The sequence below is a fragment of the Cucurbita pepo genome, chromosome 15 (genome assembly GCF_057944985.1).
Source record: "Cucurbita pepo subsp. pepo isolate OVF chromosome 15, ASM5794498v1, whole genome shotgun sequence".
NCBI classification, from domain to species: domain Eukaryota; kingdom Viridiplantae; phylum Streptophyta; class Magnoliopsida; order Cucurbitales; family Cucurbitaceae; genus Cucurbita; species Cucurbita pepo.
The window spans coordinates 1,938,552-2,062,641 of NC_141812.1; the positions used below are offsets into that span (position 1 = coordinate 1,938,552).

General features: G+C 34.8%; 13 protein-coding genes, 1 long non-coding RNA gene and 3 pseudogenes across 22 annotated transcripts; 11 read left to right on the forward strand and 6 right to left on the reverse strand.

The window, feature by feature from the left end:
* Positions 1-6,173: 6,173 nt before the first annotated feature.
* LOC147789141 (uncharacterized) lies at positions 6,174-7,259 on the forward strand. The gene is made up of 2 exons (XR_015411949.1): positions 6,174-6,295; positions 6,974-7,259. It is a non-coding gene; the product is annotated as an uncharacterized LOC147789141 (long non-coding RNA).
* Positions 7,260-10,983: 3,724 nt separating this feature from the next.
* On the reverse strand, positions 10,984-11,407 carry LOC111776326 (uncharacterized). Its single transcript, XM_023655754.2, has one exon. It carries the CDS (start codon positions 11,403-11,405, stop codon positions 11,109-11,111), a length of 297 nt encoding a protein of 98 aa, XP_023511522.2. The 5' UTR covers positions 11,406-11,407; the 3' UTR covers positions 10,984-11,108.
* Positions 11,408-12,895: 1,488 nt separating this feature from the next.
* Positions 12,896-19,064, reverse strand: LOC111811178 (putative pectate lyase 8). Of its 5 annotated transcripts, XM_023697928.2 has the most exons (9): positions 18,825-19,063; positions 18,609-18,662; positions 18,458-18,511; positions 18,308-18,361; positions 17,495-17,554; positions 14,738-15,380; positions 14,555-14,658; positions 13,492-13,630; positions 12,896-13,386 (listed from the first exon to the last, which is right to left on the reverse strand). In XM_023697928.2, exons 1-9 carry the CDS (start codon positions 18,905-18,907, stop codon positions 13,165-13,167), a joined length of 1,413 nt encoding a protein of 470 aa, XP_023553696.2. In that variant the 5' UTR covers positions 18,908-19,063; the 3' UTR covers positions 12,896-13,164. The 5 variants fall into 5 exon arrangements, with proteins under 5 accessions (XP_023553696.2, XP_023553697.2, XP_086974180.1 ...); XM_023697929.2 differs by lacking the exon at positions 18,609-18,662; XM_087118054.1 differs by lacking the exon at positions 18,609-18,662 and having other exon boundaries at positions 18,308-18,370.
* A 9,952-nt stretch (positions 19,065-29,016) lies between these two features.
* Positions 29,017-34,658, reverse strand: LOC111811361 (transcription initiation factor IIF subunit alpha). The gene is made up of 10 exons (XM_023698172.2): positions 34,463-34,658; positions 33,918-34,117; positions 33,614-33,772; positions 32,849-32,994; positions 32,293-32,669; positions 31,840-31,955; positions 30,714-30,851; positions 29,930-30,139; positions 29,637-29,837; positions 29,017-29,442 (listed from the first exon to the last, which is right to left on the reverse strand). The coding sequence occupies exons 2-10, from the start codon at positions 34,086-34,088 to the stop codon at positions 29,344-29,346; spliced, it is 1,617 nt and encodes a 538-aa protein (XP_023553940.2). The 5' UTR covers positions 34,089-34,117; positions 34,463-34,658; the 3' UTR covers positions 29,017-29,343.
* Positions 34,659-36,583: 1,925 nt separating this feature from the next.
* On the reverse strand, positions 36,584-57,361 carry LOC111811360 (sterol 3-beta-glucosyltransferase UGT80A2). 2 transcript variants are annotated; one of them, XM_023698170.2, is made up of 14 exons: positions 56,962-57,361; positions 52,697-52,881; positions 50,898-51,137; positions 49,392-49,503; positions 44,407-44,577; positions 43,508-43,571; positions 43,307-43,364; positions 43,002-43,179; positions 42,746-42,876; positions 40,876-40,978; positions 40,716-40,792; positions 39,109-39,156; positions 38,855-39,004; positions 36,584-37,051 (listed from the first exon to the last, which is right to left on the reverse strand). In XM_023698170.2, the coding sequence occupies exons 1-14, from the start codon at positions 57,143-57,145 to the stop codon at positions 36,884-36,886; spliced, it is 1,869 nt and encodes a 622-aa protein (XP_023553938.2). In that variant the 5' UTR covers positions 57,146-57,361; the 3' UTR covers positions 36,584-36,883. The 2 variants fall into 2 exon arrangements, with proteins under 2 accessions (XP_023553938.2, XP_023553939.1); XM_023698171.2 differs by having other exon boundaries at positions 56,954-57,099.
* A 2,702-nt stretch (positions 57,362-60,063) lies between these two features.
* LOC111811379 (3-ketoacyl CoA thiolase 1, peroxisomal) lies at positions 60,064-65,666 on the forward strand. Its single transcript, XM_023698191.2, has 14 exons — positions 60,064-60,362; positions 60,538-60,620; positions 60,712-60,796; positions 61,565-61,691; positions 61,862-61,960; positions 62,049-62,116; positions 62,206-62,313; positions 63,259-63,336; positions 63,426-63,558; positions 63,642-63,738; positions 64,459-64,582; positions 64,716-64,824; positions 65,229-65,312; positions 65,427-65,666. The coding sequence occupies exons 1-14, from the start codon at positions 60,279-60,281 to the stop codon at positions 65,507-65,509; spliced, it is 1,362 nt and encodes a 453-aa protein (XP_023553959.2). The 5' UTR covers positions 60,064-60,278; the 3' UTR covers positions 65,510-65,666.
* A 613-nt stretch (positions 65,667-66,279) lies between these two features.
* On the reverse strand, positions 66,280-71,206 carry LOC111811380 (sm-like protein LSM5). The gene is made up of 4 exons (XM_023698192.2): positions 71,045-71,206; positions 70,822-70,945; positions 66,980-67,052; positions 66,280-66,471 (listed from the first exon to the last, which is right to left on the reverse strand). The coding sequence occupies exons 1-4, from the start codon at positions 71,076-71,078 to the stop codon at positions 66,439-66,441; spliced, it is 264 nt and encodes an 87-aa protein (XP_023553960.1). The 5' UTR covers positions 71,079-71,206; the 3' UTR covers positions 66,280-66,438.
* Positions 71,207-72,788: 1,582 nt separating this feature from the next.
* LOC111811381 (uncharacterized) lies at positions 72,789-75,914 on the forward strand. The gene is made up of 8 exons (XM_023698193.2): positions 72,789-73,047; positions 74,114-74,194; positions 74,280-74,368; positions 74,544-74,618; positions 74,740-74,870; positions 74,951-75,133; positions 75,250-75,312; positions 75,515-75,914. Exons 1-8 carry the CDS (start codon positions 72,925-72,927, stop codon positions 75,619-75,621), a joined length of 852 nt encoding a protein of 283 aa, XP_023553961.2. The 5' UTR covers positions 72,789-72,924; the 3' UTR covers positions 75,622-75,914.
* A 1,105-nt stretch (positions 75,915-77,019) lies between these two features.
* On the forward strand, positions 77,020-79,697 carry LOC111811384 (uncharacterized). The gene is made up of 5 exons (XM_023698198.2): positions 77,020-77,199; positions 77,300-77,369; positions 77,441-77,907; positions 79,168-79,414; positions 79,499-79,697. The coding sequence occupies exons 1-5, from the start codon at positions 77,194-77,196 to the stop codon at positions 79,516-79,518; spliced, it is 810 nt and encodes a 269-aa protein (XP_023553966.2). The 5' UTR covers positions 77,020-77,193; the 3' UTR covers positions 79,519-79,697.
* Positions 79,698-80,506: 809 nt separating this feature from the next.
* On the forward strand, positions 80,507-85,734 carry LOC111811382 (uncharacterized). Of its 2 annotated transcripts, none has more exons than XM_023698194.2 (8): positions 80,507-80,815; positions 83,066-83,146; positions 83,225-83,313; positions 83,535-83,609; positions 83,706-83,809; positions 84,776-84,973; positions 85,057-85,119; positions 85,375-85,734. In XM_023698194.2, the coding sequence occupies exons 1-8, from the start codon at positions 80,693-80,695 to the stop codon at positions 85,482-85,484; spliced, it is 843 nt and encodes a 280-aa protein (XP_023553962.1). In that variant the 5' UTR covers positions 80,507-80,692; the 3' UTR covers positions 85,485-85,734. The 2 variants fall into 2 exon arrangements, with proteins under 2 accessions (XP_023553962.1, XP_023553965.1); XM_023698197.2 differs by lacking the exon at positions 80,507-80,815 and adding an exon at positions 81,346-81,414.
* Positions 85,735-87,653: 1,919 nt separating this feature from the next.
* On the forward strand, positions 87,654-91,876 carry LOC111776328 (protein SULFUR DEFICIENCY-INDUCED 1). Of its 2 annotated transcripts, XM_087117870.1 has the most exons (4): positions 87,656-87,826; positions 88,645-88,857; positions 89,954-90,109; positions 91,306-91,876. In XM_087117870.1, the coding sequence occupies exons 1-4, from the start codon at positions 87,704-87,706 to the stop codon at positions 91,714-91,716; spliced, it is 903 nt and encodes a 300-aa protein (XP_086973996.1). In that variant the 5' UTR covers positions 87,656-87,703; the 3' UTR covers positions 91,717-91,876. The 2 variants fall into 2 exon arrangements, with proteins under 2 accessions (XP_086973997.1, XP_086973996.1); XM_087117871.1 differs by lacking the exon at positions 89,954-90,109 and having other exon boundaries at positions 87,654-87,826.
* Positions 91,877-93,340: 1,464 nt separating this feature from the next.
* LOC111811423 (pantoate--beta-alanine ligase) lies at positions 93,341-96,672 on the forward strand. The gene is made up of 4 exons (XM_023698261.2): positions 93,341-93,964; positions 94,649-94,762; positions 94,910-95,041; positions 96,267-96,672. The coding sequence occupies exons 1-4, from the start codon at positions 93,386-93,388 to the stop codon at positions 96,381-96,383; spliced, it is 942 nt and encodes a 313-aa protein (XP_023554029.2). The 5' UTR covers positions 93,341-93,385; the 3' UTR covers positions 96,384-96,672.
* A 1,224-nt stretch (positions 96,673-97,896) lies between these two features.
* Positions 97,897-100,787, reverse strand: LOC111811424 (vesicle-associated membrane protein 722). Its single transcript, XM_023698263.2, has 5 exons — positions 100,480-100,787; positions 99,276-99,417; positions 98,973-99,093; positions 98,742-98,804; positions 97,897-98,213 (listed from the first exon to the last, which is right to left on the reverse strand). The coding sequence occupies exons 1-5, from the start codon at positions 100,667-100,669 to the stop codon at positions 98,070-98,072; spliced, it is 660 nt and encodes a 219-aa protein (XP_023554031.1). The 5' UTR covers positions 100,670-100,787; the 3' UTR covers positions 97,897-98,069.
* Positions 100,788-105,600: 4,813 nt separating this feature from the next.
* Positions 105,601-106,179, forward strand: LOC111776329 (putative CCR4-associated factor 1 homolog 1; annotated as a pseudogene).
* A 1,370-nt stretch (positions 106,180-107,549) lies between these two features.
* On the forward strand, positions 107,550-110,985 carry LOC111811432 (uncharacterized). 2 transcript variants are annotated; one of them, XM_087118100.1, is made up of 6 exons: positions 107,550-107,731; positions 107,859-107,933; positions 109,702-109,815; positions 109,954-109,999; positions 110,077-110,298; positions 110,385-110,985. In XM_087118100.1, exons 2-6 carry the CDS (start codon positions 107,919-107,921, stop codon positions 110,792-110,794), a joined length of 807 nt encoding a protein of 268 aa, XP_086974226.1. In that variant the 5' UTR covers positions 107,550-107,731; positions 107,859-107,918; the 3' UTR covers positions 110,795-110,985. The 2 variants fall into 2 exon arrangements, with proteins under 2 accessions (XP_086974226.1, XP_086974227.1); XM_087118101.1 differs by having other exon boundaries at positions 110,077-110,262.
* Positions 110,986-111,367: 382 nt separating this feature from the next.
* On the forward strand, positions 111,368-112,534 carry LOC147789142 (putative CCR4-associated factor 1 homolog 5; annotated as a pseudogene).
* Positions 112,535-115,747: 3,213 nt separating this feature from the next.
* On the forward strand, positions 115,748-119,204 carry LOC147789143 (putative CCR4-associated factor 1 homolog 6; annotated as a pseudogene).
* The last annotated feature ends 4,886 nt before the right edge of the window (positions 119,205-124,090 follow it).

The following is a 124,090-nucleotide window of genomic DNA, read 5'->3' on the forward strand; positions in this document are numbered from 1 at the left end:
TGTCTTTACCCGAAAACATAAAACAAATTGAAGTAGAAGCATTTTAAAATATAAAAAATATTGGAGTCATCACATGGTTGTTGTCTTCACCTTCCTCGTCAGTCCGTCAGTCCCATAATACGTACAAGACTATGAATAAGACTATGATAAAACAATGTAATTTCTATATTATGTATAAGATTAAATTGAAAAATTACTTTTCGTTTATGATTTATGAGTTCGAATATAATTATTGTGGACGAGCAATCGAAGTAGATGGGAGATCATTGCCTGAATTGCCTTAGGTTAAAAGTTATGGATTCAATCTAACTTTAACTATTTATACTCCTTAGGCTAATAGGTTGAATCTTACATGGTTTAACTAAAAACAATTATGAATTAAAATTAAAAATGAGTAAGGACCACACCTTAGCTCTCACATGTCTTTGCTATAGAATATCAAAAGACGTTACAGGTATTCTCGATTGGCCGGTTCAAGCTCAAGTCTTTACTATATGTTAGTAGTCTCATGGGTCAGGTCAAAGCTCTACGCTCTTTCTGTTTGTGTGGGATGATGTGAGGGTGAGAGGGAATGTGTGAGGCAACGAACAACAAGACTACAACTTAACTTTGACTTTTCACTCCGTGAGATGAGCTCACTGCATAAAACAAAATAATAAAATACTATGAAATTTATTAAAAGAGCAGAATCAGTTCACTCTCCTCGTTACTTCTTTCCCACGACCTTGTCTTTATTTGAAAACATTAAATATATATATATATATATATATATATATATATATATATATATTTAAAACATAAAAATATTGGAGTCGTCATCACATGGTTGTTGTTTGACCTTCCTCATCAGTCCCATATCACGGTCTTGTCTTTACTGAACCGAAAGCAAGAATATGATTTTAGGTCCCATTGGATATTAAAAGACGTTTTTTTTTAGATAGTCATTCTTTTCCACATTTTTTCAATTAAAGATTCACAATGGTTATTTTATATTTATTCAAATTTTATTGAATTGTTGTTTGAAACATTTCTATAAAGACTCTAGGTTTATAATTATTTATACATGAAAACCTCTGACATGTACGTAGTAACGGTCTTATCATATGTTAAAGTTATGGTCATGTTTTAAAATCGTGAGGCTAACAGCAATATGTAACTAGTCAAAATGGACAATATCTATTAGCAAATAGTATCAGAGCCAGACATGTGAGCTAACGAGGACACTGAGTCCCTAATGAGGGTGGATTGTCAGATCTCACATCAGTTGAAGAGAGGAACGAAATATTTCTTTTAAGTGTGTGGAAACCTCTCGTTTTAAAATCGTAAAGCTGACGACAGTACCATTTTGAAATTTAAAGCTCAAATACAACATTCAACATGTAGAAACTAAAATGATTTTTTTTAATTCATTATATTATTTTAAATAAATAAAAATTAGATCCCAATTCATTGATCTTTACATTAATTTTGTAAATCGTAACCTTCGTGTTTTAAATTCATAACATTCCATTTAATGTTGTATTTCTAAAATTCATATTAGTAAAGTAATTAAATGTCCCAAAGCTTATATAATGGGATGGACAACAATGAAGCTAACCTCATCCCATCAAACGATTTTATAATACAACACAATGGCAAACAAACTTAGCCTCAACTTCGTTTTCGTCGTTGCGATGATATTGCTTCTCGTCTCTTCTTTCGGTAATTTTCAACCTCGTTTCTTTTCTCTCTTTTTTGTCGCTCTTCATTTCAAAAGTCGATATTTCAATTTTATGATTATATCGATAGAAATGTCGATAAAATAACTGTATATATCGATATTACGAATTGAAGTTACTATGAATGTCAATATTCACCTTTTTTTTTTTTTTTTTTTTTGTGTTTTTCATGGAGTAATTCTACTTTGAGTGATCTCCTCTAAAATTTCCTAACAAGCATGTGAGTGAGGGTAAGATATGTTGAAATGACTTGTGTTGATTTGTGTGGATAGTTTTCACTCTTAGAAACGAGGAGTAAGTAATGTGATCATGTCATTGGGGAATGTCGAGGTCATCAGATGTTAAATCACAATTCTGAATCTTGATCTGAAATCTCGGCACGGTGCATTATAAATTGTATCAAAGTAATACTTCTCTTACTATATGCATTTTTTTCAATGTCTCAATCATAGTAACTCTTAAAATTTTGTTTTTCATGGAGAAATCTTCTGTTGGGTGTCCTCCTAAAAAAATTTCCTAGGAAGCATATGATTGAGATCAAATCATATTGAAATGACACATGTTAGTCGGTAGGGATAATCTTCACTCTTAAAAACTAGGAGTCATTAACGTGATTATCATGTCATAGATGATGCATGGAAATGCCGGTGCTATCAGATGATGAATTCATATTATGTATGCAGGCACAAGCAAATCATTAGACACAAAAGGCAGCTATCTTAAAGGTATTACATGTAGGACTTCAGATGATTGTAGGGATAATGTTTTTTGTGATTGTAAATTTGGCCTTTGCGTCTGTCATGGCAAGAAGCATCCCTTCAACTTCAATTCCAACTCTCAGAAAATGAGTAATAACATTCATTTAGAAGAGAACAAGGAGATCAAAGAAGAGCCTCTGAAGAACTAATCGATATAATGAAGAGCATAATAAAGAAATTGATGAATGTGATGCTATATTTTTGTTTAATTCGTGTGCTTCTCAAAGTTTTAGGTTCGTAGTTCATAGTATATCTCAAAGTTTTAGGTTGATGTAACGATCTGACTATTCAAAATCCCAGACCGACGTGGACTTGTTACCATATGAACACTTACATCATTTAAAACGAAAAAAACGAATACGTGCATGTTGCAAATTCATACATTTCCATAGAAAAATCGTCCCAAGTTTACATCAAAACCCTTTTTAAAAGAAAGCTTTAAAATATATATATATATATATATATATATATATACGCAACTAAAATGAAATAAAACTTCAAAACTCAAAAATCCTTCGACAATAGATTAGAAAAGAGAGAAAAGAGGGAGTTGGCATCGGTTAATTTCAAAACAGGGAGAGGGAATTCTCGGGGCGTTATTTTATATCTAAATGTTATGTATCTAAGTCATAATCTCTCATAGGCTAGCATCTAAGTCCTACTAGCTTATCCAAGCTCGACTAAGAGCTCTAACTCTATAATTTCATAGTTTCTCATTATTTAGTCCTATCGAGGTTCTTTTATGTTATAATTCAACTCCTTAGAGCTCATCTATGTCAGGTCTGGGATAACCTACTTAGTTTTTTACTAGTCTTCTTTCGTATTTAACCCTATTAAAAGTTAACTGTCGACTTTCTAACGGCACCACATTGTACAATTATCTTAGGAGACTGGTCAAACACGATAGCTAACTACTGAAAATACTATGTAGGCCCTCGTCAATCGAAATAAATTTACGATTAATTATTAAGTTGTGAAACGTGAACCATCTCATTTAGTAGCCTGATCACGTAATCTAATTTCATGTAATAAATCACATGCCATAAGCTAGACATATTAATTTAGCGTAACTAAGAACCCTAACATGCTCATAAATCGTCCCGTTTCAAATAATTTGATAAAACATCAAGATAGGGTATACATGCATACTTCAACCAACCATCCTACTTTCAATAACTAAATCAATCAATTTGATCATTTATCCTCATAATTCAACCCAACCCTTAAAGTAAAACTTAAACCTAAGTTCTTGAATTTTTATTTCTCATTCAAAGATTACTTTTTATCGAAATTAAAAAACATCATTACCATCGAAATCGGTTCGAAAAATGAGCAAAAATGGGATAAACCAAGCCAAATAGGGCGAACTTTTCGAACTATCCTATTGAATAAGAACGGATTAGTTAAAGAGTTTAATTAATTAATTTTGTATCCTTCCAATATAATCAATAGGTCCAAAGTTTACTTGTTGGCCCTTAATAACCTAAATCAACTATTTAGTTGGAAAAATTTGAAGGGTTCAAATTAATATTAATAGGTTACGAATCTAATGTGTTATATTTCTTAAATATGAAAAAAAAAAATGAATATTACATCAAGAATAAGGAGGAATATACATAACCTTATTTGGTAGCAAAATAAATTATTATTTTTGTATCTGTCCACAAAATTCATATAAATGGAAAGGGTGGTAAATGGAAATAACAAATGCATACCATATGTTTGTCTATAATAAAAAATATAATATCTATGATAAACCGTAATGGATGACAAATATCTACTTATTGAAGGTTAAATATGGTACCTATGTTGAATTCTAATTGAAGGCTAAATATCACAATACAAAATATTTGACTGTAATAAATGGTCAAATATAATACATGGTAAACCATAATTCACAATTAAATATCTTCAACACCACCCCCTCCTGCGGTTAGGGTCACATTTGAACGAATGTGAAGCCTAGATTTGAAAAATTCAAAAAGAGATCGAAAAACACTTTTTGTGAAAGATGTAGCAACCTAGTTCAGAGGAGACGTCTAGTTGGGCGACATAATTTCCAGAGAAAGAAGAACCATCAACAATCCGGGGTTGAGTAACAACTCTGGGGTGTGGACTATAGAGACGCAAGGTAGAGTCTTCAGAATTAGTACGATGGCTCTGTTCTAAGAAAAAGGCAAGAGAGAGGGTTCAATGGTGGCTGTGAATAAGGAAGGGTGGACCTGGTGACAGTCACAACAAGAGAGGAAGAAGAGGTCAAAAATTGAGAATGGGGACTTTGGGGTGTATTTTAGAAAAGAAAGAGAAGGGCTAAGAAGGAGTGGGGTATGCACATTGTGGACTGGTTTGCTATCGAGCAAATGAGCGCGAGTAAGAATATCTCAAGCATATTTTAACTAACGAGGAGGCTGGCAGCGACTTGGTTGGCAAAGAGGCCAGTATGGTGCCCGAATTACGAAGGTAAATCTCTGTAGAAGGTCGATGGGTTTATCGAGATAACATATATTTCCGATGAGAACGCTGATGAGGATTCTGAGGTTAGGATTTCTATAAAAGATGAACGGCTGATCGGGAAGAAAATGAAAGAGGTTATATTGGCTAAGGGGAAACCGATTGTGTGGGAGAAAGTGAGGTTGTATATACAAAGTACGGCGAAGGGTGGGCCTGTGAAAGATGATTTGGATACCAAAAGGGTGGACCCGAAGAGTAATCAATCAGCTCCGCCGAAGGCATCCATGGCAGCTGTCCCTACTGCGTCAAAGCCAACAATGGTGATGGAGAAAAAGATGAGTAGAAGAATCATAAGTCATTGAAAAGAAAGGATGGGTGTTGCTAAACGGTAAGGCTCTCATAACATGAGAATATTTGCTAAAACAACTGCACCTAAATAGTGGTGAAATTCTCCCCTTATAATCATCAAATAAATTACAAAATAAATGGAAAGAGCAATAAATGCATCTTCAGTTTAATTGTATCTATAAATGTATCAAAATCTGAGCAACAATATAATTATTTCTATAAATCTTTCTACTGGAATTGACGACCAACCACTACGAATATTAGTGTTTATTGGTGGTGAATATAAATGGGGCATGGCCAAGTGGTAAGGCAACGGGTTTTGGTCCCGCTATTCGGAGGTTTGAATCCTTCCGTCCTATGTCTATTATATATAGAATATATAAAAAAATATTCTATATCATATCCGACTAAAGCTTGCCCTTTTAAACAACCTTCTGCTTTAAGAGTCTAGTATTAGATATAGATAGAATATTATTGTTCCTTCTTATTTTCTTATAATGATGCATTTCAAATCGAAATACGAAAGCTTCTCTTATTCTCTATCTCTTAAATGGTGTGTGAAACCCGAGTATTTCTTTTTTTTTTTTTTAACATATTTGCCTATAATAAAATGTCAAATATGGTACCTGTGGTAAACCGTGGCTTAATCATACAAGATATTTAACTATAATAAAGGGTCAAATATGATATATATACTTCACGACTAAATATCCTTCCCAAATATTACATCAAGGCAAGGATAAGGATGAATATACCTCACCTTATTGGGTAACAAAATCATATTTGGTAGCAAAATTATTGTTATTTTTGTAGTTATCCATAGTAATCCAATCATATCTGTCCACAAAATTCATATAAGTAAACTAATTTAATGTCCCGAAGTTTATATAATGGGGTGAGCAAAGAAAGACACTAACCCATCCCATCAAACCCTTTTATAATATAAGAGAATGGCAAAGAAACTTGGTGTCAAGTTGGCCTTCATTGCTGTGATGATGTTCCTGGTTATGTCCGCCTTTGGTAATATTCAACCTCATTTCCTTTTTAATTTCTCGTCTTTGTTTTAATCTAAACCATCGTTAGTTGCGAGGGTGTTCAAAAAATTCGATAATTCAATTCAACTCGTACGATTTGAATTGGGTTATGAACTTATTTGAATTGTGTTGAGTTCAAATAAATGAAAACTTTATAGATTCTTCGTTTTAATCTAAACCATTTTATCATGGGTTGAGTTCAAATAAATGAAAACTTTACGGATCTTTTGTTTTGATTTAAACCATTTTTTCATGATTAGTTACACGGGTTTTCAGAGAAAAAAAAACCCGATGACCTAAAATATTTTATTAACTCAACTCATACTGTGTTGAAATAAATGAAAAAAAATTATAGATTGAACCAGTTTATGGATTCTCCTTAAACTAGATTGGATTGAATTAAACGGACACTTTAACGTGTAAATCTTAATTAAAAGTTTGAAAATAAATAAATGAATGTTTTACGGACTAATATTTTAATTTTATTATAAAAAAAATTGAACAATGAACCGAGCCACCATAACAAATGAAACCCAAGAATTTTATGGTCAGGTCGAGTTGAATTTACAACTCGAACGATGAGGTTGAATAATTTTAGAAATATTCCAACCTAACTTTGATTATGTGTAAATGGAGGGCTCAAATTTTGAAAACATTGTTGCAGTTGAAGGCAAGCCATGGGGATCAAATGGAAGCCCTTTGACAGAAACCACAAAATGTAAGACCAAGGCTGATTGCATAAATCTAAACTGTATATGCAACTTCGGTACATGTTTATGCGACAAACGAGCGAGTATGAACGCCAAGAACGACGTTAATGATATGGTTGTTGAAGAGCTCAAAGGAAAGGATCTCAAGAATTAAGGGTCGATAAGAACAAAATCAATTATGATTATTGTTACTGAGCTTTTATTGAAATAAAATGATCACATATTTATGTTTTCGCCTTATTGAAATTCTTGTTTATTGTTTTTATTTCATCGTCTAACAGCGTGGTAAGAAACATTCCTCGATCTCATAAGTATTGACACTTCAATTTGGTTAGAGATGTTAATTTAACCTGTGGGGTCGAGGCCCTGTGGAGACTCGACTTCGTTCATTTAATGGGGAGAATCTTCGTATAATTCTCAGCACCGTTCCGTCCCTGTCCTGCTTAGTATAAATATAAATATAACATCCATTATACCTATAAAAAACGCTCTAAAAAGTTTCGGACTTTTAATAACATGGACTGTCACGACGTACGAAAAACATTATAAAATGTCTACAATAGCGTTTTTCATAAGCTTTCGTATCTATTATTTCTTGTAAGGCTCAATAAGTTTTACGTCTTCCAAGTTCTAATGGATTTTGAATCGTGATCTGAATCAAAATCCAGATCTGAATTCTAAACATGGGTCATTACAAATGGTATCAGAATATCCGCGTAGACAACACTTACAACAGCTCATCATAAGGCATTTTGATAATTTTTACATCTTACATAGTTTACTCGTCCATATTGCCCGACGCATATTCTAGTCATGCAATTCTCTTTCTAACTTTGCATAAAACATAAAACAATATGCGTCTCGAAAATCTCACCCTAAGGGCATAACTATAATTTTTCATGACATACATACAGTAATACTCACCGAAACGCCCTTCCAAAGTCCTTAATATGCATTTTCTAACCATTAAGTAAAGGAATGCTCGCATGCTAGCACGTCCTTACTTGCCTAAAGTTTGTTTGGTTACTTACTTGGATGATGTATGTCTTCCCGAGCTAGATTTTCTATATGTTAGACACTCCCAAATTTATGAAATTTCTCTTGAAGGTCCTAATTTAGTCATAATTAGGGTTAGTACCAAATTAGACGAGAAACTGACAAATGGAGGTCGAACGGAGCAAAAAATGATACTTACACGCGCTCACGCGCCTTCATGTGCTCCAACGGGCTCCTCATGCACATTTTTCGCGTGCTTTACTCGCGCTTACTATGCAACACGTGTCACACACAAATAGGTCACGCTAAGTCGGGTCGAGTCATGCAGGCAGTTCGATTTATGAATAGCAGGTCGGAGGTTCAGGCACAGGTCAGGTCGCCCTCTGCTGACGCGACGTGTGTCATCACATGGCGCCGGACGTCGTCTTCTCCCATTTTTTGTGTGGCTCGTACCATGGTCGAACATGTAAGGTGTCTCATCAATTCATGCAAATTTTTATCTAATTTAAGAGTGAGTATTAATGAAAAGCCAAAAATAAAAACCATAAAATTAAGAAATATATGAAATAAATGGAAACTAATTAAATTCTAAACATTTCAACCAAATATTATCCCAACCATCCTTACAATTTATTTATTATTATTTTGAAATAAAAAACTTTTAATTATTTATTTATTATTATTTTGAAATAAAAAACTTTTAATTTAATAAATTAAACATTATATTTTATAAATAGTTATATTATTTCATTTTAAATTCTTTTTAATGAAGGGTTGCTTCTTTTCATGAACAGCCATTATGCAAATTTTCAAAGCCTATAAATACTCATTTTCTTTCTCATATTTTTTTTTACCTTTTCGACCCTCGATCTCCGACATATTCAACCGTTCACTCGACTGTGTCGGGAGACCGAGATATTCAGCCGTTCACTCAACTGCGTCGGGCGGAGATCGATCAAAGTTTCGGGTCGGAATGGGAGAAAATAGTGTGTGTGGAATGGGGAGTGTTTTGATAATGCTTGTGGTGGTTGGGTGTATTTTGTTTTTGCCGCTGGTGATCGGCTCCGTTCAGCCGCCGTCCGGCCTTATGCTGCTTATTTTTCCGGTCACTCTCGCCGCCGTGTTCTTCTTCCTCTCACGTGCCTCCTCCAATTGAAAAATTAATGGTGAATTTTATTTTCTGATTTATGTTTTTTTGTGATAATTATGTAACACAGATGCATAAGATAGAATAATATTAATGTAAATCTTGTTTTTTTAATTATTATTTACTTTTTTTTTCCACAAAATTCCGCTGAAGGGTGTTCATATGACCCGATAACCCAACTAACTCGGACTACCTAACCCAAACCATAAATATTGGGTCGGGTCGGGTCGGGTTGAGTTGAATTTTTAGAAATTCGAGAATTCAGTTCAGTTTACAACCTAAATAAAAATAAAGAATATTTAACGATGTGTTGTGACTTGTTAATGTTTAATATTTGAACTTTATCAGATCTTAGTTATTAATATAACATGTATCGTCGATAAGATTTTTAAAATAATTAAAATAAAAAAAAAACAACCCGGTAACTTAAGTCAACTCAACGTTTAAAAAATAGATAGTTGAGTTGTGAACTCTATTCGGGTTACTCGAGTCACCAACTTGAACTTTTGAGTTGGTCCAAAAGATTTTTCCGACCGAAACAATGTACACATCTGTCGAAATTATATTAGATCAATCGATTCATAACCTTTCAAACACAACCGATATCTATTCGGACTCCCTTTACTTGTAGGAGTACATCTTAGATATGCCGATTATGTTATTCAGTTGACACGTTATTAATTTATTAAATTTTAAGTAATTTTAATGTCACAACTGACTTAATTTACGGTCACTGTTTTAAAATATTTTAGAATTAAAATATATAATTTAATTTATAATTATTATTTATTTTATTTTCCCTAGTTTAAATTAATTTACCATTTTTCGCCATTTATTTTTTAAAAAATTAAATTCCTTGTTTGAATTTTTATTTAAAACAATAAATAGTCTTTTCTTATATTTTGAATTTAAATATACCTTTTTTGATCCACAATTATTATAATATGGACTCTTTTTTTGTATCTAATGCTTGGTCGGTTACTCGAAACTTTAAGGTTTGTGTCTATTAAGTTCTTATATTTTAGTATATTTTAAAATTTATCAATTTACTCGATAGAAAATTAAAAATTTGAGTTTTATTAGACATAGTATATAAACTAAAAGTTCGAGTCGGCTCGTAGGTTGACAGTTTTTTGGTCGAGTCAACTCGACTAACCCGAAAATAAAGTTACAACTCAACCCTACTTTTAAGATTAAAAATATTTGACGCTTGCAATCATTGTTATTGATGTATGGTGACTTATGAATGTTTGATAACCAAGGTTTATAAAATTTTAATTATTAATATAATAGATATTGTGGATAAATAGAATTTTTAAATAATTAAAAAAATCAACCAAACAACCGAACCTAAAAGTCGAGGTTAAGTTGGGTTGTGAACTCTATTTAGGTTGCTCGGGTAAAAAAAATCAACCAACTCGAAATTCCAGGGATTAGCAAAAAGAAAGGTCTTTTGGATAACTCAATCAAAAGAATTCCAGAGTTTACAGGGAAATGTCGGGGCCATCAAGTGCCGAATCTAGATTATGAATCTTGGACATAGGGTGTTACAGTTAAAAAACGTGACGCTCGAGTAAAGAAATGGTGCATGAACGAACCGAAATCACCTCGTAATAAGGAAAATCAAGTAACGAATTCAAGTAACACGAAAAATCGTAATGGTTTGATATTTTTCTCGATCTCTATCTTACTCCTAGCAATCTATACATTCTCGTGAAGTCGAAAATTCTAATTTTCACTTTTTCGTTTGGTCTGAACTAAAATGTCAATCCCCTAACTTACCTAAATACTACTACTCGTGAGTTTTTCGTAAGAAATACGTAGCGAACAACCATAGATATTATTCCATGCTATCAAGAGAGTAGCTAAATTCATGAAACAAACACACACACATTACATAGTAACTCACAAACATTACAAACTTATAGACCCCCTCTAAGTTTACTTCAAGGAATCTTAACAAATCCACCACCAACCCCGCCAACTCCGGCACCGATGCCACCGATGCCAACCCCACCGAACCCGCCAAGGCCACCGCCGAGCCCGCCCAAGCCACCGCCTCCTCCGAGTCCTCCAAAGGGGAGTCCGCTATCACCAATGCCAGAGAAGCCACCGCCGAGGAAGTTCTTTTGGTCATTGAGGCCTTTTGCAGCCTCAATTGGGGCAGTTCTTGCAGCAACATGGAGTGCAAATGCAGCCATAGCCATAGCCATAATCAACATCAAATTAAGCTTATTAGCCATTTCAAGGACTGTTTGTGGTGAAATGATATCCATTTGGTGGGTTTTTAAAGGGTAGAGGAGACGGTGGACTGTTGGGGGAAATTGAATGGGCAAGCCTATTTAGTTAATGCTTTGGCATTGGATCCATCGTGAATTTAGGCTTTGAGTGACATGAACCTCATGAATGTCTTAAATTTTAAGTTATTTTAGTTGGTACCTATATCCCCTTCAAATAAAATATCTTTAGGCATCTACGTCTTGTTGGTCTTGTTGGTAAAGAGTCCCATATCGGCTAATTAAGGGGATGATCACGAATTTATAAGTAAAGAATATATCTCTATTGGTACGAGACCTCTTGGGGAAACTAAAAATAAAGTCACGAGAGCTTATGCTCAAAGTAGGCAATATCATACCATTGTGGAGGTCTGTGATTTTCTAACAACGAAGACATTGCTCTCGAGAAATTAAGATGATATTTTGAATTCTATTAGTTGATATGCGTATTGAATATTTGGATTATTTTTCGATATAGTTGCTCAAATCCAAATTTTGTTGTTCCTATGCCACTTTTTTGCCTAAGATGTGGGCTTGTTATGTGATGTTGGTTATGTGTTGTAACCATGCCCATATGTGAGATCTTATATCGGTTAGAGGGGGGAACGAAGCATTAGTTATAAGGGTGTGAAAATCTCTTCTTAGTAGACGCGTTTTAAAATAGTGAGACTGAATGCGATACATAGCAGGCTAAAGAGAATAATATCTGCTTGTGGGGAGCTTTAGTTGTTACAAATGATATTAGAGCTAGACACTAGGCAGTGTGCCAATGATGATATTGGGCCTCAAAGGAGTGGATTGTGAGATCCCACATCGGTTAGAGAAGGGAACGAAGCATTCGTTATAAGGGTGTGGAAACCTCCCCCTAGTAGATGCGTTTTAAAACTATGAAGCTGACGGCGATACATAATGGGCTAAAGCAAACAATATCTGCTAGCAGTGAGTTTGGGCTATTACAAATGATATCAGAGCTAGACACGGGGTAGTGTGCCAGCAAGGACGTTAGGCTCCCAAGGGAGTGGATTGTGAGATCCCACATCAGTTGAAGAGGAGAACGAAGCATTTGTTACAAGAGTGGAAACCTCTCCCTAGTAGATGCGTTTTAAAACCTTGAGTGGAAGCTAAGAAGGAAAAACCTAAAAAGGACAATATCTCCTAGCAGTGGGTTAGGCGGTTACAAATGATATCAAAGCTAAATACTGGGCGCATAGGTTGGAGAAGGGAAGAAGGATTCCTTATAAGGGTGTGGAAACTTCTGTCTAGTAGACATGTTTTAAAACCATAAAGTTGATGGCGATAAATAACGGGCCAAAGCGAACAATATCTGTTAATTGTAAGCTTGGGCTGTTACACCATATGAACTTCTAAGTGGGCGATATGTAACGAGACAAAGCACTCCTTGTCCTAAAAATGGTCGAAACTGCCTTCTTCTAAGTGGGAAAGAAAAGATCCAATGATATGGATATTACAACACTTGGCATTGAGATGTAAGCAAAGAAAAATGTACAGTTTCCAATTCTTGATTGGGACAAGTACAAAGTGAGGGGTTGTGAACAGATCAATGGATGGCTCAAACTCATTGGGATAATGCTATAACTATAACAATCATAGGGAAGAAGAAAATGAGTAAATTGTTTTCTTCTTCCTTTTAAATGTTCATATCTTTTTTTCTTCTTTTTTTTTTTTTTTATATATATATATATATTATTTTAACTATGACTTTAAATTAACAACGGAATCCCCTACGACAAGAAAGGGCACCTGCATTTGAAGTTAGCGAGCCCACCAAGGAAGAGGATTTGGCTCCTAAGCTTGAGGCTCTTGCATAACTGGCTCCTGCACCAGCTCCTGATGGAGTGAAATAGGCTCCATTTAGCATGAGATCTCCCTCCGATCTCCAATTCCAATGCCTCCATACACCGTTAGATGTGACAACTCTCTTTGTGACCTACGGGTCAACAATTGCAGAGATAGAAGATTGAACCATGGATCGTTAGAATGTTAATTGATATCTTATCTATTGAGTTATATTTGAAGTGTTCTACGAAGATACCTCTTTGGCAAAAGGGTTGACGGGGGCGAGATATCGGTTGCCCTGGCTATTAATGGTGGGATTAGCACTTCCACCAATGGCATACATTACCCAGTGAGTGTAGTCATTGTTTACTACATGGAAATACCCATGTCTACACCTGAAATATTAAATTATTGGGTCACATGAGTAAACATTTTTGGGTTTATTTTAGTTACGTAACTTATAAAATCATCTAATAGGTTCGATAAAAATTTAGATAGCATTTAGACATAAATAAAGGTTCTCAGGTATGAGTACACAGAATCTGTTGAAGATTATTGAGAGTAGTAGTCCGTCATGGATTTATTATAACTAACAAATTCTATCTGTATTGTTATAAGACCTTTAGGAAAACCAAAAGCAAAGTCATGAGAATTTATGCTTAAGGTGGACAATATCATACAATTGTGAAGGTCGTGATTTCTAACATGGTATCAGAGGCATACACTTAACTTAGTCATGCCAATAAAATCTTCAAGTATCGAACAAAGAAGTTGTGAGGCTCGAAAGTGTAGTCAAAGGTGACTCAGGTGTCGAATAAAGGTATATTTTGTTTGTTCGAGGACTTTAAAGAAGGAATCAAGCCTCAAATAATGGGAGGTTGTTTGAGAGCTCCAAGGAAGGAGACCTCAAGAGAGGCTTTGTGGTGTACTTTGTTCGAACGGGGGGTGAGGCTCGAAAGTGTAGTCAAAGATGACTCAGGTGTTGAACAAAGGGTGTACTCCAAAGAAGGAATCGAGGCTCAATTAAAGGGAGGTTGTTCGAGAGCACCAAAGGAGGCCTCAAGGGAGGCTTTGTGATGTACTTTGTTTGAAGGGGAGGATTGTTAAGGATTATTGAAAATAGTAGTCTCACGTTAGCTAATCAAGAGGAACATATGGCTTTATAAGTAAGGAACATTATTTCTATTGGTACGAGACCTTCTCGAAAACCAAAAACAACTCAGTCATGATAGTTTATATTTATTGTGGAGGTCGTGATTCCTAACCGAATCAAAATCAATTATAATCCATTGTGAAAGGGAGAGAGAAGAGAAAAGTACCTTGGCATTCTTTGGATGAGACCTTCACCAAAATGGTTATAAGCAATGGTGACTTGCATTTGCTTGTCTCTTACATAAGAGTCACTATGTCCCAAGAGCATCACCTGTTTTGCAACAATCTCAGCCAATTTCAGAACAAATTCCAACATTTGCGATCATTTGACAAAACTGTTAACTTTTTACCTCATTGTGGTGGGTGAAGTAATTGTTAGAAATTGTGATAGCAGTTGATCCCATGATAGCATCAATGAGCCCATCAGAACAAGAAGAAAGAGAATTATGGTCAATCCAAATATGACTCGACCCAAAAATGGAAATCCCATCACCATCAGCCATTGTCCTCCATCCATAATGACTAGGCGAGCTTCGAACCATGGCGTTCCCCGTTGGCTTGCAGTCATGAATATGCAAACCATGAATAATAACATTGGTTATGAATTGGATAGTAATACAAGCACCATAAGCGATGTGCACATTGACGCCACGACCATCAATTGTCTTGAAGCTGTTCATGATGAGTTCTTGCTTTAAAGTGATCACCATGTCTCGTTTGAACACAATCCATAATGGTCTGTCTTGAATCACGGCATGGCGAAGGGTGCCTGGTCTGGGATTGACAGGATCGTCGTCACGTGGATCAGAGACGACGTAGTAACGCCCATCACGGCCACCAACTGCATTACGACCAAACCCAATGCCGCAATTGGCGAGGCGCTTTCGCCGCAGTTGCCAATGTGGGTCACAACGCCAACAATCATCAATTGGGTTTCCTGTTCCACAAGAGAAGAACCCCAAGTTCCTTCTCTCTGTGCTGTTGCGTATGCTCCTGTGGGAAATTTCCAAACATAACCACCCAATCACTACACACACATTATAACTGCACATACATTATAAGCGTTGGGAAACATAAGTGAGATTGATTGAAACAAGCATGGGTGAGTATGAACCAATTTAGACCGTGAAACAAATTACGAATGCTCAGTCATTCCCTAAATTAATCAATTTGGGATTCCCTCCCCTCGAACAAAGTATACTATAGAACCTCCCATGAGGTATGGAGCCCTCGAACAACCTCTTTCCCATTAATCAAGGCTCGACTCCTTCCTTAGAGTTTTTGAACAAAATACGCCCTTTGTTCGACATTTGAGGATTCTATTGACATGACTAAGTTAAGAGCATCACGGATCTTCACAATAGTATCATATTGTGAGCATAAGCTCTCATGTCTTTATTTTGGGCTAACCCAAAATGCATCGTACGAATGAATATGTATTTCTTACTTATAAACTCATGATCATTCCTTAAAATAGTCAATGTGGAACTCCCTCCCGATAATCCTCAACAAAAAGATCAACGCGAGCTCTACCCGTTGCTATGATACCATGTTAAAAATGAGAACATAAGCGAGACTTTTAATCTTACTTCTATTTCTCATTCTTAACATCAACGGGTCAAGTTTAAATTCCAAAAGAAAGAAAATTGGTTAATCCAAACATAATTCAACTCATTTATTCAAAGTCAAACACAAGAAGAAAGAAAATTTAAAGCTTTGTTTGTGAAACCGAGAATGAATTTCATAGGCATTAAATGTGGAGTCCCACATTCAATGAATTGGGTGCATACGGATCATACGGAAAGCTAGCGTTACTTAAAAAGTTGTAAAGTTGGCTGTAAAAGTTAATGCTACAGATGAAACAGAAAGCAATCCATTTTTTGTTTCCTTTATTTGACCAAAAATTTGATGTGTCGGTGAAGGTATCTTTAAATGCCAAGGTCGTCTCATTTATTGATTACTATAGTTTCGGCATGCGATGCAGCTGCCGCCAGCATGATTTGCGCAATAAATCCAGCAGAAAAAAGAAAATAATAAATTACAATTTTTTTTTTTAAAAAAAGTATCTAACACATCTACAAAAGTTACTCGACTTTACCTATAAAATACAAGAATTCAAGAAATTTTTTAAAAAAAATTAACATAAATAAACGAGCTAACAGATGAGAAACCAGATTCAAGAACATAGATAGCATTTAGAAAGGTAAAATACAGACATTTATTTATCATATTGAACTCATAATGCATAAAGCAAAGATCATAATATAAGTTTATTAATCCTTTAAAAGGGAAAGAAATAGACTTAATATTATTCACTTCAACATAAATTCATGAAGATTTATATATCTATTTTCCATATTTTTGGATAAGCGAAGAGACAAGAATTAAATTATGAGCGTGACAGGTGGATCTCGCCACATGGGCATGTGTGAAAGAGATTGAAATCGCAGTGACAATGAACGTGGTGGCTGGGTCCCTCCCAATCATATTATAATATAAATTTTATAACACTATTATCTTCTAAAACACTCTTGTAATTAAATTCTAAACTGGTTGATTTTTAAAAAATTACAATATTATTTTTTAGTTTTCTTAAACATTTTAAAAGGAAATTCTTCTAGAATATCAAACACAACATTTTATAAAGGATTTCTACTCCTAATTTTTAAATATTTATTAAATATCAAAAATAATATTATAGTATTTAAATATTATATAAATATTTTTTAAACAAATGATAAAATTGAAAAATATTCTTTATAATTTAGTAAATAAAACTAATAATCATAAAATGTATTTTTTATTTATTTATTGAATTTAACGGTTACATTCAACTACACGAAATTAAACACTCTTAAAAGTTCATAAATTAAATATAAAAAAAAATTAAAAAAAAAAACTAAATCTATCAATTACTTATTATTTAAGTCATTTTCGCATTCTAACACTTATTTAAAACTTCAGATTTGCATCAAAACAGCATACTTGGAGTAAAAGAAGGCACATGCTAATCGAAAGCAAATTCCATTTTTATTATTAATAATCATTTTTAATTATTCATTTGGCCCCATAAATAAATATTAGAAAGAGAGAGAGAGGAATCTTACAAATCCACCATTGATGCAATTTCCTCTGGATTATCAACGGCATGCTCATTCTTAACATACCTGAAATTTTCAATTAAACAAATATTTATTTAATTACATAATTAAAATATCTCAGTTTATTATCGAAACAAAATAATAATATTATTATTATTAAGTTCTTGGTCGGTGGAAGGCTGTTCCATATGTTTTAATGAATTATTTAATTTATGTATTTAAAGCTTTTTTTTTTTTTTTTTTTTTTTTTTTTTTTTTGTTCTCTTGAAAGTTAGATTCAAATCTGAGAAAAAGAAATGTACACGTGGAAGTGAAAATGGCCATTGACCAAAAGGTCCAAAATTAGGCCAGGGTTGAAATGGAATGTCGAAGGGTAAATTTGTCAATAAAGAGTCAAAGAAAGTACTTAACATAGAGACACTCTGTGACCTCTTTTTTTGTTTTAATCTACGAATGAACGGCCCAGATTTTCCTGATCCGATCTCAAAATTCCAATTTTCTGATCCGTTTGATATATCTGACGGCCTAAATTACGCTTTCGACCTAGAGTATAAAATTTACATTATAATATTTTTATCAATATTGTAAAAAATTATGGAACACAAAAAAAAAAACAAAAAAAAAAGTAACAAAATGCCTTTAATACTAATAATAATAAAAATAATTAGCATTTTAATTAATTTTAAATAGTAAAATTATTTAGTTTTCCATAATTTTTCATGAATATTTTTATAAAATCGACACGTGAAGATCATGTGCCGGAAAACGAAGAGAAATTGGGGGAAAAATAACAGAGAAGGTCTAGTTTCGGAAACTGACCGGTCCGCCATGGATGAAGAATTGAAGCTCTGCAGTCGCTCATCTCCAGAAAAACTATCAACATTGTGAAGCGAAACAGAAAATGAGAACAATCAAGAAAATCATTCAAAAATTACTCAGAACAGAGAAGGTCTAGTTTCGGAAACTGACCGGTCCGCCATGGATGAAGAATTAAAGCTCTGCAATCGCTGATCTCCAGCAAAACTATCAACATTGTGAAACGAAACAAAAAATGAGAAAAATCAAGATCAACATTCAACAAATTACTCAGAACAGAGAAGGTCTAGTTTCGGAAACTGACCTGTCCGCCATGGATGAAGAATTAAAGCTCAGCAATCGCTGATCTCCAGCAAAACTATCAACATTGTGAAGCGAAACAGAAAATAAGAAAAATCAAGATCAACATTCAACAAATTACTCAGAACAAGACTACGCTAGTTTAGGCCGTCGGTAGCGGCGGACGCGACGGCATTATTGTCGAAAACGCAGAGAAATAACGCGATTAGGAAGCATTTACCTGGATTGAACGAAGAGGATGTTGAGAAGAAGGAAGAACATTAATGAAGCGGTTGAAAACTGTAGTCTAAGAGTGACCGCCATTATTGATGATTCTGAAGCTTTCTCTGCTTCTCCGAAAAAATTTTAAGCGACTGTGTATTGTATCTCTCGATCGCTCGATCTGTGGGATTTGTATGAGAGCGTTAAATGCGAGTAGTTGTGAAACGAAAGAGAGGGAATTGAATGGGAAGCAAAACCGGGATGGAGAATCTCCTTTTATAGCCCCTTATAAACCCTTTCTAATTTTATTTTTATTTTTATTATTGTTTTTATTTCCATTTTTTTTTTTATTACAGAATTTTAAATAAAAAGTAAATCGTAATTATTTAAGTTTTAAAGGGTATATTCGACTTTTCACTTCCTTTTAATTTTTTTTTTCAAAAGATTTAAATTTAATTTTTATTTACTACTAATAGTTTTAAAATTGTCCGGATATTTTTTTCTCCAGTATATTATGTACCGAAGCATACACATGATATGAAACGCGTTTTCTTTCTTTTAGTTGATTTACGCCAGTGTGGGTGTGTATTAACCTATAGTCAGGCCTAGAGATACGTACACGAGCCTGACTAGTTGGAAGTCCTTGAAGTTCTTATCAGTTCTCTTACTGGTCACACACCCGATCGTTTGAAATTTTTAAACGTAAAATAGAAAAAATAGGTTAAACAACGTGGACTAAACCTGTAGTTTAATTTCAATATATTTTCTCTAAAATATTATATTTCGTCATTCAATAAAAATAATTACGATAAAATTACAAGTTTAGTATCTATCGGGCTGTTCCACGTACAGTTTTCATTAATTTATTATTTATATTTTAGGATTATTTTCAACATCGACTAAAAATTCAAATAATTGTTATATGGATTCTAAAATTTTAATTTTGTGTCCAGTAACATCTAATAAGCTCTTAATTTTTAATAATATTTAATAAATTCTCGTTAATAAAGCCTCTAATATATTTGAATTTTTTAAATTAAATAAATTATTAAATATATATAAAAAAATTATATACATCATAAAATATTAATTTTATTAAAATTTTATAAGGTATTAATTGCATATATATATAGTTGAATAATAGCAATAAAAAATCATAATTGAATTGACATATTTAAATTAATAAATTGAAAAATATTGTGAAGAAATATACGAATAAATCAAGACCTTAATTAAATAAAATTATGAAATTATGTTATGGTAAATTTTAATTTTTATCCATTTTTATTAAAATTAACGGAGTGTTCGAGAAACTATAACTGTGAAATTAAAATTTTACCGCCTTCAACATTAGTTAATCGTAACTTTGCGAATCCCCATGGTAACCGTCTCTAACTAACCTATTAACTGTTCTTTTTTACCTTGCTTACGTGTCATGTCTGTCGGTCAATCACGTGGTCTACACTTTGCTGGTCTGACACCTAAGCCAACTTTAAAAGCGCTTGACTACCACATCCCCTTAGGGACCACCGCCTCTGCCACGTCAGAATATTAAATTCTTATTCCAAACTCTCAAATAACTGACGCGCGCAGTTTGGAATATCACAATCACTCGCCATGTATCTTCGCCACGTGTCCACGGGACCGACGTTGAACAGTAACAGAATTTCTGGTGAAATTCACCGAACTGTCCGAATCATAGATCTGGCGGTCCGTCACAAACAAGTGTCGAAATCACGTACGGGTCAAAACCGGGGTTTTCCGGCCCGAATCCGTACACCTTATAAAATTAAATAAATAACAAATAAAGTTTTACCAGACGGCGTCGTTTTGCCTATTTTTGATTTTTAAGATTATTTCAAATATGAAATAAAAAAGAAAATGGTAGAATTAAAACCAAACCAATATCAAAGCCATTGATTGTGTTTGCGAAAAGACCAAATTACCCTCAAAAGCATGCAAATATTATTTTATTTTTTATTTTTTATTTTTTTTGTAATTTGACTTTGACAATTTAAATTCAAAGAAAAGTCTAATATTCATACCAAACAAACATATACCTAAAATACCATTAATAATTAACAAAAAAAAAATTAAAAAAAATATAATTCTAATTATTTTAAATAATTAAAAAAATTGACAAACACAAATAATTGGTACAAATTAAATTATATAATTTTTTTTAAAAAAATAATAGGGTAATTAAAGAATTAATGTAGGGTTAATAGGGTAATTAAAGAATTAATGTAGGGAGTTTAAAAGTTATTTAATTAATATCGAATACTTTCTAGAGGTGTTTGAAAATGAAAGGGACAAAGTTCATTCCTAGTCAATGTATATCAACCCATAATTAAGGCCATGATTGGCTCCCCTACTTTCTAACATTACTTTCCCAAATCTTAATTTATGGAAAAAAAAAAACATTATTAAAACATTTATTATAGACCCAGATCCACACGGGCTTCCCCAACGTCCTCGTTGGCACTTGTTCTTTTCTCCAATCGATGTGGAACCGCCACCAAATCCACCACCTGGGGCCCAACGTCCTTACTGCCACATCGCCTCATGTGTACCCCCTGTGACTCGTTCTTTTCTCCAATCGAGGTGGGGCCACCACCAAATCCACCCCTAGAGCCCAATGTCCTTACTGGCACACCGCCTCATGTGTACCCCCTGTGACTCGTTCCTTTCTCCAATCGATGTGGGGCCGCCACCAAATCCACCCCCTAGGGCCCAACGTTCTTATCGGCACACCGCCTCGTGTCTACCCCCTTTGGGGAACAGCGAGAAGGTTGACACATCGTCTGGTGTCTAGCTCTGATACCATTTGTAACGACCCAAATTCACCGCTAGCAGATATTGTCCTCTTTGGGCTTTCCCTTTCGGGCTTCCCCTCAAAGCTTTAAAACGCGTCTGCTAGTAGAAGGTTTCCACACCCTTATAAATGGCATTTTGTTCTCCTCCCCAACCAATGTTGGACATCACATATAATATTTCATTTAATTATATATAATAAAGTTTGACCCTATTTAATAATTATTTTGATTTAAAAATTAAGATTATTAGTATAACTTTTTAATAATATAAGAAAAAAAAAATTATTTACTTCAAAGAGGTCTATAAGAAACGCTATATATAATTTAAATTATTTATGATAAAAACGAATATAATTTTTATTAAATTACTAATTAATTTATTTGAAATCTATTATTTAGTAGATTCGAATTTTATATAAATATAAGTTTAAGGATTTAATTTATATATTTTTTAATATTAATATTTATGTGGTAAAAATCATTAATTAAGAGCATGTGACAGACGAATCTGTAACATGCCGTTGTTACAGATAATTATGACATGGACCTATGGCCATGCAAATCCAAACTTTATATTAACAATTATTTTATTAAACTTTATATTATATGTCTATAGTTACTTTTATTTTTAATGGCTAACTATGTATTTAATTAATGACAATTTAAAAACTAAAGTACGATATTAAAAAATCAAAAAAATTAAAAATTGTCGTATAAATAGTTATATCAATTTTTTAAAAATTAATCACCAATTTAAAAATAGCTCAACTGATCCAAACGAAGAAGTTAAAATTTGAACAAGGAATAATCAAATTTATCAAGTAATTATTTATTCACAAATTAAATTAAAAAACGAATGAAAAAAAAAAGTTAAAAAAAAAGTTCGGTCAACTTATCCTAAAAAGAAAAAAGGTTCGGTCAACTGATTGAGTGCGGGCAGCTCTGCGAAATTTGTGGGATAATTAATTAATATTTTAAATCTAAATTTATAAAAATGTACGAAAGTAGTACGTGCAATTTTCAAATATTAATTTAATAATTAGGTTTAAACCGAACAATAGTGGTTGACTCAACATGTCAAAAATAGTCAAACATGGTAAAGGCAATAAATTAATAAATATTAACAATTTGATGATAATAAAATTATAAAAAATTGATAATTTACGCGAAGTTGACTTTTTTTTTTTCGTGTAAATAATAGGAAGACAAAGGTCAAGAGCTTAGGTACGAAAATCGTTGAGTTAGTCAAATATCTTTCATACTTGGTTGGCATCGAACGTTGATTAAAATGAGATAACAAGAAATACTGAAAATAAGCACTATTTAGACAGATGATATCAGGTTATGCAAGAGTGAAGCCGTGTACCTATGGGTAAGGCATGCCTTCATTATTTACGGGGTCTTTTGGGAAACCAATTGTGACAACTCAAGCCCACCGCGTGTAAACATTGTGTGTTTTGGCTCATTATGTATTGTCGTTAACCTCAGGTTTTAAAACGCGTCTATTAGGGAGAGGTTTCTGCTAGGGGTGTACATTCAACCCGATAACCCCGACCAACCCGACCCGAACTATAAAGGTTAGGTTGGGTTGGGTTGGATTAGCATTTTGGTAGGGTTGGGTTCATTTTTCTGAACCCGAACTGAATCGGTTCAGTTTCGGGTTCGTGGATAAAACCTTCAGGTTGACCCGATCCAAATAAAAATATATAAATTATATTAAGATAATTTTTGTATTAATAAGCTTGTAGAGTGGTACTTCGGCCTCTCTAAGGACACGCACACCCGAGTTCGGTTTAGGGCTCTCTAACTTTATCAGGTCGCACCATATTGCAAGAAAGCTAGGTATTTAGCTGTCTTCAGTCAAAACACCGTATTGCAAGAAAGGTAGGTATTTACAAGAAATGTAGGTATTTAGTCTTCGGTCAAATGACAATTGTTACAATTTTTTTTTTATTGATTTTTTTTTATGTGAATAATTATAGATGGATTTGTGTTTGTTGGTAAACTTTTAATATATTTTATCTAATATTGTATCTGAATCTTTATAAATGGTGGATAAATAAAACTTAAAAAAAAAATTAACAACTCGACAACCCAACCCGAGAAGAGAGTTGAGTTGGGTTGGGTTGTGAAAATTTTCAGGTTGGGTTGGGTTACCAATCCAACCAACCAAAAAATTTTGACAATTCGACCACCCAACCCGAAAATAGAGGGTTGAGTTGGGTTGGGTTGTGAAAATTTTTAGGTTGGGTTGGGTTACCAATCCATCCAACCAAAAAAAAATTTGACAACTCAACCCGAAAATAGAGGGTTGAGTTGGGTAGGGTTGTGAAAATTTTCGGGTTGGGGTGGGTTACTAATCCGACCAACCCGAACTTTTGGGTTGATTCCAAAAAATCCCTTAAATCAACCCAACCCGGACCATATACACCCCTAGTTTCTGCACGGTTATATGGAATGTTTTGTTCCCCTCTCCAACAAATGTGGGATCGCACAATCTACACCCATGGGATCCAATGTCCTTGCTGGCACACCGACCGATGTTTAGCTCTAGTACCATTTGTAACAGCCCAAGTCCACTGCTAGTAAATATTGTCAGTTTTGGCCCGTTACGTATACCGTCAACCTCACAGTTGCTAGGGAGAAGTTTTCACACCTCTATACAAAAATGTTTTCATTCCTCTCTACAATCGATTTGGGATCTCATATCGATATAATTAGATAGGAAATATCGAAGAAAAGTCCACAATGAACACGAATGAAGCCCAAAAATTGAAAAAGGAAAAATGGGCTTCACACAAAATAGAAAATTTTGGCCCAACTGAATTCTAAAAAATATGTTGGTTGGTCTGAGTTGTTCGAGTCATTTATTCAAATTTTTAATTTTTCATAAAAGTAAAACATCTATTTACTTATTATCAAATATTAAATTAAAATTTGCAATCCAATTTCAATGTATCCTCCTAACATATTATTGGAATATATTTGATATAGAACTAGTAAGATTTGATATATTTTATCTTATCTTCGGGATGTCAGTAGAATATTTTCTCTTATTTAAAGAATTGTGAACATTAATGAAAATCGGACTTTAGATTCCACTGTATTTTCGATCCGACCTATGTTTCTTGAACTATCAATCCCGCTTTTGTTTCTCATTCTTAACATGATATCAGAGCATCATTCTTAACACACATATTCAACAGTAGTTTTAGAATGTTAATGAAATGTGAAGGATAATATTACAATTTTCGAAAACAACAGAGGTATTTTTGAAACACGAGCAAGGGCATTATGGTAATTTACCGTTCTCAAACTAGTGCATTTGTATAATACAATAAAATGGACAATATTTGGCTTGATTTGCAGGTATGAAAGTGAAGAACAAGCAAATTGATGAAGAAAAAAAAGAGCAAATTTATTGTTGATCATGAAAAGTTTGTAAAACCCAACAACAAGAAGATGAAGTTAGGTTAAAAAGGTTCTATAAATGAAGGGAAAGATCAAGTTTTTGTTCTTTTTTGTTATCATTCTTAATGTTTGTCTGCCAATTCAACACCTTTTGTTCATCTTCCACCCCATATTGATGTTGATGATGATGATATCTATTGCTTGAACAAACCCCACCATAGTACCCCATGTGTTCATAGAACAAAGGTGGATTATTGGGGAAACAATGAAGATTAGCAGCATTAGCAATGTACATTGGATGTGGGTATAGCCCTGGATGATGCGTTTGGTGGTGGGTAGCTGCAAAGACCGACGAGGAGGAGGAGGAGGGCGATGGGGACTCGGACGCTGCGTAATCGGATATCCGCTTGGCCTTTCGGGCGGCGGTTCTTTCTTTCTTGTGGGCATTTTGATGGCCTCCTAAAGCTTGAGAGCTTTGGAACTTTCTTGAACAGAATAGACATGGGAAGATTCTTGGTGGGGTTTCTTGGATTGCAGGTGAGTTTGAGAGGTTGTTGTGTTGATGCTTCATGTTGGGTAATGGTCGGATTGAGGTGAAAAGGAAGCGAAAGAGGAGAAGGGAATGTGAGTTGAATGGGAGGTTTGTAGAGAGTATAAGAAGGGTGGAGAAGGAGTAAGGGAGAAAGTAAGTTATGGGAAGCTGACTTTTTTTGTTTTTGTTTTTGTTTTTGTTTTGTTTTGTTTTGGTGAAGAAAAGAGAGTTGAAAGCTAAATTGTAAAAAAGAGAGTTGGAAAATGTGCAAATAAGTCTTTTCCTTTTTTCTATAATAATTATTAATTCAACTGCTTTGGTGGCAAAGATGGATGCATGGGCTTGGGAACAGAATCGATAAGAGAGAGAGAGAGAAATAGGAGAGAGAGAATAAGAGAGAGAGAGTAGGAGAGAGAGAGAATAAGAGAGAGAGAGAGAGTAGGAGAGAGAGAGAATAAGAGAGAGAGAGAGAGAGTAGGAGAGAGAGAGAATAAGAGAGAGAGAGAGAGTAGGAGAGAGAGAGAATAAGAGAGAGAGAGAGAGAGTAGGAGAGAGAGAGAATAAGAGAGAGAGAGAGAGTAGGAGAGAGAGAGAATAAGAGAGAGAGAGTAGGAGAGAGAGAGAATAAGAGAGAGAGAGAGTAGGAGAGAGAGAGAATAAGAGAGAGAGAGAGTAGGAGAGAGAGAGAATAAGAGAGAGAGAGTAGGAGAGAGAATAAGAGAGAAGGAGGAGAGAGAATAAGGGAGAGAGAGAGAGTAGGAGAGAGAGAGAATAAGAGAGAGAGTAGGAGAGAGAGAGAGTAGGAGAGAGAGAGAATAAGAGAGAGAGTAGGAGAGAGAGAGAATAAGAGATAGAGTAGGAGAGAGAGAGAATAAGAGATAGAGTAGGAGAGAGAGAGAATAAGAGATAGAGTAGGAGAGAGAGAGAATAAGAGAGAGAGTAGGAGAGAGAGAGAATAAGAGATAGAGTAGGAGAGAGAGAGTAGGAGAGAGAGAGAATAAGAGAGAATAAGAGAGAGAGTAGGAGAGAGAATAAGAGAGAGAGTAGGAGAGAGAGAATAAGAGAGAGAGAGAATAAGAGAGAGAGAGTAGGAGAGAGAGCAAGAGAGAGTAGGAGTAGGAGAGAGAGTAAGAGAGAGTAGGAGAGAGAATAAGAGAGAGAGTAGGAGAGAGAAGGAGGAGAGAGAATAAGGGAGAGAGAGAGTAGGAGAGAGAAGGAGGAGAGAGAGAGTAAGAGAGAGAATAAGAGAGAGAGAGAGTAGGAGAGAGAGTGAGAGAGAGAATGAGAGAGAGAGAGGGTAGGAGAGAGAGAGAGAGAATAAGGAGGAGAGAGAGTAGGAGAGAGAGAATAAAGAGAGAGTAGGAGAGAGAGGGTAGGAGAGAGAGGGTAGGAGAGAGAGAGAGAGAGAGAGAGAGAGAGAGAGAGAGAGAGAGAGAGAGAGAATAAGGGACTGAGAGAGAGAGAGAGAGAGAGAGAGAGAGAGAGAGAGAGAATAAGGAGGAGAGAGAGGGTAGGAGAGAGAGAGAGAGAGAGAGAGAATAAGGAGGAGAGAGAGAGAGAGAGAGAGAATAAGGAGGAGAGAGAGAGAGAGAGAGAGAGAGAGAGAGAGAGAGAGAGAGAGAGAGAGAGAGAGAGAGAGAGAGATTCCATTTCCCAATCCCTCGATTGCGTGAGTGTCCCTATTTTGATTCCAAAATTGGGTATCATTAAAGGAAAAAAAAAAAAAAAAAAAGATGGGATTTTGGTGATGGAAGTTTAAATGAGTTTAGATTTGACAAAACCCATAATCCATAATAATAAACAACTCACATCTCTTTCTTTCTACTCACACTCCCTCCCTCAACACACTCTTCTTCCTCCACCATCTAACCACTTACGCCCTCTACCTCCTCAACCCCACCTTACACCTTCCAACCACCCTCCCTCCCTCCCTCCCTTCCTATATCTCACTCCTACAAACTTACACATTCTACCACATTTAATACCAAAAACTCATGATCTCACTCCTACCGACTCCACCTAGGTGTCCCAAGTATAGAGGAGCAAAGCTCTGACTCTTAGCGTGCAAGCTCCAAATGTGGCTTTTTTAGTAAGTACTTGGGGAATCTGAGTCGTACCCACTTAGAGATTCTAAATTCGACGATATAATATAAAAAATTCATGATGTCTCTCGGACCGAGCGGACGTAGGTGCACCGAGTATAGAGGAACAAAGCTCGGACCCGAGTTATTTTTTTAAATTTTCTATAAATGGTTATGGGGTAAAAAAGGGAAGGGGCGGTGGGAGAGTTAAGTAAAATTTGTCACTTTTCTCCCATTCCTTGCATGCTCATATTGCAGATATCAACCTCCCATATCATCCCTCCAATAGGGCATCACCTTTCTTTCCCTCTCTCACCTATCATATTCTCACACGTGTCACTTCAATATTATAGCTTGTACTTTGAAGTCAGTTTTTTTCATGACATAATTAAAATGGGTCGTGTTGATAAGTTATTTGTTGATATGACAAATAAATTATAAATTTAATCTCTTGCCGGTCGAGGACTCCTTCTCCTTCCCCTTTTTCAAACTCCGATTCGTATTGTTCATACAGAAATCTCTGATCAATGATAGAACAAGATCCATTTTGTCTCATATCTAAGGGATTTCTGGGTTCGGGCCGAAGAAGCAATGTTCACTCGATCATTATCAAATCGACTGCAATCTTATAAAACGAGTGAGAGGTTTCTACAACCTTATAAAGAATCGAATTTGATATGACAAATAAATGAATTAAAAACAGTTATATTCGTGTAACATCTCAAGTCAGAGGTTTCCACAACCTTATAAAGAATCAAAGTTGATATGACAAATAAATGAATTAAGAACAGTTATATTCGTGTAACAGCTCACGTCCATCGTCTATAGATATTGTCGTCTTTATACTCAAAGTTTTAAAAGGTGTTTGTTAGAGAGAGGTTTCCCGACCCACTACATTTTCTACACTTTACCCTTTCAATATATAGGGTTGGTTGGGTTTCCTCAAACATTGAATACATTCCAACCAAATTCATATATACCTCTTCTCCAATTTTTGAATACATTCCATACAAAGTAGAAAGTTTTGAACAAATAAGAATAAAATAGGAGACAAGACGAAGATAGAGAAGACATCACATCCCGATCCGTTAATCCTCACAAGTACACAAATATATTTATTTACTTTATCCTCACTTATGCTTCGTTTCTCTAAACTTCATTGGTAGAAACTTCTCCCTAATAGACACATTTTAAAACCCACGAGGCTAATGACAATACATAACAGAACAAAGCAGACACAGACACAGACAACATCAAATCTCATAGAAGACAAGACGAAGACAGATAAGACATCCCGATCCCGGTGAGTTAATCCTAACAAGTGAGCAAGATAATAAACTTTAATCAAAGCACGTGAAGAAGATAAGGATGAAATCTTAAATACTTAGTTTACTCATTCCATTATTTTAGAAATTCAAAGAAAAAACGCCAAAATCAATATGACAACCAATATGACAAAGGGTCTCAACATTTCTTTTCGTTTCTTTCTCAACGTATTCCCAACCTCTCTTTCAAACTCACAAATTTATCCTTTGCCTTTGCCCTTTGCCCTTTGCCCTTTGCCTAGATAAAAGCACCACACCATGTGAGTGAAAGAAGAGGCTCCTCGAGCTTTTGCAGCACACAGTTTCACCACATAAACATTCTACTCGATGAAAGCCAGTAACATCATAAAGATGAAACATACACTTAATTCTTCTAGTCTTCGGGTTTTCTCAACACGACGTAACTCGGTCCTCCGTTCGTCTTTTGGATCCTTGAGATTCTCCTAAGGATCTCTGCAAAAGCATTCTTGTCCTGCATAATGGGATATAATATAAGGCATCAGAGAATAGTTGTGGTCCATCGAGTTCATATTTCGCTCGCGATCGACCAAAGAAGTGAAGGAAAAGTGAATGATGAAACACCCTAAACTGCCCGCTTTCTCAACCATAACATAGTGAAAGAACAGTTTATGTAAAACATGCTATGAAACCATAGCAACATTATACCTCTTTACATCGCAGTCTTGCCTTGAATTTCGCAACAAGATCCTGCGTCGTTACAGGTGTCCTTTGGCGCAAGACAGCTCTAATTTCTTCCTCAGTAACGGGTCCAGAATTCGATGCTGATTCAGTTTTGACCGATACTGGTGCACCTTTTGAGGCTGTACTTTTAGAAGTAGACAAGGCTTCATCTGTAGGCTTTGATTCCTGAATATCCCAAAAAAAAGTTGTTTATCCTTCTAATATAAGTAAAAGTACTCTCGTTCTCGAAGCTTAAACCATGAGACAGCACGACATACCGTCTCTGTTTTCATTTTCTTCGGAGGTGCACTGGATGGTTTCACATCCTCGCCGTTTTTTCTTTTTCCTTTTGCTGTCTTTGCAGTGGAGGGGGTTCCCTTAGCAGATCCAGAAGGTGTTGGTTTTGAGGGACTGCTGGACGCAGCTTCTTCCTTAACAGTATCCTTCTGCTTCGAAGGCAAAACTGGTGTGTCACCAGTATCCTCCTCCTGAATACATAAAAGGTACAAAGCGACTTAACAGTATAAAATGCAGGCAGTATCACAATAAGTAGAGGGCTATGAATAAATGCTGATTCGATCAGGTCAACTCGGTAGGATTCCAAAAATATCGAGGCATCGTGGACACTGTTAACAAATTTTTGTTGCTGCTAATAGAAATTCTTTTCATCATTGTTTTTTGGGCGCACCTTGGTTATTCCCAACACAACTGTTTGCCCTTACTACGTTTAATTGTCAAAGTAACTCGTAAGATATTAAATGTTATATAGGTGTTAATCCGTTCTCTCTAAATTCTATATTATTTACATGGTCCTTGCTAAGCCAAATCAGGGTGGTTCCTATCATTTAGAATATAGAAGAGAAAAAAAAAAAAAAAAAAGCATTGCAGAGAGCAAAATACATGATCAAAATAATGCTGTTTCAGACTGCTAAAAAGTACCATGACTAATGATCAAGTGCAATTCATACAGATTCTATTCGAAAAACTGCTCGTAGGGTCATTATAATTTAAAGTTTTGGATGCTGTTAAATTGTGTTCACAGAAACCAAAAGAGATTCTTACATCATCGTCATCATCATCGTCCTCTCCATCTGAATCATTAAGCCCTCCAGTACGCCTAAGCAATTTCTTCAACTCTTTCCCAGATTTGCTCAGCCCCCCTTCCCCTTCATTTTCTTCATCCTCCTCGTCTTCGTCATCCTGCATAGTGAGAAAATAATTTGCTGAACTAGAAAGCTTAAGCATACAAACAGGCCATCTGTATCTGATATGTGATATCTTTGACTTGAAACGTTACACTATATTCAGCAAAATGGACAACAAATCCAAGATGTCAACCAGAACTCCAGATGACTTTGAAGGTCAATGGACATCAAACATTAAGGTGTTAGTTATATCAAGGGCTTCAGGTTACTACTACCTAAACCAAATCGCAAAAATGTCGGTGATGTTTTCAGATTGAGTATCAAATCGGCCAGCCTAGGCCACCGAAGAAAATACATACCCCATTAGACTCCAGAAACGTTCTAGTGAACATTACAAAAATAATAGTAACAATGAAGACTCTAGCAGCAACAGATTCTAGGAAAAACTAAGAATTACATAATAACACGACATTCACGACTACTATTTCATAAAATAATTTCTACCGTCCTTGTACACCTTGCCTTTTTCCTATTCCTTCTTAAATAGTACTCCATATCCTAAGCTCAAGTTGTAAATCCGGTAAGCATTCTATCAATCCTGACTTTGCTCTTCATTGCAAACACTTGACAAAGATTTCATAATTATATATGGAATTATATCAGCAGTTAGATAAATAGAGCCCAATGCAAAATGCTCCACTATACCGCTTTCATTTACCACGCCCCATGCATATTTTCATGTGAATGGTGGTCGTAGACACATAGGGGCTACTTTCAGGAAAAAAAATTATGGTCATACAAAATCTCCTCTCTGCCTTCCTTACTTTTCATCACCCATCCTGCATTAGCTTTTTTTCATTTCTTTTCTTTCCTTTTAATTTTTTAGAAACGTTTCTTACGACCTTTTCGGCAACTTTGGAGGAAAACATATATGGTTACTTCAACTGTTAAATTTAACAATATAGAATTGTTTCTATTAAATCAATGAAATGATATGTATCAGTGAATTTTTTTTTTTTTTTTTTTTCCAAGTGCTAGACAACCTGCTTGATTTCTGGAGGTGCAGGAACTTCAGGGGCTAAATCCTCCCTTTCTTCACGATCTGGAGCAGTAGTTTCATCATCATCAGTAAAAATCTCTTCATGCTCCCAATCATCTCCTACAAAGTTCAACAGGCACGTTAACAAAGAGGAACAATGACATTGGCCTCAATGCTCATCATGTGAATTAATTTCTGAATTTCACATGCATGGAGACAGATAAGTGTTAAAAAAAACATGGTGAAAATTTGATCTTCCTGGATAAGAACAAAAGAATTTGCTAACATAATTCCATCCAAAACTTTAAACCACTCATTTGATGCATTTTATTCCCATATGATGGTGATGGCCTATCAAGCAAACAATCTAACAGATGGCAAGTGACGTTCTTTAGAGATGACAATGACATGGTACAGCTCGAATTGCTTTGTTTTTCTATAAATGGGAAAGATTTACCTTTCTCAATATCATCATCATCCATGTCATGGTCACCTCCCCTAGGACCTTCATCGTCGTCGTCATCACCGCCACCCTTTTTATTGAGTCCCAATCTGTTCTTCCTTGTTGCCTCTTCTTCTTCATCTTCCTCTCCCCTATCTGAGGCATTACCTTCATTCTCATCACCAGTAGCTTTTCTCCGTCCCCTACCACCACCGCGAGCACCTTCTTTGTCATCAAACTTCTCAACTTCACCAAATGCAGCAGCACCATTATTTGCAGCTTTCATCATCCATCTTTCATATCCATCTGCCGTCTTCTTTCGATTCTTCATTTTTTCTTCTGCCTCCTCCAAAGTAAGTTGCTTATACTGCGCCACTTTGTTGAAGTTGTACCTGAAAATTCAGGTCAGTCATGCCAATACCACCATGGATGACTTGAAAATTTTCACCCTAACAATATAAAAGCCTTCAAGAATAGGATAATCTAATAACCAAGTATGAAGAAGATTATGACAAACAAATAAAGGTCTATAACTTGATTCATAGTAAACTAAATCAAAGATAAACCATACCAAGAACCAGCAGGAATAGCAGTAAATTCCTTTCCTTGCAATACAAGCAAGTAATATGTTGCTGATTGTGAGCCCTCAAGATGACCTTGGAATTGAAATTGACCCGTTTCATCTTCCAAGACCCAGGGTCTATTCTTGTACTTTTCCTACATGAACAGAATCATAATTAATAAGGGTCAGGCAGGACAAGATTGCAAAAAACTTCAAAAACAAAAAAAAAAAAAAAAAAAACAAAAAAAACAAAAAAAAACAAAAAACAAAAAACAAAAAAAAAAGATGAGCAATAAGCAACAAAACAACTAACTTCAAGGGAGAAAAAAAATGCAACAAGATATTAATCAAATGCATCTCCAAGGTCAAAGCTAAATTATGATTAACACAAGGTAGTATTTAAATATTGAATACGAAGCATATAATTACATGGTCCAACATATATGTACGCATTAAAAAAAATAGAAAAGTGCCAATTAATACAATGAAGATACGTTTCTGTACTCTACTGTGGCAGAAGGCCCAAGAAGTGGCAAAAAAAAAAATGCACGAGACTCCAAGTCCATAAGGAACATTTATCTGTGTAAAGAATGTGTATCCCTTTTCATCTTTGATGAAGTATAGCATCAATTACTTTCGCCCTATTTTCTCTCAACAGTTAATAACATCTAAAAGAAAAATAAATATCATGTCAACAGTATCCAGGCTTCCAAAACAATAAACTATCCAAAGACAAACTTAAGAAACGAAGCAAAACAAAAGTCAACAAAGTACCCGAAGGGCATCCGTAAGGTGGCGTCCTTGTAGACCTTCCTTGTAAAGAGACCATTTATTCTCAGCGTTTTTCTTCTTCGAAAAGTTCGGCAGCCCGCTCATGAACCTCCCAATGCAGTAGTTCTTGTCGCTACTTGCACTTGATCGAACATTGTATTCCTAGAATATAGGCAGACAATACTCAATCCACGCTATTATGAAAATTATTACATTTGTCACAAATGAAAAGCCCTAATCACATGAGTACAAATTTAACACATTCAAATCATCGCGCTACTTAAGAAAGACGAGGTAGAGAACGAACTCTTATTAAGCGAGTTAGGGTAGCGCCACAGTCATAACATTTTCCCTTGTTCTCAGCCATAGTTTTGCCACAGGACAAGCACAATGTCATGTGCTTACAATTGCTCCCATACAGCTCCGTCGTGGATCCGCATCCACTGCACGATGGCTTCAGCATCAAATCCAAAGACATCGCGTACCCCCTAATTCAGCCACAAAAATCTACAACACCCAAGAAAAATCACGAATCACCAAAGAATCCCTTTGTGTATATATATCTGTGAATGTTTGGGCAGCTTAGCTTGATATTCTCACCCAACAACTGCGCCTTCTACGTTTGGTTGCTAAGATAATCAGTAAGATATTATATCACAGCTTAAATCTTAGGTTGGTGATCACAATCAATCCATTAGCTCAAAACCCTATATTATTTGCATTCCCCTCACCACTAGGCCAAGGTAGTCAAAAAGAATTCCTATTAGAAACCTAGGAGTTCTTTTTTTCTTCAAATAACAGCCAAAACCCACCCAATTTAGGAAGAAACAAAAGGATGGAAAGATTTCTTACCGTAAAATTGCAGAAGCAGGGCAAATTCGTGCAAAATTCTCCTCAATCTCCAGAAATTAGACGATGTAACAGAGGGAGAGGAAGCTAATAGTAGGCGCAGAGAGGAATTTAAGAGAGGAACCGAAGAGAACAGAAAAGAAAGAAGATGAAGAGAGCGATGAGAATTTTGAGAAAATCGCAGGCGAAAACGGGAATGATACTATGATCGTAGTTTTCTACCCTTCTAAATAAATAAAATAATTATAAAAATAAATTAAACTAAATTTAAAATTAAAAATAAGATTCACAGACCAATTTTCAAATTCATATTAGATAGATTGAATTGGATCGATAGAATTGTTAAGATAAATATATATATATATATATATATATATATTTTTTTTTTTTTTTTTTTTTTTTTTTTTGTGATATTCAATATCGATCGGAGAGAGGAAAGAAACATTTATTATATGGTGTAAAAATCTCTACTAATATCGTGAAGCTGATGATCATACGTAACCAAACAAAGCGAACAATAATTATTAGCGATTAACTTGAACTATTAAATGGTATTATTGTGAGACACGATGTCGTGACTGTCTAAATTTAGTGCAACTTATTGCTGGATTGAATTTAGTTATGGAATATATCATATTCATGTAATCAAATCAGTTAATATATTTTTTTATTTGATTAATAGTATATTTCATTTTATTTTTAAGATTTAATTAGTTTATATTTTCTTTATTGGTAGATATTAGTTGATAACTTGTATCGTATTTGACGGCCATAACCTGGTTCTAACTACAAATGGGGTGAATCGTAAGATTTCACAAACATTTTTAAAAGGTGGATAAAAAAATAAAAAATATATTTTTTACTATATTAATAATTTAAAATGTTTATTATTTTTATTATAATCACGACACTTTATTTTTTATTTTTTACTTTTTTTTTTCTTTTATGTTCCAATAATTTTTATGATATAATGAAAATGTCGATTCCCTCTTTATTTATGTCTATGTTAAACCTATGAACGTATAAATTATCGATAAAAATATCGACATATTAATAAAACATTAATATCATGTTCGTATCCAAAGTTGGAAATTAGTCAGAGGTCAAAATTTTATAAAAATATTAATGAAAATGTAAATATGTTTATTTTAGTTTCTTAAATAATTGAATCAATTTAATAACATTTTTTTTTGTTTTTGTTTTGTATTTATCAAATTTTTAATGATAAAATATTTGAATTCTAAAAGTATTTAGAAAACAAAAAAAAGAAGTCACTCTAATTTTTAAAAATTAAACGGAATTTTAATCTTCTAATTTTACTTCCTAAAATTTAAAAAACACGTGCGTTTGTCTATTCTCCCCTCTTTATTTTCGAGAGAACACGAGCCAACCACCTATTGGTCATTCCATTGTATCAATCATTTATATTTTTGAGTCAACTCCAACTAACACATGTCATCATATAATTGGTTGATCATACCATGTGATCCAACCAATAATCAAAAGTTGACCACCGGAGCTATCACGTGCAAGTGCAAGGCCTCTTTCTTATTTGACCACTGATTCGAATGATTGAAGAGGTGTTGGAAGTTATCCTTTAGAGCCATTCGTTATAGACACTTCGAAACGTCAAAAATTAGTGACTTTAAGATTGTTATCAATAAAATAAAATATATTTCCTTAACTGAAACTCTCGCGCTAACACCTATCATATATATCATTAGTATATCAATACTCATATAAAGCATAGTGTTGATACATAATGCTGGAACATATCAACGTTCATATAAGGTTTAAAATGACAAACATTCCGTCTAAAATTTAAACACAACAATTCAATACGAGAAACTAAACACAATGAAGTATATAATGATATACCGTTGTGATGAACTTCGTGTTCATTCAACGTGTACTGCACTTTCGTTTTCGACCTCCAAATTTTGCAAACTTTTTCAAGCATCCCTTTTCAATTTGCAAAGTATGAACGACTTAGACATGATTCAAATCTCTTTATATAAAGAACAAATGTTATCCCGTATTAATCATTTGCTTGTTCTTGAAACACTAAGAAATATACATACATATACATACATACACATATATATATATATATTGAAACAAATCACCTAAAAACCTGCACATATTTACTTCACAATCTCAACAGATAGCTCAAAAAATATACATTTGAAAGTGGGAAAGGGATGAATGAAATTACACGTGAAATGCTTAGAAAGAACACTGATAACAGCAAATAAAAATGTGCAAAGCGCCATTCTCAGGCTATATAGAGATTATCAACATTATAAACATTTACCTCATGACATACCCCACTGCTCAGGACATTTGTTTGCCCATGTTTCAAGCAGGGGCATGCCATATCTGTTAATGGAAGGTCGTGTCGAGGATATCTCGCACACCATCGAATCAAGAACAACCAAAGCATCTACGCATAGAGAAAACGGTCGAGTCCTCTGGCTCTGACTCCGGTTCGGTCTTTCTTGGACGATAATGCTTGAAGAAGGCTTTCACAGCTCCTTCTACTCCATCCTCGTTCTCCATGGCCTTGGCAAGCTCGACAGCAGACTTCTTTACCTGGAATGATACATAATTTCCTAGAGTTACTTTCTCTCCTTCTGATGGATGAGTTTCTCCACCTTATTACACTAAACACCATAGTAATAATTTCTCTTTCCTTTTCTCTTTCCTTTTCGCTAAAGGATTCCCTCAAACCTATGATTATCTGAAAATGGTAAACATATGTCTTGATCCCATATCGGTTGGAGAGGGGAACGAAACATTTTTTATAAGGGTGTGGAAACCTCTCCCCAACAGACGGCGATACGTAACGGGTCAAAGCCGACAATACCTGCTAGCAGTGGACTTGGGCTGTTACAAATGATATCAGAGCCAGACACCACGTCGGTTGGAGAGGGGAACGAAGCATTTTTTATAAGGGTGTAGAAACCTCTCCCTAACAGATGCGATTTAAAACCGTGAGGCTGACAACAATACGTGACGGGACAAAGCGGACAATATCTGTTAACGATGGATTTAGGCTGTTACAAATGTGATTTATAATACATAGAGACTAACTACCTCTCTTATTTAATGGAATCGAACAAATATCTCTTCACTTAAGACTAGAAATTACACGAATATTCCTTAAATCAAGATCTTTCCTTCAACCATCTGAGATGCATAATGCAGAAGTACTACAAATTGAATGCTAAAGAACAGAGGATCAAAATTCCGACCAGTCTCTATATTGAAGAACTTCAGTCTTAGTTTGGAGGATGGGTCAGGCTGTTTTCATGGGATGTTCGAACTTCAGTTTACAATAGAAAGTCTTCAGATGTATGGCTAGACATTAGATAGCCATTTAACTCCTTAAAATGAAACATTTCACCGAAGGTAAAAAGATGAAGACAAAGCCAGTTCAAATATTCCACTGAATGTTTTTCTATAAGAAATGAGCAGACAGGACATGAAAATTCTATAAGAAATGAGCAGACAGGACATGAAAATTCACAAACCAATGATGATGAGTAGAGAACCTACCACCGGATTAATAACTTTTTCTTTTCAAAGTTAGCTGCTTTGAAATCCCGCATCGGTGGGTGAGGAGAACGAAACATTCTTTATAAGAATGTGGAAGTCTCTCCCTAGCAGACATGTTTTAAAAACCTTGAGGGGAAGCCCGAAAGGAAAAGTCCAAAGAGGACAATACCTGCTAGTGGTGGGCTTAGCCCGTCACAAATGGTATCAGAGCCAGACACCGGCGATGTGCTGGACACGAGGCGGTGTGCCAGCAAGGACGCTGGGCCTCAAAGGGGGGTGGATTGGGGGTCTCACATCGATTGGATAAGGAACAAGTGCTAGCGAGGACGCTGGGCTTCGGAGGGGGGTGTATCGTGAGATCCCACATCAGTTGGGAAGGAGAATGAAACCTTCTTTACAAGGGTATGGAAACCTCTCCCTAACAGACGCGTTTTAAAAACCTTGGGGGGAAGCCCGAAAGGGAAAGTCCAAAGAGGACAATATCTGCTAGCGGTCGACTTGGGCCGTTACAGTTTTCATGGAAAGTCCGAAGTTCAGTTTATGGCTAGACATTAGATAGTCATTTAACTGCTTAAAATGAAATATTTCACCGAAGGTAAAAAGATGAAGACAAAGCCAGTTCAAACATTCCACTGAATGTTTTTCTATAAGAAATGAGCAGACAGGACAAGAACCAAGATTCACAAACCAATGATGATAAGTGCAGCACCTACCCCCAAATTAATAACTTTTTCTTTTCAAGGCTATCTGCTTAAATTAAATGACTGCTTCCAATGGTTTCAATAATTTTAATAAACATAATATGTTCAAGACTTGTTCAACTTGCAGAAAGATTACCGTTGGATCTAGCATGAAGTTTATGGCATCCACCAACTTGTTAAGTGAGAACTCTTCAACGGGGATGGGTGAAGGACCAACTCCTCTAGCATGTACCTGTTCGCCCCAAAACGGTTGATCTCCAAAGAAAGGAACGATCGTGGTTGGGCACTAGAATGAACAGAGACGGAGACGGAGACAGAGACGATAAAAGTTAGCAATAATCAATCACGTGGTGCTAAAAAAAGACAAGTTTTAGAATGCGACGCCATTACAGCAGCTTTTAGTCCAGCAGCTGTTGTTCCAGCACCTCCATGATGCACCTGTAAACAAGACAATGTAGGGGGGAACCCTTTTAGATGCAGGAAACAGGTAAGAGAACCAGGAAAACATAGTCAATATGCTATTAGCCATAGCATAGGATATCCAGCCTTTAGTTCGAAAAAGTTGGTTAATTTTCTTAAATAACCATTCAAGAGCGAAAATAGTGAAAAACAACTTAAGTATTTGTGAACCTTGTTAGGAATCACGGATCTCCAAAATGGTATGATATTGTCCACTTTTAGCATAAGTTCTCATGACTTTACTTTGGGCTTTCCCAAAAAGCCTCAGATCAATGGAGATGTATTCTTTCCTTATAAACCCATGACCATTCCCTAAATTAGCCAACGTGGGACTCCCTCCCAACAATCCTCAACGGTACTCTCCTCGAACAAAGTATACTATAGAACCTCCGGAGGCCTATGGAGCCCTCGAACAACCTCCCTCCCCTTAATTGAGACTCGACTCATTCTCTGGAGTCCTCGAACAAAGTATGCCCTTTGTTCGACACTTGAGTCACTTTTGACAACATCTTCGAGGCTCATAATTTCTTTGTTCGACATTTGAGGATTTTATTGACATGGCTAAGTTAAGGGCATGCTCTGGTACCATGTTAGGAATCACGGATCTCCACAATTCTGTTTTACTTGTTATTCAAGTATAAGATATTTTAAGCCATAGTTTATTCGTATCCACCTTATCAATTCTTTCGGGAAACTTCGGGTTTCTAGAAAATCTCTATAGCTTGAGACTGGTTATCCCTACCTTCGTAGCATTTCATCATATCTTGTTTCCTATCAGAAATGGGAAAAAGTATCCGTTTTAGATTATCGGTTTATGAGGATCCCGATCTCGCTGTCCTGTTAACATTTTCTTTATTCAGTAATGCAACAAAATTTCATTTTTCCCCAAATTTTAGACACTTCCAAAGCGTAGAGAATAAAACAACCACCAAAGTGATGGGAGAAAAACAGTATTTTAGCCTCTCTTATATATAAGAGACAACTAAGACTTCAGACCCTCTGTTAAACTTGCTTGAGATAAAAGCAACACCAATTAGTTCTGAAACATCGTGATGCTATTTCCACTCAGAATGAACAAGATGAACACAAAGAACAGGAGAGAGAAAATTCAAGAAGGAATATTGGCTAAAGGTTTTATTGATGATTTCAGGTATGTACACCAAGAGAGAATACAGAGAATGAAAAAAAAGTACATTTTGAAAGCACGACCTCATGGGGTATATATATGGTTTCCGTTTACTAAATATAGCTTTAACAAATTTAACCACCTACAAAATATAATATCTTTATGAACTCAGAGATCCATTATTCTTCAGAAAAGAAAAGCTCACAAGAAAAGGGTCGAGAATATTTTTTAATACAAAAAAAGAAAAGAGGAGAAGAAATGGGAAATGATAATATAAAGAAGCCGAGTTTATTTGTTTTATCGGCTTCTTTCAGGTGAAGATTATGTATCTTTGAACCGTACTTTGTATAGATCTCTTATTTGTAATGAGGTATAATAATGTTCTGATATGAACTCAACTACATATACTCACCACAGCCTTGCATTGTAAGAATAGCCAATCATGAGGGCAGTTGTCCAATAAATATACGAAGTCCTTTGGTTCTTCCACTGGAAAAAAAATAAAATTTAAGCTAAATAAATTAAATCTTCCAGATGCCGTACTTCCAGGCAACAAAAGTTTAGAAACTTACAATTTCCAAGACCGCCCCATCCTTTGTTGATGATGCCTCTCTGTCTAGTAAGTTCGAGCGCTTTTACAATTATTTGGGTCATCTTTGCAGGTTCTTGAACAGGCTGACATACAATGAAAACTAGGTTAAGAACATGAGAAGACCATTTACCTAAAAGGCTGTATCTTGAGAATCAGATAAACAAAAATTTGTATATTCATGAGATGTTTCTAGATGATACTAACAATTGAAACTGAAATTAAATGCCAGAGATAAGCAGGATATCAAGATAACGTCTATATACTCGAGCAGAAAATATTAGCTATATATTAGGACCAAAAGATTTCAACTAGAGAATGGAATGAATTCGTCAATTTCGAATATGGAGTGACTTCGGGCATTGTGCTCGCTGCAAAGCCTTAGGCCTGGGCCAAGGCAGACCGGCCTGATCAGTGATACTAGGAAATATTCAAATGAGAAGTAATTTTCAGTAAATCTAAAAAAAAGTTCATTGTTCTAAAAACGGTTGGGTTTACTCATAGGATTTCAGAAGTAATTATTTCAGCTTCATCATGGACCACCCTTATCTTCCAAGCTCGTCTTTTATGGGTCAGTGGCGTCAAATCCATTTTATCTGAATTAAGGTTCAAGCAGAATCAAAGAGTTTTTTTTAAGTTAAGAGTAAATTATGGATGGAACGCTTCAAGTCGACCCTCTTGGCTGCGCTGTGCTTGGATGCACTTGTATTCCACACGCCAGCGATGAGATTCAAACCGCCCCCATGCAGTGGTTCCATGCCACCACAATGGCATGGCATCGAAAGAATGACCGGAACTTGTCCCTGACCAGCTCGTGAGTAGCATCCGGGGTCGGCACAGCGTAGCGTCAAAAGTGCTTTTACTCACTCATTTTAGGCTTCTACGTAACTATGTTGGTTGTTTTTGTAAATTTTTTTCAATTCCTTTCGGGAGTTTGTAACTTCAAACATTTTATTCTTTTCATTAATCAATGAAAAATTTGTATCCGGTTCAAAAGGGAAAAAAAAAAACAATGCTCCATAGTTGAGAGCTTAAGACCCCTCAAAGAAGTTAGATGATGTGGTATCAGAGCCAGACACTAGGTGATGTGCCAGTGAAGAGGCTAAGCCCCGAAGGGGGGTGGACACGAGGTGGTGTGCCAGCAAGGATGTTGGCCCCCAAGGGGGTGGATTGTAAGATCCCACATCGTTTGGGGAGGAGAATGAAGCATCTTTTATAAGGGTGTGGAAACTTCTCCCTAGCAGACGCGTTCTAAAAAAATTAAGGAGAATCCCGAAAGGGAAAGCCCAAAAAAGGGCAATATCTGTTAGAGGTGGCTTGGGCCGTTACAAAGTGTTATAATCTTAGGAAAGGAACCTACATTCTTAACTTTCATCATTGATTATTGAGGCAGTCCGAATCCTAACCTTCCTTCAAGGTTGATTCCCAAATTGACTAAGAATTTTAGTGTTTCTTAGTTAGGAGATCACATCTTCCTAACTTCAGTTCACAAGGATTTTCAAACAGTGATAGGTTAAGAAAATGAAAGCAGAGTAGGCGAAATGATGGTGCAAAATGGAGTATTTGACAAGAAAGGAAATAAAGGATCTTCCAAGAGGAGGGCACCAGAGGATTAAACGATTCACAATCGTCACCACTATGTTTACCGAATTAGCCGGGACATCGCATTGAAGTTTGTACAATTGATTCGTGATGGAAGTTTCATTTCACAACCAAATAAAATAAAACAAAAATCTACCAACTCTTTTATGCCTACTGCCCCAATAAAAGGGGAGCTTTTGATGCAGAAAAAATATAAACTTTAAAAGGCTGAAATATCAAATTAAATGGAAGGAATAATATGAAATACTCACAAGGCTACCAAAACCGATATAAATGGGCTTGTCACCAGCCTTAAGCCAATTTACGAGCGACTCAGGAGGTTCATAACTTGATGCAAGATCAAGGAAGCAAAATCCAACCACGTCCACCTTAGGCCCCCAATCTGAAAAAAAAACCCAAGTTTAAAGCTAGAATCATAAGATTCTATGTGCTTGATGATCAAGAAAAAAGTAACTTGTTAACATTGCTTTACAGTAGAAAGAACAACTCATCATTACAAGAACAAACCTTTTGGTTTAGGAACAAGATGTGGGCTCCATATATACCCATGTGGCACACTTGATTCAGAGGCATGTGAACCACTTAAATAAGTAACAGGTCGTAGCTTCAGCCTTTTCTTCCTAAGATCATTAATCATGTCCCGTATCCCAAGCCAAATTAAGGAGTCGACAATTTGATACGAGAGCTGGAAATTAAAAAAGGTCGAAGTCAAGTTAGGTTCGATGAAGGCATAAAAAATGAAAAGAAGAAGGAAAAAAAATTGGTATGGTGTGTGTGTGTAAAAGCAGAAGGCAACACCATAATCGAACTACCCGATAGCCAGCCTGTTGCTTGACACGGGATAAAGGATGAGGAAATTCACTTGTTGGCCTGGCAAGAGGAGGAAATAGCGCGACTCAAACTCTCTTACAAGGCATATAGCTCAAATATAGGTAAATATTCCACAATGTGACTCAATTATAGTATCTCCAGATAGTCAAAAAAAAAATAAGTACACTGTCGGGCAAACTTACGTCCATGGCATTGTGAAAAATATGTGAATTGGAATTTTAAGTGCCTCTGCTACATGAGTATGTCCTACAAAAGCATTGAAGAGGTTACGGCAAAGAGTTTCTTCACAAAAATAACAAATTAAGAGAGGAAAAAGGATAAATGTGCCGAAATCTTGCCAACCTCATTCAAAATTTCCTCTGCCCAAGATGAGAGAGAAGTAAAGAGGACTAATACGTTCCACGAATATCAAGCAAAAGGATAGTAAATAACAAAATGAAGAGAAGGTTGTTGAGGATTGTAGGAGGGAGTCCTAGGGAATGATAATGAGTTTTATAAGTAAGAATACATCTCTATTGGTACTAGCCCTTTGGGGAAGCCCAAAGCAAAACCAAAGGAGCATATACTCAAAGTGAAAAATGTCGAGGTCTGTTATTCCTAACATGGTATCAGAGTCATGCCCTTAATTTAGCCATGTCAATAAAATCCTCAATGTTGAACAAAGAAGTTGTGAGCCTCAAAGGTGTAGACAAAAGTGACTCAAGTGCTGAACAAAGGGTGTACTTTGTTCGAGGACTCCAGAGAAAGAGTCGAGCCTCGATTAAAGGGAGGCTGTTTGAGGGCTCCATAGGCCTTAGGGGAGGCTCTATAGTGTACTTTGTTCGACGAGAGGGTTGTTGACCATTGTTGGGAGGGAGTCCCACGTTGGCTAATTTAGGGAATGATCATGAGTTTTATAAGTAAGGAATACATCTCCATTGCTATGAGGCCTTCTGGGAAAACCCAAAGCAAAGCCATGAGAGCATATGCTCAAAGTGGCTAATATCATACCATTGTGGAGAAGTAACGAAGTAACCTCGCTCCTTGTTTGTTCCTTTTAAAGGGAAAAAACAAAAAAAAATAGTTAGAGGCAAGGTCTTACCGTAAGCTGGTGGGTTGGCAATGATAGCTTCTGCGTTAAAGGAAATACCAGTTTCAGGATCAGGTTCTTTGCAAGCTGGAAGTAGCGAATAAATGATTTCCTTCATTTGATTCCTTTGAACGGGTATTTCAGAAGGCCCCGAGGGCAAGAAACCTTTGTTTTTTACCATGTCTGTTGCATAAGGGTAATACAATGATCACAGAACTATCAATGGAAAACAGCTGTTTTAATTCTCTAAAAGAAGTTACAAAAATGAATTGCATAAATATTCAATCATTCGAATGATTATCGGAAAAATATTTAAGTCATTACGTTCTACCTACGCTCAAAAGCAAAGGCAACTTCAGACAGTAAATACAACGTGATTAGCCTTAATTCATGAAGTTAGTTCTAAACTCTAATTTTCAGATGAAGAATTGGACGGTACCATAAGAAAAGCTGCTATGGAAAGCCTATTTTGTAGATTATGAGTCCCCAACCCTACTGTCGCATAGTTACCAAACCATAGAGTGTCCCAACCGGAGTGAGCACAAGAGAGACGAGTAACATTCGTGGAAGTACTCCAACAAGAGTGAGCACAAGAGAGGCAAACAACGCCGATTAAAGTGCTTCAAGGGGATAGTATGCGTGAGTTATGTATTAGGACTGCACAACAACTCATACACTCAATGTATGAACACAGAACAAGAGAGAAAATTGAAGGAGAAATATTGGTTAGAGGTTTATATTGATGACTTCAGGTATGTACACTAATAGAGAGCAGAAACTACATCTTCAAAGCAGTACTTATGGAGTATATATATATATATATGATTCAATTTACCATATGTAAGTATATATATATATAATTCAATTTACCATATATAGCTTTACTAGATATAGCTGTTTACTATATAGTGTGAAACGTCTCTATAGCTCCATGGGGGAACCAGAGGTTCCTGATCAGTTCTTATTGCTCCTAGCCGTTTCGCATGGGAAATGTGTCCCTACGTCGTACAACCCATTAGCTGCACGGGAATGGGTTGGGTCGCGCCCCCCCCCCCCCCCCCCCCCCCCAAGAGACTGTCATGGGCTTAGGAGTACTCAGCACACCCCTAGGCTAGATACCATGTAGTTTCAGATAGCCATGCAGAGGTAGCACCTCATAGAGAGACGTCGGTCATGTCAACTTAGCGTAAGGGACCCTTAAGTATCAAATGAAAGGACGGAGAACCAATGAAGCTCCATAGAGCAAGTCCCAAGGGGCGAGCCCTAAAGGGACTAAGACCAGAACCAGACGTCCTAGAGCCAATTAGAAAACCGTGGAAACTCTGTTAAGTTAGGATGCGATGAGAGCCTACAAGTAAGTGGCTTACTGAGTATAATTTTTATACTCATCCCATTTTTTCCTATTTTTTTCAGGTGTTCGTAGGCTGCCGGTCGAGGTAGAGGAGCGTTTGAGAGCTGTACGGTCACAGAGGGGGTCGTTTCAGAGCATCAGTCCCTTTTCGGTTTTTTGGAGTCTTTTGCAAATTTCTTTATATTTGTATTTCATTTTATATTTGTATCCCCTTTTTATTCATAGAGGGGGTCATTTCGCAGCGCCAATCCATAATGAATCCCCATACTCCTTGTCCACTCATTCAATGTTCTCTTCATTCTTTCAACAATATCATTTTGTCTTGTCTTACCAGGAATTACTCTCATTAATTTAATCCCCTGAACTACACAAAATGCTAATTCTAACTTGTCGTACTTTCTTCCATTGTTAGACCTCATGCATTTGATATTCAAATCGATTTTATTTTCAACTTCAGCTTTCCACTTCTTGAAGATAACAAACACGTCTGACCTGTGTTTCAGAAAATAAACTCATACTTTCTCGCTAAAATCATCAATGAAGGTGACATAGAACTTGGATCCACCAGGTGATGGAATTGGAGCTTGTCCCCAAACGTCTGTATGGACCATTTCCAACCGTACTTTCTCCAGTTCCCTGGCAGCCTTTGAGAAGCTAACTCTTTTCGCAGCATGCATCTTCATTCTTTTAACGCTCATATGTCCAAATTTATTGTGTCAACAGCAACCATGTTTATACACCCTACAATGGTGTATAAGTTTCCAAATTTTGTGTCATACTACCACCATAGAACCCTTCACAATTTTCCACGAACTCCTTCCAATCTCTGTTGCATAACATATGTTATCCAACTGACCCATACAAATCAAATTCTTCTTGAGACCAGGAATATATCTAAAATCTTTCGATGTCCATTGATTTCTTGTTGGAGTTTGTATGCAGACCTCTCCCTTTCCTTTAATCTCCAAAAATTTGTTGTGGGCAAGATACACTTTCCCAAATTTTTCAGATTTGAAATTTTGAAACAATTCCTTGTTCGGAGATGATTAAAAAGATGCACCTAAACCCAAAATCTAGGATTCAGTCGGGTTGTCCACACTAAGGAGCATCCTCAATATCTTCTTATGAATATACACAATCATGGTCATCTCTAGATTTGTGATTATGTTTCTTCTTTGTTTTTGTACACTATGTTGGAAAGTGTCCTTTTTTTTCCACAATTCCAACACATTACGTTTGGCCTGTTTGGAGATGTTCTTAGTTTTTGTTTTTTTTATTGGCCATGTATGTTTAGGCCCTTCAAATTACTTCTTCCCCTTCAATCAACACCGAGAGAATTACATAATGAATCTCCAATTTTTTGTTTATGAATACTTTCACTGAGAACTACATCTCAAATTTCATCAAACTTCAATTTCTTAGATCTCCGAGAGCTGCTGATTGCAACAATAACAATATCTCATAACTCGAGTAAAGATGACATCAAAATCAATGCTTTAATTTCATCTTCGAAACTAATTTCCACATAGCTCAGTTGACTTACAATCATATTGAATTCATTTATATGATTTCCAACAGATTCACCTTCAAACAATTGTAGATTAAACAATCTACGCATCAAATGCATCTTGTTCATAAGAGATCCAACGGTGTCTTCTCCTTGATAATGTTGAACGCCACAATTCTGGACATCATCAACAGGATTAATCCTAGAGTTTGTCGATCCTTGAGCTTCTACTGCTGCAGGGTCATGATATACGGCTTCACCCCGAACAAGGGTTCGTGAAGATCTTTCTGGTACAGATAATCTTCAATCTACATCTTTCAGAAACTGAAATCGTCCATCAAACTTCTCGTTCCAATTTTTGAGCTTTCCATCTTCACAGATCGTGGTAAATATCTCCTAGCTCTGATACCAGTTTTTAGGACCACATAGCAATGCACACACTCAATCTAGATGAACACAAAAAAATAAAAGAGAGGAAATGCAAGGAGAAATATTGTTTAGAGATCTATATTGATGACTTTAAGTATGTACAATAATAGAGAATACAGGGAAGGCAGAAAGTACATTTTCAAAATACTACAGGTATATATAAGATTTAGCTTACTATATATAACTTTACTAAAAATAGTCATCTACTATACATAACCATCTATTATATATAATTATTAGATAATTGTTTACTATACCTATCTATTTACTATATATCTCATTTACCTAACATAGCATTATCATGTATAACCATTGAGTAAGCTATGCTGAGTAAGCTATAAATAAGCAGTAGACTCCATAACCTAATATTATGTTCTCTCACGGCTTCAAATGTGCTAACAAAAGAACTTCATAACTACCATTAATAAATTTATTCAAGAGCCTTCATAGCTACCATTGACAAATTTATTTGGAGCATTCATAGCTATCTTGGACAAATTCACCATGGACAAATTTATTCAAAACCTTCATAACTACCATTGACAAATTTATTCGGAGACTTCATAGCTACTATTGGCAAAAATTTTCGGAGACTTCACAGCTACCATTGACAATTTTATTTCAGTTCATACCTATGGATCATTCACCTTAACCAAATTTATTCGAAGCCTTCATAGATACTATTGACAAATTTATTCGGAACCTTCATAACTATCGTGGACAAATTTATTTGAAACCTTCATAACTATTGTTGACAAATTTATTCGGAGTCTTCATAGCTACCGTTGAAGTTGTGCCTTAACATTGAAGTCGTGTCATCAAAGTCGTGCAATCAATATTGCACATAAACCTATCAAGTCCAAGTTAAGTAATATATTCATTCTCAACTTGAGGGGAAGTGTTGAAGAATTAGCCTTAAGTTTGGAGATATGTGTGATCCAAATAGAGAATGAATGATATCTATTACTCAGTTTGAGGGCGAGTGTTAGGGGGAGTGTTGAAGTATATTTGTGTAATCCCATTCAATAAGAGAAGCAGTCGTGTTAGGGGGAGTGTTGAAGTATATTTGTGTAATCCCATTCAATAAGAGAAGCAGTCGGATCTCCCTAATCTATCAGGTTGGATTTATTTAGATTAGTTACCTAGTATTTAGGGATCAGTTACCTGATCTCTCAAAATAAAATATGAAAACAGCCAGCTAATTCAGACTTGCAACAAATTATAAAGAACTGTTCATAGACAATCCAAGGGCTCCTAAGATCATGAATCTGTGAATCAAATATGAACTGTGAAGATAAAACTTGAAATGAAAAATATAAATAATAAAAAAATCAAAGAATTACCAACAGAGCCATAATGAATACATTTCCACCAGTTAAAAATAATGGAAGGTCTAATCAGTTCATTTTCATCAGATTTTTCATTAACGCAGGCTGAATCATCTTTTTCAAAGTTAGTTACTAGCTTGGTTGCTAATTAGAGATATGGAATTAAGAAGATGTTGTGTCAACAATACTTATTTTTTCATTTGGTTCGAAGAAGATACCTTTTTCGTAGAACACGTCGACAACAAACTAGTCATTCCCCAATCATTATCTCATTTGTGATGGTTCAAATTAATTTCTATGACCTCTAATTTATCCCATGCTTGAGCTAAGAAAGATGTTAAAGCATAGGCCATCAAACTTAAAAATATAGAGGTGAACTTACAGCCAGCAAGAATCTTAGGATCTCCACCAAGAGCAAAAAACTCCAGCCCAGCAGTTAAAACAAACTCCTTGAAATTTGAATGAGTAGCAAGTCTAACACGATGACCATAATCCTGCAATCATTGTAATTGCCCATGAGAACAAATTACTTCAAAAATGTTGAATAAAAATGATTGATTCGCACCTTCATTATATCATACGGGAAACGAATTTCACGGAAACGTTCCCAGTAGTTTGTTCTTATGTATATGTACGTTCGCTATTGAAAACTTACTCGGGTTATTTTTGTGTTGTAAAAATACTGGATTTACATGTTTTACTTGTTATGTATGAAAATGTTATGGTTTTATGACTGGTTTTTCGAGGTAAATGGTCTAGGTCAGTGGTAACTCCTGTGAATCGAGCTATCCATGAGCAGGTGTTACAAGTTTCAAAAAACCCTGAAGTTATAAATGGACTCTCAAATTGACTATGATCGTCGAAATATGGTAAGTATATATAAAATGGATAAAGAAGCCTACAATCAGCCTACAAAAAAAAAAAAAAGAGATCTCACGCTTCCTTTTAAGAAGTCTCTACCCCTTGGAATAATTTTCAATTTCTCCGGCCAAGAATAGCAAAAGATGCCACAACACCTAAAAGACACTCTTCTTGTCTTTGCAGAAGTGACCACCAAAAAGTTGAGTATTAATATTCATCTCGGTTAAGAATCACGACTCTCGACAATAGTATGATATTGTCCGCTTTGAGCATAAACTCCATGGCTTTGCTTTGGGCTTCCCCAAAAGGCCTCATACCAATAGAGATAATCATTCCCTAAATTGGCCAATGTGGAACTCCCTTCCAACAATCCTCCCCTCGAACAAAGTACACTACAGAGTCTCCTCTGAGGCCTATGGAACTCTCAAACAGCCTCCCCTTAATCGAGGCTTGACTCCTTCTTTGCAGTCCTTTAACAAAGTACACCCTTGAGTCACTTTTGACTACATCTTCGAGGCTCACAACTTTTTTGTTCGACATTTGAGGATTCTGTTGACATGGCTAAGTTAAGGGCATGACTTTGATACCATCTACCCTTGAGATTTCGAAATGATTCTAAGATGCTTTATAAATTTGCTGATTCTGAAAAGCCTTAGAGATTCTGGAATCAATCTACTCATTTTTTTTAAACTATCCAACAATTTAGAGACAGAGAAATTGAGAGTGGGCTCCTTTCTCAGTAGACTTATATTTTTATTACCTTCCCTGTGAGAATCTGGACTATTAGAGTTGGAGCTTACCTTCCTTTTTTTATTCTCCAGTAAAACTTCAACTTTCTCATTGATATAATAAAAAAAATAACAAAACAAACTCTTAAAAGAGGTGAAATAAAGCAAAGTGCAGAGCAAGAGGAAACCACCGAAAGGTAGGAGGTGACTAAAAACGATTGCTGAAATGCTCCAAACATGTTTGGAAGTAAATAGTTTAGCAAACGAAATAAAAGGGATACTCATAGAAGCTTACATACCTGTAGACGCTTTCCGATTGCTACAAATGGCTGTACATCTCCACGTGTTCCAACAATAAGCATTACTATTTGCAAAGGTGGAATATCTTGGAGGTCTGTTGCTTCAAGAGGTTCTTCTTCAATAATATCATGAGAGACTTCCTTTGGACCAATGCCAAGAGGTGCTGCAACGTCTACAGGGATTTCAAATTCCACAGTTCCATCATCTTTCACTGTCGCTATTCTGTTTAACAATTTCAGCTGTACAGGTTTAAAAAGTTAGACTAGGAAAACCTTACTCAAGGAATTTTACGCAATTAACATGAATGTGTGCCTGGTATTAAAAAAATTGGACAAATTACTTCGGTCCTTGAGGTTTGAAATTTCTATTTGGTTCTTAACAAGTTTCAAAGTGACTTTAATCCCTATTGATGTACCACCTTTCCTCAACCTCAAAGTGACTTTAAAAGATTGGACAAAAAAATTCTATTTGTGGCCTATGTACTGATATGCCACTCATCATCATAATATAGCATGCTTAATATGAAAAACATCAACAAATTAAAATAAACGTCATGCAATCATCATACTCATCATAACGCCATCAAATATATCAAGTACATCATACATCGTAATATAGCTCACGTACATCATCATGCATCATAGCTCATACATCATCATAGCTTATACATCATCATAGCTCATACGCCATAAATTGTAATTCAATACAATTTCTAGTCTATCCTATAGTAAGGTCATTTACTTGGTTGGCCTTTGCCGGACTACTCCCTAGTTTAATTATGTAAGTTCTCGTTCCTCGAGAGCTGCTCCAAAGATTGTCAGGGTTCGTTTCCTATCACGCCTTTCGTTAGTTTAATTTTTAATCCAACTAATAATTGTGAAATACGGCACTAAAACGGCCTTAATTACCTTAATCGGGACTGAAAATAGGTTCGGGAGGGTCGAACGGTATAAACCAGGCTAAAATTGGAAAAGCCAAGCTGAACAGTTCAGAAAGCTGCCAGGAGCCGCTGGAAAGCCACCGAGCCGAATGGCTGCTTGCGCCGCTGGGTGACACGTGACAGCAGCAGGGTGAGCCACAACAGCGCAGGCGTCTCAGGTTTAGGCGTCGGGGTTGAGGTTTATCATTGCCAAAAAACTTCAGGTTTCTTTCTCTCTCTCGATTTTTCTTTTCTTTTCTTCCTCTATGCAGGTGGTCTGAGGTGTTGGCTAAAGGCTGGAGGAGGGAAGGAGTCTAGGGCGTTCCGCGAGGTCGTGGTCATGTGGGATCTGAAAATTCCAATAGTCGCCGGAATTTTCGCATCTTCCAGCGACCTCGCTTTTTTTTTTTTTTTTGATATAATACTGATTCGTTACATTTGTCTTTAAATATCCAGCAGCTTTGTCTGGGATGAATTTTAATTTCCAAGTCTTTGTTCTTTCAAGATCGGTTATAATATCCTATTTCTCCATTTCAGTTGAATAAATTTTTCGAGAGTGAGGAATCCTCTGGACAAAAGAAGAATAGCATAGGAGGTATATTATACTGCAAGCTTATAAAGCATCTAGACGAGGTCCGTTAGATTCAATAATCAAGGAGAGGCTGATTTATAGGGAATTAATTAAAATTCATCATTTGCACCAAATAGATATCTTCCAATAAACCTAAAAAGAGCTATCTAAATGAAATTATGTTTAAAGAAAAATAAAGAGGAAAAAGAGAACAATATAAAACATCTAGGTGGAGCCCTGCAAGACTAAATTATAAACTGCATTATACCTTACGTTAGGCAAGATAATTTGTTTCCGAAGTATAATACCTTTCTATGAGCAGAAATATTGTCATCAAAAATTTTAGCTGCCTCTTCAGCAAGAAACTTCTGTTTGTGCACCTCAGTCTTTGATCTTTCCAATTTAGGCTGGCTCAAATCAGATTCCAACTGGTCAATATTTGATTTTTGTATTGGCATGGTGTTGACTTTAAGAAGAGTCTTGCCAGAGATACCTGAATTAGGAAAAAAAATCATTTATGCCAGTTCTTTAATCAATCTTGATTCTTAAGCAACATGAAGCATAGTTTCTTGATATGAACCAACACATCAATCATGCAATATAAGCTTAAGGAAGATGTGAAGAAAATGTTGTCAAAATTATCAAAAAAAATGTTTCAATTCATGTCAGATTGAAGAAGAATGAAGTTTGATTGTTATAAATTTTGGGTGGATCATAATTTAGAGTTGGGATATTTCATTAATGTATTTTAAGACTTTTTATTTACTTTAGGTTACATTTACACAATGGTTAATTATGGCAATAAAGTATGAATGTTTCAACTCTTGGAATGTCTTTAATAGTTTTCATTTTTAATAGTTTTCATTTTGACGTTGTATAAAGCCTTGTATTTGTAAGTAGACTTGGAAAATACAGTAAAAGAAGCATTTATGCTTTCTTTGGCCAATGACTAAGTTGCTTTTCAATTCTACGTAGTTTAGGTTGCATGTAGAATCATTCAAGCTTGACGACATGGGGAAAAAGTAGAAACAATAAATCTCACGCTAGCAAAGACAATATGGAAAGGACATCAACCTAAAAAAGGTGAAGTTCTTCCCCGGGGAAATAGCAAATAAAGCGATCAGCACAAGTGAAAATCTTCAAAAAAGAATGCCTTACATCACTCTCTCTCCAAATTGGTGTCCACTATGCAAGAAAGAAAACGAATCACAAAGTCACTTGTTTATGCAATGCACATACACTCAAAATTTTTGGACAACGATTCTTAATATATTTGGATGGCATCTCACATTTCCTAGGGAGGTAAAGGATTTTTTGGATATGACCTTAACGTACCACCCTTTCAAGAACGCAAAAGCCCTACTATGGAAAAACCTCATCATGGCTTTCTTTTGGAATATGTGGAAAGAAAGAAATCAGAGAATATTTGCAGAAACGACACAAACCTACACAAAATTTTTCGACAATGTTGTTTACCAAGCTATATCTTGGTGTAAACTGTCTAACATTTTTACTTCCTACCGTTGTACCTCCCTCGTTGCAAATTGGGAAGGTCTTTTGTAAACATCATGGATTATATATCCCTCTTGTAAATTTCACTCATCAATGAAATTGTCTCTTATCAAAAAAACAAAAAAAATTTGCACCAGTCTTTAACAGAGATAAACAAATTTTTTTTAATACCAAGCTTTCATCGAGAAAAATGAAAGAATATACAAGAGCATACAAAAAAACAAGAACACAAAAAAAAACCTCTACTAGCTACAAGAACAGGCTCCAATCTAAAAGAATTGAGCAGATAAATAGGAGAAATTCTTTCCTTTCCATTGAAGGCTTTGTTGTTTCTCTTTAGCAAGGTAGTTCATAGGAGCCTTCTAATCAAATTTAGCCACAAGGATTTAGATTTCCCTTTGAAGAGATGAACTATCAAAGTGACTTGAAGACTAGACACAACTTCTTTTATTGTTGGATACCAAAAAAAAAAACCCAAAAACAAAACCTCTCCACGCCTAAGTATGGTAAGGGTCATAATCCAAAAAAGAAAAAGTTAATCGTATTCCAAAGATCCTCTCCACACCGTTCCACCTAATGGAAAATTTTACTATTTCTCTCATGCTAAATGCCCCACAATAAAGAGAAAAAAACACAAGACTACCAAAGAACCTTTCCTTTTTCATGAAAAGGAGGATGCAAGATAACCTCCTCAAACATCAAACAACATCCTCAATTACAAGCTAGCCCAATCCCAAAGGTCCTAAAGAACTTATTCCACACTATGGTGAAAAAATCACAATGTCATAGTAAACCGTAAAGATCCCCTCCTGATTCTTACAAAGGCAGACCATTGAGGCTGCAACACATGGAGGAAAGCCTCTAGATACAATCTTGAGTGTTCATTTTCCCGTACAAAACTTTCCAAGAAAAATTTTTCACTTTCTAAGGAATTCAAACCTTCCAAATAAAGGAAACCATAGGGACACCTTAAGGGGGAGAAAGGGGCAAAGAATCCGGAAAAAAGAAATTACTATTGAAAAAAAGCCCTAAGAGGGCTTCAAAACCCAAGATCTAGAATCCCTTCTCCCAAGACGAGTAACCTGGTTAGAAAAAAAAGAAGAAAATACTAAAAAACCTTACAAGTCTCACAATCAAAAAGCACCTGACAGAAAATCTAGGGTCAAAGAAGAAGAACTATTGGAGGAAGGCAAGACAGAGGCCACCGAGTGTAACCTCTTATCAGATAATGGAACAAGGACACGTGGGTTTCTCTCCACCCATAATTCCTCCAAAAATAGGTATTTGATCCATCTCCAATAGAGCACTTAACGAATTGAGAGAACAAAGGATAACCCAAAGCCACTAAGTACCAGGCTCCAAATAGCCGCCACAACCATTTCCTCAAGGGAGCCTCATTACATAATTGCAGGTTCCCAATATAAGCCCATGTCCTCCTCCTCCTCTTCCTCCCCCTCCCCCTCCCCCTCCCCCTAAGAGGAGGACTCAAGAAGCTAACTGAACTTCACGCCCCACAAAAGAGGCCCAGTAATTCAATTTAGCAACCTCAGAATTCACTCCAAGAATAGTACTCTTCCAACGATTAATTTTTAAACCTGAAATAGCTTCAAAGAAGGACAGTAAACCATTGAGATTCTTAAGGATATTGTCCTTCTCAGATAAAATAAAAATAAAAATAAGAAGTGTCATCATCGAATTGAAGGTGCGATAATTGAACTCCATCAGATCCCACAATAAAAACCCTCCACCACCCCCTTCTCCACTCCAACATACACTAACTGGCTAAAATCGCCCACCACCAGATTAAATAGAAGGGGAGAAATAGGATCACCTCGCCTATGACCTCTCATCAAAAAAATCTTCCCCTGGAGACATCCATTGACGAAGATGGAAAGTTTCCCCAACCAAACGCAATTTTAAATCCAGACTCTCCACTTGAACCAAAAACCTTTATTGCACAAGACCTTATAGGAAACTCCGGTTCACATGGCCAAAAACTTTCTCAAAATCAATCTTGAGGATCACTTCTTCCTTCTTCCTCACCCCGAAGCGCCCTATGGTTTCATTCGCAGTCAAAAATTGATCTAAAATCGGCCTATCCATGATAATATCTCCTATGGCATTTGAAATAGTACTTGGGAGCACTTTCCTAAGTCTCTCAACTAAAATTTTCAATGTTCTTATACAGGCTAGTCACGAAACTTATAGACCTAAAGTCTGCAATAATCTTATACAGGCCAGTCACAAGATAGGCCTTAAGTCTATAAATTTTTTTTCTTTTTTCTTTGTTCCTTTTTTTTTTTTTTTTTTTTTTTTCTTTTGACAAATTTAACCTTGCTATCTACTTTCTAGCATTTGCAAAGTCAAGTTACATTCATCTCAGACCCACTGATCAATAGCCAAAACCCCTTTTCTTTAACAAGAAATAGAACTTTTCACTGGAAAAAAAAATGAAAAGAGACTAATGTTCAAAAGATACAAACTCTAAAAAAGTGGGAACGAAGAAATCCAATAAAATTACAAAGAAACTACAAACACAATCCAAGCAAACATCTAAAACCTTTAACTTCAAGTATGAATCAACTTTCAGAATCCGATCCAAAGTAGTGTTTCTTTCCCTCAACCAGTTTCTATCGCTCTACCAAATAAACTAGAATCAAATGAGTTTCTGAATAATGTTATTGGATAATATATAATTGGAGTCAGTTCAACAAATAGATGAGAGGATCCGCAACATCCTGCGCTCCCATCGGTAACAGTCAAGGCAAGAGATAAACCGGAGTACAACGCCGACAACAACAAAATTCGTAAAACAAGTAATGCACATGAAGTAACAGAGTAGAACACAACCACAAGCTCACTCCCAACCCTCCTACCAAAGATTACGGCCTTACGGCCTAACATCCATATCAATTAATAAGCTTATCGAGTTCTTCTAACCAAAAAAATGTACACAACAGATCCATCAGCAGAGTCCTAACAAGCAACATTGAGCAAACAAAATAAAAACCATAAAACATGCAAGCAGCAAGCGAAATTGTCAAAGCAACAACCTACAAACCTGGAGAGCCATCTCCACTATTACTTTTCGGAGTAACATCATCTTCAATTCCAGCTTCCCTGCTAACCATTGCATCGCTACAACTACCACTACCATTCTCCCTCCTCGCATCACGCTCGATGCTTACATCAACTTCGGAGGAACTCAAGGACGAACTCGGATACCTCTCGAGCGTCTCCCTCATCGCGTCGGCGCCGGAAGAAGCGTCGGGAAGGTTACGCAATTCAGATCCAATGATTGCGAGCAAGAAAATCGATTCTTAGGAGAGAATTGAGAAGAGAAGATGAATCTTTCTAGCTTTTTTATCACCTTTTGTTGTTACCGTTGTTGTAGAGAAAAGAAGAGACGGCACGTTCTTCATCGGAGAGTTTGAGCTGTGGGGACGACTTGCAAGGATAGAAATGGAATGATGTGGTTAAACCGTAACGCCGTTTTTGATACGTGGCACTTGGCACGTGATTTCCTTTGCCTTTTTCTTTTTTTTTTTCTTTTTTTTTTTTTTTTTTTTTTCCTCCTGTCGTCTCCGCTGTCTTTGACGGTCCCGACTCGGTGAGACCCGGCGGCCGGTTCGGTCGCTTGCCCCTGCCCGGTCATTTTTTTATTCTATTTTTAATCCATTAATATAATATAGTTTTAATTGGTTTTTATAACTTTAAATAATATTAAAGAGATTTCACATTTAAAAAAAAAAAATGACGTCATCAAAATTTAAAAAAAATTAATTAATCTAATGATTAAAATTAAATTCGAGGCTAAATTAATAAAAAAATATTCCTAAAACTTTGTACTTTTAATTTTCTTTTTTTAAAATCTCAAAATATGTTTAAAAAATACTTTAAAATTTTATAAAATTTCATTAATAACCTTCAAATTTTTTTAAAAAAAATATATTCACCGTTAATATTATATTTAAAAATACCCATAAAAATTTATAAGTATAACTATCTTTATCTTTATAAAAAAAATAATAATTAATTTACTATCAATATAGGGACGAAAACCATCTTATTTACAAATTTTTTAATATTATTTTTTAAAATTTATGAGTATTTTTTATATGAAATTTTTTTAATTTTTTTAAAAAAAGTTTAAAGTGTTTTCAGAATTTTTAAAATGTTCGAGAGTATTAATGAAATTGTTAAAAATTTAAATGGTCTCTTTAAAACACTTTTTAAAGGGTATTTTTTAAACAAAATTTTAACCGTTTTCATCCAAATCTTTATAATTTTTTTTAGTTTAAGGGGTATTTTTTATTTTTTAATTTTGAGAATATTATTGAAACCTTTAAAATTTTAAGATTATTTTTTAAACAAAATATAAATTTTTTATTAATTTAGTCTAAATTCTAAAATTTCAAATTTTGTTTATTCATAAATTTATAAATATTAAATAGTCGAATACATAATAAACACGAAATTTAAATTTTAATCAAAAAAATATATAAAAATTTTAGTCAAATAAAGTATACTGATGAACGACAAGGAGTCATGGTGGATGCTACCATGTACAAACAATTAATTTGAAGTCTTATGTATCTTACTACAACAAAGCCAAACTTGACATATGTCGTGTTTTTCATTAGCAGATCCATAACAAGTCCAGCCGAGTTGTATTTGCAAGCTACTAAAAATGGCGTTAAAGTCCTTAAAGGGTACTGCGGATTTAAGAGGCGAATTGATGGCACTGCAGACAGCGATTATGCAAAAGACGTAGATGACATGAAAATCACTTATAGATATGTGTTCCAAAACCGCACGTAATTTCTTTGTCCACTATTATAACAGAGTTTGTGGCACCGGCTTATTGTGCTCGTCGAGCAGTGTGGGGATAAGGAGAGTATCGGGGAAGCTCAATCATTCTCAATACAACTATATTGCGTGATGACAGTTATACAATTGAGCTATCAAATAACTCAATTGATAAGATAAGGAATCAATACAAGGGGAATAAGATTCGGATTACCTTGTTGATCGAATATCTCAAGGCAATAACATTGTTTGAGATTCGAATCACTCCACAAACAAGATCGATCATGTCTAGCTTGAATGATTCTTGTTGATCAAATATTTCAACGCAAGAACACTTGATTGAGATTCGAATCACTCCACAAGCAAGATTGATCATGTCGAGCTTGAATGATTCTACATGTAACCTAAACTACATAGAATTGCAAAGAAACTTAGTCATTGGCTAAATAAAAAGCACAAATGCTTCTTTTACTATATTTTCCATGTCTTCGTACAAACACAACATACATGGCTTTATATAGCCTCAAAATGAAACTAAAGGCATTCCAAGAGTTGTAACATTTATACTTAATAGTCATAATTAACCATTGTGTAATTGTAACATACAATAACTCTAAATTGTAATCCACCCAAAATTTATAACATGAAACTTCACTCTTCTTCAATGTGGCATGAATTGAAATATCTTTTGATAATTTCAACAATATTTTCTTCCCATCTTCATTGAAGCATATTGTATGATTGATGTCTCTTGGTTCATATCATCAATCATGCATGGACGCATCAAAACACTTTGATGCAAGGCTTCAATCGTTCATATTTCACGAGCATTCAAGTTTAACCGTTCGGATTAAGCTCTAATATTCTCTCGAAATCGGCTACTAGAAATTAAAAATACTCCCGAAATAAAAATTATTTTACAAGTTCGAACGATTAAACCTAAATACTTCTTAAAATATAACTGGAATAAGTTCAAGGAGTGACGAAGACTCTGTAGAAGCAATTTTTGTCATTTTTAATCGTCTTCATCGATCTGGAAAGGAATCTTACCTGATCAAATTTTCTTATAATATATTTATAATTGAATGAATAATCTAGTAAGTTAAAATTATTTTAATAATTTCATTTAATAGAAATAAATTAACCAACAAAAAATAATAATGTAAAATTATTGAAATTAATGGTGAGAATCGAATTAAAATATTATTTATTTAGATATTTTTGAAAATTTTTAAAAACATTATTTAAATAATTTAATAAACGAATACGACAAATTGCAGAGGTAGTTGTTATTAATTTAGTAAAAATAAATAAATAAATAATAAAATAAAATAAAATAATTGTAACTACCCCCATTGATGGCTGTGGTGATCCCAGGCCAAATTTCCACGATTTTCACGTACTCTTCATCGAAACTTGTGCGTATGTTTCCCGGAGAAATTGTGTGTCAAGTGGAGCACGATTTCAGTTGCTATTTCCATTCAATTTCTTCCTCTTCTATATATTTACCAGATTTGATTTCAGAATCGAATCGATTGACGTTGCCATTGTAGAGCGAGGGAGAGAAAAATGGAGAAGGCACTTAACAGGCAGCGGGTTCTTCTTCAACATTTGCAGCCCAGCTCTTCTTCTTCTGGATCTGCATCGCTTTCTGTATGTTTTACTTTCCATTTTGTAGTTCATCTGTTTGTGATTCCCTGGTGTTCATTCTAGGGTTTTTTTTTTTTTTTTTTTTTCCCCGTTTTTTCGCTGGGTTCTTCTTGATTTTCTTTCTTACTTTGCGTTTTCATTGGGCATTTGGCTGAACTTGTTTTTGCTTGGTTGATAGGCTTCGGTATGTGCTGCTGGAGAAAGCGCTTCACATTCATACCATAGGACTGGTGCGTTTGGGGATGATATTGTCATTGTAGCGTAAGTTCTTTTTTTCTTCCCCTCCGCTGATGTTGCTTAGCTAGCTCTTTGTTGCCTCTGATAATCTCTTGCTGAAAAAAATGGAAAACAGAGCATGTCGTACAGCGATTTGCAGAGCAAAGAAAGGGGGTTTCAAGGATACTCCTGCAGAGGATCTTCTTGCATCTGTTCTAAAGGTTTGATTCATTCGTTCATTGATGTTATATATTCTGCACTAGCATTAAGTTTTTTGGATTTGTTTAGTTTCTATTATATGTGTTATTTCCCACATATGTGTTTAGTTTATGTATCCAACGTTTTTTCAATTAAGTATGTCAAGACATATTTTCAATGTGTGAATTTTCAAAATGCACCATTTATGTGGTTGTTAGTTGTTGCCAACACTTTTAGTGGCCCCATAAAGTCATTCTGGTCCCTCAAATTACTTTATGGGTATGTATGTGTGTTTCAATAAATTACAACTAAGGTATTCCCGGTTTAATTACAAAATATAGCAATATATGAGATCCCCACATCGATTGGAGAGAGTAACGAGTGCCAACGAGGACACTGGCCCCAAATGGGAGTAGACTGTGAGATCCCACATTGATTGAAGAGAGGAATGAGTTCCAGCAACCACGTTGGGTCCCCAAGGGGGTGGATTGTGAGATCCCACATCGGTTAGGGAGGGGAATGAAACATTTTTTTGTAAGGATGTGGAAACTTCTCTCTAGCAGACGAGTTTTAAAAACCTTGAGGGGAAGTCCGAAAGGAAAAGCCCAAAGAGGACAATATGTACTAACAGTGGGCTTGAGCTCTTACACAGTCAGGGGCGAAAGTTAAAAAAAAAAAACAAACAAATAATCAGATACTAGATTATATAATTCAGCCAACTTCTTAATCGAGCTTTCTTTCTTTTCATAATGTTTATAGATTCTCTTAAAAGATATTGATTGTTGACGTAGGCTGTGATCGAGAAAACAGAACTGAATCCGAGTGAAGTTGGTGATATAGTAGTTGGCACTGTTTTGGCTCCTGGCTCTATAAGAGCTTCTGAATGCAGGATGGCTGCTTTCTATGCTGGCTTCCCTGGTACAATATGATATTCCACATTCCTTTGTTTTTGTATCCCATAGCAATATTTCAACTTCTCTCTTATGTTTTGACCCAAACTTGGAGTTCTTTACCAATTAACCAATCTTTGAGAGCCCAAAATCCCATCTTCTGCAACCATTTGGCTTACGATGTTTTTGATGCATCAGACACGGTAAGCATAAGAACGGTCAACCGACAGTGCTCGTCCAGCCTTCAAGCTGTTGCTGATGTTGCTGCTGCCATTAAAGTTGGATATTATGATATTGGTGAGGACTTTTGAGAACCTGAATAGGAAAAAGAAAAGTTATAACATTGTTGAGTTTTTTACCTTAACAGATCTGTCTTGCAATGTAGGCATTGGTGCTGGGTTGGAGTGCATGTCTATTAATGACATTGAATTTCCTGTTAGCGATAACCCCAAAGTATATTTTACTTTTTAAACATTTTATGCACTTGATTAATCTGATTTACCTTGTCGTCTTAAGTTTTAATTGATAAAAGTTGTTAACAGGCAAATGTCTTTAGACAAGCTCGAGATTGTATGCTTCCAATGGGCATCACTTCTGAAAATGTTGCCCAACAATACGGTGTGAGTAGGGAAGAGCAAGACCAGGCTGCTGTAAGTTCTCTGCACTTAACTTGGGTCTGTTGATTAAATTGAGTGTATGAGATTGGTTGGAGAGGGGAACAAAACACTCTTTATAAGGGTGTGGAAACCTCTCTCTAGTAGACGCGTTTTAAAATCGTGATGTTGATGGCAATACGTAACGGACCAAAGCGGATAATATCTACTAGTGGTGGACTTGGGCTGTTACAAATGGTATCACAGCCTGACACTGGGCGATGTGTCAACGAGGAAGCTAAGCCCCAAAAGGGGTGGACACAAGGCAGTGTGCCAGCAAAGACGTTGGACCCCGAAGGGGGATTGGGGGTTCCCACATCGATTGGAGAAGGGAACGAGTGCCAGCAAGGACGCTGGACTCCGAGGGGATGGATTGTGAGATTCCATATCGGTTGAAGAGGGGAACAAAACACTCTTTGTAAGGGTGTAGAAACCTCTCCCTAGCATACGTGTTTTAAAACTGTGAGGCTGATGGTGATACGTAATAGGCCAAAGCAGACAATATCTGCATGTGGTGGACTTGGGCTGTTACAAAGTGAACTTAGGCGAAGCTAAATAAACAGTTAAAAAAACATAGTCTTAGAAATATTGGTTTTAAATTTCTATACCATAAACAAAAACTCACCAATTCAACTTTAATGGTTACACTTAATATTCTGTATTTTACCAGCAATAGGAACTTGCCATGAAATCCTCGTTAGTATTTCTTGTTAGCTTTTATGTTTTTTTATGTTTTTTGTTCATCTATTAGAAAATGATTTCATCTTGAATTAGTGATACTATGAAGTTCTCCATTTAACAGCACCGATATTTTGGACTAAAGCTTGCATTTGCCATAAGATTCTGCAGGGGACATGTTGAAAATAAAATCTATCGTTCATTAGCAAGAACATTTTGAACTTAAACAACTGTGAAAATTTGATCTAGGAGTAATTTCAACAGGTTGAATCGCATAGGCGTGCTGCTGCAGCAAGTGCATCTGGTAAATTCAAAGACGAGATCATCCCTGTCTCCACTAAGGTAGTTGCTGAATGGCTTCTTTACTGGGAAAAATTTTGCTTTCATTTTGTTTTCTTGGTCACTTACAAACTCTTCACCATTCTTCGAAGATCGTCGACCCGAAATCTGGTGTTGCAAAGCCCGTGGTTGTATCTGTGGATGATGGCATACGGCCGAGCACAAACATGGAAATTTTGGGAAAGTTGAAGCCAGCATTCAAGAAAGATGGCTGCACAACAGCAGGTTTTTAACGATGGAATTTGGTTTTGGTATCATGTTTGTCAACAATGGAATTATGGCTTAAATCAATGCTATTATTTTTACAGGGAACTCTAGTCAAGTTAGTGACGGTGCTGCTGCAGTCCTCCTCATGAAAAGAAGCTTAGCTATCCAGAAGGGACTTCCTATTCTTGGAGTCTTTAGGTAATATCCATTCTCTTACAATTATTAACCTATGATGGAGAGTTCATTATGCAAAATGATCGAATGCTGAAGAAATATTTTCATATTCCACCCCTTTGATCTTTTTCATTTGATGAAGTATTAAGAGTGGGGATATCTATTGTGAGATCTTTAGGGGAACAAATCATTCCTATAAGGGTGTGGAAACCTCTCCCTAACATATGCGTTTTAAAAACCATGAAGGAGGTGGATTGTGAGATCCCACATTGGTTGAAGAGGGAAACGAGACATTCCTTCATAAGGGGTGGACATCTCTCCCTAACAGACCATTTTGAAAATCGTGAGACTGTCGGCAATACGTAATGGGTTAAAACTGACAATATCTGCTAGCGGTGGGCTTAGGCTATTACAGATGGTATTTGAGCCAAACACCAGGCGGTGTGCTAGCAAGAACGCTGGCCCCCAAGGGGGTGGATTGTGAGATCTCACATCGGTTGAAGAAGGGAACGAAGCATTCTTTATTAGAGTGTGGAAACCTCTCCCTAAGAGACGTGTTTTAGAAACCGTGAGGCTGACGATGAGATACGTAATGGGTCAAAATGGACAATATTTACTAGCAGTGAACTTGGGCTATTACATCTATCTTCAAATGGAAACAACTCTGATTGAAATCCCAACATGAAATTTATTGAGAATTATACTTTGGAGCTGATTTTTTTTCTTCTTGAAAAATATATGCAGGAGTTTTTCAGTAGTTGGTGTTGATCCAGCAGTGATGGGAATTGGACCAGCTGTTGCAATTCCTGCAGCTGTTAAATCTGCTGGTCTTACTCTCCAAGATATTGACCTTTTTGAAATTAATGAGGTAATTTTTCTTGTCATTCTTCCACAATGATTAGAAAATGAAAAAAGAATCAAGTATTTGACGGCTTGTTTGACAGAATGTTCGTGGAAGATTTGTTTAATTTTCATGTGAATACGCTTTTGGGTTTTGGCAGGCATTTGCATCTCAGTATGTGTATTGCTGTAAGGAACTAAAGCTTGATACTCAAAAGGTGAATGTCAATGGCGGTGCAATTGCTCTGGGCCACCCTTTGGGCGCAACTGGTAATCTTTCTATCTTTATCGTCATCTCCATTTATACCAAATTGATGGTTTCGTTCATTGAATCCCTGTGAATCGTTGACTAAAGGTGTTTGTGGGTTGAGTTGGGTTAGAATGAGGTATCCTTTAGACCCCCTGCCCTTAAACAACTATGCTCATAAAGTTTCTATTTATTTGAAGTCAACCTAATCCATATGGGTTGATTCGGCTTTCTGAATCATCGAGTAACACCTCAAAGATTTATAATGACAATGATGGTTTTTTATCGTAATTTTTTTTTTTTAGTGAAAAAAAGTAAACTTTAAACATATGGAAAGTAATTAGTATTTTATCTACTATGTTGTGCTCGGATTGGTGGGTGAACAATTCTTAAAAACTACAACCTTTTCTCCTTTATTTGGTGTCAGGTGCTCGTTGTGTAGCGACACTCTTGAGTGAAATGAAGCGTCGTGGAAGGGACAGTCGATTTGGGGTCATCTCCATGTGCATAGGTATGTACCTCTCTCACTTTGGTGTAGAGTGAAAATTTAAACATTTAACTTTTGGTCGACCTCAAAAATTGGGTCAGTTAACTGACTTCGAACTACAATCCATGGTGTATGCAGGCTCGGGCATGGGGGCTGCAGCTGTACTAGAAAGAGGCGACTCTGTTGATGAACTTCGCAACGCAAGGCGAACCTCCCACTAAACTTTAAAATCACATTCTCATCTTCAACCATCCCATGTAGAAGTAATTTAAGTATTTTTCGGTTGTGTCAATCTAAACTGTTATTTCCCTTAATGTTCTAGTTTTTATCAACTTTTTGCACTCTAAAAAGAGTGTAATTTGGTTTGGTTTGCTTCAATTCCCCCTTTATCGATCACTTCTATTCTATCTCGTGCAAAATTCATCGACGACCAACATCTTTAAAGTTTAGGACTTATAGAACACATTATTGAAAGTTGAAGGACTTACGAGCTATGCAACACTTTTGAAAGTTTAATAACTAAAAAGACAGAATTCAATTTAGGGCTTGTAGATTGAACTTATAATGTAATTTAATTAGATTAGTTTGGTCTCTCAATCACGTGGCTTATTTATGTAGTGGTCGGCATTCCTACATTCCTACATTCTCCTCCTTGCTCATCGACTAGATGTTGTGCTTTGGTTACGAAGGTTGACGGAGTCTAGATTTATGGATGAATTCAGTCAATGTAGTCCAACTCAATCAATATCAATGATGGTTAGACTTGGTTGATTTTGACAGAAAAGAAAATAGGTTTTGGAGGTTCATTGATTAGTAAACCTCCGGTACTGATAAGGTTGGAACCGTGGTTGCAAGTCTTGAGAAGCTTTACGATCACGGCGTAAAAGCAAAGAGCAAAGGTTTCAATCTCTAACCATGTTTTAAAAATCTACATAAGTATTTACTTCAGCACATTACCACTGTATTAAAACACAATCAAATGCACTTAGAATTGAGCCAATAGATTTCTATAGGAAGCAATGAAGATGAAGGAATCAAATACATGAAAGTTGTCACCTGCGTCGTTCTACATTGAAAGAAAACTAAATGTTACTCATAACAATGGTGCAAAGTTTGTCAACCAAAACAATATGCTACTCATATTCCACACCTATTCTGCGTCGGGCGATCCACCGGGAACGAGCTGCAACAAACAACAGATGTTTCAACAATCATACATCGATAAGAACTGCTCGTTTGCATAGAAGTGCTTACATGCACGTTGACTAATGCTCAAAAGACAACTAGACCAACTTAGCCCGAGTATTATGGACAACTACTTGACTCTACAATATATATTCCGAGTATTCTATCTATCTGTTTCTCGAGTATGTCAAGATGAGTTCACATGAATATCGACTCACACCAACTTATCACTTAATCACGTGTCAACTAATCTCACAAAACAACAACTTCTTTAATATAGAAGGCATATGAATATGACTCGACTACATAAACGTTGGGACGAACAAATATGGTTCCCTTCATTAACTCGCTATAATTATTAAGGCGAGAATTGGAGGGTCACCCATGGCCATCATGAAGCTAGGCCCTTACACAACCATTGTTCATTGGTTTAGGAACTCGTCCACAAATTTGTGGCTTTCCAAAACAAGGGCATGTAAACATTAAAACCAGTGATTGTCACTTACAATAGCAATGTTGTTCCCATTGAGTAGAATCTGATCCAACTTTGTTATCCGTCTCCCCTCAGCAGTGATCTCACTACAATTTAATATAGAGAGAGTTAAAACCATATAGTAGTTGCAAAAAACAAAGAGTCATACAAAGGCGACAACTAATTCACGCAACGTGCATAAAAAGACGTTCCGAGATAGGAAATTCAGGCCCAAAAGAGCTAACACTAGATTTTGATTCGTAGATGAAGCTAATTGATTAAAACAAAGAGTCTTTAGGTTCATACAAAGGCAACAACTCATTCACGCAACGAGCATAAAAAGACGTTCCAAGATAGGAAATTCAGGCCCAAAAGAGCTAAAACTAGATTTTCATTGGTAGAACATAAATGAGAGTCTAGTGTTGGGGTATGGAGCCTGCTGCCTATTTATAGCTTACTCAATTGTTACCGACATTAAAACTATAAATGAGAAAAATGGTCATATTCATAGTAAATGACTATTGATAGTAAAAAGTTGTAGGTAGGTAAAGAAATATATGGTAAATATTTATATACCGTAGGTGTTTATATCTGGTAAAGCTATGTATAGTAAACTAAAACTATATATATACCCCTTAGGCAATGATTTGAAGATGTACTTTCGTATTCTCTGTATTTTCTTTTGGTATACATACCTGAAGTCATCAATATAAACAATTAGCCAATATTCCTCCTTGCATTTTCTCTCCCTCCTATTCTTTGTATTCATCTAGATCGAGTATGTGCATTGTTGTGCAATCCTAACAATTAGCTCCATCTACGGGTACTCTCCTTGAATGGGTCGTGTGTCGGTTAATAATAATTTAGCTGTAGGCTTTGTGGAGCCACCCGTGATAGAATAAAGCAGCTTTTTTTTTTTAATAAGAAACTTCTTCAAAGTTAACTTAACTGTGTTTGGTTTGGAGCATTCTTATGTTGGGTGGCCTCTTAGAAAAATTTCAAGGAAGCATATGAGTGAGACAAAGCATGCTAAAAGAAACGCTTTGTTTCCCACTCCAACCGATAACTTTTCCATTGTATGCCAACTCACCAAGCGCACATTTTGCCCTCTCGTGAGCTTCTCGAACATATTACAAACCGAACAAAAAGGGAAAAGAAATAAATAGGAATTCTATTCAAGACCGAGTTTGTGAGATTCCACATCAGTTAGGAAGGAGAACGAAGCATTCTTTATAAGGGTGTGGAAACCTCTCCCTAGAAGACACCTTTTAAAAGGGAAGCCCGAAAGGGAAAACCTAGAAAGGACAATATTTGTTGGCGGTGGGCTTGGGGCTGTTACAGAGCGAGTCACTCTTCCACCCTTAGAGAAAAAAGCTTCTCTTCCAATTAGCAAATCTTTTACTCACTCAATAACAGGACTCCAAAAGGGAAGAGATTTCAGATTATGGCTGAGAGGGAGACCTAGGTAAGGATGAGAAGAAAGACCCAACCTCACAACCCACATTCCCACCTTACCTAGATCACAGTTTAGACACATAATTTGGCGTTTCCCTTATTAATTTTAAGCCCCGACAATGTTTAGAAGAAAGCTAAGATATGGTTCAAAATGAGGAATGATTCTTCCTTGTCGGAGCAGAAGACAATAGGACCATGAGCGAGTTGAAGATGTTTCAATGGAACTCTAACCTGTCTCACACCAAAGCCCTCGATGATCCTGCCTTTCACCCCCCTCAAGACAATCCCGCTAAGAGTATCCACCACAAATTTAGAATGTCACGGGTTATGCTTAAGGCATGTCACGGTTATGCTTGTTCAAGGCGTGTTGCCCATGGTTGCATGCCTATTACATACTGAAACCCTTGCCTTGTATCACTTTATCGCTTTCCTTTACTGCTTTCATGATGTATAATTTCCTTCTTGCTTTTTCTAAGGGTAAAACTTTCGGCAGAATCATGTCTACGCCTGGTAGGCATGAAATGTCCTAGAATGTACTATAGAGGGTGTGACTAGTTGTCAACTCCTCCCCTGATTTTGTATGACTGTTCGGTGAAATCACGTCTAGGTTTGGGCAGACCTGAATCGCCTCAAAAAGTACTATAGAGGGATGCGACTAGTTGTCAAATTCTCCCTACCCGAAAAGTTAAATGCTATTTAAGCCGTTGTTATTGCCTTTTTTTCTTATATGCCATAGAACACTGTTTTCAATCTCTCTCAACCTTGCTTCTCACTTTTAAAATCTCTCTGCCCGCTTTCTAAAATCTTCTTCTCAAATCAAGGCCAGAGACTTGAGCATACATTGCCCGACCGTAGGCGATGCGATCCAAAATTGACTTGACTCACTCAGTGCTAAGAGTGAGTGCCGCACAATCGCCAAATTTGCTGCCAAGAAAAGGGCGATTGTGACATCTAAGGCCTCTCATAACTCGGATCATCCACTGGGCCTGCCACAAATTAGAATATAGTACTCAACCATTTTAATGCTGCCCAAGATCCAAGCCCTCCATTTGAACAAAAATTTGAACATGGCATGAGATTATCAACCACTTTCTTCAACTTCTGAAGAAATCTCACTTCAAAAATTTGAACAAAGGGGTTTCTAAACCTTAACTCAAAAGCTCTCCAAAGCCAACCTCCGACCCCACTCCTAAGATTTGAGGGATTCAATGAAATTCCATACTCCATAATTCAAATTGCTCTAGCGCAACTTTTTCTCTCGCTCAAATCATGTTTTCAAGGTTGAGGATTATTGAAAGGAGTAGTCCCACGTTGGCTATTTAAGAGGAAGATCGTGGGTTTATAAGTAATGAACACTATCTCCATTGGTATGAGGCCTTTTAAGGAAACCAAAAGCAAAACCACGGGAGTTTATGTTCGAAATGGACAATATCATACCAGTATGGAGAGTCGTGATTCCTAACATGGTATCAGAGTCATGTCCTCAACTTAACCATGTGAATAGAATTCTCAAATATCGAACAAATAAGTTGTGAGCCTTGAAGGTGTAGTCAAAAGTGACTCAAGTGTCGAACAAAGCGTGTACTTTATTCGAGGGTTTAAGAGAAGGAGTCGAGCCTCGATTAAGGAGAGGTTATTCGAGGGCTCCATAGGCCTCAAGGGAGGTTATATGGTGTACTTTGCTCGAAGGGAGGATTATTGGAAGGAGTAGTCTCACATTGGCTAATTAAGAGGAAGATCATGAGTTTATAAGTAAGGAACGAACGCTATCTCCATTGGTATGAGGCCTTTTGGGGAAACCAAGAGCAAATCCATGAGAGCTTATACTCAAAGTGGACAATATCATACTATTGTGGAGAACCGTGATTCCTAACATGGTATTAGAGCCACATCCTTATTTAGCCCTGTCGAAAGAATCCTCAAATGTCGAACAAAAAAATTGTAAGCCTCTATGGTATAGTCGAAAGTGACTCAAGTGTCGAAGAAATGGTGCACTTTATTCGAGGGCTCAAGAGAAAGAGTCGAGCCTCGATTAAGGAGAGATTATTCGACGGCTCCATAGACCTCAAGGGAGGTCATATGGTGTACTTTGTTGGAGAGGAGGATTGTTAAGGATTATTGAAAGGAGTAGTCCCACATTGGCTAATTAAGAGGAAGATCGTGGGTTTATAAGTAAGGAACAAACGCTATCTCCATTGACATGAGGCATTTTAGGGAAACCAAAACCAAAGCCACGAGAGCTTATGCTCGGTGGAGAGTTGTGATTCCTATCATTCAATCCCTTAACACAGACAGAAACACTTAATAAAATCAAGCGAACAAACATTACAGATTGAAACAGAACAATCTACGCAAAATACAAAGACAACCCACAAGAACAAACCAAAGAAATATGAGTCTAGATCTTGTAGAGGCACTTACTATTCAGTAACATCTTCAAGAACCATGTTGACATAAACATCAAATCCTTTAAGAGTGCCAACAAGCTCTTTGTCGCCCTTCATAATGACCCATATTTTAGACCCTATACATCGGTCGATTAACTCTGCAAATCCCCACCAAGAAACGCAGTAAATAAGAGTTCATTTCCGGCGAAATAGGATCGGGAAATGAGAAATTGAGCGAAGGAGAAGCAGAATCGAACCTGAGGGCAGTAGCTGCGAAGGATTGTTAGCCATGGATTAAAGGTTTTTCAGAGCGAAGTGTCAGTGAAGTGCGAAGAGGCGCGATTTCTTATTCCCTTCGACGAGCCATCGAGCGAAGCGAAAGCTTAATAGTTAGCCAGAGTGACTAAGAAATTTCTCCCGTACCAAATTAATTCTAAAAAATAATTTTTAAAAATTTCAAAATTTTTAATAATATTTTAAACTTTCAAAAAATATATTTTTTATTTACTAATATTTGTTTGAAATAAAAATATCCAACTTTAAAATATTTTATTAATGTCTTTAAACTCTTTAAAAAAAAAATTAAAAATACGGTTATTATTGGGTTTAAAAGTATACCATTTACTTTCATATAAGAAAAAAAATTAAAAAAATTATTACCGTCAATCTATGGACGAAAACCTTCTCTTGTTGGATGATAAAAGTTCCACATCGGCTAATTTAGGGAATGATATGAGTTCATAAACAAATAATATTCTCTCCATTGGTGTGAGACCTTTTGGGCTTCCCAAAACAAAGCCACCCGAGCTTAGGCTCAAAATAGACAATATCATACCATTGTGGAGAGTCATGTTCGTCTAAAATGGTATTAGAGCTATGCTCTAAACTTAGTCATGACAATAGAATCCTCAAATATCGAACAAAGATTGTGAACCTCGAAAGTGTAGTAAAAAAGTGACTAAAGTGTTGAACAAAATGTAAGTTTTGTTGGTTTTAACACTAGTTCGTTAGGGTTGGACTTTCGATTTTGGGCATAATTCTGTTACGTTTAGGATTATGTTGGTTTTCGGGTTGAGGTTTGGGCCAAGTTGTCGTTTTATTGTCTCGATCAAGATATACTTACTTAATCATATGATTATAACGAAGACACGTGATATTATTGAGACTTACCTTCTTTTCCTCGTCGAATTCAATTTGAGACACTTGTAAATGTGTAATTAGTCTCAAATTTAATCCCACGTCACGTAGTTTTGTCAGTAATTTATGAAAGACTAAAAATTTGTGATTTAGTTAAAAGTTTTCATTTAATACACGAATTTTTTTAAAATAATTATTTAATTCTCGTAAACTCAATTATTTTTAGAAGATGATGTAAGCAAAAATAAATAATCGTAGTATCCATATTACTATATATTATAAATTTTATTAAATTATAAATTTAATCTCAAATTTGTAAATGTTTTTAATTTTTAATTTTGTATTTAATAGGTATATATATAAACAATTTAAAAAATTAATATTTATTAGTCCATGTACTTAATAATTAATAATTTATAAATTTAAATAGTTAAATTAAAATTAATAAAAATATTCATAAATTTCATATTTTATTTTAAAAATATATTTAAATTTTTAAATTTTTTAATAATATCCTCTCCTTAAAACAAAATTATTTATTTTGGATAATGTTTCAAAACCCTCATAAATTCTAAAATGTTTTATTAATACATTTTTATTTTTTTAAGAATTAAAAAATATTTTTTATCGTTAATACTATATTTAAAAAATAACATTAACCCTTTGATTTTCATTAAAAAAATTAAAAAATTATTATCGTAATTTTTTAATAAAAGTTAAAAAATGTTTTTTAAAAAAAATTAAAAAAATTAATGAATATATTGAAAGATAAGTATTTTTTAAATATTATTATTTTTTGTGATAAAAGTATAAAAAAAATATATATTTTAAAATAAAAAAAATGATTTTAGATCTAAAATCTAAAATCTTTCGTAAAGAAGAGAAAACCTTCTGAGAGGTTTTAGGTTCTTCTCAAGAGATACAGTGAACAACTCCTCTGTTGCCCGCTAGGGTTTCTGATTGTCTCATCATCGTCTCTCTCCCTCACAAGCACGACGCCATGGACAGATACCAGAAGGTCGAGAAGCCCAAACCTGAATTACCTATTAGCGAAAATGAGATCCGAATCACTAGTCAAGGCGCCATTCGAAACTACATCACCTATGCTTCTACGCTGCTTCAGGTATATTTTCTCCTCATTCAATCTCATTTCTCCTTCATTTCCATCTTCCGATTGCATTCTATAATTTGCTTCTGCTTTTTGGAGTTCCGCATGCCGATTTTTCCGTTTTTTGTGGCAATGTTGCGTCTGTTGTCTAGGATTCGGTTCGTCTTTATGAACTTTGTTCTTTTGTTTTTAATTTGGAACAGTCTCGGTGTCAATCGATTTGGACTGTTAGGGTTTTTCTTTTTAGTTCTCGATGTATTTGTCAGTGGATGATTCGCTATTTCTTCGTTTGCTTTGTATTGGTATGTAATTTGGCAACTCTCGTAGATATTTGGAAGAACTTCATCAAGTATCAAATGATATCTAGTCTGATTTTTCAGTGGATGATTCGATATTTCGAAGAACTTTATAGCGCAATTAGTTTCACTGGATGTGCATGCTGTTTTTATAAGGATCGAATATTTGAATGAAAAGGATGAAGCATACTGAAGGATCCCAAGGAGATAACGAACACACACAGGATTTTCAATCCTAGCAGGAAAGGGAGAGAAACGGATGGCTTACCTTTTAGTAGGTGATTCAGCGAAGAAAATGATGGAACCGATCTGGGTCTTGATGTAAGCTCATCCACCCTAATCAAGACTTCGTCGTTTCGCGTGTGCTTGTGGGAGTCTCTTTCTTTTTTGTCTCGCTGCGATCCGACGTGGATTTCCGATTGATACTGAATATAAAGGAAGGAGACTGGTTACAGAACACCTTGAACTAGATTTCTGCAGAGAAGTAACAAAAACATTAGTCCCGAAGCTCTATGTTTAAAGTTTAAGCATCACGAAAGTTACTTTTAAATTTAGTTTAGTTTATAATGTGTCAGCTCCTTTGATGTCCTATTGTCATCTGTTCTAGAGGTAGATGACCTCTGTTCTTCTCTATTTATGGTTTAAATGCCATGATACACCTTCTTCTTGTTATTTTTTAAGTAGCTTTTGCTTTTGAGTATGTTGTTTGATAAATTGTCTATAGTATTTTTGTTATCAGAAAAAATTTGTTACATAGAATATTGTTTTCCTTGGTACTTATTCAGGAAAAACGTGTCCGAGACATCGTCTTGAAAGCAATGGGACAGGCAATCAGTAAAGCAGTGGCTATTGCAGAAATTTTAAAGGTTTGTTTCCTTTAGAATATGTGTGCTTTTGAGTGTGAGTACTGTTTATTATATAATTGATTCATTATGCGTCTCCCCGAAACAGAAGAGAATATCACGGTTACATCAAGAAACAGCCATCAGCTCAGTTAGTATAACTGATGTATGGGAACCCATTGAAGAGGGTCTTGTACCGTAAGTTTTCTTAATTATGCATTCGAGTATAAATTTATAATAAAGAGTTGAGAGCTTGCTTGGGTTTTAGTTGATTTGCACTCGTTCGGTATGCATCGTTTGCAATTTTGTGCATGATTGTACTATGTAGCTTAGTGCTTTGGATGTGCAAGAAATAACTTCCCATGTCACACAGGGTGGAGATGACTCGTCACGTTTCAATGATTTCAATTACCCTGTCCAATCGAGAGCTAAATAACAATTCTCCGGGGTAAGTTGTTTTGGAAGCGTTACAATTCGGCATAAAAAGGGGGATTTTAGCCATCTTTCTTGCATATTTCATGCTTGGGTTTCTTCCGCGTGCATGACGATGAGATAACTTTTATTTGTAGGTATCAAGCTCCACACTTTGTGGAACAGCCAAAGCAACAATATAACAATCAGCAGCAGCAGCAGCAGCAGCAGCAGCCCCAACAACCACCACCCAGACAACCTCGCGTTTATCACAATGCTGTTAATGAAGGTGATTTCGACAACAATTAATCATTGGATTATGGAACTCTACCTCGTACGGGCTTTGACATATCTCTGGTACTTTTGCAGATCCATATGGTCAAGGCAGAGGGCGTGGTAGAGGGAGAGGGCGTGGTTGGGGAAGAGGTGGATATGGGAACTATCAAGGTGGATACGGCAACTACCAAGGTGGATATGGCCACTACCAAGGTGGCTACGGCCACTACCAAGGTGGTTCTGACAACTACCAAGGTGGTCCTGGCTATTATCAAGGTGAATATGGAACTATAAATTTTTTCAGATAGAAGTATGCTTTAAAGGGTTCACTGTGCTGCATTATATTATTCGGGATTACGAATTTTAGTTCTTGTGAGCTTTCTTCATCGTAGATAATGGTGGATACTCGAATTGGGGACGAGGAGGTGGGCGGAGTAGAGGCTGGGCCTACCGTGGTAAGCTTCTTTCTCAAATTTCTCTATGCATCACAAAACTAAAAGCCTAAGTCTGTCCTTACGAATGCAACCTGATCGAGTCTTGAAATGCATCGACTTATTTACTTCAACGTCGTAACTAGTAATTTAGGTGGTGTATGGTAGTGTAGTTCTTTAGACTCCTGATCATGTAATGTTTCAAGCAATTATTTTCCTCCCGCAGGAGCTGGATACGAAAGAGGCAGAGGAGGAGGAGGTAGAGGTTATAGCCGTGGACGGGGGCGAATGGGTGGTCGCACGAGGGGGGGCGGCGGAGGAAACCAGGCTTAGGTGAATCAAAACCGCACCCGACTCGTTCGTTCTTCCTACCTCTTACTTGAGCTTAAACACTTGCCTTGGCCAGTGGGATGAATTATATCACATATTTGTTTTGGTAGCTTGAAATTCAGTTTTTTTCACAATTTCCAGCGCTTTTAGGCAGTGTCTTCTTTTTCTTTTCAGCATTGTATTTTGGTTCCATGTCTTTGCATTTAGCTTAAAGAGAGCAATCAGTTTATTGTTATTATTGTAATTCGTTTTTACCCATGTCAAATGACCAAAATGCCCTCAACAATTAAACATTAGTCTCCATCTTTTGATATGACCAAAATGGTAACTTGAGAATTATATTACTGACGTGGCCATAAATATGAGACAAAGAAAGGGTGCATTAATTAAGAGAATGGACTTCTTGTCCCCATCTGTTAACAGACCACTAGACAAATGCCACGTCAACATGAAGTCAGAAAAATGGAGGACAAAGTGCCACGTAAGCTAACTTGGTTTATTTAGCAGATTTTTGAAGTAAAGGTATGGGAAGCTACAACGTGTCAACATGGGTCAACATCCCAAACAAAATTTGATTTTTTTTCTTCTTATATTTAAAACTCAAAATTATTATTTTAAATATAAAAATATACGTCAATTATTACTGAATTATGTTTGTTTTTTCATAAAATTTTAATTTTTTTTAATATTGGGTTTTTTTTTTTTAATTAAGAAAAAAAAAAAAGAAAGTCAAAAGTTTACCGTCTTTTAAACCTTTCGTATTGTCTTCAAACACTCAAACTATTATGTGATAGCGATGTAACATCATCGAACCAACATTCTCGACTCCATGGACCACATCATCAATTTTTGTAAGAATTAATAAGAGGAAATATATATATATATATTAATTTTGAATTAAAATTTTGTCTGAAATCCAAACTTTGTCTCCCCACCATTTCTCCCACCAATTTCGGTTTATGTCCCATTCCTACCACATAAGTTTCAGAATTTATATTCAAAACAATCGGAGCATCTTCACCGACACGAGACATTTTATTATTTTATTCTGTAAACTACAAATTTAATTTATTATCGTCCTCATAAATTATGGTTCGAAAAACAGATTCTAGAACATTCTCCTTCTAAACCCTTCAAAAAACGAGGGGCCAAAGGGTCGTTTTCATTGCAACAAAAATCTCTTCATCTCCTAAACTCACTCCAACGCAAGTTTTTACTTTCACTCTTTCCCAAAGATATGAATCATAGTGTACTTAAAAGCCATTGCCCCATATTCTTGGGACCAATCCAAATCAATGATCCATATCCATCCAAGTGTATGGTCCAAACAACTGCCACGTGTCCCAAATTTGTCCCAACTCCCACCACATGGTAACAATCTTTATAAATGGCATCTTCCTTAGATTCTCATTCCAAAACTCTCTCGGCCTTTCACAGTGAAGACAGGGAATCTTCAGCAAAGGGACAGCCCAGACAGATCTCTCTAAGCGCTTTCCCATTGACCCAAACTTTGTCATTTTTCTTCGACATGTGCACAGCCCCTTTTAAACAAGCCTTGCCCTACCAATTCTAGCCATGCAGGTAAGCCTTTCAAACACCTTTGTTCGTGAAAGTCTCTGAGAAAATTTGTGTTTTCTTCTGTTAAATCTTGATGGGTATCTGTTTTTTTTATGAATTATAGCAAGTTCTTCAATGGGTTTTCAAGGAAACTAATGAAAAGGATTCCACAAAGAAGAAGGAAACGAGTTGCGGTAAGAGAAAAAGAATGCACAGTACCTGTTTGATAAAATGTCTGAGTGACTTTGATTCCTTTTTTTGCCAGATAAAGGAAGTTCTAGATCAAAGGAGATAGTGGTTTCTGTTTCTAATCATTGTGGGGGCTCTCAAAGATCAAAGGGATTTGAAGGAAGGAGATTTGATCTAAAGAGATTGAAGTCATTTGCTTTGTTGTGTAGGAAGGATATTGCCAAGTCCTGCTTTTATAGTACCATTAATATTAAGAGGCCTAGAACGACTCAGGGCGGCTTTGATAATATGCACCAGTATTGGATCCATAAGATGAAAAAAGAAGATATTGGTCAAAAGGTGGATTCTTGTTCTGTTCATGCCGGCACCAAGGTGTTGCCGATAACTGATGCCACTCTTGTAGAACAATGCGGCAGTAAGGGTGTAAAGAAAGTTGTGGCCAATGGGGAGAGTAAAACCAAAGGGAAATCAAGAGTGAAGGAACTTTTGAGATGGGCTATGGCTTCTAGATCAGAAAAAGGAGGGAAGTTCATCACTGGCAAGGTGATTTTCTTTACTTCTTAATTGCCTTTTCCTTGTTAGACATCAATATTTCTATTACTTAGTCTATTGGGTTGAATCATGTATTCCGGTCTTATTTGGACTTTCCGTTTCGGACTTCTTCTCAAGATTTTTAAAGCGCCTCTATTAGGTTATAAAAAAATGTTTTGTTCTCCTCTCTATCTGATGTGAGATCTCACAATCCACCTCCCTCGAGACCCAGTGTCTTTGCTGACACTCCCTTCCCCAATCGATGTGGGACCTCCAATTCACCTCCTTCGGTGCTGGCACACTTCCTCGTGTCCACCTCTCTCGAGGCCCAGCGTCCCCGCTAACACTCCCTTCCCCAATCAATATGGGACCCTTAATCTACCCCTTCGGGGCCCAACGTTCGTGATGGCACACTACCTCGTGTCCACCCCCTTTGGGGCTTAGCCTTTTTGTTGGCACATCGCTCGGTGTTTGGCTCTGATACCATTTGTAACGGCCCAAGGCCACTGCTAGTAGATATTGTCCTTTTTCGACTTTCCCTTCAAAGTTTTTAAAACACGTATGTTAAGAAGAAGTTTCTACACCTTTATAAAAAATATTTCGTTCTTCTTCTCAATTGAGGTGAGATCTCACACATCCCTTGAGGTCTAAGGATTAGTTTGGCTTATGGAAAAAAATATTCCATTCTACTCTTCAATCGACGTGGGATATCACACATCCCTTGGGGTCTAAGGATTAGTTTGGCTTATGGAACATCAATCAATTCGATGTGGGACCCCTAATCCACTTCCTTTGGGGTGCAGCGTTCGTGCTGGCACACCGCCTCGTGTCTACCTACTTTGGGGCTCAACCTCTTCGTTAGCATATCGCCCGGTGTCTGGCTCTGATATCATTTGTAACGGCCCAAGGCTACTATGAGCAGACATTATCCTCTTTGGGCTTTCCTTTTCGGGCTTCCCCTCAAAGTTTTTAAAACGTGTCTGATAGTGAGAGGTTTCCACACTCTTATAAAAAATGTTTCGTTCTCCTCTCCAACCGATATGGGATCTCACGTACCCCTTAGAGTCCAAGGATTAGTTTGGCTTATGGAACCTAGAATGTAAATTGTATCAACACCAATCAACTTAGGACCTTGCTGAGTGAATGGCTTAAAATTCACTGAATTTTATGGAACCGAACATTTGAAAAGTCGTTCCAAACATGCCCTAAAGCTATACACAATATGCAATTATTCGCTGAATGAATGACTTAAAATTATACCAACTTTTTCAGGTTTCACGAATGCGAAACCGAGGAACTCTTAATACAAGCTTGGACGATGATCGAGCGAGTAACGACTCCCCCAAGATCAGTTTCAGATGGGAAGCCGAAAGCTGCTCCTCCATTTCCTCAGCCTACACGTCGGTTTCGGGGGCGTCGTCCTTCAAAAACTGTTCCATTACACTGAATTCCACGGCCATTCATGAAATGAATCGCTATTATCCAAGAAAAGGAAGCTGGATCACTACAGATTCTGAATGTAAGATTCTAATCCCCATTTTTCTTACAAAACAAAAGACATCAAGAACTGACTTCACTTTCCTTCTATGCCTTCCATGAACAGTTGTTGTGTTAGAGCTATGAAGGAGAAGCTGTAATGGCTTCATCAACTGTTTGATCTGCCTGCAATATAAGAGCTGTAGATTCTATGCAAAACCAGAGGATTTTGTATGTAAAAAGGCTTCATATAGCTATGTAAAACACGTATCTGAAATAACATTGAGTGTAGCTCAAACCATCATCTAACAAAGTCTTTGGTGTAATACGTTCCCTTCTAGAAAAACCGAGTTTTTTTTTCAGGTTTTTGCAGGTCGATATCGAGTTCAAAATGGCATCTTAGGATGAGTATCTTTCGATTTGACAAGTTTCTTGTTTCGGGTTCTTTCAAGAACAAATATAAAACATACTTTCAATTAAGAGGTCAAAGGTTCAAATCATCCCTTTGTGTATTGTTGTACTACAAAAAAACTCTTTCCACCGAGAGGTTCAACTAATAGGCTTTAAGCTAGTCAACTATATTCTTGACCTAGATCAAGATTCGATAGAGTTTCGACCAACAGGCTCAATGCTAGTACGCCACTAGGCGTGGCGGATCTAGGGCTTGATCAACTCGTGGTTTGATTTGCTTCCACTTTGGACTTATTAGTTAGGGTCTTTTTACGGTAAATTAGGGATGTTCAAATGAAATCGAGAGCTCGACACTACCCAACCCAAAACATAAAGATTAGGTTGGGTTAGATTTATTTCGGTTTGGGTTGACATTTTTACTCAAGTCAACCCCACCAAAACCGGAAACATGGTTACGACTTAGTTTCTGGGTTGACATTTTTACTCAAGTCAACCCCACCAAAGCCGAAAACATGGTTACAGCTCAATGGCATCCTACATTATTTTTAAGATTATTATAAAAATTAATAATATTTGAATTTTGTAAACGATGTTAGTGATGTAGTGTGACTCGGGAATATTTGATATTTAAAATTTAAAAATAATTAAAAAAAAAAAAAAAATCAGACAACCAACTAATTATTGTGAGTATTAAACCCATTTGGTATTTAGTGTAAAAGACAAGTCGAGTAATATAAGTTAGTGAGGTTTTAGGCTTTTAGTCTCCTTTCCCCTTCCTCTTTCCTTCAGCTCAGAGTCACACTCTCAAACACTTCACTGTCAAGCTTTCTCCTCTTTCCCGTTAGGGTTTCTGTCTTCTTCTTCGTCTTCCTCTTCCCTCTTTCGCTTCCCGCCTTGCAGAAGAACCTCCATGGATAGGTACCAGAAGGTGGAGAAGCCTAAACCTGAATCGCCGATAAACGAAAATGAAATCCGCATCACAAGTCAAGGCGCTATTCGAAACTACATCACTTATGCTTCTACCCTACTTCAGGTATCATTTCACTGTTTTTGTTATTGTTTACATCAGCTATTGTATCTCATTTCATTTTTTCTTTTTGGTGTGTTCGTCTTAATCTTTCTGTTTATACGTTGCGTCTGTTGTTTTTTGAACAATGAATCTATCTTATGACGTCAAGGCGCTATTAGAAGATTGTCTTGGTTTTGGTTATTTTTAATGTTAGCCGACATTTATTGATTTGGTACATTTTCTGGTATATTGATTTCGTTTCTTCTACCTGCGAATTTTGAGGAATAGTTGCTCGCTGGCTGATACTCTGCCGTATATGCATTGTATGTGGAAGCGTCTGTAAGCTTAATGCACGAGCTATGGTACTTCTTAACATGCGATAGCTCATGAAATGTAATCTGTTCTGTTGATTATCTACATTCCTTGTAGTTTTTTTCTTCTAGCCTATCGTGAATTCTAGTTATATCGATATTTTTTCACTTTACCATATGAAAAGAATAAAGATACGGTTGAATTTATCTTTTATAGTTTATCTTGTATTCTCAGATCGAGTAATTACGCTAATGCAGTGATCATGTGGAGCTTGGTGTTTCTGTATTATGTTGACGTGATGTTTGGCTCAGGTTTCTACTATTTGTACACATTTTTTAATATATAAATTTACCATCAAGATACAGCTACGTACTTCTCTTTCTTATAAAAAGAATCAAGTGCACTAGAGTTTATGGTTTACAATGTACAACCAGATCTATTCATTATGCTAATACAATGATCATGGCCAAATTGTCATTTCCTTATTCTTGTCTCACGGGTTTTTTCAACTTGTTCGTACTATTTTTTTATTTTGAAGAAGATAATTATTGATGTTATTCATGGGATCAAGTTTTTGTAATCTATTCAATTAGTAGATCGATTATTTCCTTATTTCTAATCATGCTGGCTAACTTGAGCATAGCTCAACTAGTCATTCGTTTGGAGAGAATGAGTTCCAGATCTTGGCTTTCGAAGTCCTCTGAGGGCATTTGCAGGAGTTCTTTTTTTAGGATTCTTTGTATACCTTCTCCCCTTCAAGGATCCACTGTGTTTTTTTAGGATTCTTTTTTTTTTTTATCTGGAAAGTTTTGCATGGGAGAGTGTATACTGAAGACTGTATCCAAAGGCTTTCCTCCATGGTGTTGTGGCCTCAATAGTGTGTCATTTGTAGAAGACGGGGTGAGGAACTTGACCATTTACTTTACTTGGCCCTTGGACTTTTTCTTGCTCGTAATCGAGGTTGTTGTTTGATATTTGAGGAGGTGTTCTTGAATCCTCCTTGTCATGAAAAGAAAGGGTTCTTTGGCATTCTTATTTTTTGCTCTGTTGTTGGGCATTTGGCTTGAGACTTGAGAGAAATAGTAGAATTTTTCGTGGAGTGGAGTGATTTGGGGAGAGCTTTTGGGTTACGATTAGGCTTAATGTCTCCCTGTGGGTCTCTCTTAATACGGTTTTTCATAATTATCCACTTAGCATTATTCTTTTCGATTGGAGTCCCTTTCTATAATTGGGTGTGAGTGCCCTATTGTTTGTGGGCTTGTTTTTTGTTCGCCCTTGTATATCCCTATAATGAAAGCTTGGTTTCTTATAAAAAAAGGTAAAAAAATCAACTATTCATTTGTGTATTGGATTACCAAACTAGTGGCTGGGATTGTCATCTGGGCTAACACCCGCTAGTGCCAAGCCTATTTATGCAAACCAAATTTAGAGAAAGATTCAAGCCAGTCTTTCAACTTTTGGTTTTCAAACAAATAGAAACATAACAGATAACTATCATTTTCAATAAAAAAAAATTGCTTAAAACAAACGAGAGAGACAGCCCACTTCTCAAGAGAACATTAAATCGATTAAGAGAGGAAGAGAGCTTGGGAGAGATAGGGCAAACATCCTCCCTTTTCAGGAGAGAGAGGAAGAGGAGAATGCTGATTTGAGTGATGAGAGAGGCTTTGTATAGTGTTTGACAGCAAGACCAAGTCCACCATCAAGCATGTTGAGTTTGAGTTAGAGGGTAAAAAGTTCCCAGTGGTATGGCTTTCGAGTGTCGGTTTAGTATAAAATGGATTTTTTATGTTAGAAAATCGTGGTTCCTAATAGCCTATTTATAAATTCTCTCTCTCTCTCTCTCTAATAAAAAGGTTTTTTCCCCCTTGTTTATTCATGTTTCTAAGCATGTGCTTACTGTCGGCTGAGAATGAATCTATTCTACTTTGGTTTAATATATCACGTTTTCACTTTTTATAGGACAAACGTGTTAGAGAGATAGTGTTGAAAGCCATGGGGCAGGCAATCAGTAAAACAGTTTCCATTGCAGAAATTTTAAAGGTTTGAGTCCTTTACATTCTGCAACTGTGCATGTGTAACTTATTTTATAATTAACATGCCAGTTTCATTCTGAAACAGAAGAGAACTCCACAATTGCATCAAGAAACTTCCATCAGCTCAGTAAGCATAATTGATGTATGGGAGCCTATTGAAGAAGGTCTTGTACCGTAAGTTTTAATCTCTAAAAATCTCTGTTAATTGCCTGATGAAGTCCTATGCAATTACTGCTGGTTGGTTTCTTTATGCTCATAGTCACGACTTAGCGTTGTTTGGATTGGTACTCTTTAGTTTGCAATTGCAGATTTGCTTATTATTATTGCTGTGGGCATGTAGCTTTAGCATACTCTTCTGCAGATATTTAAGTAATAACGTCTGACATATGATGCAGTGTGGAGATGACTCGACACGTCTCAATGATATCAATTACCCTGTCAAATCGAGAACTAAATAAAGATTCTCCTGGGTAAGATGTGAAAGTCTAATCTGAGCTGCTTTCCAGTTTTTACACTCAAGTTTCTTATTACGAATGTTTCGAGATGAAAAGTGTTACTATTTCTAGGTATCAAGCTCCACAATTTGTGGAGCAGCCAAAGCAACAATATAAGCAGCAGCAGCAACAACAGCCCAGACAGTCTCGTCCTTATTACAATGCTGTTAACGAAGGTGATCCTTTTTTCTGAAAAATAAAATATACTGTTACAGCGTGAAGATGTAGAGAATGTGATATCTTCGACCCTATTTTATAGTGCAGCAACACAAAAACATAAATAAAATACCTGAAAACAGAATCAAGAAAATTAAGAATTCTTGGGATTTTGTTACATCATTCCAATTAGTAAAGAAACCAAGTGTTCTATTACAAGTGAATTGGGGCTTCGGGATGTTAAGGTAGACTAGATGTTAGCTGTGGGTTTGAGATACTGACTGGGAATCTAAAAGAAAGGAATCACCTAATCAGTGTTTTTGAAAGCCTTCTCAGGTGTTATATGTCACGGTTATGCTTGTTCATTGCGTGCTTTCTGTGAGTGCATGCCCATTCCAAACCTTTTACCTTGCTTTCATTGCATGTCTTTCATTCTAGCGTAGTATACGACTAATTGTTAAATCTTCCAATTCGGGTTATATGCTATCAATGTTGTTGTCCTTTATGGCTGGCTAGAGAATAACATCTACTTCTCAAAAAAGCTTTTTAAAATATTTTTCAAAACTCTCTCTAACCCCATTTATTAAAATTGTTTTCCAAGAATAGGAGGTAGAGGCTACGAAATAGACAATTTGTGCCAGCGACAATCCAAGTTTAGAGCTAATTGACTTACTGAAGGGCGAGAGTAAGTGCTGCACAATTACTTCGTAAGTCTAGAAGAAGCGTGATTGTGACACTAGTCGCAGTTCTAGTGCCTCACCTTTTCAAGAAGGCATATGCTGTCCTGAAAAGCTACTCGAGAATAACATAATTTCATAAGATAATCACAAGCTACAAATATTTTCCCCTCAGAGATAGGTAGCACCCAATTAATTCTAATTCATTGGGGAGGTCACAGTTGATGTGTTTGGAAAAACTACAAATAAATTTTAGTGGAGATCATACTATTAACTGTTAGATTATGGTCCTTTCTATAAATTTGGCAGATCCATATGGTCAAAGCCGAGGTCGAGGTCGAGGGAGAGGGCGTGGTTGGGGCAGAGGTGGATATGGAAACTACCAAGGGGGATATGGAAACTACCAGGGCGGATATGGCCATTACCAAGGCGGATATGGCCACTATCAAGGTGGATCTGGTGGCTACCAAGGTGGTGGCCCTGGCGGCTACCAAGGCAACTATCAAGGTAGATAAGTTTTCCCTCTTTCAGTTTCGATCATGCTAGATCTTGAGCACGGCCTAATTTTTAGTTTCGATTTTGACACATAGATAATAGTGGGTACTCGAATTGGAGTAGAGGCAGTGGGCGAGGCCGAGGTTGGACATATCGTGGTAAGTTTCGTTCTCAAATTTCTTATCTCGTTTAGAATCTAATCTAACTGTCATTTCGCGCATTTTGTCGATGTTCTGTACCACCTAGTTGTTTAATCTCTTGGAATGTGATCTGTATTTATAGGATTTCTTAAGAAAACGAGATCAAATGTTTTCGAGTTTCACCTCTTAACTATTTCTTGGTCTAAGCTAAATCTTGAACATGTTGAAAATAATCATGGGTTGAGTTGTTCGAATCAATCGCATTCCTTTCAGGAACTGGCTATGATAGAGGCAGAGTGGGGAGGGGTTACGGTCGAGGTCGGGGTCGGGGTCGGATAGACGGACAAACAAGGGACAATGGTGGCAGTAGAAACCAGGTTTAGTTAAAAAAAAAAAAAGTTACTCATTTTCACTGTTCTCTTTTCTCGAGCTAAAATGCCTTGCCTTTGCCAGTGAGATGCTTTTTATCAGAATTTACTGTTTTTAATAGCGTGGTAATTTCGCTTCTTACAGCGTTGTTGAGCAGTAATTTCTTCTTTTTTGCCTTTGATAACGTGGTACGCAAGGTTGTTTTTGTTCATGTTAAACTTATTATCCAATAATAGAAAGTCTATATATATATATATATATATATATATATATAATATTATTTGTAATGACTCAGATCCACCGCTAGCAGATATTGTACTATTTGGCTTTCCCTTTCGGGCTTTCCCTTTAAAACGTGTCTGTTAGGGGAAGGTTTGCACACCCTTATACACGGTGGTTTGTTCTCTTCCCCAGCCAATGTGGGACATCACAATCTACCCCTCTTTGGGGTCCAGCGTCCTCGCTCGCACTCTTTCCTTCTTCCAATTGATGTGGGATTGCCCCCAAATCCATCCTTTTTAGTGCCCAGCGTCTTTACCAGTAGTCTACCCATTTGGGGATGGTAGTCTAGCCCCTCTGGGGAACAGTGAAAAGGCTAGCATATCATCCGATGTCTGGCTCTGATACTATTATATATATAAATATATATATTAAAACAACTTTAATTTAAATAAAAATTAGCATATGAATTTTGTTTATAAAAAAAAATTAAGAAAAAAAAAAAACAAAACAAAAAAGCTTTGTTGGTGGACTGTTTTCTTACCATCTTAAAAATTATAATGGGGACAAATTCGTAATTTTCGAGGCTTAATTAATCAATTATTTTCTATGTATGTATGTGACCGTAATAACGGCTATATTCATTCCGTACAGTCACTACTAGGAATAAATAAATAAATAAATAAATAAATGCAAATTTGGGACAAAATTTGTTCTTAAGATATTTTGTTTTCTTTTCACTATGTTGTCTTTCTCTCTCATCCATTCCAAGACTTTGTTTAAGAACAAATATTCATTAATTCTTCCCTAATTAAAAGTTTCATTAATGTTACTACCAAGTTTTAGAGGATATTAATTTCGATTATTTAAGATCGAATAAATTTCATACGTACAAGCAACGCTAGTTATACCAACGACGATAATTACAAGTAAATTTGAAATATAATTATTGAAATTCTCGATAATTGGTATTTACGTTAATATCCCTGAGCAACGTGGCTGATAGTTCACAGAAGGAAATTGAAGAGAAGAAAAAATTTCGCACGGCTAAACAACCCAATATAAAACAAGTGAAGTTATTGAACGTATCGAGATATCATCAAAGAAACAACAGAGGTGTTCATACAAACACGACCCGAAAATCCGACCAACCCAACCTAAACCATAAAAGATGGATTAGATTAGATTTCTTCTTTGATTTGAGTTGGGTTGAATTTTTTGAAAATAAAAAAATTTGGGTCGGTTTGCAAGTTGACTTATTTTATTTGTCGGGTCAACCCGAAAATAGAGTTATAACTCAATTCTAATGAAAATTAAGAATATTTGACGTTTGTAACCAATGTTAGTGATACGTTGTGACTTGTGAATGTTTGATATTTGAGTTTTATGAGATTTTAGTTATCGTATAACATATATTGTGGATAAGTATGAATTTTTTAAATAATTTTTTTTAAAAGAAACAATCCGACAACCCAACCCAAAAATAAAGGGTTCGATCGGGTTGGGTTGTGAACTCTATTCAGGTTGCTCGGGTCACCAACCCAATCAACCCAAATTTTAAGACTGATTCAAAAGATTTCCAAACCCAACTGGTATACTCCCCTAAAAAAGAACGAGACCGTCTATTCTTACAAGAACAATGTAGCGGATTGTTAGACTGAACCAACAATTATTAAAATAGCATCGAGACAAAATAATACAACAATAGATAAACAGATCGACATAGTACAAAACACGAGAAAATTCTTATCCATACATCTACGACAGGGTGTGTGTTTACAAGAAATCGACGATCGAGATTCAATCGTAAAAGACGTCGCAATCGACATGGCACGGGATGAGAGAGAGAGAGAGAGAAAGGGTTGGTTGAATGTAGACGGAAGAGCGACCTTCTTCATTGCTTAGGGGACCTTTTAGCCCTTTTGGGTGTTGTCTTCATCGTTTGCTTTATAAGGGCTTTCCATTTCCAAAGGAATAAAAGCTTTGAAGAAGAAGAAGAAGAAGAGGAGAGAGAATGGCTTTAGAGAGAGAGAAATTAGGAGAGAGAGAGCAAAAGAGCTCAAAAGATGAACTTTTTCATGTCATTCATAAGGTTCCACCTGGTGATACTCCTTATGTTAGAGCAAAATATGCTCAGGTAAATCTCTATCTCTTTGTTTGCTTTCGTTTCGTTCGGTAGCTGTCGGGTCGAAAATAATCGAACCGTCGACCTTTAAGATTCCTAGTAAAAGTTATGCTCGAGTTAGCTCGAGCTCTCTCTCTCAATTTCAATTTGTTGTTTTGTACTCTGTTCTCCCATGTTTTGATGTAATGTAGTTTTTTTCTCTTCCGAACAAAATTTTTCAAATTCAAAAGATTGGAGTTTTTTTTTTTCTGGGTCGGGTGCAAAATTTGAACTTTTGCACTGAAAAGTAGTGAGGTGTTAGAAAAATCCGATGACTCGAAAAACCTGATCAACCCAACTCAACCCAACCCGTATGATTTAGGTTAGATTGGGTTGGGTTCAAATAAGTTGGTACAAATAAATTGGTTCATTGGTTGAACTCAACGAACCCGTATGATTTAGGTTAGATTGGGTTGGGTTCAAATAGGTTTGGTTCATTGTTGTACTCGAAATTTATTGTTAATTAATTTTAAAATATAGATTTTGATGACACGTATATTTATTTTATTTTTTAAATTTTATAATAATTTTTAGTTAATATTTATTTTTCAATCCTAATAAAAATAAATTTTTAACCATTTAGAATATAATTTTTTTTTGTAATGAAATTGAGTTACAAAATTGAATTAAATATTTAAAAATAAATAAATAGATAAATTTAAGAGTAATATTTAAATATCAAAATTTAAATATTTATGATACTATTTTGTAGAATATTACAATAAATTAATTAATAATTTAAATATAAATTATTTTTAAAATTTTTGATTATTGTTTGTGAATTTGTTCAGTTGATAGAGAAGGATCCAGAGAGTGCAATTTCATTATTTTGGGAAGCAATAAATGCAGGAGACAGAGTTGAAAGTGCTCTAAAAGACATGGCTGTGGTTATGAAGCAAGTTGATAGAGCTGAAGAAGCCATTGATATCCTCAAAACCTACAGATTTCTCTGCTCCAAACACTCCCAAGAATCGCTCGATAACGTTCTTATCGATTTGTTTAAGGTTCGTGTCTATTCCATCTCTAAACTATAAGATTCGTTGGCTAAATTAGTAACCAGACCAACCCGAATAGACCTTAATTTATCATAATAATCTTAGAAGTAGGGTAAGGATGAGTTGTAATCCTATTTTCGGGTTGGTCAGGTGGACCTGAACCAAAAAAATGTTGACTTGTGAACATATCTAAGTTTTTGGTTTTCCGAAAAAAAAAATCTTACTTAACCCAATGTTTATAGTTTGGGTTGGGTAGTCCGAGTTAATCGGGTTGACCTGAACTAAAACAACCCGCAAACCGCCTTGAGTTTTTCGTTTGAAAATTCGACCCAACCCAAATTGAAAAAGAAAAAAAAAAATCTTACTCAATCCAATGTTTAGTTCGGGATAGGTAGTCCGAGTTAGTCAGGTTGACCTGAACTAAAAAAATGTCAACCCATGAACGGCTCTGAGTTTTTGGTTTTATGAAAATTCGACCCAACCCAAACTCGAAAAAAAAAAAAAAAAAAATCTAACCCAACTCATTGTTTATGGTTTGGGTTTGATAGTCTGAGTTAGTTGGGTTGACCTGAACTAAAAAATGTCAACCCACGAACCGTCCCGAGTTTTTTGTTTTATGAAAATTCGACCAAATCCAAACTGAAAAAAAAAATCTAACCCAACTCAACGTTTATGGTTTGGGTTAGATAGTTCAAGTTAGTCAGATTGACGTGAACCAAAAAAGTGTCAATTTGCGAACCGACCTGAGTTTTGGTTTTTCAAAAAAGTCGACCCAACCCAAACCGACAAAAATATAACCCAACCCAACGTTTATGGTTTGGGTTAGGTAGCCCAAGTTAGTCAAATTGACCTAAACCAAAAAAAATGTTAATGCCTGAACCGACATGAATTCCTATGTTTTGGGTTTGGAGGTTCGAGTTAGTCAGGTTGACCTGAACCAAAAAAATGCGAACCCATAATAAACCGACTTGAGTTTTTGATTTTCGGAAAATTCGAGGAAACCCAACATTTTAGGCGGGTTCTCGGATCAGTTGAACACCCGTAATGTAGAAATATGGACGTTATCGAGAGTCGAGGATTTTTATTAATTAATTTTGTTGAATAGAAATGTGGAAGAATAGAAGAAGAAATTGAGGTGGTGAAGAGAAAACTAAGAAAGATATATGAAGGAGAAGCTTTTAATGGAAAGCCCACAAGAACAGCTCGTTCTCATGGCAAGAAATTTCAGGTTTCTGTCAAACAAGAAACCTCTAGATTATTGGTAATTAATTCTCTTTGCCCTTTCCTTTCATCTTCTTCCAATTTCACCCCAAAATTAACCATAATTACAAAATTCAACTTCACCTCAAATAATTCAATCAGTTAAGATATTACCGTCTTTTTTAACTTTAAATTTTAATACCCTTAAACTTTATAACTTTCAAATTAGTATTAATGCTATTATTTTTTAAAATTCATAAATATTTTTTGAAACGTGATAATAATGGTAAGAATATTTTATTTAACTTTTAAACTGGGTATTTTTTAATATTTTAAAAAAGTTTTAGAGTATTTTCTTAATTTATTTTAATTAGGGGTATTATTGAAATTTTAAAAATTCAAAAATATCAAAATTACTCTTAAACTTTCAAATTTACATTAATACCCTTAATTTTTTTTTTCTTTATTTCAACGTGATAACTTTAAAATTAGTATTAATACTATTTTTTAAAATTCATAAATATTTTTTGAAACGTGATACTAATGGGGAGAATATTTTATTTAACTTTTAAACCGGGTATTTTTAAATATTTTAAAAAAGTTTTAGAGTATTTTCTTAATTATTTTAATTAGGGGTATTATTGAAACTTTAAAATTCAAAAATATCAAAAATACACTTAATCCCCTTAAACTTTTTTTTTTTTTTTTTTAATTTCAACCTAATAAACCGGGTATTTTTTAATATTTTAAAAAAGTTTTTAGAGTATTTTCTTAATTTATTTTAATTAGGGGTATTTTTAAAAATTCAAAAATATCAAAATTACACTTAACTTTCAAATTTACCTTAATACCCTTAAACTTTTTTTAATTTCAACCTAATAACTTTAAAATTAGTATTAATGCTATTTTTACCATTCATAAGTATTCTTTGAAACGTGATACTAACTGTAAGAACATTTTATTTAACTTTTAAACTGGGTATTTTTAAAGATTTTAAAAAAGTTTAAAAATACTGATGAAATGTTGAAAGTTCGAAGATATTTTTGAAATAGATGATTAATGATTTTTTAAAAAAATTATAAAAGTATTTTGTTAATTTATTTTATTTAGGGGTATTATTGAAACTTTTCAAAATCGAAATATTTTTATAAATAGCCCCAAATAAACACTAAATTCTCAACATTTCTAAAATATACCCCAAAAAAAGTGTAAATTACAATTTTCTGACCTATCAAATGGGCCTGAATTTGTGAACAGGGAAATCTGGGGTGGGCCTACATGCAAAAGCCCAATTACATGATGGCGGAGGCAGTGTACAAAAAGGCCCAAATTATCGATCCAGACGCCAACAAAGCATGCAATTTGGGCCTTTGTTTGATGAAACAGGGCCGCCTTAATGAGGCCATTTCGGTTCTCCAACAAGTCCAGCAAGGCAAAATTCCGGGCTCTGATCAGATCAAAGCCCAAAAACGGGCAGGAGATTTGCTGACCCAAATCAGGTCAAGGCAATCGCTGCCCGATTCCATCGAACTATTGGGCCTCAGTATTGATGGCGATTTGCTTAATGGGCTTGAGCAATTAGTCCATGAACGAGGCCCATTTAGGTCCAAGAGGCTTCCGGTTTTTGAGGAAATTTCTTCATTTAGGGATCAATTAGCATGTAATTAATTAATTAATTAACTTTTTTTTTTTTTTTTTTTTTTTTTTTTTTTTTTTTTTTAATGTAGATTGGGGTTGGTGTTGGGATTTAGAATAATGTGTCTCGGTTTTGTAAATAAAGAAAAATGAAGGAGCTGAATGCAAATTTGAAAAGGAAATGTTTTGTGTACATTTAGTATTGATGTTGGAATAAATATTTGTTTTTTTTTTTTTTTTTTTTTGTGTATTAGATGAATAATTTCTCTTTCTTTTCCTATATGTCCCTCCACTCCCTTCGTATTTTAAGACGGGTCGAATGTGGAGCTCACACGACAATCCCAAGAGCATGCCAAAAGACCCGTACTGTCAACCACAATTGAGATGACGACGTTTTTATAGGTGAAATAAACTTATAAGGATTCTCTACTGCTTTGTAACGTAATTCCCACTGAGTGATGGGTAGAATCCTTTGCAGATGACTTAAATATGCAATAGGGCACCGTGCTTTCCCTTACTCTGCATCCTTGGAATAGCATGTGCCTTTTGGCAAACCCTAAACCCTCTCCTAACAATCCCCTCAACAATCCTCCCATCGAACAAAGTATATCATAGAGCTTCTCTTGAGGCCTATGGAGCTCTTGAACAACCCTCCTCCCTCCTTAATTGAGGCTCGACTCCTTCTCTGGAACCCTCAAACAAAGTACATCATTTGCTCAACATAGTCACTTTTGACTACACGTTCAAGACTCACAACTTGAGAATTGAGCACCCTGAGCAGCTTTGTAACGTAATTCCCACTAAGGGATGGGTAGAATTCTTTGCAGACAACTTAAATATACAATAGGACACCCTACTTGCCCTTGCTATGTGTCACAATCGCACTTTTGATGGCAGCGGACTTGCGATTGTACGACACTCACTTTCCAATGACGAGTGAGCTAAGTCAATTCGTTCTTGCGTCGCCTACGGCTAAGCGACGTATGCTCGAGCCTCGGCCTCGGTTTTAAGAGAAGGTTTTAGAAAACAAGGGGAGAGAGAGACTTTTGAAAGAGACATTGTATAAGCAAGCAAGAGAGAAATAACGGCTCACAGTATATAACCTTAGGTAGAGAGAAGTTGACAACTAGTCGTATCCCCCTATAGTACATTCTGAGGCATAACCTTAGGTAGGGAGAAGTTGACAACTAGTCGTATCCCCCTATAGTACATTCTGAGACATTTCATGTCTGACAGGTCTAGACATGATATTTATCAAATGTCATACTTCCTAGAAATACAAAAATAAAACACTAGAATATAAAAGACATAAAGGGTTGAGTTTGTCATGGGCATGCGACCATGGACAACATGCCTTGGACGAGCATGACCGTGACACTATGCACCTTTGGAATAGCACGCCCTTATGGGCACCAAAAATATATTTTTAAATATATAACGGATAATTTTTAAACGGTCCAAAAAATTTATTATCTAAAATGGTAATGGTATTTTTATTTTTATTTTTAATTTAAGAATATTACTGAAATTTTTTTAAATGTAAAAAGTATTTTTTTTTTTTTTTTTTTTTTTTACACAAAATATTCAAGCACATTATTATTAATTTATTCAATTTTATAAAATAAAATTTATATTATCGTGTACAAATACAATTTTTTCAAAGATCTCTGGACTCGGTGCCAAGTCGCTGTTCGATTCTCCAATGGCGGGGAAGGAGAATCTGAAGATCATTACAGACAAGAACCAGATGCGGACATGGACGAGGGCCATGAGATCGCAAGGCAAAACCATCGCCCTCGTTCCCACCATGGGATTCCTCCACGACGGCCATCTCTCCCTAATCGAAGAAGCTCACAAGCACACACACCTCGTCGTGGTCTCAATCTACGTTAACCCTAGCCAATTCGCCCCTTCCGAGGATCTCTCCACCTATCCTTCTGATTTCGACGGCGACATTCGGAAGCTCATGGCTGTTCCTGGAGGTGTTGATGCGGTTTTTCATCCTTACAATCTCTACGATTATGGAGTAGAATCAGCTCGTTGCGGAAATAGCGGCGTATCTAATGGAACGGCTGTGGTTTCTTGCTTGGAGGAGTCTGGATCAGGGCATGAGACATGGGTGAGGGTCGAGCGTTTGGAGAAGGGGATGTGTGGGATAAGAAGGCCTGTTTTCTTCAGAGGAGTTGCTACCATTGTTGCTAAGTTGTTCAATATTGTGGAGCCTGATGTTGCTGTGTTTGGGAAGAAGGATTATCAGCAATGGCGGATTATCAGGCGGATGGTGAGTTTCTCTGCAAGAGGGTGAATGGTTTTGATTTTGATATCTGTTTAGAGCTCAAAACTCATTGTTTGTCATCTGAATTTGATTGCTTAATTCTAAGATTTATAAACTTAATTTGCATTCCTCGTCTTAGGGTACTAAATCTTGCATGTTTGCTAAACTATATTCAGAATTTGAAAAGCTTCTTCGATCAATACCATTAGATGAACTGGTAGTTAAGTTCTCAAGAATGCTAAATCTTGCACGTTTGTAATATTGCCTGCAGGGTATGTAAGGAACCACGAACCTCCACAATGGTATGATATTGTCCATTTTAATCTTAAGTTCTCATAGTTTTGCTTTTGGTTTCTCCAAAAAGGCCTCATACCAATGGAGATTGTATTCCTTACCTATAAACCCATGATCATTCCTTTAATTAGCTAACGTGGGACTCCCTCCCAATAGGGTATGACTTCAATTCCCGTTCCTCGAAGTTCATTTAGTTCTGATCTCGATAGTTAAAATTTGGGTTGGGCAACAAGCCTCTTGGATGATATTTGTTGCTCTAACTTCTTGCCTTATCATATTTTGTTCTAGATTTCCACAAGTTATTGGGTGTTTACCCACATTTATAATCATTTGATTGAGATAGGCATATGTTTATTACCTCTGGTGGTAATGATTCTCACATCAACTCTTTTCCAGGTTCGAGATCTTGATTTTTCTATAAACATTGTGGGGTCTGAAATCATGCGCGATGTCGATGGTCTTGCAATGAGTTCGCGCAATGTCGGGCTCTCACTTGAAGAAAGACAAAAGGTTCTCTCCTTCACTGTTCTATCTACTCCTGTTCAAATTATGGTGTAGTAGTGTCTTCAATGTGCAAAGCATATTGGCTTTGTTGTTCATGATAGAATGATTACTTAGATTCAGAAACTGATTTACGTCTACATCTTTCGTTTATAGGCATTGTCTATAAACAGGTCATTGTCAAAAGCAAAATCAGCAGCAGAAAGAGGTGAATTTAATTGCAAAAGCTTAAAGAGCTTGGTTGTCGATGAAATACGGGAAGCCGGTGGAGAACTTGATTACGTTGAGGTGAGCCCTAGATGATTTAAATATGAAGTCTGTAACAGCCCAAGCCCACGGCTAGTAGATATTGTCCTCTTTGGACTTTCCCTTGAGGTTTTTAAAACACGTATGCTAGAGAGAGGTTTTCACACCCTTATAAAGAATGTTTTGTTCTCCTTCCCAACCGATGTGGGATCTCACAATCCACACCCCCTTTTAGGGTCCAACGTCCTTGTTGGCACTCGTTTTTAGTTCTAATACCATTTGTAGCTCAAGCCCACTGCTAGCAAACATTGTCCTCTTTGAGCTTTCCTTAAAGATTTTTAAAACGCGTCTATTAGGGTGAGTTTTCCACACGTTTAATGTTTCGTTCTCCTCCCCGACCGATGTGGGATCTCACAAAGTCTTTCTGACTTAAGCCTATAAAAAGCTTTGATGTTCTGTTTGTAACATTGTGCAGCCTTTCAACTTAGTTAAGAGAGAGTGTGGAGTTGTAGCCTGTCTTTTTCATGGTTTTATTGTCTTTTTCATGAAAGGGGCTGTTTCTTGCTTTCGTTTTCCAAAACTATTTTTGAAGACTGATAATGGGGCTGCTGATAAGTAAATATGCATATGAATGAAATCATGGTTTGCTACTTGTCCATGTTTTTGGAAGGAAAAACAACTTCAATTCTCCTCCGAGTGAGGTTTTGTCGTGTATTCCATTCAAATTATCTCCATAGGCATCTGTAACTAAGTTTTCTTTTTTCATTATTCACCTGGTCTTATTTTGCTCGACTGGAGACTTTTTTCTCTCTAGATTGTGTGAGATCCCACATTGATAGGGGAACGAGACCAGCGAGGACGCTGGGCTCGAAAGGGAGTGTGGATTGTGAGATCCCACATTGGTTGGAGAGGGAAACCAAGCATTTATTACAAGAGTGTGGAAACCTCTCCCTAACATGTATTTTAAAAACCTTGAGGGGAAGCCCGAAAGGAAAGCCCAAAGAGGACAATATATGCTAACGGCGGGACTTGGGCTGTTATAGATTGCTTCCCTTTTTTTGTGAGCATTCTCTTTTGTTGGCCTTTTTAGTCTTTTTCTCAATGAAAGTTCAACAATTCATTAAAATAAAAAACTTCAATTCTTCTCAAAACGAGAATTGGAAACATCGTATTCAACGTAATGTTATTCGTTATCCAAACACTCGTTATCCAAACACGTATCTGCTGAATTTAACAGTAAGTTTCATATGGTTTTTGTTGGCGACAGATTGTGGAACAAGAGAGTTTGGAGGTGGTGGAGGAGATCAAGAGTCCAGTTGTGATCTTGATAGCTGCCTGGTTTGGCAAAGTAAGGCTCATAGACAACATTGAAATAAGCATTTGAATATTTAGTTACTTCTCCTTCCTTCCTTCCTTTTGATCATCTTTTTGTACTTATTTTAGTGTTTCCGAGCTATGAGGCTTACACGTATTCGCTTAGTATGTTTGAATAAATAGGTCGAGGTTTAGTGTGTTTGAATAAATAGGTCGAGGTTTAGGTAAAGCGGCCCATATTTCATGTTTGTTCGTGTAAGACTGATAGCATAAGAACTTTAAACCACTTAAATAGTCCAAACTCAAGGCTCCCCAATGGAGAGCAAAAGAATAAAGAGAAGTCTCATTATTTTATGTCATTTGAATGCACTAGTTCTTTTGTACGTTATTGCCTAATATTCGATTATAAATCTTGGATTATGAAAACGAGTTAAGCTCATGCATACAAATAGATAGAATCATCCTTTGACGTTGAGGTCGGAGAGAAACTACACACTATCTTTGTATTTTCTCCTTTACCATTTTCTAATCCATTTTTTGTATTTTTATCATTTTCTCGGCAGCCCAATCTTCTCAGTTGATTCAAAGTCGTATATGATCAAACTGTGAAATATTAGTTTTTTTCATTCATAAAGAGATTAAATATTTCATAGTCCAATCTAATACAAACTTATTGATATGATGCTTCCACTTACATTATACACCGAATGATTTAAGTCAATCATTTATAAGAAAAGTTATTAAGTTAAATTAATAATGTTTAAAATACTACCATGGAGATATTAAATTGTAAATAAAATAATTTTAAAAATTAAATAATTAATAAATCTTAACATATAGTACATATTTAGAAGAAATTAGTGAGTTTACAAAAAAAAAAAAAAAAAAAAAAAAAAAAAAAAAAAAAAAAAAAATTTGCATTACATTTTTGTTATTAAAATAGGATAAATTTGGAAAATGTTGTAATTTTAATTTTTTGTTTACTATATTATAAAAAATACACATGACTACTTTGTTTAAAAAAATACTCAAACATTTACCCATTTCATTAATACTTTTAAACTTAAAAACTTCCTTTCATTTCTCTTTTTCTTTTTATTTTGTTTTTATTTTATTTTATTTCTATTTTTAAATATCAAATCTTCAAAGAGTTAATTGATTTTTTTAGCATGTCCACACATACATATAAAATTTTTCAAATGTTGCAATTTTAAACCTATAATACATTCTTGCTCCAAGTATATTAAAAATGTTTTTCTCAAGTATTCAATTAATTATATAGAAATTGATAATAAAATAAAATTGTAGAACTGAGCCTTTAGTTGGAATTTATAAATCTTTTTATCAAAATAGTAAATCTAAAATCACTTTCAAACAAGTCCTAAAAGTACCTGGATCAGTAGTGGCACGTTTTGGGGAGGCTCCAACACAAGTAGGTAAGAACGTAGTGATAACTCGACTCATAAGTGGTTGAAAAGGCCGAGTACCTGCAAGTTCGAAACTTCATATACGACAAGTGAACAACTGAAGTATATTATTTCAGAACATCAAAATGCATAAATGATTCTATCAAACCCTCAAAATGTGTATAAACGATGCGTTATTGGTAACCATGTGTGTATTATTTAGCAAACAAATGATATATTTTCATTCAAAATGTCAAAAGAATATAACCATGCAAGCTATACAAAAGCATGTATAAAACTGTCCAAGCCTGATCCCATCACCAAAATCCTAATGCTGCAAGGAGGATCCATCAACAGTTAAAGCCGCCGCAAATAGACAATATGATAATCAGAATCAACGCAAGTACGATCGCAAGAACTATCAGCTTTATCTTCATGTTCTGATACCACATCTTTCTCTTCATTTTGGTTCCTTGCTGCCTAAAATCTTGTGCCTGCAGATACCATTATCAATTGAATTTCATGTTCATATTAAGATTGAGTATTTCCTCTTCTTTTGTAAACATAATCTCCTGTTTTTTTTTGTCAATTTTCCTCCTTATTCAAGTTAATTGGGACTAATGTAAACGACACAAGGTCCATTATCCATTCGAACCACAGAACTGAGCATAGCGTTACGTCTAACATAGAACTATGACCCGAATAAGCTACAAAATTAAACGAATATAGCATATAATACAATTGTAAAAAAGTAATAAAACGCTCTATGATGTTGATGCCGGCTCTCAAGTTTTGAATGGGATGTCCTGTTTCTTTAGGTATATAGTTTACTGACGAATTCGATTTTTCCAAAAGTTAAAGAGTACTGCAAACAAAATATGATATCGGTATGGCGTTCATTCGTGAACTAAATTTCCTTTAATTCACATACCATTTATACTCATGCATCACCTAAAAGAATGTATCATTTCACAGATTGCCAATCATTATTTAGGTAAGTCGCAAAAGGAACGGACAATGACCTGAGATCGAAGGTTTTCTGTCTTATCGACTAGAAGCTCAATCTTCTCTCCACGATCAAGAACCTGTTGACAGAGCAATCAGTGAATAAACCCACCATTTGCATATCAAGTAAAATGTGATAACAGATTAAATCAGATCAAATGTTATAATATGCAGAATAAGGCATTTTCCTAAATTTGATGATTGAAAGGAATGGAGGAATGTAATGGTTGTATGTTACTTTATTTTACCTTCTCAATGTTTTCCATCATTACTCCTTTGACTTCAGAAACCTGTGCTTTCACTTTAGCAATCTTACTGATCTCCTCGGGGTGGTCCACACAATACTTCATATGCTCCTTCAGTTTAGACCTATATACAAAAATATAATGTGATTGGAAGCAAAATCCAGGTGGTCCACACAATACTTCATATGCTACTTCATATGCTCCTCGGGGTGATCCGCACATTCATTCTTTATCTCTATCTATATGTATAATGTTAGATAAGAGATAAAGGGAAATTCATTTGATAATTCCCACGAAACAATGTACCCAAATTCTTTGTTCAGGCTGTTGGCAGTCGCAGTCATGGCTTTTCCGCCTCCATATCTCTTCATAAAGTCCTCATTAACTCGTTCGAGAAATGCAATAGGGATCTGTCGACCAGCAGCCTCAACTGCAACCACACAGTAAGCTGCAACACAGAAGAGATGGAATCAATTAGATTCACCTATGTAAGCATAGAGACAGAATGGAGCACGAGCAAACACAGAGATCTGTAGGATCCACGTCCAGTCTCTCAAGATTTTTAAGCATGATCTTTCTCATGGAAGCACACATATGCTTTATGGATTAGATTGTACAGATTAATCGCATTGTATGTTTTTCCATAACTAGGTAGTCTTAGTTCTCCATTATTCTGAATTGAAGATGAATTTCTTGATTGGACCCCAAACTGAAGTAGTAATTAATGGCAATGATGAACGCAGTCAGGAACTATGTACATGAGCTGAGATGAGAAACATCCTCAGGACAACACAGTGTCAATCAAAGAACTCAAATAGTAACTTACAGAACGAAGAGAGGAAGTTATTAATAAAACAGAAGAACGCTAATTTCACAGAACCGTGATTAGAGAAAAGAACATCGAAACTCAATTTAGCATAAAAGAACTTGTTGTCACCATAACAGAGGAGGTCACAGTTTCAAGGCTCCAGCAATATTGATACCAAGACTGACAGTTTTCGGATACCGCATCTGCAGCACTTCTTTCGCATCGACTAGCTCAAGAAACAACTTCAAAAAAATAAAAGCGAAAGAAATCTTACCAAAAAAAAAAAAAAAAAACGGATTCTAAAACGATAGCTATGTGGAATAAATGTCAAGAATCGACCAAGGAATTTTCACGATCGTTCTTTTCAAAACACAATTTCTTTCAAAATGGAATGACAATTACAGAACCGAGTCCTCCATTAATGATCTGATCAGCGTATCGCAAAACGATGCTTATAACACTAGTTTCCTATTATTTCCACTCCGAGATTAACAACGGCAAAGCGTTTAACAGAAAAGAAGCACATCTAACGCAAATATCACCATTGAAACGCGTTAAAACTAAACAGGAGAATCAGACGAATCTGTTAAGAATCTCAACAGAATCGCATAAAAAACAAACAATCAAAAGACGAAAGCCATGAAAACCGCAGGAAAAAAGATGAAATCGACAAAAGAAAATAAGAGGAGACAGAGAAATTACTGAATCCATTATCGACGAGATAGTTGAAGGTGTGGCCATCGCAATTGTAAGTGAACTTGTTATTGGTGGCGGGAAGCTTCTGGAGGCACTGTGTGGCTATACTGGTGAAATTTCCGGTGAATTCCGTATACTCTGCAAGAATCACAGTCCCGCGCGCAACGAAACTGTAGATCAAGGATTGTTGCCCCATGGAAGACGATGAATCTTGTCCAAATCGAACCAGAGGATACAGAGAGAAAGGGGAAAATAGAGAGAAAATGAAGGCTTCGCTTCAAGGGGAAGCTCAAAAAGTTGGCATGTCTGTGTTCTCTGAGTTAGTTGTAGCTACCCTTTGATCTCCTCGAAAATCACGGAAATGCCACGCCATTTCTTTTTTTCTTTTTTCTCTCAAAATTAATTACTCAAGTGTCGGTGAAATTACAACTTTACCCCTTATTAACATATTTAATACTTTTTACAAGTTTACAAACAATTAAATCTAAATTAGTGGAAATCACACGCTACTATTTTCTCCAATATTAAATACTTAATTATCAAGTAAATTACCATTTTAGTCCTCAACATATTTAATATCTTAAAATAAAAAAATTGACTAAACTTATAATTTATATTTAGGTAAGTAAATTTTAAAATAGTTTTTAACTTTAAATTTTATATCTAAAAATTTTTACGACCAATTTAAAATTTTATTAAATTTCATAATCTATTATGTGTAATTATTTGATAATTAAAAAATATTAAATGAGTTATATATTAGAAATTCAAATTTATAATCTATTAAATATTTGATAGATGAGGATAAAATGGTAATTCAACATTTTTTTGAAATTTTTGATCCTAAGACCGTTCAAACAGCGTGATGACGTGGAAAGTTCGTCTCTACACGCAAAACGCAACAAATGTAATTTTCAACGGTGGCGAGTCGTCGTAAGACGCAGCGTTTTGACCGCTGGACAAACTTGGTCGCTTTTTTTTTAAAAAAAATAAATAATTAATTGATTTTCTATTTAAAATTAAAGTGGTTGGTTTGATCATTTTTTTAAAATTAAATTAATAGTTATTATTTATTTTTAATTATAAAAAAGGTTATTATATATATATATATATTAATTATTTTCAACGAAGTTCGTTGGATTTTAACTAAAATCCACCGAAATCTCGTATCGTTATTTTTTTTTCTTTTATTAAATAATAAAAGTTTTAATAAATCTATATTTATTTATTTATTTATTATTATTATTATTTGCTATTATTAGATTTGAGCAACTCAAATTTAAAATATCATTAAATTAGAATTATAAAATTTGTGTCTTTGTCATAATTAAATTAATTTGAAATTTTAAAAAAATAATTAATTTATTAAATATAAAATTATATTATATTTAAATAAAATTCTATTTTTTAATTAAATCAATTTTGATGGCTCTGACATTTCAGATCACTTACTCCTTACTTGAAAACTATCCTTAGAAATCAATACTAATACTCTCAACATATATTTTCCTTACCCACATGTCTCATAGAAAAATTTTCCACGTCGCACGAGTCCTTTTAACCTACTTCTCGCTTTTAAGAGCGAAAACTATCCCTACAACCCAACGTGAGTCCTCTCGACATGCATTGTCCTCAATCACGTGTCTCATAGAAAAATTTCTAGGTCACATGAGTCCTTTCAACCTACTTCTCGCTTCTAAGAGTGAAAACTAAACCTACAAACCAATGCGAGTTCGTTCAACATGTTTTGTCTTTAATCACGTGCATCATAGGAAAAATCTCATAAGGTCACCTAAGATAAAATTGCTTAAAGTAATGCACGTTTAAACATGAAGCTCCTATGAATAAGCAATAGATAATAAAAGTGCACCTTGTTGGTATAGATGGTAGTAATTGCTTTCATTCGGATCTAGTATCGATTCATTTATGTACCTCTCATTCACCCCGACATTACAGAGATTTTGCATTGAAAATTCCAACCATCTTCTAAATTAGCCTCAAAAGGTCAACTCAATTGGGGTGTTTTTTCATGGAAATTCCAAACACATGGGTTGAAAGGCAATACAAACAAGAATTACATTTTTGTCCGGGGAGACCTAGAGGACACGTGGATCCAATTGGGATCATCTCAAATCTACTCGACTTTCGATCTTTTATTCTAATGGGACAAATATCTAGATATTCTAAAATAATTTTAATTAAATGTCTGAAAATAAATAAATAAATAAATTACGAACTAACATTTATTTTAAGATAAATTTATAACTCGAACCATTGAATTGGGTCTATTCAACCTGACCCACGAACACTCTTATTGAGTTATAAATCTTAATTAAATGTTTAAAAATAAATAAATAGATATTTTATGAACTAACATTTTAATTTTATTAAAAATAAAAAAATTACAACTCGAATAATTGGATCGGTCAAAGAAATGTCTCAACCCGATTCACGAATACCCCTATATTGAATTGAACTGGATCGGGTCTAAGAACGACATTCAGATGAACGTTTACAACTCGAACAATTGAATTGGGTGTACTTGAGTCATGCCCGTCACCCATATCGTTCTTTTTTGTGGGCATATCTCTGTACTCGAACATGTCGTTCTTTTTTGGTCGATATATCAGAGAAGGGGCTAGGTAGGAGAAACACAATTTCATTTTAGTGTAACTCGGCATAATTTTAGTTTATCTAATAACTTAATAGTTGAAGTTTAGTGGACATAACTTCAGGTCGACTTAAGTTCTCAATCTCAATTATTGTCACTTTAGCTTACTCAACTTTGCCTCATATCCTGTGTTATGAAGGACTGCTGACTCAATGTTAGTTCCGACGTCGAATTCACAGGCGGTTAGACTTATATGAGACATGACACCATCTATGGACAGATAAAGAGAAATCGAGCATAAAATTGTCAACATTCTTTGTTCGTGGTAGAAGTACAAGCTGATGGCAACAACTTCCAAGTACAAACAAAATGCCCACAAAACCTGTTCCGTAGAAAAGAAATGAAACAATTCTTTCATCAAAATATATTAAGATCGAAGAAATTGCAGCCAAAACCTAACCAATGAAGAGCATTTGCGTTCCTCGCGATTCTCGACGTGGTGGCTGGAATCGTGAGCGAAGGCGAAGAGTGGCGTTGTAGTCTATATGCTCGGGCTTCTACGATCCCTAACCTATTTAGCCCTGATTCAACATTTTGAACTCTTATTCTCTATTTACCCGCTATTAATCAGAGTAATTTTTAGAATATACCATCATAACAACAGAACATATAAAAAAACTCACAGTCAAATTATCAAATCACAACGAAAGAAGGGAAATAGTAGCTTGTCTTCTTCCTCACCGAAGTTGAAGTCGCGACGGTCAGAACTGGTTGACAAAGATCTATCGGTTCTCCGACTAGATAGTGGTTTAATGGGTAATCATGATTTACGGCGAAGAAGGTCACCGAAATCCGAGAAAGAAGAGAAGCATAAATAAAGATTATGGGTGTACATGGTCCGAATTGGGTTGGGTTGAGAGATTTTTTTTTACCAACACAAAAGTTCGGGTTGGTTGGATTGGTTACCCAACCCAATCATCTATTTTCGGGTTGGGTTGTCAAATTTTTTTTTTGTACATGATTCGGGTTGGGTTGTCAATTTTTTTTTTGTACATGATTTGGGTTGGGTTGAGAGATTTTTTTTTGACCCAACCCAAAAGTTCGGGTTGGTTGAATGGGTAACCCAACCCAATCCAAAACTTTTCAAACCCGGCTCTCTATTTTCGGGTTGGGTTTTCAATTTTTTTTTAAAGTTTTATTTATCTACAATTTATAATTATTATCCTACAATCTTTGATAAAATATATTAAAAGTTTACCAACAAACATAAATCAATCTATAATTATTTAAAAAAAATCATCAAATTAAATAAACAATAAAAATCATTATTTTAAAGTTATGGTATATAGCAGAAATAAAAAATATATAAAAATATTTTAATTGAAATATGCTTACCGTGACCTTTCAAAATCCTAAACTATTAAAAGAATAAAAAATATATATAAATTGTGACATTTACAACAAACAGATAATAAATACATTAGAATTAAAAGATGCTTTTAAAATTATATATATATAACTTAGGAAGATAGAACCTTTAAACCTTTTTGTTTCCAAATAACTTAAATATATATAAATAATAATTAATAAATCTATACTAAATTATATTTTAAAATTAAATAAGATGAAAAGATTTAAACTAATCTATACTTTAATTTTACACTCATAAATTATACCATCCTATTTCAAAAATTAAAATCTTATTTTTTCGTATTAAAGTTTTATTTATCATATAAAATTTTAAAAATATTTCGAAAGAATTTATAATAAATAATTTCTATGTTTGAACCAAATTTATTAAAAAAAAAGCTTTTTATTAGAAAAAGTCTCCAATATTCTAAAGTTTGTTTTCAATTTTTATTACACTTTCCTCAACTATTTTCCGTGCTATTTTATCTTTTATCATTTATTTTCAATCAAAATTATGTAGTGTTTGATGCTGTTTTATTATTAATTTAAAAAAAAAAATTGTAATAGATTTTCTTTTTAAATTTGAAAATATATTTATCTATATTCATTTAAATAATCTTACTTCCATTTCTTCTCTAGATTAGGAGTAATTTTTATTATAATATATATAGTCTCGCTCTTTTCACTTCTATACTCAATTCACTCGTGAAGTTACAAAATTTTACGACGAACCATCTATAATCAAAACAAATAGTTCTCGAAAAAATGACAAAAATGATCGGAGAAGTTGCTATAGTTGAAGGACAATGGAAGAGAGACGTTTGGTCTCATAATTTATTGGAGGAGATAGAACTTATCAAGCAGTGTTTATCCGAATTCCCAATTGTGGCTATCGACAAGGAGTTTCCAGGTAAAAATTAAACTTTAAGTTGGTGAGAAGCAGTGATTTTTTTTAAGTTTTGATTTACTGACTTGTGATGGATTTTCTTTTTAGGATTTTTAAGATGGACAGATGAAGAATTTTATGAATGTCTACAATTCAACGTGAATCGACTGAGCATCCTCCAGTTAAGTCTCACACTCAGAATGATAATGGAAAAATAGGAATGACGTGGGAGTTTAACTTCCAAGATTTTGATAAAATTAGCAATATGGAAGGTGTTTATTCCCTTAATTCATTTTTAAAAAATAAGGGATTTAATTTTAATACACTTAGGAGCTATGGAATTGCTCCCCAAGAATTTGGTAAACAATTTAATCCTATCATTCGAAGCGGTAAAATACAGAGATAGATAACATTTCATGGATTGTATGACATTGATGAAGTTTACCAACATAAGGTGCATGCCTACATCCATGTCTATCTTCGCCATCAGTGCTGCACATATATTAGGAACAGTCACCGACCTAAAACATATGGCTCGGTATTCCAACAACCTGCTCAATGGCGATCTAGGCTTAAAAAATTGGCTAAACTACTCCAAGTTAATCGCACTGGTACTGCCCACTTTGCTGGGTCGGACATTTTGCTTACAGCATCAGTTTATGCCAAAATGAAGATAATTATGAAGGTTGAACCAAAGATACACGAAGGATTTTTATATGGATTACCATATCCCATTCAGGGTTATAGACGACCGGTTGTAATCGTAGATCCATCAAAGTTAACCGACGGTCGTATCTGAACAGATTAATTTTAAAAATGCTTTTTTTTTTTGTAGAGAGTAGATGAGGAAGGTGCTAAATATGTGACAACTTGTATAAGATCATACACACTATATATAAATTCATATTTATTTAATGATTAATTTTTTTTCCTCCATTTAAATCTTACTTTTTGAATATATATTGAAAAATAATTTATTTAAAATATATGTAACTTTTATTTTAAATAATTTATTCAATTTTAAAATAATTTATTTTATAAGATATATATATATATATATATATATAAAACTTTTATTTATTTAAAATTCATATTTATTTAACGACTAATTTTCTTTTCTATAATTTAAATTTTATTTTTGAATATATTGAAAAATAATTTATTTACTATAAATGTAATTTTTATTGAAAATAATTTATTCAATTTAAAAATAATTTATTTTAATAAAATCAAACATATGTACACGTTTATAACTTTTATTTATTTAACATTAATTTTTTTTTTCTTCCATTTAAATCTTATTTCAAATATATATATTAAAAAATAATTTATTTAAAATAAATGTAACATTTATTTTAAATAATTTATTCAATTTAAAAATAATTTATTTATATAATAACATAGAACAGGTATACGTATGTAACTTCTACTTATTTAAACTTCATATTTATTTAACGACCATCTTTTTTCTTCCATTTAAATTTTACTTTTCGAATATATATAGAAAAATAATTTATTAACTTTTATTTTAAATAATTTATTCAATTTAAAAATAATTTATTTGTATAAGGTCATACCATGCATATACACCTCTTGTTTATTTAACAATTAATTTTTTTTTTCTTCCATTTAAATCTTACCCTTCGAATATATATTGAAAAATAATTTATTTACTATATAAATGTAGCTTTTATTTTAAATAATTTATTCAATTATTATAATTTATTTACTATATAAATGTAGCTTTTATTTTAAATAATTTATTCAATTTAAAAATAATTTATTTGTATAAGGTCATATTGTATGTACACGTATATAACTTTTATTTATTTATTTAATGTAAATCTTAATTTTCAAATATATATATTGAAAAAACAATTTATTTAAAATAAATGTAACTTTTATTTTAAATAATTTATTTATAATAATTTATTCAATTTAAAAATAATTTATTTGTACAATATCATATCATATCCACACGTATATAACTTTTATTTATTTAAAATATATATTTATTTAAATATTAATTTTTTTTCTTCAATTTAAATCTTACTTTTCGAATATATATTAAAAAATAATTTATTTGTTTAATGTCATAAATACAACTTTTACAATTTATTTATTTAAATAATGAAGGAGCTTTCTTCGCTAAAAACCAAAACCCATTGTTTGAATATTTTTCAAGACAAGTTTGCCCTTTACTCTTCCTTTTCTCAAATCGACGAAAACCAGCTAAAACCCTTGTGATCGCAAACAATAAACCCGCCAATTCTACTGCCGCTTCCTTCTCTCGGGCTATGGCTTCCAGGATCCGGCGACGCAAAGAAATCTCAAGCCTCAATTCTACTCGGGTACTCCTCCGCCGATCCGTGTTCCATCTTCGATTTGAATTTGATTCGAATAGCTTCGTTTGCTTGGTTGTATCTAGTCATCTTCAATTTTTATGATCTGATTGCAATTTTTCTTTGTTCGAGTCAGGATATAATTAGCATCGTCATACGTTTCTAAAGGAGTTGGTAGAAGGATTTTAGAGAGTGGATGCCACCTTCAGCGGTATGTATGATTCATATGTTTACAACTTTGCTAGATTTAAAATTAAATGTATGATTCATATGTTTACAACTTTGCTAGATTTAAATTTAAATGTATGATTCATATGTTTACAACTTTGCTAGATTTAAATTTTGTATCCTGCTTGTACACCATGAATTATTACACTTCACGAAGCGGTTCTGCTTAAAATGTTCTGCGGTATGTATGATTCATATGTTTACAACTTTGCTAGATTTAAATTTTGTATCCCTGCTTGTACACCATGAATTATTACACTTCACGAAGCGGTTCTGCTTAAAATGTTCTGCGGTATGTATGATTCATATGTTTACAACTTTGCTAGATTTAAAATTAAATGTATGATTCATATGTTTACAACTTTGCTAGATTTAAATTTAAATGTATGATTCATATGTTTACAACTTTGCTAGATTTAAATTTTGTATCCTGCTTGTACACCATGAATTATTACACTTCACGAAGCGGTTCTGCTTAAAATGTTCTGCGGTATGTATGATTCATATGTTTACAACTTTGCTAGATTTAAATTTTGTATCCCTGCTTGTACACCATGAATTATTACACTTCACGAAGCGGTTCTGCTTAAAATGTTCTGCGGTATGTATGATTCATATGTTTACAACTTTGCTAGATTTAAATTTTGTATCCCTGCTTGTACACCATGAATTATTACAGCTTCACGAAGCGGTTCTGCTTAAAATGTTTCAAGTGGTTATGAGTGTTGTTAGACTATAACTATTTGGGAGAATTTACACCGAGAGAGAGCCATTAAGGATAGACGAACGCTTGTCCTCGAACATATGTCACTTTCTCCCCCAGCCAAATCAACCAGAAAGAAACCTATTTAGATATGAGAGCCTTAATCTTCAACTGCATAATTTTGGAAGCTTAACCTTTTGGCAAGGAATGAGATGAGGTGTTTGTTTATCCCGACCACCATTCCACATAAAGTTGAGGTAGTATTTTTTGAGTGTAGTCTGGCTTTGTTGGGAGATAAAACAAAAGCAGTAATAGTAAGATGGGGTAATGGTGAGAGAAGATGCGAGAGAGCCTCTTGGGCAGAGCATTCTTCAATATATTAACCAGGGAATATGTTTCCTTTCCCATTTTGTGTCCGATAAGATTTTTGAGGTGAGTTTAAAGTGTTGCTTTCTCTTCCTTATGTATGTATTTAGATTGAGAGATAGAATAGGGAATCCATCATTTTTCTTGCCTCCTCGGTTATTGTTGGGACGTGTTATACCTCCCATTACAAAAGTATATTCCAGGAAGGGTATAAAAAAAAAAAAGAAATTTCTGCTTCAAGTGATGGTTTGAATGGACAATTATTGTATTTAGGACCGTGTTTGACTGATATTGTGTCTAAAAGTTTGATCTTTTCTTTAAATACGTTTGAAGAACCATATTCATGTTCGTTCATGCAGAATTTTATTCTCCACTACTGCTAGTTTGCAAGTCTACAAGTCTACAAGTTGTAATATTGTTGGTTGTGTCATTATAACTTGAAACGTTATGATTATAATTTAGGTCCTTAATTGAACGGGACCTGTTCTATAGGTTGCACTACTGCATCCTTGAGTTCTATTTAGTTCTGCTTCTAACATAAAGGTGTAGTTTCAAGACCGTTGGTTCGTTCAATCATTTTAGACTAATACACTATTTATTTACCATCCTTATATCTCACAACTGATTAGATTACCGCATTATTGCATTACATTGTTGACATGCTTCCATTTTTATATGTCAGATTGGTTCTTATCCAGGTTTTGAGGACGGAGAATTTGAATTGGTCAAATTAGCTCGTCCAGCAGATTCCTTTTATCATGCTACTCAGGATTGCCTGTATTTTGTGGACTCTGAGGTACGCACTAGTTCATCCCGACAATTGTTTGAACTTTCAAGTCCATGTGAGACTATTGATTACACAATGGATGACGTGACAATCAATATGAGTGCTGGTTCTTATAATCTACGTTGGCTTTGATTCATTTGTTTGCAGTCTTGGGACACTATGGACCATGGATTTGGCTTCAGGAAAAATTATTGTACAGAATTTATAGATTCCTTTCTTAACCCTGATGTCGATGGGAAATTTTAATTAGAAGATTGGTGTTATGAATAGGGCATTCAAAGATTATGGAGAACTATGGGCAGTTGTTCATGGACAGAGTGTCTGTTCTGAAACAGATACCTGATGGTATGTTGCAGCTGCAAAGAGATGCAAAGACTGTCACAGGGGAGATACCGTACTTGGATCTTTTATCTTCTCTAACACCCTTTCAAAATTGCCTAATCATTTGCGACTCAGGTACCAATATTTCAATCGATGAATTGTGCGACTCAGGTACCAATATTTCAATCGATGAATTGTTTGTCTGCTTAAACTATCATCTTTTACTAGTTTTTTTAGCCCGTACTTCTCTCTTGAAGTTGGACAGGTAATTATGAAATATAATAGAGAATCTGGTGAGAGCTCAAGCATCCAATTTTCAAATTTTGGGATCAATGGAGAAAAGGCGATGTTGGAGAAAAGGCTGGAGGTCAATGGAAGCAAGATGTTGGAGAAAAGGCTGGAGGTCAATGGAAGCAAGATGTTGGAGAAAAGGCTGGAGGTCAATGGAAGCAAGATGTTGGAGAAAAGGCGATGTTGGAGGTCAATGGAAGCAAGATGTTGGAGAAAAGGCGATGTTGGAGGTCAATGGAAGCAAGATGTTGGAGAAAAGGCGATGTTGGAGGTCAATGGAAGCAAGATGTTGGAGAAAAGGCGATGTTGGAGGTCAATGGAAGCAAGATGTTGGAGAAAAGGCGATGTTGGAGGTCAATGGAAGCAAGATGTTTGATCCCACAATTTCCAAGCAAGATGGTTGGAGGTCAATGTATACCGAGTTTCTAGGTAAAAATTAAATGTTGGTGGTGAGGAGTTATTTAGGGATTTTTTGAGTTTTGTTTTAGTTACGTATCTTTTTTTAGAATTATAAGATGGACTTAGTTTCAAACCAAAAATTCTATTAATGTTTTTCGAATTGACTGAGCATCCTCCCATTAGAACTCACACTTAGATCTGGAAAAATAGGGACTACTTGGGAGTTTAACTTTAGAAATTTTGATCAAATTAGCCATATGGAGGTGTTTGTTCACTAAATTCATTTTGCAATAACAAGTGATTTGATTTTAATAAATTGAGTAGCCATAGTAAAGAATTTGGTAGGCAGTTTACCCCTTACTTAGGGGTGGTTGAATACAAATAACATTCAGGGACATCGCATGAAGGCAACATAATATGTCAGCTATCTTCGACCCATATTTGCCTAATGGATTCAATCTGTCCATGGTAAAACATCATACGGGTTCGATGTACTTTTATCTTCAACAAGCGGCTCAGCCACCACTGCTACACATATATTAGCAAACACATGGCTCGGTATTGCGACTATATACTCAATGACAACACATGGCTCGGTATTGCGACTATATACTCAATGACAACCTAGGCTTAAAAAAACTACGAAGCTGCTCCAAGTTAACCGCATTAAAAAAACTACGAAGCTGCTCCTAGTTAACCGCTAGTTAACCGCATTGGCACTGCACACTTTGTTAAACCTTTCTCAATCACAATAATCTATAGAGATAAAAACCCTTCTCAATCACAATAATCTATAGAGATAAAAACCTTTCTCAATCACAATACATTTACAATTGTACTATTTATCACCATTCACAATTGTGGCGATATGTAGTTTCAAAGTAAAAATTGTGGCGTTTCAAAGTAAAAATTGTGGCGATATGTAGTTTCAAAGTAAAAATTAAACTTGAAGGTGGTGAGAAGTATGATTTTTTTAGTTTTGTTTTAGGACTCCTTATTTCTTTTAGGATTTTAAAGATGGACTCCCAAAGGTATTTGAGAGGAAGAATTCTATGAATGCCTCCATTTTAAGATTGAGCATCATCGAGTTAGGACTCACACTTACCCATGAGAATGAAAAAATAGGAAAGACGTAAGAGTTTAATTTTCAAGAATTTGATAAGATTAGTAATATGGAAGGTGTTTATTCACTCGATTCATTTCTAAAAATTAAGGGATGTAATTTCAATAAGTAGCTATGTAATTACTCCCCAAGAATTTGGTAGACAATTTAACCCTATCCTTCGAAGTGGTAAAATACAGAGATGGATAACATTTCAGGGATGGTATGACATTGACTATTTAATGAAGTTTACCAACATAATGTGCATGCCTACGTCCATGTCTATCTTTGCCACCACTGATACACATCTATTAGTAACAGTCACCGACCTCAAACATATGGCTCGGTACTCCGACTACCTACTCAATGGCAACCTAGGCTTAAAAAAAACTAGCGAAGCTACAAGCTAATGACATTGTTACTGCCCACCTTGCTGGGTCTGACAGTTTTCTTACCGCATCAGTTTATGACAAGATGAGGGTAATTCTCAAGGTTCAACGAAAGATATACGAAGACTTTTTATATGTTTTACGATATCCCATTCAAGGTTATCGACGACTAGTTGTAAGTGTAGATCCATCCAAGTTAACCCACGGTCCTATCTCAACATATTAGATATAAAAACAATGTGTTTATTTGCAGAGGTATATATATATATATATATATATATATATATATATATATATATATATATATATATATATATATATATATAATTATTTATATTTAGTTATTTTTCAAAAATAACTAAATATTATAGATTTCTTAAGCAAAATTGAAGGTTTAATGTACATTATTAATTTAATCCCTATTACCCTTTTATCATTTATTTTCCATCGAATGAAGATATAGTTTTTGTTGTTATTTTATTTTATTTTGAGTTTCCAGTAAAACTTAAATGTTATTATGGATGCCTTTCATTAAATGTGAATCGTCACTCACACTCCGTCCATCCAAATAGAAAAATAGGGATAACTTGTAGTTTATCTTACAGATTTTATGGATTTTATGACATTCTAATATAGGCACAGTTACCAACCTCAAACATGTCCTTGTCCAATTTGTCTAGAAAGATTTTTTTTTAATTAAATAAAAATTAATTTTTACTACACTTTATCCTTTATTTTTAATCAAACTAAAATTTAGTATTTATTGTTATTTTATTATTAATTTTTAAAAAACTTTGTTAATAAATTTTTCTTTTTTAATTTGAAAACATATTTATGTGATGTATTTCTATTTTCACTTAGGATAATCTTACTTCCATTTCTCTAAGTTGATTTTTATAATATATAGTTTCACTTCTTCTCACTCTCCTACTCAATTCAATATTTTGATCGTGAAGTTAAGAAATTATCTGACAAACAATCAATAATCAGAACAAGTGGTTGCTCGAAAGAAATGGTGAAAATTATTGGAGAAGGAGCGATGGTTAGAAGTCAATGGGAGCGAGATGTTTGGTCTCACGAATCAAATAGAATTTATAAAGTAGTATCTATTAGAGTTTTCGATTGTGTGGCCATGGATACTTAATTTACAGGTAAAACTTAATTGTTAAGTTAGGTGATATAGCATATTTAGTGATTTTTTGAGTTGACTTGTAGATGTATTTTTTTAGTTTTGTTTTACTAGATTTTTTTTTTTAGGATTTTTAAGATAACCACAGACGTTTAAAACCAATAATTCTATGAATGACTCTTATCTGATTTAATGTGAATCATCCTCAAACTAGGACTAATGCTCAGCATGAAAATGGAAAAATTGGGATGACTTGGTAGTTTAAATTCATATTTTTTTTAATCAAATTAGCATATCGTAAGTATTTTTTCACTGATTTTAATAGAATGAGTACTGATTTAACCACAACTTAATGGTCAAATAATAACATTTCATGAATTGTATGAGCATAATCAGCCACCTCAAACACACGCATATGTACTCTGCCTATTTGTCTTGAAAGATTTTTTTTTTAATTAAAATAAAATAATTTAATTTTTATTACACTCCTATCTTTATTTTCAATCCAACTAAAATTTAGTTTTTGTGGTTATTTTATTATTAATTTTTTAAAAAAGGTTTGTAATAAATTTTCTTTTTAAATTTGAACATATTTATCTAATGTATTTCTATTTTCATTTAACCTAATTTTACTTTCATTTGTCTGAGTTGATTTTTATAATATATGGTTTAACCCTTTCTCACTTTCCCATCTAATTCAATATTTTAAGTTCAAAATTTTTCCGACAAACCGTCAATAATCAGAATAAGTAGTTACTCGAAGAGATGGTGAAAATTATTGGAGAAGGGGCGATGGTTGGAGGTCAATGGAAGCGAGATGTTTGATCCCGCAATTTAGTGGATGAGATAGGAATTATAAACCAGTATCTATCAGAGTTCCCAATTGTGGTCATGGATACCGAGTTTCTAGGTAAAAATTAAACTTTGGTAGTGAGAAGTCATTTAGTGAGTTTTTGAGTTTTTGTTTTAGTATGTTTGTTAGGATTGTAAGATGGACCACAAGTCGTTTCAAACAAAAAAAAATTCTATTAATGCTTTTGATTTAATGTGAATCGACTGGTCATCCTCCAGTTAGGACTCACACTTGCCAATGAGAATGGAAAAATCGAGACTACTTGGGAGATTTTGATCAAATTAGCGATAGTGTTTGTTCACTAAATTGAACAAGTGATTTGATTTTAATAAATTGAGTAGTCATAGAATTGCTCAACAATAATTTTGTAGACAGTTTAACTCTACCTTAGAAGTGGTCGAATACAGATAACATTCCATGTACTTGATGACATCGCATGAAGTTTGTCAACATAATATGTCTACCTGCTTCATGGCTATCTTCCACCCATATTTGCCCAATGGATTCAATCTGCTCACGGTAAAACATCATATGGGTTTCATGTACTTTTATCTTCAACAAGTGGCTCAGCCACCAGTGCTACACATATATTAGGAACAGTCATCGACCTCAAACACATGGTTCGGTATTGCGACTATCTACAAAATGAACATGTAGGCTTAAAAAAACTGTCGAAGCTAGCTCCAAGTTAACCGCGTTGGTACTTCCCACTTTGTTGGATCTGATAGTCTGCAGAGATAAAAACCTTTCTCAATCAAAGTAAAAAAAAAAAAAAAACTGTCGAAGCTAGCTCCAAGTTAACCGCGTTGGTACTTCCCACTTTGTTGGATCTGATAGTCTGCAGAGATAAAAACCTTTCTCAATCACAGTAAAAACCTTTCTCAATCACAATTTAGGCTAAGAGATAAAACTTAAGAAACACTATTTATTGTACTGTCCACTTGGTTGGATCTGATCGTCTGCCAGATAAAAACCTTTTTCAATAAAAAAAAACCTTTCTCAATCACAATTTAGGCTAAGAGATATAACTTATGAAACACTATTTATCAAAATTCTCAATTATGAGTATGGATATGGAGTTTCAAGTTAAAAATTAAACTTTAAGGTGATGAGAATGGGTGATTTTTTAGTTTTGTTTTAGAGGAAGAATTCTATGAATGCCGTAAATCGAATGAGCATCCTGAATTAGGACTCACACTTACCCAGAGAATGGAAAAATAGGAAGGACGTATGAGTTTAATTTTCAAGATTTTGATAAAATTAGTAATATGGAAGGTGTTTATTCACTCGATTCATTTCTACAAAAGAGTGATTTAATTTCAACAGACAGAGGAGCTATGGAATGACTCCCCAAGAATTTGGTAGAAGTGGTAGAATACAGATGGATAACATTTCATGGATGGTATGACATTGCCTATTTAAGGAAGTTTACGAACATAATGTGCATGCCTACGTCCATGTCTATCTTCGCCACCACTGCTACACATCTATTAGGAACAGTCACTGACCTCAAACATATGGCTCGGTACTCCGACTACCTACTCAATACCAACCTAGGCTTAAAAAAACTGGCGAAACTGCTCCAAGTTAATGGCATTCGTAGTGCCCATTTTGCTGGGTCTGAAAGTTTGCTTACCGCATCCGTTTATGACAAGATGTAGGTAATTCTCAAGGTTGAACCAAAGATATAAAGGCTTCTTATATGGATGATATATCCCATTCAAGGTTATATAAAGGCTTTTTATATGGATGATTATATCCCATTCAAGGTTATAAACCACAAGTTGTAATTGTAGATCCATATAAATTAACCCATGGTCGTATCTTAGTAGATATAAAAATTATATATTTATTTGCGTATATATATATATTAACTACAAATTCTTTAATTTAAACATTTTTTATTTTGAAAAATAACATAATGTTATGGATTTATTAAGCAAAATTAAAAATTTAATCTTCATTACATTTTAATGTTTATTAATTCAATCTCTATTACACTTTTATCATTTATTTTCGATCGAATGAAATATAATTTTTGTTGTTATTTTATTATTAATTTGAGTTTTCAGGTAAAACTTAAACGTTATTGTTAATGTCATTCATCTAATGTGAATCATCCTCCAAATAGAACTCACACTCGGTTTATGAAAATAGAAAAATAGGGATGACTTGGTAGTTTAACTTGAGAGATTTTGATCGAATTAGCATATCGAAAGTGTTTTTTTACTGTATTCAATACTAAAAAAAAATAAGAGATTTGATTTTAATAGACTAAGTAGTCCAGTTTAGCCTAACCTAATCCTAAATGCTCGTCCAATACAAATAATAACATTTCATCAATTTTATGAAATAGCCTATCTAATATTAGCCACATATACTGCCACCTTACTGCTCTCTCTACAAACATTTTTTTTAAATTAAAAATAAAATTAATTTTTATTACAAATTTATTCTTTATTTTTAATCAAACTAAAATTTAGTATTTTTTTTGTTATTTTATTATTAATTTTTAAAAAATGTTTGTAACAAATTTCGTTTTTTAATTTGAAAATTTATTTATCATGTATTTTTATTTTTAAATTTGAAAATATTTTTAGTTTTGTTTTATTGAATTTTGTATATATATTTTTTAGAATTTTTAAGATTGACTTAGAGGGAAGAATTATATGACTGCCTCCAATTTAACGTGAATCGACAGAGCATCCTCGAGTTAGGACTCACAATTACCAATGAGAATGAAAAAATAGGAAGAACATGGGAGTTTAATTTTCTAAGATTTTCATAAAATTAGGAATATGGGAGGTGTTTATTCACTCGTTCATTTCTAAAATATAAGGGATTTAATTTCAATACAAGTAGCTATGAAATTACTCTTCAAGAATTTGGTAGACAATTTAACCCTATCCTTCGAAGTGGTAGAATACAGAGATGGATAACTTTCAATGGATGGTATATTTAATGAAGTTTACCAACATAATGTGCATGCCTACGTCCATGTCTATCTTCGCCACCACTGCTACACATCTATTAGGAACAGTCACCGACCTCAAACATATGGTTCGGTACTCCGACTACCTACTCAATGACAACCTAGACTTAAAATACTGATGAAGCTGCTCCAAGTTAATGGTATTGGTACTGACCACTTTGCTGGGTCTGAAAGTTTTACAGCATCAGTTTATAACAAGATGGAGGTAATTCTCAAGGTTGAACCAAAGATATACGAAGGCTTCTGATATGGATTATGATATCCCATTCAAGGTTATCAACGAGGTAATTCTCAAGGTTGAACCAAAGATATACGAAGGCTTTTGATATGGATTATGATATCCCATTCAAGGTTATCGAGGTAATTCTCAAGGTTGAACCAAAGATAGACGAAGGCTTTTGATATGGATTATGATATCTCATTAAAAGTTATCAACTAACCGTTGTAATGGTAGATCCATACAAGTTAACCTATCTTAGCTTATTAGATTTAGAAACTTGTACTTATTTGGAGACTATATATATATATATATTTTAACTACAAATTATTTAATTTAAACTTTTTTATTTTGAAAAATAACTAAATGTTATGGATTTATTAAGCAAAATTAAGAGTTTAATCTTTATTACAATTTAATGTTTATTAAATTAATCTCTATTACACTTTTATCATTTATTTTCGATCCAATGAAGATATAATTTTTGTTGTTATTTTATTATTAATTTGAGTTTTCACGTAAAACTTAGAATGCCTTTCATTTAATGTGAATCATCCTCCAATTATGACTCACACTCAATTCATGAAAATGGAAAAATTGGGATGACTTGATAGCTTAACTTGAGAGATATCGAATTAGCATGTGTTTCTTCACTGTATTCAATACTAAAAAAAAATAAGAGATTTGATTTTAATTGATTGCGTAGCCAGTCCAGTTTAGCCTAATCTAGCTCCTCGAATACAAATGATAACATTTATTGATTTTAAGACAGAGTCTATCTAATATTAGGCACAGACACTGCGACCTGTCATTTTTTTTAATTAAAAATAAAATTAATTTTTATTACAATTTTATCTTTTATTTTTAATCAAACTAAAATTTAGTATTTGTTGTTATTTTATTATTAATTTTTAAAAAACAGTTGGTAACAAATTTCCTTTTTAAATTTGAAAATATATTTATCAAATGTATTTCTATTTTTAAATTTTAAAATATTTTTAGTTTTGTGTATATATATTTTTTTAGGATTTTTTTAGGATTTTTAAGATTAACTCCAGTTTAGAATTCTATCAATGCCTACAATTTAATGTGAATCGACAGACCATAGTTAGGACTCACACTCAATTAGAATGAAAAAAAATAGGAAAGACGTTGGAGTTTAATTTTAAAGATTTTAAAAAATTAGGAATATAGGAGATGTTTATTCACTGGATCCATTTCTAAAAAGAATTAAGGTATTTAATTTCAATACAAGTAGGACGAAATTACTCCCCAAGAATTTGGTAGACAATTTAACCCTATCTTTAGAAGCGGTAGAATACAAAGATGGATAACTTTTCATGGATGACCAAAATAATGTGCATGCCTACGTCCATGTCTATCTTCACCACCATTGCTACACATCTATTAGAAATAGTCACCGACCTCAAACATATGGCTCAGTACTCTGACTACCTACTCAATGACAACCTAGGCTTAAAAAACTGTCGAAGCTGCTTCAAGTTAATGGCATTGGTACTACCCACTTTGCTGGGTCTGACAGTTTGCTTACCGAGTTTATGCCGAGACAAAGGTAATTCTCAATGTTGAACGAAAGATATACGAAGGCTTTTTATATGGATTACGATATCTCATAGGATATCGACGACCAGTTGTAATTGTAGATCTATTCAAGTTAATCTACGGTCGAATCTCAACATATTAGATTTAAAAACTTTCTACTTGTTTGGATATATATATATTAACTAAAAATTATTTAATTTAAATATTTTTTTCATTTTGAAAAATAACCGAATATTATGGATTTATGAAACAAAATTAAAATTTAATCTCTAGAGTTTATCTTTATTTTTGTTGTTATTTTGTTATTAATTCAAGTTTTTGTTGTTATTTTATTATTAATTTGAGTTTGCAGGTAAAACTTAAACGTTTTTGTGAATTTCTATTTGATGTGAATCATCTTCCAATTAGGACTCACACTCGGTCCGTGAAAATGGAAAAATAGGGTTGACTACTCACACTCAGTAGGTGAAAATGGAAAAATAGGGTTGACTTGGTAGTTTAACTTAAACATTTTAATCGAATTAGCATATAGAGAGGATTCTTCACTGAATTCAATTCTAAAAGATAAGAGATTTGATTTTAATAGACTAAACAGCCCAGTCCAGTTTAGCCCGATCCAAAATGGTCGTTGAATACAGACAGATAACATTTCATCTATTTTATGACATAGCCTACCAATTTGTCTACAAAGATTTTTTATTACAATTTTATCCTTTATTTTTAATCAAACTAAAATTTAGTTTTTTTTGTTATTTTATTATTAATTTTTAAAAAACCTTTGTAACATATATTTTTTTTTAATTTGAAAATATATTTATCTAATGTATTTCTATTTTCATTTTTGATAATCTTACTCCCATTTCTCTAGATTGACTTTTATAACATATAGTTTCACTTCTTCTCACTTTCATACTTAATTTAATTTTTTGATTGTGAAGTTAAAGAAATTATCTGACAAATAATCAATAATCATAACTAGTAGTTGCTCGCAAGAAAGGGTGAAAATTATTGGAGAATAGGCGATGGTTAGAGATCAATGGGAGCAATATGTTTGGTCTCACGGATCAAATAGAATTTATGTAGCAGTATCTGTTAGAGTTTTCGATTCTGGTCATGGATACCTAGTTTCCAGGTAAAACTTAAATGTTAAGTTGATGCTATACACATTTACTGATTTTGTTGAGTTAATGGATGTATTTTTTTTAGTTTTATTTTAGTACATCTATATTTTTTTTTTCAGGATTTTTAAGTTCATCAGAGAAGGCGTTTCAAACGAATAATTCTATTCACCACAGAAGGCGTTTCAAACAAATAATTCTAATGACTCTGATTTAATGTGAATCATCCTCCAATTAGGACTAACGCTGGATAGTCTAAATTCAAAGATTTTGATCAAATTAGCATTTCGAAGGTGTTTCTTCACTGAATTCATTTATTTTAATAGACTGACCAGCCCAGTTTAATTTAGTCCCATCCTAAATGTCCAATAATAACATTTCATGCATTTGATGACATATGACACAGTCACCCACCTCAAACACGTGTACTCTTCCAATTTATCTCCAAAGATTTTTTTTTCTAATTAAATTAAAATAATTTAATTTTTATTACACTCCTATAAAGAATTCAATGCCTCCAATTTAACGTGAATCGATAGAGATCCTCCAACTAGAACTCACAGTTACCAATGAGAATGAAAACACGTGTACTCTTCCAATTTATCTTCAAAGATTTTTTTTTTCTAATTAAATTAAAATAATTTAATTTTTATTACACTCCTATAAAGAATTCAATGCCTCCAATCTAACGTGAATCGATAGAGATCCTCCAATTAGAACTCACAGTTACCAATGAGAATGAAAAAAATAGAAAAGACATGATAGTTTAATTTTCAAGATTTTAAAAATTAGAATATGGGAGGTGTTTATTCACTCGATTCATTCTAAAAAATAAGGGATTTAATTTGAATACAAGTAGTTATGAAATTACTCTCCAAGAATTTGGTAGACAATTTAACCTTAATAACTGGTAGAATATAGAGATGAATACTTTCATGGATGGTATATTTAATGAAGTTTACCAACATAATGTGCATGCCTACATCTATGTCTATCTTCGCCACCACTACTACACATATATTAGGTACAGTCACTGACCTCAAACATATGGCACGGTACTCCGACAACTTACTCTCCAAGAATTTGGTAGACAATTTAACCCTATCCTTTGAAGTGGTAGAATACAGAGATGGGTAACTTTTCAAGGATGGTATATTTAATGAAGTTTACCAACATAATGTGCATGCCTACGTCTATGTCTATCTTCGCCACCACTGCTACACATCTATTAGGAACAGTCACCGACCTCAAACATATGGCACGGTACTCCGAATACCTACTCAATGACAACCTAGGCTTAAAAAACTGACGAAGCTGCTCCGAGTTAATGCCATTGGTACTGCCCACTTTGCTGGGTCTGAAAGTTTGATGAACGTAATTCTCAATATTGAACCAAAGATATACGAAGGCTTTTTATATGGATTATGGTATCCCATTCAAGGTTATCAACGGACCCGTTGTAATGGTAGATCCATGCAAGATAACCCATAGTTGTATCTCAGCCTATTAAATTTAAAAACTGTGTACTTATTTGCAGACCGTATATTATATATATATTTTTTAACTACCACTTATTTAATTTAAACATTTTTTATTTTGAAAAATAACTAAGTTACACATTTATTAAGAAAAATTAAAAGTTTAATCTTTATTACACGGTAATGTTTATTAATTTAATCTCTATTACACTTTTATCATTTATTTTCGATCGAATGAATATATAATTTTTGTTGTTATTTTATTATTAATTTGCGTTTCTAGGTAAAACTTAAACGTTATTGTGAATGTCTTTCATCTAATATGAATCATCCTCCAATTAAACTCACACTCATTCCATGAAAATGGAAAAATAGGATGACTTGGTACTTTAACTTGAGAGATTTTGATCGAATTAGCATATCGAAGGTGTTTCTTCACTATATTCAATACTAAAAAACGTTATTGTGAATGTCTTTCATCTAATATGAATCATCCTCCAATTAGACTCACACTCAGTCCATGAAAATGAAAAAATAGGATGACTTGATAGTTTAACTTGAGAGATTTTGATCGAATTAGCATACCGAAGGTGTTTCTTCACTATATTCAATACTAAAAAACGTTATTGTGAATGCGTTTCATCTAATGTGAATCATCCTCCAATTAGACTCACACTCAATCCATGAAAATGGAAAAATAGGGATGACTTGGTAGTTTAACTCGAGTGACTTGGTAGTTTAACTCGAGAGATTTTGACCTTTTGGATATTTTTTTTAGAATGTGTAAGATTGACTCCCAACGGTGTTTCAGAGGAAGAATTCTATGAATGCCTCCAATTTACTGTAAATCGAATGAGCATCCTGAATTAGGACTCACAATTACCAATGAGAATGGAAAAATAGGAAGTACGTGTAGTTTAATTATCAAGATTTTGATAAAATTATTAATATGGAATGTGTTTATTCACTCGATTGATTTCTACAAAAGAAAGGATTTAATTTCAATAGACAGAGAGCTATGGAATTGCTCCCCAAGAATTTGGTAGAAGTGGTAGAATACAGATGGATAACATTTCATTGATGGTATGACATCGCCTATTTAAGTAAGTTTACCAACATAATGTGCATGCCTACGTCCATGTCTATCTTCGCCACCACTGCTACACATCTATTAGGAATAGTCACCGACCTCAAACATATGGCTCGGTACTCCAACTACCTACTCAATAACAACCTAGGCTTAAAAAAACTAGCTAAGCTGCTCTAAGTTAATGGTATTGGTACTACTCATTTTGCTGGGTCTGAAAGTTTGCTTACCGCATCAGTTTATGCCAGGTAATTCTGAAGGTTGAACCAAAGATATACCAAGGCTTTTTATATGATGATGATATCCATTCAAGGTTATAAATGACACGTTATAATTGTAAATCCATACAAATTAACCCATTGTCGTATCTCAGCCTGTTAGATTTAAAAACTATATACTTATTTGCAGACAGTATATATATATATATATATATATATATATTTATTAACTACAAATTATTTAATTTAAACATTTTTTATTTTAAAAAATAACTAAATGTTATGGATTTATTAAGCAAAATTAAAAATTTAATCTTCATTACATTTTTAATGTTTATTAATTTAATCTCTATTACACTTTTATCATTTATTTTCGATCGAAAGATATAATTTTTGTTGTTATTTTATTATTAATTTGAGTTTCCAGGTAAAACTTAAACCTTATTGTTAATGTCATTCATCTAATGTGAATCATCCTCGAAATAGAACTCACACTCGTCTATGAAAATGGAAAAATAGGGATGACTTGGTAGTTTAACTTGAGAGATTTTGATCGAATTAGCATATCGAAAGTGTTTCTTCACTATTCAATACTAAAAAAAATAAGAGATTTGATTTTAATAGACTAAGCAGTCCAGTTTAGCGTAATCCTAAATGCTCGTCCAATACAAATAATAACATTTCATCAATTTTACGACAGAGCCTATCTAATATTAGCCACACAGACACTGCCACCTTACTCCTGTCGACAAAGATTTTTTTTAATTAAAAATAAAATTAATTTTTATTACAAATTTACCCTCTGTTTTTAATCAAACTAAAATTTAGTATTTGTTGTTATTTTATTATTAATTTTTAAAAAACGTTTGTAACCAATTCCCTTTTTTAATTTGAAAATATTTTTAGTTTTGTTTTATTGAATTTTGTATATATATTTTTTAGAATTTTTAAGATTGACTCCAAAAGTGTTTCAGAGGGAAGAATTATATGAATGCCTCCAATTTAACGTGAATCGACAGAGCATCCTCGAGTTAGAACTCACAGTTACCAATGAGAATGAAAAAATAGGAATGACATGAGAGTTTAATTTTCTAAGATTTTCATAAAATTAGGAATATGGGAGGTGT

Bases quoted from the DNA above. Each gene is read 5' to 3' on its own strand.
- LOC111776326 (XM_023655754.2), bottom strand. From the start codon at position 11,405: ATGGCTAATAAGCTTAATTTGATGTTGATTATGGCTATGGCTATGGCT.
- LOC111811178 (XM_023697928.2), bottom strand. From the start codon at position 18,907: ATGGCGGTCACTCTTAGACTACAGTTTTCAACCGCTTCATTAATGTTC. The intron at 15,381-17,494 runs GTAAGATTCCTC...AATTTCCCACAG, and splicing joins ATTGCATCAATGGTGGATTT to GAGCATACGCAACAGCACAG. The intron at 13,631-14,554 runs GTACTTTTCTCT...TTAATATTTCAG, and splicing joins CTCATCCAAAGAATGCCAAG to GTGTAGACATGGGTATTTCC.
- LOC111811361 (XM_023698172.2), bottom strand. From the start codon at position 34,088: ATGTCTTTGGATTTGATGCTGAAGCCATCGTGCAGTGGATGCGGATCC. The intron at 32,995-33,613 runs GTACTTTGTTGA...CTGTTCATGTAG, and splicing joins ACCTTACGGATGCCCTTCGG to GAAAAGTACAAGAATAGACC. The intron at 31,956-32,292 runs GTAAATCTTTCC...TGAACTTTGTAG, and splicing joins TGATGATGATATTGAGAAAG to GAGATGATTGGGAGCATGAA.
- LOC111811360 (XM_023698170.2), bottom strand. From the start codon at position 57,145: ATGAGGGAGACGCTCGAGAGGTATCCGAGTTCGTCCTTGAGTTCCTCC. The intron at 42,877-43,001 runs GTTTGTTCTTGT...TTTTTTTTTCAG, and splicing joins TCTTGTTCCTAAACCAAAAG to ATTGGGGGCCTAAGGTGGAC. The intron at 39,157-40,715 runs GTGAGTATATGT...TCTTGTTTACAG, and splicing joins TCTTACAATGCAAGGCTGTG to GTGCATCATGGAGGTGCTGG.
- LOC111811379 (XM_023698191.2), top strand. From the start codon at position 60,279: ATGGAGAAGGCACTTAACAGGCAGCGGGTTCTTCTTCAACATTTGCAG. The intron at 64,825-65,228 runs GTAATCTTTCTA...ATTTGGTGTCAG, and splicing joins CCACCCTTTGGGCGCAACTG to GTGCTCGTTGTGTAGCGACA. The intron at 65,313-65,426 runs GTATGTACCTCT...TGGTGTATGCAG, and splicing joins GGTCATCTCCATGTGCATAG to GCTCGGGCATGGGGGCTGCA.
- LOC111811380 (XM_023698192.2), bottom strand. From the start codon at position 71,078: ATGGCTAACAATCCTTCGCAGCTACTGCCCTCAG. The intron at 70,946-71,044 runs GTTCGATTCTGC...GGGGATTTGCAG, and splicing joins TTCGCAGCTACTGCCCTCAG to AGTTAATCGACCGATGTATA. The intron at 67,053-70,821 runs GTAAGTGCCTCT...ATTAAATTGTAG, and splicing joins CTTGAAGATGTTACTGAATA to TGAGATCACTGCTGAGGGGA.
- LOC111811381 (XM_023698193.2), top strand. From the start codon at position 72,925: ATGGACAGATACCAGAAGGTCGAGAAGCCCAAACCTGAATTACCTATT. The intron at 74,619-74,739 runs GTAAGTTGTTTT...TTTTATTTGTAG, and splicing joins CTAAATAACAATTCTCCGGG to GTATCAAGCTCCACACTTTG. The intron at 75,313-75,514 runs GTAAGCTTCTTT...TTCCTCCCGCAG, and splicing joins TAGAGGCTGGGCCTACCGTG to GAGCTGGATACGAAAGAGGC.
- LOC111811384 (XM_023698198.2), top strand. The intron at 77,908-79,167 runs GTGATTTTCTTT...CAACTTTTTCAG, and splicing joins GGAAGTTCATCACTGGCAAG to GTTTCACGAATGCGAAACCG. The intron at 79,415-79,498 runs GTAAGATTCTAA...TTCCATGAACAG, and splicing joins GATCACTACAGATTCTGAAT to TTGTTGTGTTAGAGCTATGA.
- LOC111811382 (XM_023698194.2), top strand. From the start codon at position 80,693: ATGGATAGGTACCAGAAGGTGGAGAAGCCTAAACCTGAATCGCCGATA. The intron at 83,147-83,224 runs GTTTGAGTCCTT...ATTCTGAAACAG, and splicing joins CCATTGCAGAAATTTTAAAG to AAGAGAACTCCACAATTGCA. The intron at 83,610-83,705 runs GTAAGATGTGAA...TACTATTTCTAG, and splicing joins CTAAATAAAGATTCTCCTGG to GTATCAAGCTCCACAATTTG.
- LOC111776328 (XM_087117870.1), top strand. From the start codon at position 87,704: ATGGCTTTAGAGAGAGAGAAATTAGGAGAGAGAGAGCAAAAGAGCTCA. The intron at 88,858-89,953 runs GTTCGTGTCTAT...TTTGTTGAATAG, and splicing joins TTCTTATCGATTTGTTTAAG to AAATGTGGAAGAATAGAAGA. The intron at 90,110-91,305 runs GTAATTAATTCT...ATTTGTGAACAG, and splicing joins AAGAAACCTCTAGATTATTG to GGAAATCTGGGGTGGGCCTA.
- LOC111811423 (XM_023698261.2), top strand. From the start codon at position 93,386: ATGGCGGGGAAGGAGAATCTGAAGATCATTACAGACAAGAACCAGATG. The intron at 93,965-94,648 runs GTGAGTTTCTCT...ACTCTTTTCCAG, and splicing joins GGCGGATTATCAGGCGGATG to GTTCGAGATCTTGATTTTTC. The intron at 95,042-96,266 runs GTGAGCCCTAGA...TGTTGGCGACAG, and splicing joins GAGAACTTGATTACGTTGAG to ATTGTGGAACAAGAGAGTTT.
- LOC111811424 (XM_023698263.2), bottom strand. From the start codon at position 100,669: ATGGGGCAACAATCCTTGATCTACAGTTTCGTTGCGCGCGGGACTGTG. The intron at 99,094-99,275 runs GTACATTGTTTC...TTTTGTATATAG, and splicing joins AGCCTGAACAAAGAATTTGG to GTCTAAACTGAAGGAGCATA. The intron at 98,805-98,972 runs GTAAAATAAAGT...CTCTGTCAACAG, and splicing joins TGATGGAAAACATTGAGAAG to GTTCTTGATCGTGGAGAGAA.
- LOC111811432 (XM_087118100.1), top strand. The intron at 109,816-109,953 runs GTACGCACTAGT...ATTTGTTTGCAG, and splicing joins TGTATTTTGTGGACTCTGAG to TCTTGGGACACTATGGACCA. The intron at 110,000-110,076 runs GTACAGAATTTA...TGTTATGAATAG, and splicing joins TGGCTTCAGGAAAAATTATT to GGCATTCAAAGATTATGGAG.